Source organism: Podarcis tiliguerta (genome assembly GCF_965153285.1).
Source record: "Podarcis tiliguerta genome assembly, chromosome: 1".
In the NCBI taxonomy this organism is placed as follows: domain Eukaryota; kingdom Metazoa; phylum Chordata; class Lepidosauria; order Squamata; family Lacertidae; genus Podarcis; species Podarcis tiliguerta.
Genome location: NC_139534.1, coordinates 128,077,655 through 128,221,833, shown reverse-complemented (window position 1 = coordinate 128,221,833; position 144,179 = coordinate 128,077,655). Strand labels below are relative to the sequence as shown.

General features: G+C 44.0%; 1 protein-coding gene and 1 long non-coding RNA gene across 3 annotated transcripts; one reads left to right on the top strand and one right to left on the bottom strand.

Annotated features, from left to right (window-relative positions):
* The first annotated feature begins 50,100 nt into the window (after window positions 1–50,100).
* On the top strand, window positions 50,101–64,958 carry LOC310678089. Its single transcript, XR_014511609.1, has 2 exons — window positions 50,101–50,202; window positions 63,515–64,958. It is a non-coding gene; the product is annotated as an uncharacterized lncRNA (long non-coding RNA).
* Window positions 64,266–140,551, bottom strand: PELI2 (pellino E3 ubiquitin protein ligase family member 2). 2 transcript variants are annotated; one of them, XM_083438581.1, is made up of 6 exons: window positions 139,992–140,551; window positions 111,335–111,464; window positions 78,906–79,007; window positions 73,884–74,081; window positions 72,166–72,354; window positions 64,266–70,302 (listed from the first exon to the last, which is right to left on the bottom strand). In XM_083438581.1, the coding sequence occupies exons 1-6, from the start codon at window positions 140,066–140,068 to the stop codon at window positions 69,736–69,738; spliced, it is 1,263 nt and encodes a 420-aa protein (XP_083294707.1). In that variant the 5' UTR covers window positions 140,069–140,551; the 3' UTR covers window positions 64,266–69,735. The 2 variants fall into 2 exon arrangements, with proteins under 2 accessions (XP_083294707.1, XP_083294706.1); XM_083438580.1 differs by lacking the exons at window positions 111,335–111,464; window positions 139,992–140,551 and adding an exon at window positions 109,635–109,724.
* Window positions 140,552–144,179: the final 3,628 nt, after the last annotated feature.

The window sequence follows — 144,179 nt, the reverse complement described above, 5'->3', positions numbered from 1 at the left end:
CTGTGAGACAGGTTAGCCGGAGAGGCAAGGACAGGCCCAGAGTCACCCAGTTGAGCTTCATGGGGGATTCAAACCCCCGGTCTCCCCGGTCCTAGTCCAACACTCTAACCACTACACCACAGAGGCTCATGCAACACTGTAGGACATACTGAGCTAGGTAGAACAACAGTTTGCAGAAGGTAAATTCCGTAATCTGTGCCCTGGCCAAGGGGACAGTCCATGGGACGTCCAGTCGCCTCGGCCGCTTCCGGCGCTTGTGACGCAGGTTGGCTGCCTACTGAAAGCAAAAGAAAGGTATATATTTCTGCGATATATAATCTGGAATATTGATACCAGAAAGACTTGTGGTTAAAAATAGGGTCTGTTTTCCAGATGCTGCCGTATTCCCAGATTGCCGGCGTGCGGCGAAGACTGAGCGCACTTAGGCCTTGATTCAGCAAAGCCCCAGAACGTGTGCTTAACTTCCAGCGCGGTAATCCTAATGGAATGCCTCCCTCGAGAGTCTGATTAAGAGCTTTGCGGGCTATATTTGGTAGGTGGAGCAGCAGGGACCTCCTGCTGCACGGCAGCGACCTCTGCTGGTCAGACCAGGGCACGACTATCTCCTGCACTGTTTTTCTGAGATGTGAGTTTGTCGCCTTTGCCATCCCTTTAATAAATCCTATATTCATCACTGCTAACTTGGAAGAGGGAGTTTTCCCGAGATGCTCCAGCAAAACACCCTTTTTTGTTTTGCTGAGGGCTGTATTTGGGGTTAATGGGGTCCAGGTGCGAGGAGAGACAGAGGCTCTAGAACAGAAATGGGCAGCCTTTCGGCTCTCCAGGGGTTGTCAGATGCCAATCACTTCTGCCTCGAGGCCAGCAATGAAACATTAAAATGCAGACAGTTCCACTGTCAAGCAGCTCTCACCATCAGAAAGTTCTTCCTGAAGTTTTGCTGGAATCTCCTTTCTTGTAACTTGAAGCCATGGGTTCGAGTCCTACCCTCCAGAACAGGAGAAAACAAGCTTGCTCCATCTTCCACGGGACAGCCCTTGAGATATTTGAAGATGGCTACAGTATAAGGCAGTTTCCTAGGTTCCCACGTTCCTAATAATAATAATAATAATAATACCTTTATTGTCATTGGACAACCTGTGCACAATGAAATTAAACGAGCCCCCCCCCTCCCCAAACACTCAATCTCTTATCAAACAACACACCACTTCGCAAGTCAATTTCGCTATGTTATTTTTCATTCAACAGCCTAACAGCCCACGGATAGAAGCTATTTTTTAGCCTGTTGGTACGGCTGATTATACCGAGGGTAGAAGATTGAAGAGGTGGTGGCCAGGGTGTGAGTCATCCCTGAGAATTTTTCTCTCTCTCCTAAGGCAACGATGCCTTGTGATGTCATCTAGCGGACTCAAGGGACAGCCCATGATATAATCTGCTGTATTCACCACCCTCGGTAGAGACTTTCTGTCCGTGGCTGTCAGGCCAGCATACCACACTGTGATACAATATGAAAGGACACTTTCTATTGTGGACCGGTAAAAGGAGTTCATGAGTTGTTGTTTAAGAAGAAGAGGAGGAGGAGGAGGAGGAGGAGGAGGAGGAGTTTGGATTTGATATCCCGCTTTATCACTACCCTAAGGAGTCTCAAAGCGGCTAACATTCTCCCTTTCCTTCCTCCCCCACAACAAACAGTCTGTGAGGTGAGTAAGGCTGAGAGACTTCAGAGAAGTGTGACTAGCCCAAGGTCACCCAGCAGCTGCAGGTGGAGGAGCGGAGACGCGAACCCGGTTCCCCAGATTACGAGTCTACCGCTCTTAACCACTGCACCACATTATTCTTTTGCAAGACCCTGAGGAAATGGAGTCTCTGTTGTTCCTAATGCACATTCCAGAACTCAAGGGGGAAAGCCAAGTTGAGTGGGGGATATCTCACGCTCCTCTATTTAACCTGGACTTTCTGAATCCTCTGGGGGTTCACGGAACAGCCTGCCCCACCTAGGAGGATATGTTGGGAAGGGCTGTAGCTTTGTGGAAGAGCATGCACTCAGCAAGCAGAAGGTCCCAGTTTCAATATATTCAATTAGGACTGCGCTCTGATTTCATGCAAATACAGGATTGTGATGAGGCACTACAGATCCTCCAGTGGGGGCTGTGTGACGACAGCCTTACATTTCTATGTATATAGGAAGATTAATACACAGCTTCTGTGTGCAACTGAGTGCCGGGGCCTTCTTGGTGGCTGTTCCCAGACATTGGAACACCATCCCTGGAGAAGCCAGACTCGCTCTCTGCTTGCTGTCCTTCTGCCAGCTGGTGAATACCTTCTTGTTCCAACAGGCTTTTGGGAACTGACTGCTTTTAATGAAAGGGCTGGTGCAGTGCTGTTTTCACTGTAATTACGTTTTGTATGTTTTAAATAGATTTTATATACTTAAATAGTTCAATTGATTTGTAATGATTGTTTTTTTCCTATGTTTTTAGTGGTTCTTATTTTTGTTTATAAGCTGCCTTGAGTCCCATCAGGGGAAAAGGCAGCGAATAATAATAATAATAATAATAATAATAATAATAATAATACAGTGGTACCTCAGGTTAAGAACTTAATTCGTTCTGGAGGTCCGTTCTTAACCTGAAACTATTCTTAATCTGAGGTACCACTTTAGATAATGGGGTCTCCCGCCGCCGCGGGATTTCTGTTCTCATCCTGAAGCAAAGTGCTTAACCTGAGGTAATATTTCTGGGTTAGTGGAGTCTGTAACCTGAAGCGTATGTAACCCGAGGTACCACTGTAATAAGACCCTGCATAAGGCATAAAAATAATAATAGTTTAAAACATTACAAGAAAACATTAAATCATCTATAAGCTAAAAACAGATTAAAACGCATGACAACATTCTGCAACATCAGGATAGGTTCGTCTACACAAAAATGCCTTAATCAGGCACCAAAAAAATGTACAGTAAAAGTCAACAGGCAGGGAGTTTCAAAGTGCGGGAGCTGCCACACTTCAAGACTGGTTTCTTAAAAACGTGGAATGAGTGTTACGTGGCACCCTTTTATAACGATACTAGCATCCTCGCTATTTTCTCTATCTAGCTGCAGGCACACATCAATATCAATATTTGTTGCGAATGTTGATGGTTGAATCTTCGATAATTCCTTAGAGGTCCCAGAGAATAAAAACAGGGACATCAATTCATAAATAGAAGCCTCTTTTTCTTGCTGGTATTTTTGCACCAAGCCTCGGACCAACCTCTTCTTTCTGTCCTGCTTTTCTTTATAATTCCACCCCTGTGCTTCTATTGTTATTTACTCTTTACAGATAGCGTAAGATCTTAATAAACCATGGAGCACGTCAAAGTGGCCCTACTCTGCCCCCCAGGCTGTGACATTGTCTCCCCCCCCTTCTCATTCGTCCTTTGCGAGATATCATACTTCTTTTAAATAAAATAAATAAATAAGAAAGCATGTGTGCAACAATCAATTCAAGCTATACAAGTTTGGCTATTCAAATTACTTTTTCCAAAAGTACTTTAAAATGCATTAAGTTATTAATTGCCTGCTGGTACTTTAATCAAATGGGGAAATTGACATAGCCAGAGGCATGTGTCTTTTCTGTGGAAAGGAAATTTATTTAAGAAGGAACAGCAGCTCTTACTGCTTAATTTAAACTGAGAAAACTGTGGAAAATCAACTGCTATGGAAAATTAATAAAACATTTCCAGCTGCAAACAGTGACTAATTGTACAAGACGAAGACTGTCTGGAATTAATAACTTGCAATCTTCTGTGTGAAGAACCCCCTACCAGTTCAATTTACTGGGAGATTAAATTACTTCTAAGTTTGCCATATTAAAACAGAACATGAATCAAATGTTACTGAAAGAACATCTATTATTTACTGTCTGTGATATGGATATAATTATTTCCAAACAACCACAATGTAACGTGACCGGTAATATTTAAATGACTCTCCGGCAAACGTCGCTCTCGACTCTGTGGGATCCTGGAAAATGACAGCTCTGAAGAGGCTGCCTCAGATTGGGCTCTCCTCTTCTGGCCCAGAGGATCATTTGCAAGTTTCAGGAATTTAGCAAGAGACAACTAGTCTCACTTCTCCATTTTTGCAGCAAGGGAGGAGATACAGAAACACACCCCAAAGCAGAGACTCCAGGCAGTAACATTTCTAAGAATGGTTTTTTAAAAACAGTATCTAAGAAGCACCTCGCTGGGTCAACCAAGACTTACGTTTCCTGGAACATGGTTTTTATTTTATTTTTTAAATAATTTTTATTCATTTTTAAGCATACTAATAATCGTACATACCACAAAATTTCACATCTTATACAGTCCTTTTGGATTTCCATCAGCACCTCTAATGATCCCCCATTTTTATCTGCATTTCTTAAATTCATATTGCCTTTAATTATCTTAACTAATGTCTTCCTTTTTATCCAATTATGCAATCGTTCAAATTATTCACCTCACAAAACTTCTTGCAAACCTGCAAATGTAATCTGATCATCACAATTACTTTTCAAATCGTCCGTAAATTTACACCAGTCTTCTGTGAATCTCTGGTCCCGCCGGTTTCGAATTCTTCCTGTTAGTTTATCTAATTCTGCATAGTCCATCTATTTCATCCTCCGATCTTCTTTCGTCGGTAATTCTTCTTGCTTCCATTTTTGTGCCAACAATACTCTTGCTGCCGTCATTGCATATAAAAACAGCTTACCATCTTTTCTATTTATATCATCTCCTACAATGCCCAGTAAAAATGCTTCTGGTTTCTTAATAAATGTATATTTCCTGCCTGGGACATGGTTTTTAAATGTGTCCATCAGAAGGAAAGCTTGCAAGGTTGGGGTATTTTTATTTCCGTGAAGAGGGGAGAAAGAGGTGGCAGGATAGAAGTGTGTAAAATTATAAAATCGTAGCATTTTAGAATTGGAAGGAACCACAGGGGTCATCTAGTCCAACCCCCTGCAATGCAGGAATCTCAACTAAAGCATCCCTGACAGATATTCATCCAACCTCTGCTTGAATCATAGAATCATAGAGTTGGAAGAGACCACAAGGGCCATCGAGTCCAACCCCCTGCCAAGCAGGAAACACCATCAGAGCACTCCTGACATATGGTTGTCAAGCCTCTGCTTAAAGACCTCCAAAGAAGGAGACTCCACCACACTCCTTGGCAGCAAATTCCACTGTCGAACACCTCTTACTGTCAGGAAGTTCTTCCTAATGTTTAGGTGGAATCTTCTTTCTTGTAGTTTGGATCCATTGCTCTGTGTCCGCTTCTCTGGAGCAGCAGAAAACAACCTTTCTCCCTCCTCTATGTGACATCCTTTTATATATTTGAACATGGCTATCATATCACCCCTTAACCTCCTCTTCTCCAGGCTAAACATGCCCAGCTCCCTTGGCCGTTCCTCATAAGGCATCATTTCCAGGCCTTTGACCATTTTGGTTGCCCTCCTCTGGACACGTTTCAGTTTGTCAGTGTCCTTCTTGAACTGTGGTGCCCAGAACTGGACACAGAACTCCAGGTGAGGTCTGACCAGAGCAGAATACAGTGGCACTATTACTTCCCTTGATCTAGATGCTATACTCCTATTGATGCAGCCCAGAATTGCACTGGCTTTTTTAGCTGCCGCGTCACACTGTTGGCTCATGTCAAGTTTGTGGTCAACCAAGACTCCTAGATCCAACCTCCAAGGAGAACCTCCAAGGAGTCCTCCGCCTCTCGAGGGAGACCGTTCCACTGATGTGTTTAAGGGTGATGAAAAGGCAGGATTTGACGACACAAAAAAAATATCGAAATTTCAAATTGAAATATTAGAAAGCAGGTCCAAAATACTATTGAAAATGTACAATTTCTTGTTAGAATGGAACGCAAAAGATGAACTGATAAAAGAGGCAATGATAAAATGGGCAACAGATTTTCGGCATAATATCGAGTACGATGCATGGGTGAAACTATGGAACGAGAATTTAAAATTCACATCACTTTAAAAGTGAATGTAATGAAAATGATATACCGCTGGTACCTAACACCTGTCAAACTATCAAAAATGTATAGGATGAGTAGCAAAATGTGTTGGAAATGTAAAGAGAAGGATGGAGAATTTTTTTCACGTGCGGTGGACATGGGAAAAAATGGGGGGGAAATGGGAATTGATCTACAACGAACTAAAAAAGATGCTTAAATATACTGTCCCAAAAAAGGTTTTTTTGCTAGGTTTGATGGGGGAGGATATTAAGAAGGACGACCAAAGATTGTTCATGTGTGCCACGACTGCTGCTAGAATCTTGATAGCCAAAAAAATGGAAAGTACAGGAATTACCAGCTGTAGAGGAGTGGCAGACAAAGATGGTTGACTATGCGGAATTAGCAAAACTGACCCACAGGATCAGCAACCAAGAGGAAACAAAGTTCCAAAGAGAATGGAGTAAATTTATGGACTGTATAAGTGTGTACTGTAGAAATCTGAAGACATTAGCAGGGTTGAAATAAATCTTATGACGTGGACTAGATATTATCAAGGAACTGTGGACTAGAGATTGAAGTAAGAAAACCTGCTGGAAGGACGTCAGTGCTCAGTAGAGCAGGAAGAAAAATAGTTGTAAAAGGATATGAAATATCAGTGTACTTTGTTGTTTATATGAAATGAAAACCTAATATCAAAAAAGAGAGAGAGACCGTTCCACTGCCGAACAGCTCTTACTGTCAGAAAGTTCTTCCTGAAGTTTTGCTGGAATCTCCTTTCTTGTAAGTTGAAGCCATGGGTTCGAGTCCTACCCTCCAGAGCAGGAGAAAACCAGCTTGCTCCATGTTCCATGTGACAGCCCTTTGAGATATTTGAAGATGGCTATCACATCTCCTCTTTTTCCAGGCTAAACATACCCAGCTCCTTCAAACGCTCCTCATCAGGCTTGGTTTCTAGACCCTTGATTGTCTTGGTCGCCCTCCTCTGCACATGTTCCAGCTTGTCAACATACTTCTTAAATTGTGGTGCCCATGCATGGCATGAGGGAAGTGGCTAGAGAAAAGCTTTTCTCCCTCTGTCGTAACACTGCGAGTCAGGGCAGCTGAATGTTGGAAGATTCAGGGTGGACAAGAGAAAATACTCCATGCAAAGTTAAACTGTGGAACTCCTTCCTGAAGTGGGCAGTAATGGCTTAATTGGACGAATTCATGGAGGAGCAAGAATCCTGCTTGATCAACAGGGCAAGATTCCTCCTAACCCATATTTCTGTTTCAAACATCACACGTCTGTGTGCTGCCATAAAGTTAACCCCCAGAGCATGAAGGCAAAGGCCTTCCTTGCTGTTAGCAAGTGATATTCACAGAAACACTGCTCATCGTGGGGGCTCCATTGACCAGCACAAGTAATAGCCATTTGCTTCAAGCAAAAGGGGGGAAACAGAAGGGAGAAGGCTCAAATGCTAGAGCTGCCAGCTTCAAGAATAATGGCTGCCTGCTCACTTCTTGTGGGGACATTAGCAAGCTCTAGCAAGCACTTTGCGGGCAGGGTGGGGAGGTGGGGAGCCCACACAGAGTTGGAGCATAATCTGGTATTTTCTGGCTTTTCAGATGGCAACACTAGATTCCTTGTTATCTGGTTCAGGGCAGTAATAATAATAATTTTATTATTTGTAGCCTGCCTATCTGACTCGGTTGCCCCAGCCACTCTGGGCAGCTTCCAACTAATATAAAAGCACAATAAAACATGAAACATTAAAAAACTCCCCAATACAGGGCTGTCTTCAGATGTCTTCTGAAAGTCAGATAGATGTTTATTTCCTTAACATCTGATGGGAGAGCGTTCCATAGGGAGGGTGCCACCACCGAGAAGGCCCTCTGCCTGGTTCCCTGTAACCTCACTTCTCACGAGGAGGGAACTGCCAGAAGGCCGTCGGAGCTGAACGATGGGGGTGGAGATGCTCCTTCAGTAAAACACTAGTCACCTGTTGGCAATCCTGCCAAACCTCTTTGGAACAAGGGTGATAAAGCTCAGATTTTATTGTGCTGCCAAGCTTCCTAGAGACCTAGAGAATAATGAGCATTTTGCATAGGGAGTTGCCTTATACCACATCAGACCATTGGTCCATCTATCTCAGTATTGTCTGCACTGACTGGCAGAAGCTCTCCAGAGTTTCGGGCAAGGGACATTTCCAGCCCTTCCTGGAGATGCCAGAATTTGAACCTGGGACGTTCTTCATTCAAAGCACATGCTCCATCACTGTGCTATGGCTTTTACCACTACCACTTGCTATTACCACTTGCAAGGGAAGCGGATGGCGCTGTGGTCTAAATCCCTGAGCCTCTTGGGCTTGCCGATCGGAAGGTCAGCGGTTCGAATCCCCGCAATGGGGTGAGCTCCCATTGCTCAGTCCCAGCTCCTGCCAACCTAGCAGTTCGAAAGCAGGCCAGTACAAGTAGATAAATAGGTACTGCTGCAGTGGGAAGGTAAATGGTGTTTCCGTGCGCTCTGGCACTCGTCGTGGTGTCCTGTGCACCAAAAGCAGTTTAGTCATGCTGGCCACATGACCTGGAAAGCTGTCTGTGGACAAACACCAGATCCCTTGGCCTGAAGCGAGATGAGCGCTGCAACCCCAGAGTCGCCTTTGACTGGACTTAACCGTCCAGGGGTCCTTTACCTTTACCACTTGTATGGCTACTGCAATTTCCTTGCCAAGATAAATGAGGGTGTGGAATATGGGACAAGCCAGATGCATCCCCACCCTCACCCACGAGGTGGGGGGCCATGATGGGTGAGGGTGGGGGGTGTATCATCAGTCAATGTGAAGCGGCAGAAACACACAAGTGAGGCAAATAAAATGTCTGAGGCTGTTTAATTGATCAAATAATAGGCGGGGCTTGAATAGCTTTGAATTAACAAATTAGGGAGGTTATTAAAGATAAAAAGGCCATCAAAATGGAGAAAATATTTAGAAGTCAAGTAAGCTAAGTAGGGTCTGTTCTTTCCTCACTGTATGGTACGAGTGGCTGGGGCAACCCAGCCAGATGGATGGGGTAGTATTAGTATTGGTGTCTCCCATCCAAGTACTAACCAGGCCTGACCCTGCTTAGCTTCCGATATCAGACGAGATCGGGCATGTTCAGGGTAGTATGGCCGTAGACAGTATTAGTATTAGTGTCAGTGGTACCTTGGTTTAAGAACAGTCCTGTTTACGAACGATTTGGTTTACGAACTCCACAAAACTGGAAGTAGTGTCCTGGTTTGTGAACTTTACCTAAGAATGGAATCCGAATGGTGGAAGAACACCAGCGGCGGGAGGCCTCATTAGGGAAAGCGCGCCTCGGTTTAAGAACGGATTCGGTTTAAGAACGGACTTCAGGAATGGCTTAATTTCGTAAACTGAGGTACCACTGTAGTATGAGTATTATATCCTCCTTACCCAAAAAAAGACAATAAAATTATGTTGCACATAACATCAGAAGCTAGAACCCAATGCATACAAAACCATGGAAATTGCATTCCAGTGCTGATGAGTTTCCTTGAGGAAAAAGAACATTCACAAACCAGTGGGGAACTGAATTAAAAATTAAAAATAAGAAACCGAGGGGAATTGAAATGGACAGATTTGGCCCTGGCTGGAGCAGAGTCTTCTGTCAGGCAAGGAGCGAAGAAATGAGCTCCTTCTATCTGTATTTTCTTTGGCTGATGGTTTGGCCTCTCCGTTGCCTCAATGTTCTTCCTGGGAGGCCAGGGGTGCAGCCTCCATGTGGCTCCCGGTCCCTTCGCATCACAGGACTGGTGGCTTCAAAGTGCTGCAAGGCTGGGGAGCGTAGGGCATTGTCAGCAATCCGACAACATCAGCCACAGAGAAGCTGACGCACAGCAACAAAATTCAGAGCTGACAAGCTCCGCTTTTCCTTGTTGCCGTCAAGTTTGTGGCTAACGCCAATTCCAGGGAGGTGGGCCTGGGAGGACTGCTGAACACATTTCCCGTTAAAACAAAACGAAAAAGCTAACGAGGACAAACCGTGTCATCCCGGAGCCTGAGCCTTTAAACCTAAAGTTCTTTCCCCTGGGAGATCTTTGGAGCTCAAAAGCCCAAACAAGCATCCTGCTTCTTCATCCAACTTGAGCAAATTGAAAGCCACCAAGAGGCTTGCCCCCGGGCTGGGCTGGCAATCTACTTCTCTTTGTTTCTGCGAGAACAAAATCCGCCTTTTGAAGTCCACCCCCCCCTCCACTTGTTACAAGGGGAATTTCTTCTGTTTAATCCACTCCAGCCTTTAATACCCGACCTGGATCAATCTCCTTGCTTAGATCATGATGGGGCTCACGCCAGCATGGTGGTAGCCTAAAGGTAAGCCCCGCCTCGCTCCCCCCTCGCCCCCCCTGGTATTAATGGTCCCAGAGTCTCCAGAATTATCAGCATCTCAACTCAAGAGGTCACCCTTCACTTTGAACCCATCACCTGCCCTTTTCCTGAAGAGAGAGGGCACCAAAAACTTGTCCAAATATCAAACAGGTTTAATCCGATTTCAGGAGTCTTAACCTTAAACGGAACTTTCTGTGTTCAGTGAAAATACCAAGAAAATGTTCCGCATCTTTTACACGTAGTCTGAGACACTTCCTTTCTTTGTAAGCATTAAAAAAAAAAAAAAAAAAACCAACCAACACGTCAAACTACAAGCGAAATTCATGGATGCTGCTCTTTATTCAGTGGCAAAATCTCCCATGTCAACACGGCACACATCAGTATATATGCAATCGTATCCAGTTTATTTAGCAACACTAACCTTATCCGAAATCTTGGTTGTGTTGTGTGCTTGCACAACTACCAAGAAAAACACTTCCAGTGTGGTGTAGTTGTTAAGAGAGTCTGGCTAGAACCTAAGAGACCAGGGTTCAAATTCCTGCTCAGCCATGAAGCTCACTGAAGAAGGAGAAGGAGAAGGAGAAGGAGAAGGAGGAGGAGGAGGAGGAGGAGGAGGAGGAGGAGAAGAAGAAGAAGAAGAAGAAGAAGAAGAAGAGTTTAGATTTGATATCCCACTTTTTCACTACCCTAAGGAGCCTAAAAGCAGCTAACAATCTCCTTTCCCTTCCTCCCCCACAACAAACACTTTGTGAGGTGAGTGAGGCTGAAAGACTTCAGAGAAGTGTGACTGGCCCAAGGTCACCCAGCAGCTGCATGTGGAGGAGCGGGGAAGCGAACCCGGTTCACCAGATTACGAGTCTACCGCTTTTAACCACACTGGCTCTCTGGGTGACTCACTGGGTGACTTTGGGGCAACTGCTGCCTCTCAGCCTAGCCTACCTCACAGGGTTGTTGTGCGGATTAATAGAGGAGGGCACTGAACCATTAAGGAAAAAGGTGGGGTAGAAATGCAATAAATGAACAAATCATCATGTCCTCTGCATCTGAGTCCCAGTGCCACCCTGAGCAGGAATAGTATTTGGGAGAATCACAGGTCAGCCCACTCAACACTGCCTTCCACCCCAGCAGTGGAGAAACTCAAGTACTGGGGCAGAATGTGTCCCCAGGCCACACCCCTTCTCTGGAGACGACACCCCTCAAGTGTATTTGTCCAACTGAAATGTAAACTCTGTTAAAGCCTCTCACTTGCCTGGATGGAGAGAGGGGAGTGTGAGAGTAGAACTAGCCAATTGTACAAACAAAAGTTTATACTTGTTGACCTGTCTTTTTGCCTCTGGTCCTGCCCGTCACTGATGTGAGGCTCTCTGAAGGTAGCGCAGAAGGCAAAAAGCATCCCTTCTGCTGAAAAAGGTTCCCATGCAGATCAGGACCCTGGACAGCTCCCCATGAGCCCTTTTGGTGTTGTCCCAGCAAAAGGCCAAAATTGTCTGAAGAATAGTGGGGTCTTCCCTTCTGTCCCTCTTGAGAGAGTCATTCAAGGCTCCATAGCGGAACTTTGAAGTGTCAGGCATAGCTCTAATGGCTTTAGCCCAAACGTAGCAGAGTTTTCCTGCACAGCGAAGAAGCTAGTTGAGGTGGAAATGACTAGTCAGCTAGACTCAGAATAACTATTTACAGGATTTATTAAAAGGGAAAAGAAACCAGCAGAGTTTCTGCATACAAAACAAAGCAAAATAATTCCTTTCTTTCTCTCTCTCTCTCTTAACCATACACAGCACTCCTACTCCTAACACACCTAACCCCAAACTGTGCTAGCATTCCTAGATAACAGAGTTGAGTGCTGGTCGTTAACCAATCAGAGTAAGTAGTTTCTAGGTCAAGCAGATCTTGGCTTTCTGCCAAGAGTAAATTGACACTGCCTTGAGTTAATTGTGTGAAGCCAGAATCTGTAAGTTTTCATGAGAATCAATTAACAGAAACTGAACAGATCCTACAGATTCCGTGAAGGCAGAGCAGGAGAAGCTACACCAGAGTAATCTGAGGATGATGAGGGAGGCCAAGATGGTATAGAACAGGCTGTGACAACCTCTTCCACAGCTCCGCATAAAGCTGTCCAGGGTGTTGATCTGCCATGCCTTGACCTGGCCTGATTCTGCTGGAATAGGCTCTGCTTATAACTTCTGCTTTGCCTGTAAGCCCCAAACATTGGAGCCAACTCCTAGAGGCCGAAGGGACCCCGCCCCCTCTAAAATATTTGAGGGGGCTGAGACCCCCCAAAAAGTTAATGGGCATTATTATTCAAATAGTGTGTGTGTCTCATAGCATGTGATCAATTATGGGGGGCAACATTTTATTCATGTTGGAACCCCTGAACCCAGACCCAAACGCAACCCAACAATATTCAACGCAAAAAAAACCTTTTATGACTTGTTAGTTGCCAACAAAGGTCCGTATAGTTAAAGCTATGGTTTTCCCAATAGTGATGCATGGAAGTGAGAGCTGGACCGTAAAGAAGGCTTATTGCTGAAGAATTGGTGCGTTTGAATTATGGTGCTGGAGGAGACTCTTGAGAGTCCCATGGACTGCAAGAAGATCAAACGTATCCATTCTGAAGGAAATCAGCCCTGAGTGCTCACTGGAAGGACAGATCCTGAAGCTGAGGCTCCAATATTTTGGCCACCTCATGAGAAGAGAAGACTCCCTGGAAAAGACCCTGATGTTGAGAAAGATGGAGGGCACAAGGAGAAGGGGACGACAGAGGACAAGATGGTTGGACAGTGTTCTCGAAGCTACCAGCATGAGTTTGACCAAACTATGGGAGGCAGTGGAAGACAGGAGTGCCTGGCGTGCTCTGGTCCAGGGGGTCACGAAGAGTCGGACACGACTAAACGACTAAACAACAACAAAGTCCACTTAAAGCAGAGTTGAGCTCTATCACCAGATCCCTAGGGATCTTCTGCTACCACTCTCAGGACTCTTCTTCACTTCTTCTTGTCCATTCTTTGTAGGCACAGATGAGAGTGGTTTTATGTTTGCCCCACTGTTTCCCCTGGGAAAACTCATTCTTTAGTGCTGAATCGGAGCAAACGTCTATCTGTGGAAAACCTGGTTGACGTTTGTGCCAATTCAGTGGTAAAGATTGGCTTTTCTGGGGGTGGGGAAGCAGTGGGACAATCAGAAATCTGCATAAGCCCTTGGTGTTTGCCCCTGCAGCCTCTTATCCCTCACCAGGCCCACTTCAATGTAACAGGATGACATCCTCTTATATGGAGAAGCTACAACAGGATGTTGTGTGGGATGCACCTAACCAGCGCCATCGGCCGAAGCCCTGCACAAGGACTTCTATGTAAAAATGGGGCTTTCCCCCCTCTCCTTCCCCTACGTGCCCCCCCATGACCCCCCATTTGTTCTGGTAGCATGGGGGCGGAATCAGAACGGTGTGTGAGGGGTGGAGAGAAGGGGGAATGATTCAACTCGGCAAACAGGAATGCTTGTGCAGACGTCTTGTTTGTTGCAGTTCGGTGGTCTGGTGCGATGGCTAGAGTGTTGGTCTTAGGACCTGGGAGACCAGGGTTCGAATCCCCGCTTGGCCACGGAGCTCACTGGGTGACCTTGGAACGGTTGCTGCCCCACAGTGCTATTGTGAGGAGGGGGAGAAACCTGGATATGCCCCCTTGAACTCCTTGGAAGAAAATGTGGGATAGAAGTGCCATTAAATAAATAAATGACCCCACAGATTGGTCCAGTTCTGCCCCTGTTGTTGTTGTTGTTGTTTAGTCGTTCAGTCGTGTCCGACTCTTCGTGACCCCATAGACCAGAGCACGCCAGGCACTCCTGTCTTCCACTGCCATCCGCAGTTTGGTCAGGTTCATGTTTGTAGCTTCGAGAACACTGTCTAACCATCTCGTCCTCTGTCGTCCCCTTCTCCTTGTGCCCTCCATCTTTCCCAGCACCAGGGTCTTTTCCACGGAGTCTTCTCTTCTCATGAGGTGGCCAAAGTCTTGGAGCCTCAGCTTCACGATCTGTCCTTCCAGTGAGCACTCAGGGCTGATTTCCCTAAGAATGGATGCGTTTGATCTTCTTGCAGTCCATGGGACTCTCCAGAGTCTCCTCCAGCACCAGAATTCAAAAGCGTCAATTCTTCGACGATCAGCCTTCTTTGTGGTCCAGCTCTCACTTCCATACATCACTACTGGGAAAACCATAGCTTTTACTATACGGACCTTTGTTGGCAAGGTGATGTCTCTACTTTTTAAAATGCTGTCTAGGTTTGTCATTGCTTTAATTCTGCCCCTATTGGCTTGCATCCCTCAGAAAGTTCCCTATGTGTCCCTCGGGTGAAGAAAGTTCCCCATCCCCTGCCCTAGATGTTTCTGTAGATGTGGGGAGTGCAGGGAGGTTAATAAATAGAGAGGTTAACAACAAGAAGGTCCTTCTTCGGCCCATTGGCTTTTGCCCTTTTCCCTCCAATTCACAATCCTGGCAGAGCTGTTGCCGAAAGAAGACTTTTCTGCCCCCGGCTGTTCTGCCAAGCCTCTCCATTTGGCCCGCAGGAGGCATTGGTAAGTAAATGAAGAAGCGCCTTCCGACGGCGTGAAATTAGTAACCCTCCATTAGCTCCAGAAATAAGTCTGCGATTCATGAGGGTCATTGCACCGCCATTTATCAAAATGAGCTTTTCCTCGAATTAGCTTCCCTGCGCCTCCTTGACAATTGGAACTCTCCTAAATATCGAAATAAATCCAGTAGCCACTCAGAACTCAGCATTCCTAATGCATCCTCCGGAACCCGCTGGCTGGTTTGAAACGCTCTTCCCCCCGCCCGCCGCAACACCCCCGCCCTCCTTATTCTTAACTAAATACCTATTATATTAATGTTTAAAATCCATTTAAGTTCATCAGGGGTGGCTTTGCCAAAGGACCATGACTTTACTTGGTGTAATTAGATGATGCATTGCCCCCTAGTGGTGGCCTCACGCTTGCAGGCGAAGCTGTGACTTAAATTGGATGATCCTTTGGTGGGGGAAGGCTGATTGCAAAACAGAAGGGGAATTACGGCTGCTGGTGGGGAGCTGCGAGATAGAGAAGCGGAGATGTATGTATACCTGCAAGTTCAATGTAAACATGCCCGGGATAAGCAGCAGCTGTTTCTTGTAGAAGGAGAATCAGATTAAGGCCAGCCAGAAGAATAGCATCATTCAACAGGGATGATGGTGGCTCCTGACTTGGCAGGAAAGCGAGGAGCACTTCAAAGTGTAGATCAGTGGTAGAGCATCTCCAGGTGGGGAGAACCCCGGCCTGAAACCCTGGAAAGAGGCACTGCCAATCAGGGAATAATAATAATAATAATAATAATAATATTTATTATTTATACCCCGCCCATCTGGCAGGGAGGGACGCGGGTGGCGCTGTGGGTTAAAGCCTCAGTGCCTAGGGCTTGCCGATCGAAAGGTCGGCGGTTTGAATCCCCGCGGCGGGGTGCGCTCCCGTTGTTCGGTCCCAGCGCCTGCCAACCTAGCAGTTCGAAAGCACTCTCGGGTGCAAGTAGATAAATAGGGACCGCTTACTAGCGGGAAGGTAAACGGTGTTTCCGTGTGCGGCTCTGGCTTGCCAGAGCAGCGATGTCACGCTGGCCACGTGACCCGGAAGTGTCTTCGGACAGCGCTGGCCCCCGGCCTCTTGAGTGAGATGGGCGCACAACCCTAGAGTCTGTCAAGACTGGCCCGTACGGGCAGGGGTACCTTTACCTTTACATCTGGCAGGGGTTTCCCTAGCCACTCTGGGTGGCTCCAAATATTAAAAAGAGAACCAAACATTGAAAGCTTCCCTAAACAGGGCTGCCTTCAGATGTCTTCTAAAAGTCAGATAGTTGTTTATTTCCTTAGCATCTGATAGGAGGGTGTTCCACAGGGTGGGCGACACTACCGAGAAGGCCCATTGCCTCCCTGTTTGGTTTCCTGGAGATCCCCAAAGCACAGCACAAACCTAGACGTGTCTTTGTCTCCCCAGCTTCCAGCATCAGTCAAACTCACACTTCCAACTCTCCCTGTTGTCTTCTTGTTCTTCGTCCAAGGATGTCGTGGTGTTTCCTTTTGACCAAAGGAAGCTTCCTCCGATAGATTCTAGGCTCCCATATGCAGGATCACAGGCCTGGAAGGGACTAGTGCAGTGGTTCTCAACCTGTGGGTACCCAGATGTTGTTGGACTACAACTCCCATCACCCCTGAGCCCTGGCCTTGCTAGCTAGGGATGATGGGAGTTGTAGTCCAACAACATCTGGGGACCCACAGGTTGAGAAAGGCTGGACTAGTGGGTGTCGTTCGGACTGATGAGCCAAACCAGTAATAACACTGGCAATGGGTTCTGTGAATGTTCCGTCAGCACAAGGATTTCTGCTTGTGCAACAGAATATTCTGCTTTCCTCCCATAAATTGGTTCAAAGGGTTCCTCTAATCCTCTGGAGCAGAGTTGCGGGGGGGAGGGAAAGTCCCTTGGCCCAAGTGGAAATTATTGCACTGATAGGATGTGGCAGTTGAATATTACCCAATATTCAACTAGACGGTCACAGAATCGTGGAATTGTAGAGTTTCAAGGAACCACGAGAATCATCTAGACCAAACTCCTGCAATGCAGGAATCTTTTGCCTAGGGTCTCATCCAGATTGGCCCCACACACCAGAAACAAAACAATACAGAGAAATGAAATAAAACAGGCACCTTTTATTATATGTGGCGGAAATGTAAGGTAATAAAAGAATTTTTGGAAATGATATATAAGGAGTTGAAAAAAATGCTTAAAATAACCTTTTCTTTAAAAACCTGTAGCCTTCCTTTTAGGAATTCTAGTTGCCAAAATCCTAAGGGAGCAGAAAAGTCTATTTATGTGTGCAATCACGGCTGCACATATGTTATTGGCCCAGAGATGGAAAGAAGATAAAGTCCTTATCAGAGAAGAATTGCAGATCAAGTTGGTGGATTATGCCGAAATGGCCAAAATGACCGGAAGAATCAAAAATCAGGAAGACAAAAATTTTAATAAGGGATGCGGGAAATTTATAACTTATCTTAAAAACCATTGTAAACATTTCAAATCATTAGTAGGACTGGAATATCACTTATAGTCTAATGGTGAATTTTGGCCACAGTGGAGAGGTAAAATATTTGGATTATCATAAAAGATGCAAGAGGAAATGATTAATAACAGGACCCACGAAGGGGAGGAAGGAAGTCCAAGAGATTATTAGGAATCTTGTTTTTATGTTGTGAGTTGGATAATGTGACTATAAAATCCTAATTTGAAAAATCAAATCATTATTATTATTATTATTTTAAAAGAGAGAGGGAGATAAAATAAAATAAACAGCAACAACAAATAGTATGTCAGGGCAGTTTTGATTCCTTGACGCACACACCAACATCATCTCAAAGGTTTGTTTGGACTGAATGGGCGAATGATGAGCAGGCAGGCAGCCAGTAGGACCTGTTTGTAGAAATCTATGGTGCAAATCACATTTCCCCTCACCTCAAAAAGCATACTATAGAGTTGGAAAATGTTTGAGAAAGAACAGAGAACGGGGACAGAGGAGTTTTTCTCTTTCTGTCATAACACTAGAACTTGTAGAAATCCAATGAAGCCGAAGGTTAGAAAATTCTGGATGGATACAATAAAGTATATCTTACATTTTACGCTGTAAAATGAACATTGTAAAATGTATAATTTTCTATTAGCATGGGAAACAAAAGACGAGCTCGTTAAAGCTTCAGTGACACACTGGGCAATAGATATAGGACATAATATAGAGTTAAACCTTTGGGAGAAATTTTGGAAGAATGGTTTGAAATTTACTTTATGGTATTCACTGAAAGAGAATTATATGAAAATGATTCATAGATGGTATTTAACACCAAGTAGGTTGGCTAAGAGGTATAACTCAGAATCTGTTATGTGTTGGAAATGTAAAGAATGGAAGGTACTTTTTTCATATGTGGTGGACATGGAAAAAGGTAAAAGAATACGGTGGTACCTTGGGTTACATACGCTTCAGGTTACAGACTCCACTAACCCAGAAATAGTACCTCGGGTTAAGAACTTTGCTTCAGGATGAGAACAGAAATCGCGTGGTGGCGGCACAGCAGCAGCGGGAAGCCCCATTAGCTAAAGTGGTGCTTCAGGTTAAGAACAGTTTCAGGTTAAGAACGGATCTCCGGAAGGACTAAAACTGAGGATTTGCAGAAGAGCTGAGGGAACTCCAAAAAATGTATTTGTGAAAAATTGTGTTATGTGTTTTTATATTTTTGTATTGTAAAATGAATAAAAAATAATTTTTTTAAAAAAAAGAACGGACCTCTGGAACTAATTAAGTACGTAACCAGAGGTACCACTGTATTGGGAAATGGTTTATAATGAGCTGAAAAAAATGTTTAAAATAACTTCCCCCCCCAAAAAAAAACCAAAGTCCTTTTTGTTAGGAATAATCCGGACAGAAATTCCCAGATATCAGAGAAATTTATTTATGTATGCCACAACAGCAGCTCAAGTTTTGTTAACCCAAAACTGGAAAGTGAAAGAGGTCTCAGGTGAAGGGGACTGGCAACTTAAGGTGTTAGAATAGGCAGAACTTGCAGGTTTAACATATAAAATAAGAGAGCAAGAAGATCGTATATTTAAAGAAAAGTGGAAAATATTTAGTGACTATATGGAAAATAACTGTACCAGCTGAAAACGCTGGCCACATTAAGATAAAACCAACAGTGTAATTATTGTTTGAGGGATGTAAAAATAGAGAACTGACAAAAATGGTTTTAGTAAAACATGAAGGAAGAGAAGGTAAATAAAATGAACCAAGGAAGGAGAGGGAGAGAAGTTGCTGGATATTTAATGGTAAGTAAAACGTTTGTTTTGTCTGTAAAATTGAAAATTCAATAAAAATTCTTTTTTAAAAAAGCAGGTCTTCATGCAGTGGATAGTTATATTGTGGAACTTGCTCTCACAGGAGACAGTGATGGCCATCAACTTTAATGTATTGTTATGCACCTATTTCCACAAGCAGAGCTTGCTTACCAGAGTCTGTGTTCCCTTTGGGGACAATGAGGCAAAACAGCGACTGTGGTGTCTTTATGATATTTGGTTTTCTTGTATCTACAACCTGCACCTAGATAGAGGGATTGCAGGGAAGATCCGAAACCAGGAAGATCAAGTATTTTCTAAAGACTGGAACAAATTTGCAATTTATTTAAAAGACCACTGTAAACAGTTAAAATCTTTGGCATGGATGTAAAGACAGTTGTGATGTGAAATTTGTTATGGCAATTATGGTTATATAACAGATAGATAAGGGTAAAATGCAGTAAATTTAATCTTAGATGGAACCCATGGAGGGAGGGAGGGAGGTCTAAAGGTTCGAAATAACTCTGTATTTTAATATTTGAAATGGTTTTTTTATTACGTATAATTTTTTTAGGAAATGCAGAGCATTTACGTCTTATGAGGGTCTGGCTTCCCCATTAAGGGCAGCGTTGGATTCACAGGACAGCAAAGAGCCGTCTTTGTGTCTCTTTGTTCCAGCCTATCACAGAATTGTAGAGTTGGAAGGGACCCGAGGGTCATCTAGTCCAACCCCCTGCAATGCAGGAATCTCAGCTGAAGCATCCATGGCAGATGGCCATCCAACCTCTGCTTAAAAACCTCCAAGGATGGAGAGTCCATAACCTCCCGAGGGAGACCGTTCCACTGTCAAACAGCTCTTAGTGTCAGAAAGTTCCCCCCTATCTTCTTGTAACTTGAAGCCATTTGTTCGAGGTTTTTTCCCTCCAGAGCAGGAGAAAACAAGCTTGCTCCATCTTCCATCTGGACGTTATTGTTTGTTTATAGATAGTTGCCTTGGGGATATTATCTTGTGTCGATTGCAGTAGTCATTGCATCGCCACCCTGTTCTTTGCTTTATTGCCATCTTCCATGTGACAGCCCTTGAGATATCTGAAGATGGCTCTCATATCTCCTCTCAGTCCCTTCTTTTCCAAGCTAAATATGCCCAACTCCTTCAACCATTCCTCATCAGGCTTCGTTTCCAGATCCTTGATCATCTTGGTTGCCCTCCTCTGCACATGTTCCAACACCCTTCCTAAATTGTGCTGCCCAGAATTGGACACAATATTCCAGGTGTGGTCTGTCATTGCCAGCTCACTTGGTGTTCTGCCTCCCACCTTCTTCTTGCTGCTAACTGCTTCCAAGGGCCTCTCCCCAGCCTATGTCATTCACAGTTGAAGCCCTAAGCCTGTCCTTTCCCTCTGCCTACTAACACTCAGCAAAGAAGGGGACCCGCTCCCCCTTGCCTGGCAGCCTTGCCCTCTGATGGTTTCCCTGATGGGCCTGTAATAAACGAAAATCTGCCCTTATTCCCTTATGGGGGACACACGAGCCCTTATAGAGTCCTTTGTAGGTTCTCCATCGGTCGGAGAAAAGAACAGAGGCCAACCGGAGAATATTGAGAAGCAAAGCAGCTCGTAAGCCTGATCTTTATTGAACTGTTGCAACAGGGTGCCCCCTTCACACGCAGGAGAAGGAGGAGGACCCAGAACCAAGGTGTGTCCACCCTTATATAGACATTTTAAATTGCCCGCCTTGGAGTCCAAGACCACCCCCGGAAACATCACAGAAGGGGTGTACCTCAAGACCACCACCCCAGATACAGCATACCTACATCACAGAAAGGGAGGTCTACAGCAGAAATCTGAGTGCGTTGTTTACCTCCCTGTCATTGTTTACCTCCTGTCTGGCAAGTTACCTGTTAATGCTTACTTGATTGGATACCCTGGGGAGCCTGGGCAGTCTTTTGTAATGATCATAGAATAGAATCATAGAGTCATAGAATCATAGAGTTGGAAGAGACCACAAGGGCCATCGAGCCCAACCCCCTGCCAAGCAGGAAACACCATCAGAGCACTCCTGACATATGGTTGTCAAGCCTCTGCTTAAAGACCTCCAAAGAAGGAGACTCCACCACACTCCTTGGCAGCAAATTCCACTGTCGAACAGCTCTTACTGTCAGGAAGTTCTTCCTAATGTTTAGGTGGAATCTTCTTTCTTGTAGTTTGGATCCATTGCTCCATGTCCGCTTCTCTGGAGCAGCAGAAAACAACCTTTCTCCCTCCTCTATGTGACATTCTTTTATATATTTGAACATGGCTATCATATCACCCCTTAACCTCCTCTTCTCCAGGCTAAACATGCCCAGCTCCCTTAGCCGTTCCTCATAAGGCATCGTTTCCAGGCCTTTGACCATTTTGGTTGCCCTCCTCTGGACACGTTAAATACTTAGTTCCTGAGCCAGGTCACAGGCTCACCCTATTCATACACAGACATACCCTTAAGACAGGATTTGTGAGGGAAAAGACAATGGGGAGGCTTTTCCATTTTCCTTTGTCTTTGCAGAGAAAAGATTTGGTCAGTTTGGGAGCCAAAATGGCTTCATGGCTGTTTTCCTGTTCTGCTTCAGATTTGTGGTTTATATATTTCTATACGTGCTTGCTTAGTACATTTATGAACATTTCTTATATATACAAGACCTTAATTTTTTTATTTCAGGCCATTGCTTTCCTTTGTCCCCTACTAATGGCCCATCCAGTGAGCTCTGCAGAGCAGGCTTGTCTTGTCAGCATAACTAAATCCAGGGGGTTTCCATGTTTGGCAAAGTTTAATCAAACCTTGATCAATCCTAACTTTTACTAAATCATAACACTTTTGTGACTAACACGGCTATCAATGGCTACTAGACAGAATGGCTCTGTTCTGCCTCCATAGTTAGAGGCAGTAATACTGGTTGCTGGAAACCACAGGAAGAGAGAGGCGTCTTGGGTTTGAATCCTGATTGCAGTTTTCCCACAGGGATTTGGTCAGCCACTGTGAGAACAGGATGCTGGACAAGATGGGCCACTGGCCTGATTCAGCAAGGGGTGGGTCAACATTGTGTGGCAGGCTCGGTTCTCACAAGGCTGCTTTTACAGCCTCACACTTGTCTGCACATAATTCAGGAATTGTTGACCAGGGAGAGGCATTGTTTGGAGAGGCATCAATCACTTTTTGCCATAGGTGGCCTGCCACTGACTTAGGCTCCATTTGGGACTCCTGAATAGAGCTAAAGAAACAGGCATTCATATTACATGTGAAAAGGATCTAGGAGTCTTGGTTGACCACAAACTTGACATGAGCCAACAGTGTGACGCGGCAGCTAAAAAAGCCAATGCAATTCTGGGCTGCATCAATAGGAGCATAGCATCTAGATCAAGGGAAGTAATAGTGCCACTGTATTCTGCTCTGGTCAGACCTCACCTGGAGTACTGTGTCCAGTTCTGGGCACCACAGTTCAAGAAGGACACTGACAAACTGGAACGTGTCCAGAAGAGGGCAACCAAAATGGTCAAAGGCCTGGAAACGATGCCTTATGAGGAACGGCTAAGGGAGCTGGGCATGTTTAGCCTGGAGAAAAGGAGGTTAAGGGGTGATATGATAGCCATGTTCAAATATATTAAAGGATGTCACATAGAGGAGGGAGAAAGGTTGTTTTCTGCTGCTCCAGAGAAGCGGACACGGAGCAATGGATCCAAACTACAAGAAAGAAGATTCCACCTAAACATTAGGAAGAACTTCCTGGCAGTAAGAGCTGTTCGACAGTGGAATTTGCTGCCAAGGAGTGTGGTGGAGTCTCCTTCTTTGGAGGTCTTTAAGCAGAGGCTTGACAACCATATGTCAGGAGTGCTCTGATGGTGTTTCCTGCTTGGCAGGGGGTTGGACTCGATGGCCCTTGTGGTCTCTTCCAACTCTATGATTCTATGATTCTATTATCCAAACGTTTGAGTCTCTCTGCAAATATTCACATGGAATAAAGGAGCCCAGCTAGGACAGGATCTCTCCACTAAGAGATTCCCCGCCCATCTTTATTTAACCTTGTTTTGTGACCGGGATTCATTCCGGAGCCCCAGCCGCGAGCCAAAAAGGACGCAGGGCAAAGCACCGCAACTGCGCATGGAGTGGTTTGCGCTTCTCCGCATGCATGAGCAGCAAACCCAAAAGGAACCCGTTCCAGTACTTCTGGGTTTGCCGTGGACGTGGGACAGATGCTAGACGAGGCGGAGATTCGTGGAGGTATTTCTGTTTCCCTGAACGATCTTCCTGAAACTGTAGTGTTGTGCGATTCTGAAACCTTTGTGCGCCACCTTCTGCCCAACTTCTCTCAGTATCCATACATTTCCCTTTCTTTGCCTTTTGGCCAGAAGATGGCAGCAATACTTTATTTTTCCCTTTATGGCCAATTCATTCCTGACTTAGTTTGTCTGTTCCAGTTTAAGCTGCCGCTGGGCAATTGCTTGTTCAAATGCTCTCACTTCATGCACGTGGAGAATCAACATACTTGGGAGAAGAGCCATGCCAGATATTTCATCCCTGACATACTAGCTTTCCTTGTGCATGGAGTGTGTGTGGGGGGGGGTTATATAAAAGGTAAAGGTACCCCTGCCCATACGGGCCAGTCGTGTCCGACTCTAGGGTTGTGCGCCCATCTCACTTAAGAGGCCGGGGACCAGCGCTGTCCGGAGACACTTCCGGGTCACGTGGCCAGCGTGACGAAGCGGCATCTGGCGAGCCACCACTAGCACAGCGCATGGAAACGCCGTTTACCTTCCCGCTATAAAGCGGTACCTATTTATCTACTTGCACTTAGTGGTGCTTTCGAACTGCTAGGTGGGCAGGAGCTGGGACCGAACGACAGGAGCTCACCCCGCCGCGGGGATTCGAACTGCCGACCATGCGACCGGCAAGTCCTAGGCGCTGAGGTTTTACCCACAGCGTCACCCGCGTCCCGGGGGGGTTATATATATATGTGTGTGTATGTATATATATATATATATATATATTTGCTTTCGTAGATTTTCACGGGTACAGGAATGCAGGTTTTGGTGTCCTCGGGTGTCTTCCCGTGTAAAAGTTGGGGTGTCTAGGCGACGTTTCGACGAGGTCTCACTCGTCATCTTCAGGCTGGTGCTTTCGGCTTCTTGTTACTGGAACAGAGCAGGATCTCAGTGTTTGGGTTCCTATAAATACTGTTGAGGAGGTGTGGTGTATAGCCTCCAATGTTCTGGGCAGAGAGGAGGTTCCCAGGCTAGTGTGCCTTTTCTTCTTTTGTTCCTTAATTACTTGAGGGATATCTTGAGTGATTTCTTGAGTGATTTCCTGAATCCCACTTAGGTGGGTCATTAGGTGTGGATTAGTTGCTAAAGCCTTCGTGTCTTGAACTCTTGAACTTTGTGAAGAGTTTTTCTGAGAGGATGGCTGTACTGCACTTGGTTGTGCTCTGGCTTGGCTTCGTGTATAGGGGCGAGTTGTGGTTTTGTGGCCTGTGCCAGCCAGATCTGTGTAGGGATTGCAGGGGGGTGCAGCATCCGGAGGTGCCACCCTGGTTTGGCTACTGGATGGTGTCTGTAATTTATCTGTGGAGAGGGTCTGGGTTTGGGTCTGGTGTGGTTGATTGGTGATGGCGTTCTGTGTGCCTCTGGATCTGGTGTCAGATTTTGTGGGGAGGGCTAATTTCCAGATGTCTGGCAAGCGGGATGTGTCGTCACGCTTGTTCATGTTGTGAGGGTGTTTCTCTATCTCGATGGCTTCCATGATTATTCTCTTGTGGTGATGTTCCATGTTAAAGAGCAATTTGGAATCTGCAAAATTAATTTCGTGTCCTGTTTCTTTCATGTGTTGGAAAAGAGAGGAAGTTTTTTCTTCTTTTTTGACGGCATTCTTGTGTTCTGCGATCCGTGCATTTATTCGTCTGTTTGTTTGTCCAATGTACGTGGCTGGGCAGACTTTGCAGGGTATTTCATAGACCCCTTGGTTTTCCAACTGAATTTTATCCTTGGGGTTTCTGAGGATATTGGCTATTTTTTGGTTGGTGCAAAAGGCTGTTTTGATATTGTGTTTATGGAGGATTTTGCTAATTTTATCTGTAGTGCCCTTGATATAAGGAAGGAAGGCTATGCCATTGTTTTCTTCTGTGTCTTGGTTTTTGGGGGGTGTTTCTTTTTGGATTAGCTTCGTAACCCTGTTTTGCTGGTATCCATTGGCAATTAACACATTTGAGAGATTCTGTAACTCAGTTGTCAAGTGGTCTTCGTCAGCCAGGCGTTTGGTTCTGGAGATGAGAGTCTTGGCTACGGAGTTTATTTGTGCAGGGTGGTGGTGTGATTGTGCATGTAAGTAGCGGTTGGTGTGTGTTTTTTTCCGGTAGATAGTGTGTCCTAGGGAGCCATCAGGTTTTTTGTAGATTAGGACGTCAAGGAAGGGAAGTTGGTTGTTGGCTTCTATTTCCATAGTGAATTGTATTTTGGGGTGTAGGCTGTTGAGATGTGTGAGGAAGCTATCCAGTTTTTCCTTCCCGTGTGGCCAAATTACACCTAATGACCCACCTAAGTGGGATTCAGGAAATCACTCAAGAAATCACTCAAGATATCCCTCAAGTAATTAAGGAACAAAAGAAGAAAAGGCACACTAGCCTGGGAACCTCCTCTCTGCCCAGAACATTGGAGGCTATACACCACACCTCCTCAACAGTATTTATAGGAACCCAAACACTGAGATCCTGCTCTGTTCCAGTAACAAGAAGCCGAAAGCACCAGCCTGAAGATGACGAGTGAGACCTCGTCGAAACGTCGCCTAGACACCCCAACTTTTACACGGGAAGACACCCGAGGACACCAAAACCTGCATATATATATATATATATATATATATATATATAGGGACATTTGAAACATTCAGAATGTGTGAAGTGTAAAGTGCGTTGTAGTGGTTGAAAGTGGCAGACTCGGACCTGGGGTTCAAATCCCCATTCAGCCATGAAACTCTCTGGGTGACCTTACAGGGTTGTTGTGGAATTAAATGAAGAGGGGAAGAACCATCTACTTCACCTTGAGATCCTTGGCGAGACGTTGGGATAAGGTAAAGGTAAAGGTACACCTGACCATTAGGTCCAGTCGCCGATGACTCTGGGATTGTGGCGCTCATCTCGCTTTATTGGCCGAGGGAGCCGGCGTACAGCTTCCGGGTCATGTGGCCAGCATGAATAAGCCGCTTCTGGCGAACCAGAGCAGCACACAGAAACGCCGTTTACCTTCCCACCGGAGCAGTGCCTATTTATCTACTTGCACTTTGACGTGCTTTCGAACTGCTAGGTTGGCAGGAGCAGGGACCGAGCAACGGGAGCTCACACCGTCGCGGGGATTCGAACCGCCAACCTTCTGATCGGCAAGTCCTAGGCTCTGTGGTTTAACCCACAGCGCCACCCGCGTCCCTGAAGTTAGGATATAAATGCAATAAATAAGTAAGTAAGTTCAAGAAGGTTTCCAGCCTTTACTACTTTTAGCACACCTGAATTAGTAATATTCACTAGTACTAAATGAGGCTAAGGCATATTTTGCAGGAGGCATTACAGCACATCCTGGGAAATTTAGGTTTTGCACGGTTAAAGTGTATTAAAGAGCTCCATAGCCCTAGTACAACAATTCCACTTTTTTAAAAGGAACGGAAATGCATTGAAAAATGTGGGATGAACGAACGACTAACAGGAAGATGCAGAAACACCCTGCAAACGAAATGGAGCAAATGCTCAGGAAAGGCCGGATGTAATCCAATTTCCTCTTAAGCTTTGTGCAACCAAATCTAGATGAACGATCAATGAATAGGCAATCTGGAGGCGCTCCCACCCCTTCCCAAAGGATCATTGTGGGCGACACTTTGCGCTAAGTGCATGAAATCCAGCAAGAGAGCACTAGACGTTTTCCAGCAAGTGCTGCCGGCGTGCTCTAAGTTAGTCTTTATCTGCTTATTGTCCTGCCAATCTTTATTGCCCCCCTAGGTGCCAATCTGTATTGCTGTCCCTAGGTGCTTTTCACCTGCTATGAAAGTCGCTTTTGCCTGGCTGACAGCAGAACAGTGATGCCTGGCATGGGGGGTGGGAGTCAACGGAGATCTCTCTCGCCTCCTCCTGCAGTGCTTGAGCTTTGAGTCACCCAGTGGAGTTCTTTGGCAGTACAGTCATACCTCGGGTTACAGCCAATTCAGGTTGCATTTTTTCGGTTTGCGGACCGCCGAAATCCGGGAGTACTGGAACGGGTTACTTCCGGGTTTCAGCGGTCGTGCATGCACAGAAGTGCTAAATTGCGCATGCGCAGATGTGCCGAATCACAACCCGTGCATGCGCAGACGTGGGTTGCGAACGCTGCGGGTTGCGAACATGCATCCCGCACGGATCACATCCGCAACCCAAGCATCCACTGTAGATGCAGGGCAGACAAACTGAGCATCCTCCTTGCAGGGCACATCATTGGTTCCTGGGACTCACTGTCACAAGGTGGGGTAGTGGCCACTGGCCAGGATCTCTTGAAAGGGGATGAGACACGGTCACATTCCACTGATGGGTATGAGCCACAAGGACATAAGAAGAGCCCAAAGGCTCATCTAGCCCAGCTTCCTGTTCTCACAGTGGCCAACTGCAAGCAAGTTCCGAGGGCAATAGCCCTCTCTACTCCTGCGGTTCCCAACAACTGGTATTCAGCCACTGAAAGCCTTCTCCTCTTCCATGAATTTGCCCAATTCTCTTCTAAAGCCATCCAGGTTGGTGGCCATCACTGCCTCTTATGGGAGGGAACTATGAGCCAATCTTCCAACGTTTGGCTCCATAGGATTGTTAAAAATAATTATTTACTTGATACTGAAATGGTGAATGCCTAAATGTGTATTGGTAACTCTGGGGGAATTCCACTGCAGTGTTCTAAGGGACTCTGAGCTTTAACGGAGTTGATAATTAACTATTGCTGTTTTCTGCTAGCTAATGTGGGCGTGTTTAACCTTAGATCACATGAAAGGTATTGAATTGCAAAATTGCCATCTTGGAAGGTTGGTGGCCGGAGTGTCCTTTGTTCTCTGTGAGAGTGAGGATGCGGATGAAGCTTTCTAAGAGCACACAGCCTCAGGCAGGATGCAGGCTATGGGGAGAGACAGACCTCTGCTTCTAGGTCTGTTTGGAGTATTTTGTAAGTCACTGAGCATGTGTCTTGGACCGGCATGTGTCTTACGGAACTGGCTGGGTGTAACATTTGATGATTTTGTTTTGAAGAAAGTTCTGCAAGCAGAGTTTTAATTGAACAATGTTTCATTTGCAAAAAGGAGTCAGTTTTCATGCATCCAGTTGCTTCAAACTGCGCAATATTAATATCCCTAAGTTCTAGAGTCAGGAGATAGGGAGAAAAAACACTCTCTGTCCTCTTTCTCCGCAAAATAAAAACATTCCTTCCAGTAGCACCTTAAAGGTAAAGGGGCCCCTGACCATTAGGTCAAGTCATGACTGACTTTGGGGTTGTGGCGCTCATCTCGCTTTATTGGCCGAGGGAGCCGGCGTACAGCTTCTGGGTCATGTGGCCAGCATGACTAAGCCACTTCTGGCGAATCAGAGCAGCGCACGGAAACGCCGTTTACCTTCCCGCAGTACCTATTTATCTATTTAGGTTGGCAGGAGCAGGGACCGAGCAACAGGAGCTCACCCCGTCGCACGGATTCAAACCGCCAACCTTCTGATCGGCAAGTCCTAGGCTCTGCGGTTTAACCCACAGCGCCACCCGCGTCCCAACGGTTAGATGCGGGGAAATGCAAAAATTTAAAGTAAAAGTCACTTAGGAAAAACAGGAGCTTTCCACGGCGTGGGTGGATTGGACAAAAACGCCCTGCAGACTTCAGGCATGGGGAGGAAGGTGGGGGGGGGAGGAGAAAAAAAATGTTTGCAGGGGTAAAGATAGACATGGGATCTGCGACAGGAGGTGGGGGTGGGCTATGGAAGAGCAGGAAATTTGGTCTGGGTGGGAGATTCTCCTTCCTTCCATTGTCTCTTCCTCCTCCCTGGCAGGCCTCTCATGCGTCACGCTTGCCCTCTAAAAAATAACCTTCCATCCGAGGTCATTTCCTTCCTCCGTTGCAATCAGCAGATACCAAAGCGGTGACACCAAGGCACTGCGGGGGGAGCCCCAGGTGCGTAAAGTTGCCTGGGGAGCGAGGCACCCGCAGCGATCAAAACAGACAGCCCCCAGGCCCACCCAGGCCTTAGGTGGTCTCGAGAAAATCCCTGCTTGTTTAAGTGATCTGGCTACCGGGAGCCTGTCAGGGTATGTTTTTTTCACCAGTGTTTGCTGAGAGAAAGGCTGTTTTGATGGGATTTCCAGATTAGCTAGGAACAGGTGTTGGCAGGAACTAGCCTCCTGAGGGAAGCCTTTGAGGAAGTTTTCAGGACCTGTCTTCTTGACCTATTTTTGAGGCACGGCATTTCTTTCTCAAGGATGGTCGGATCCCACAGAAGACAGGCTTGCGGTTCCCTGAGCCTCGCAGCTCAAAAATTACCGTCTTCCCTCAGCCGATCTCTGCCCCACCCCCCAAAAAAAGCCGAATTGAAAATAGGTTGTGTTTTACTGCTGCCGATTACTGCCGTTGGTAACTTTAGAATTCTATTTTAGAGGATTTGTCACAGTGCTGCACACCATCATGAGAAAAGGCAGGATATGAATTCCATAAATAAAAATGAAATAATAAATAAATAAAAATGCGCAATTGGTTGGCTTTTCACTGGCTTTTCCATTTCAAGTGAATGCAGAAATCAAAACGAAACAAAAACACATCCAGATCCTTTAATGTTCAAAATCTACAGGCTCCTTGGCATCTCTTAATTTATTTATCTTCCATATCAATCTTTGTGGCCACATAAGGTGCTGTAGCTCTGCTACAATTTTGACTTCACTCCCAAAAGGCACATCCCTGCATTGTCTCACACAACAGATGGATGCCATCAACAAATCTGTCAAATGTTAAATGCCATTGCGTGTCACACCGATCTGCCCTGCCAAATACTATATACCATTGCGTGCCCATTATCAAATGCACTCAAATACCATCGCGTGTCATCTCATCAGGTACTGATATAATAAATGTAAAATCATTTATGAAATCACTCTGAGCTGCAGGTCTCACTCTGTGCATCTAATTGTTATATGAATTCCATGCCACGGCCACTGATTTAGATGGCTTTGAAAGAGGATTAGTCAAATTTGTAAAGGATATGGCAAATAGCCTGGATGGCTAGGTAGAAATTCCTGATTCAGAGGCAGCTGAAGCTCTGAAGAGCAGTTGTGGCACCAACATGGGAGAGACTGTTGTGTCATATCCCGCTTGCAGGCTTTCTTAAAGCACCTGACTGGATTATTTGACGTTGCACTGGGAACATGGATGTTGGATTTGATAGGCCTTTGGGTCTGATCCAGCAGGGCTCTTCTTAACATGCCGTTGCACGTCAAGCTCTCAAACATGCTGAAATATCAAATGTTTAAATCAAATATCCCAGTGCATAAGAATTGCATCCGTTCCAAGATGGCGGCACGTTCATACGCTGCTGCTCTGAGCTCCCAATATTTCATCTACTCATGCACAAAACTGGCAATACAACCCAGGTGGTTAAGAAAGCCCAAGAGAGACTCCATCTGCTCAGAGTATTGCGGAAGAACGATGTCAATCAACATTTGATGATCTCCTTCTACCAGTCAACAATAGAAAGTGTCCTTTCATGCTACATCACGGTGTGGTACGCTGGTTTGACATCTTCTGATAGGAAGTGCCTACAGAGGGTGGTGAATGTAGCACAAGATATTATGGGCTGTCCCGTGAATCCGCTAGATGAAATAGCGGAAGAAGGTTGCCTCAGGAGAGTGAGGAAAATTCTCAGGGATGATTATTCACACCCTGGCCAGCACTTTCTTGATCTCCTGCCCTCACGCAGAAGATATAGAAGCAGGATTTGTCGCGCCAACAGGGTAAAGAACAGCTTCTATCCCTGGGCTGTTAGGCTGCTGAAGGAAAAGATAACAACAGGGCAACTGACTTTTGGGTTTGGTGGGTGTGCGTCAGTAAACGAGGGGAATTAAGACTAAGAGAGCTGAGTGGGGGGTGCTCGTGTAATCTCACCGTATACAAGTTGTACAAGTGACAATAAAGTATTTCAATTTCAATTCAGTTTCAATGTAGATAGCCTAGTAACTGCTGACCGTACAGCAATTATTTGATTTGTTTTTCTTTTGAAACCCTAAGAACATTGTTCTAAAATGTTCTGTTTTCTGACACTTTAATCTACAAAGCATTACCACTTGCTCTGATGCAATGTCGTCTAATGTCAAAGAGTGAGACGGCACGAAATCACACCGTTCAAAGTTGGAGTTAACTCTTGATTAGCAAAAACACGTGGCAGAGTGTCAGGCCTAATGGGCACAGCAGCTCACCTCCCGTAGGTCTTGTTCTGTGAATCAGTTGCCAAGACTGAAAGTCCCTGGCTCTCCACAGCCGTATATGTCTCCTCCTCTCCCTGCCCCCCCCCAGCAATCAGAGACTGTACCTGCATGAAGCCAACCTCTTCTTCTCCCTCTTCATGCCTCTTCTGGTCCTGGAAGACAAGGGGGAGGGAAAGCTTATCACAGCAGGAGGGGGACGCATCCATGACTCTTCACCAGCCTGACTCAGTTCTGCCTCTTGGCCCCCCTCCTCCTACTTGCCTGCTTCAGCTTCTGATTCTTGACCGCTCTCTGCCACAGACTCTCCCAGCTCACTAAGCCCTGTTACCCCTTCTGCTTCCAACACCTCCTCTTCCCAGTCCTCTCCCTCTTCTTCCGCTGACAACTCATTATTGTCCCACTACCACTCACTGGCCACTGCTCCCATCACCTCCTGGCAAATAGAAGGGGAAGAAATGGAGGCAGTGAGAGATTTTACTTTCTTGGGCTCCATGATCACTGCAGACGGGAACAGCAGTCACGAAATTAAAAGACGACTGCTCCTTGGGAGAAAGGCGATGGCAAACCTAGACAGCATCTTAAAAAGCAGAGACATCACCTTGCCAACTGAGGACCGTATATTTAAAGCTATGGTTTTCCAAGTAGTAGTAGTAGAAGAAGAAGAGTTTGGATTTGATATCCCGCCTTTCACTCCCTTTAAGGAGTCTCAAAGCAGCTAACATTCTCCTTTCCCTTCCTCCCCCACAACAAACACTCTGTGAGGTGAGTGGGGCTGAGAGACTTCAAATAAGTGTGACTAGCCCAAGGTCACCCAGCAGCTGCATGTGGAGGAGCGGAGACACGAACCCGGTTCCCCAGATTACGAGACTACCGCTCTTAACCACTACACCACACTGATGTATGGAAGTGAGAGCTGGACCATAAAGAAGGCTGATCGCCGAAGAATCGATGCTTTTGAATTCTGGTGCTGGAGGAGACTCTGGAGAGTCCCATGGACTGCAAGAAGATCAAACCTCTCCATTCTGAAGGAAATCAGCCCTGAGTGCTCACTGGAAGGACAGATCGTGAAGCTGAGGCTCCAGTACTTTGGCCACCTCTTGAGAAGAGAAGACTCCCTGGAAAAGACCCTGGAAAGGACCCCTGCACAAGGAGAAGGGGACAACAGAGGACAAGATGGTTGGACAGTGTTCTCGAGGCTACCAGCATGGGTTTGACCAGGCTGCGGGAGGCAGTGGAAGACAGGAGTGCCTGGCGTGCTCTGGTCCATGGGGTCACGAAGAGTCGGACACGACTAAATGACTAAACAGCAACAACAACCACTCACTGGGCTCTGCACCTTCTTTCCTTGGTGGTTTCCCAACTGGTTCCTCCCACCATTCCTCTGTGTCCAACCAGTCCATGACATCTCACCTGCCTGCAAACATCACTAGAAACCCCAGGAGCAGAAGCAGCGCTGTACAAGGCCTTCTGCTTGCACAATGGGGCTTCCCCTCTTGTCCTCCACCCCAAATTACCTTTAGGGGCATGTCAGGAGAACCCCTGAGACAGCGTTCAGGGAGAGGAGAAAGGGCATCATTCTGTCTGGCAAGCCGAAACCCTTGTACTAACAAAACATTCTTCATAGCATGACGATGAATTCCACCCGTTGTCTGGATATTCTCCAACTAGGGAAAGAGGAGAACCAACTCAATTCACATTTGCAGGTGAAGCGAGCAGATCCATACTTTCTGAAATAATTCGTTAGCAGAATCACAGATAGCTTCCAAAATTCATACTTCTCTGAATTTTGCATTGTAGTTCTCCTCCCTGAATTATAAAATGCCCACGATTTTTGGAGTGGGGGGGGGGAGTGTCTACAAAAATGTACAGAATGGTGAAAATAAAATGCAAAAAAATAACAACAATGCATTACATGGAAGGAAGCTGCTTGCCCAAATGTGAATGTTAAGCAAAATCGCTTGCAAAATTTTGTAGAGTAGGAGAAAGGTAAATGCTAAACTGCTTGTGGATTTCCATGTGGGCTTTTCTAAAACAATAAAAATAATATTGCAAAATGACACACGAATGTGGAGAACCGAACTTAAAGCTGGAAATGGAGAGAAACCAAAATGGACCAATTTGCCCGCCCCCCCCTTCACCTCCTCCCTACGCCCAGAAACGGCTTCCTGCCATGTTTTCGCAACAGCCTTCGGTGTTTCTCTCCTGCCGCTCCAGCAATCCTTGCTGTGGCACACAGTTCAGGAAATTACTGCCTGGCAAGTGCCAGGGGACTTGATAGCAATTTGACCGTCGATGACTGTGGCCATTCTGCAAATCTATCGTGACACCAAGGCTTCCTTTTTCTCTTTGCTGCTCTCCTTTTTATTTCTTTACCCTGCCGCCCCCCACCTTGCTGGAGTTTCCAGGCTTGCTTCCAAGGCCAGATTAAAGAGAAACACACGAGAGAGAGAGAGAGAGAGAGAGAGAGAGAGAGAGAGAGAGAGAGCGCACTCAGAAATTAAGCAGCTGGCTCTACTTCAAATCGAATTGATCAATATTGTGATTTTGCAATCAGATGGCACGCTTCTTGCTCAAGAGGGGGACTGGGGGGGAACCCTCAGCGAAATCAAAACAGCTCCTGGCAGACGGCAGCAAAATTGCTGGCATATTTCAGGCATAATGATCTTCGGTGCAAACCACCTCCTCTTTTCCCTGAAGTGCCGTCGCTGGCAGGAAGGAGGGGAGGGAAATTATGGCACAGGCCTCTGGTTTTTCCTCTCGCGGGGCTCCGCCAGCATTAAATGAGCAGCCCTTGCTGCCGTTTGGCTGCCTGCAGGCGAGGCAGGTAGATCTGAACGGAGGAAACTCTGCCTTGCCAGCTTCCTCCATCTCCGGGATTAATAACAAGGCGTTTATTGGAACAGAGAAAAACCAACAGGCGAGAAACAAGCTGCAGAACTGCCGGCACAGACCTGGATATTGTTATGAGGTTTCTGTAGGCAGTCGAAAGCAGGGTTAATTTAACATGTCAAGAGTGGCAGTGGGGGTGAGCATCAGCTGTAAACACCTCCCCCCCCCCCAGTTTCCATTTCAATCAACCTCCATGAGTAGGAGGGCAATTTTTTGGAGGGGCAGCTCCCCACACATTATAAAACATGGAAAACCAGGAGACTGTGGCCCCCAAGACCCCCCCAAATGACATTAAAAGATTGGCTGCCCTTGCAGATCCCCCGCTGTGATCCCATGATGCCTAAAGCTTTTTGCTGGTATCCCAAAATCCCCACATTTCCTTCTTTAGGGTGTGCTTGTTCTCCAGGTCTACCCCACGCTTTTTCCATGTGTCTCTTGCCGCGGTCGGATGCTAATCATTCACAGGCTCCCCGGTGTAAGAGGTGGGAGAGCATGGTCCCAATCCCCAGCCCCACCCTCAAAATTATGTCCCCTGATGACCTCAGCCTCCACACAAGGGAAGAAGAAGTCTGGAGCAGGGAGCTTGCTCGATGGCAATTCACACCCTGAACAAACAGGGTCCAGCATTTCTGTGTGTGTGTGCGTGTGTGTTCGCAGGCTCACCAAGACAGGCCTTTGCCTCCAACATGTGGGCAGGAGGATTCATGAGGGATGGCCCCATCCTCTTCCACCACAGTTCAAGAAGGACACTGACAAACTGGAACGTGTCCAGAGGAGGGCAACCAAAATGGTCAAAGGCCTGGAAACGATGCCTTATGAGGAACAGCTAAGGGAGCTGGGCATGTATAGCCTGGAGAAGAGGAGGTTAAGGGGTGATATGATAGCCATGTTCAAATATATAAAAGGATGTCACATGGAGGAGGGAGAAAGGTTGTTTTCTGCTGCTCCAGAGAAGCGGACACGGAGCAATGGATCCAAACTACAAGAAAGAAGATTCCACCTAAACATTAGGAAGAACTTCCTGACAGTAAGAGCTGTTTGACAGTGGAATTTGCTGCCAAGGAGTGTGGTGGAGTCTCCTTCTTTGGAGGTCTTTAAGCAGAGGCTTGACAACCATATGTCAGGAGTGCTCTGATGGTGTTTCCTGCTTGGCAGGGGGTTGGACTCGATGGCCCTTGTGGTCTCTTCCAACTCTATGATTCTATGATACAGTTCTGTGATTCAAGACCTTTGCAAAACCAACCAGCCAAAAGCCAAAACAGCATAAGGAAGCTCTGCCCAGAATACATTTCCCATTGAAAGACCTCAGGAAAGATGAATCAACAACCCCTCTTCCAACTCTATGATTCTATTCTTCCTCCTCTCCCTGTGATGCATGGTTAAGCAATGCCTCAGCAGAACTGATTCTTCTTCCTCTTACACACACACACACACAGAGAGAGAGAGAGAGAGAGAGAGAGAGAGAGAGAGAGTGAGTGTCGGAAGAAGGAGTCAAAAACAGGAACAGCTGGCGGGGGCAAAGAGGGAGATCCCCGGCCGTATCCTGCCTTTATAGTGCAGGCCACGCCCTCGAGCCAGCCAATTGGCCGTGTGACAGCCTGGGATTCGGACTCGGAGGCTGAACCTGAGGAATCCCAGCCTGCACAGGAGTCCCCGCCTCCAGAACCAGCTGAGCCGGGGCTGCGGCTTGAGCCTGAAGGGTCCTCACCTGTGCTGGATCCTCAGGTGCAGGCACCAGCTGAGTCTGCTCTGGCTCCTGAGGTGATGGAGGACCCATTGCCTGCAGGTGCTCCACTCTCAGCCCTGTCAGGGGAAGCTGAGGTTGCCTCTGGGTCCGGTAACCCTCCAGCCTCTCCTGAGCTGCAGAGGCTCAGGGCAGAGAGGCGGAGGGAAGTAAGTTCCCGCAGGAGGAGTGTTCGCCTCCAGGCCAGGAGAGGCAAGTCACCTGAGGATCGGGGCCGCCCTATGCCTCGGGGAAGATAAAAGCCAGCCAGCCCAGTCCCAGGTTGCGGGAGCAACATTGTTGGTAGCCTGTTCCTGCCTGCACCCTGTCCTGCTCTTCTGCCAGAGTTCCTGACCTCACCCGACTCCCTGTCTTGGACCCAGCTTCAGCTTTGACAGACAGCCTCCATACCGCAGCATCAACCTCGGACTGGACTCGGACCTCACCGCACGGTTAACTCTCGGGACCAGCAAAGGCTGGCTAGGGGGTGACGCGGCCCGGAATCCCCCCAATCGCGTGGGGCTGGCCTCCACCCACCACACATGTGGAGGGGCCGTGAAGCCTGCAACCCCACCCCCTCCTGAAGGCAGAAGTGGCTTTCTTGCTCTTTCATTCACTCACTCACACACACACACACACACAGAGAGAGAGAGAGAGAGAGAGAGAGAGAGAGAGAGAAACAGCTTACGTCTGCCTGCTCCCCCTTAGCTAGGTAAACCACAGAGGGCATTCTCTGAACTCGGATATGGCACTGAAGCACAGAGATGCCTTTCTCATCAGGAAACCATCATGTAACCTAACCTTCTCCAACAAGGTGCTCCCCTCTCAATGTTTCAGACTACAACTCCCATCATCTCTAAGTCAGCACAGCTGTGCTGACTGGAGCCAGTGGGGGACCTACATTTTTGGAACGCTGGAAGCTTGAACTGTTATGGAGGCCCCCGGGGTGCCAACTATAAGGGGCTCTGGGTGCCCAAGCACCCGCAACAATTTTGTTGTGGGTGCTCAACACCCACACCACACGGCCCCCAACGCAACTTCTGGTGCCTCGCAAGGCATTGGACAGCATCTCCGGGGCCTCAGAAGGTCTCGCAAGGTCACGGAACCTGACTTCTGGTGGCACCGGGGGGGGGCACATGATGTCATGACGTCACAACATGACATCACTACATCATGTGCACTGGGCACCCATAACCTGGGGCCCAAGTTGTCTCCTCTGTGAGCCCCTTTGCAACCAGCAACGAGGTCTGGGTAGCCTTTTATACAGGGTAAAATTTTATTCTGTGAACCTCCCTGAGATTTTATGATGAAGGATGGTATATAAATCTAATAGATAACAACAACAACAACAACAACCACCACCACCACCACCACCACCACTGTTATCTTCTTCAATGGGGTTGTTCCATGACAGATCACCACAATTAAAGAAAAATTTAACTACTACATCTCAGTTTTTCCTTAAAATTGGCGCACAGTACTGGATTATCTCACATGTCAAAGTCATTGGTGTGAATAAAAATGTCCTATTCCTTATAGTTTTCAAGTTATGGTAGGGATGGAAATTAGGGAAATTATATACAAACATGATGCCTCATAGAATAGTGAAACAAAACAAAACTAAGCAAAACAAAACAAAACACTACAGTCAACACAACATTTTATTTTAGACACCTATGAGACTAAATACTATATGTAGCACATTTTACAAAATACTATTTTTTCTGGTTTTTCTAGCAACATACATACAGTTTCATCATATGAGAACTTCCTTGCAGTGTCATTTTCTAGAGACAATACGCTTGAAGAATTTAAGCACTCTTCAGTCATGGTAGACTGAAATTTGTTCTTTATAAAGGATAGCTTTGAAAAATCAATTTCTGCTTCATAGCTCATGATAGGCAATCTCAAGTACAGCTTAAGTGCAGTAGTAATATTGGGGAACACTTCAATTAGGTTTTGGTCACAAATAAGCTGCAGAACTTCTGTGCATTTTAGATGGCGTGTTTTCTTCTGGGATTTCCCAAAGGCCAAATATTCTTTGAACTGGTAACACTCATTTACCGGTACTAATTTGAGTTCAATGTTGTATTTGTGATACGATACTATCAGTTTAATACTGTCCTCATTAATTTCAGGATTGTTCACCAGTTCTAGGAGAAATTGGAACCTTTTCATAACCTGCTCATATGGGTCAAACCTCTTGCTCAGCTGGATTATCAAGCAGTCATTGAGCTGATATAAATTTGTCAGCTCCTATCAAAGAAGCAATACCACTTGTTCCGTCTGAAAAATTATTCGTAACAATGTGTTTGGAAGCATCAGAATAACTTAGGGTGGTATCTTCACACTAACCTTTAGCTTCTGATTCACAGTGTGCAGTCCTATTGGCTGAATTTTCTCCGAGTTCTTCAACAAATGAAAGTACCGTATTTTTCGCTCTATAGGACGCACCCGACCGTAAGACACACCTTGCTTTAGAGGGGGGGAACAAGAAAAAAATAATATCTCCCCCTCTCTGCTCAGCACCCCTTCAGCGAAGCGGCAGGAGAAACGGAGCCCCTTCAATTTCTCCTCCCGCTTGGCTGAAGGGGCGCTGCACAGCTCTCTCTCTCTGCTGAAGCCACGAGAGTCTTACTCTCCCGGCTTCAGCAAAAGGAACCCGAAGCCTTCGGAGCGCAGCGCGAGTTCCCACTGTGCTCCAAAGGCTTCAGGCGGCTATCCCTGAAGCTTGGAGAGCGAGAGGGGTCAGTGCTCACCGATGCTTCTCACTCTCCAGGCTTCAGCGAAAGCAACGTGTAGCCTCCGGAGCGCGGAGGGAGCGCTCCCTCTGCGCTTTGGAGGCTTCGCGTTGCTATTGCTGAAGCCAAGGAGCCTGCATTCGCTCCATAGGACGCACACACATTTCCCCTTAATTTTTGGAGGGGAAAAAGTGCATCCTATAGAGCGAAAAATACGGTAGATAGCAGGAGACAACCTTTAAATACCAGGCGTTTGGAGTTTCCTACTTGGTTTTTTCCCCCAAATGCTCTAGCACTTCTTCCCATACGACTAAAAATAAATAATTAGCATATTCCATCTTTCCCAGCTTGTGGTATAAACTCCTTGCATCTCGTTTACATTCAGGCTTCTCTTCTGAGTCTTCAAAAATATGAGAGTTGTGTAACTAAAATTGGATCTACTAGAGCCAAAAGTTTAAAACTTCTGGGATTAAGGGCCCTGAATTTTAAGTTAGTTTCACAGTAGATCTGCCCCTAACTGGGGCTTATGACAATTATATTCCAAAACATCTAGGGGCTGCCAGGTTGACGAAAGTTGTCCTAACCTAACCTGTTGATGAAAACATAATCAGCTGATTTTCCTGGAATATTAACCTGCCATCTGCTTAACAAAGGAAATGGGCTGCTAGCATCCCTGATGATGTGTCAGTAGCTTAAATTGCAGAGCACCCGGTCAAAGCCGGCAAGTGTGGGGCATGTTCTCTGAAATGGCTAAACACAAGACTTTCAAAGTCTGGAGTTGCTTCTCCCTCACTCACAGCAGGACGGGGAGGCTGTGATTAGCAGAAGAGAAGCTTCAGTCTAGAGGCGGGCACCTAACCTTTTATCCTGCTAAGCACCTACTATCTGGACAGATGCAGGAAGAAACTGGTGCATGAGGAAAGGGTTAAGCAACCGAAGGATCTCAGATGCAGCTTGTATCCTTCCTTTTCACAGGAGGCAGCAGGCTTTGAAGAGGTAAGACAGGGCCAGAATGTCCTGTTCCCAATTAAGTTTGCTACTCATTCACAGTGTTAGTGGGGTTGTTGACTCATCTTTCCTGAGGTCTTTCAATGGGGAATGTATTCTGGGCAGAGATTCCTTATACTGTTTTGGCTTTTGGCTGGTTGGTTTTGCAAAGGTCTTGAATCACAGAACTGTAGAGTTGGAAGGGAACCTGAGAGTCATCTAGTCCAACCTCCTGAAATGCAGGAATCACAGCTACAGAATCTCTAACAGGTGGTCACCCAACCTCTGCTAAAAACCTCCAGTGAAGGAAAGTTCACCACCTCCCAAAGCAGTCAGTTCCACTGCTGAACAGTTTGTTGTTGCTGTTTAGTCGTGTCCGACTCTTCGTGACCCCCTGGACCAGAGCACGCCAGGCACTCCTGTCTTCCACTGCCTCCCGCAGTTTGGTCAAACTCATGCTGGTAGCTTTGAGAACAGTGTCCAACCATCTCGTCCTCTGTCGTCCCCTTCTCCTTGTGCCCTCCATCTTTCCCAACATCAGGGTCTTTTCCAGGGAGTCTTCTCTTCTCATGAGGTGGCCAAAGTCTTGGAGCCTCAGCTTCAGGATCTGTCCTTCCAGTGAGCACTCAGGGCTGATTTCCTTCAGAATGGAAAGGTTTGATCTTCTTGCAGTCCATGGGACTCTCCAGAGTCTCCTACAGCACCATAATTCAAAAGCATCAATTCTTCAGCGATCAGCCTTCTTTATGGTCCAGCTCTCACTTCCATACATCATTACTGGGAAAACCCAGTAGTTTCTACTGTCCTAAAGTTTCTCCTAATGTTTAGCCAGAATCTCATTCCTTGTAATTTGAATGCATTGGTTCAGCTCCTACCCTCTGGAGCAGCAGGAAACAAGCTTGCTCTATCTTCCATGGGACAGCCCTTCAGATATTTGATATCTCCAAAATTTCATCTTGCGTCCAGATTTTTGCCTGGTGCTTTGCGCCTTGAACATCTGCCTGATTTCAGCATGCAGAGAGATCAGAAACCGAAGGTTTTCATGGCATGGAGATAAGCATTACTGCCTCCTCACATCTGCACATCAAAGTGCTTTCAAAGACACCGTTGCGTGACCTGCCATTACAGTTAGCAACTATCACTGAAACATTAACCTGACTTGCTTTCATTTTACATTGTAAACTACTTTAACCAAAACCTAACAAATTAATTAACAAAAAACTGCAGCCTGACTGTAAAGTTGTCGTTAAAGTATTTGAATTATTAACGAAAGAGATGACCCCAATTAACCAGCCAGCAGATGTTTAATTATTATTTTTATGACTAATTCTAAAGCGCACAGACACAGTCTCCTTCTTAGGCAATGCTTCCTCGCCAGTAAGGGAGGCAAAGGAGGACAGTTCTTAAGATGACAGCTGTCATTTTAAAACAAAGTAAGTGTGCTTTTGTTCTTGAGAACATTTGGTTTTCTCCTTGATTTATTGTTTTATTATTTTTATTTATTTATACTCCGCCTTTCCCCCCGATGGGACGCAAAGCGACGTAGCGCTAAAAATAAGAACCGTTAAAAACAGAGGAGAAATACAATAATTAAAAAACAACTGAACATTGGTAGAATCAAAACTATGCATCTATATATAAAATCTATTAAAACCATTACAAATAATTAACAATAAAAATAGCAGAGTACCAGCCCTTTCATTGAAAGCAGTCGGTTCCCAAAAAACCTATTGGAACAAGAAAGTCTTCACCTGCTTGCATAAGTACTCAGAGTTCGTTAATTAATCTGGTCAATAACAGACACGATAGATATTCATCGAAGGATGATCTATGCTACATATCAGTCCTAAATTGAAGGCCCATATTGTTAGATCTGCACTTTTGAAGCTCCACCCCATAGAGCTGTTTTAACTGGTCTCTCTTAATTTTTCTGATTAGTTTTTACTCACTCATTACTTATGCTTAATCAAGTATTCTATGTATATGTTTCAATCTACGTTTGGCTTTTGCTCCCATTTATTTAATAATTATCCGCTTAGATTCATCCTGTTAGGCTATTTATTTAGATGTTTTGCTTATGCTGGTCTGTGACCGCAATAAAGTAAATTCATTCAGTAAGAGACAAGACATGCACTTTGCAGGAGGCCTGGCCTGAAACTGGTCTGGACACACAAACAGCTCAAGGTTGCCAAGAAGAGTGAACACATTTCCCTCCAAAAAAATAAATAAATAAACCCACACAGTTCCTAAGGAAAATATACAGTGGGCTTTGCCTCGCATGAGCTCTTTCCAAATGAATTATCAGAGGGGAAGGGATGTTTATCAAGAGCCCGGTTCTGCAGCGCTGACGTGAAGCTAATGCAGCTGGAAGTACAAGTTATCGTGGAGCATCTACACTCTGGAAACAAACTACTGGAAGGCACCCAAAGTTCACCCAGACCACACAGTGAGCCTCGTTTCACAGAAGCGAAGAAATTCCTCCATGGATGTAGCTGCCGCATGCATGCACGGCTCTTGCACATCGATCGCTGAGCGAGATTGTGTACATGCACATGTGTGTAATTCAGTGGCAGCCAATGCTGATGCCCCCCAGAGTAGGGGTGAATGGATATGCCACTTTCATCGTCTCACCTTCCCCATCTTAATTTCAGTTCTCCATGTTGCCACAACAATTTGTATTTGCAGCCTTGGAAATTCACCAGCATTTCAGCGCAATTTTCTCCTCATACAGTCATACCTCATGTTACGTTTGCTTCAGGTTGAGCGTTTTCAGGTTGCGTCCCGTGGCGACCCGGAAGTACCAGAACGGGTTACTTCTGGGGTTCGCCGCTCGTGCATGCGCAGACGTGCAAAATGATGTCATGCGCATGCGCAGAAGTGGCAAATTGCCACCCGCACGTGCGCAGATGCGAGTTGGAGAGCCAGTGTGGTGTAGTGGTTAAGAGCGGTAGTCTCATAATCTGGGGAACCGGGTTCGCTTCCCCGCTCCTCCACATGCAGCTGTTGGGTGACCTTGGGCCAGTCACACTTCTCTGAAGTCTCTCAGCCCCACTCACCTCACAGAGTGTGTGTTGTGGGGGAGGAAGGGAAAGGAGAATGTTAGGCGCTTTGAGACTCCTTAGGGTAGTGATAAAGTGGGATATCAAATCCAAACTCTTCTTCTCTTCTTCTTCTTCTTGTGTTCTTTTCAGGTTGCAAACGGGCCTCCGGAATGGATCCCGTTCACAACCAGAGGTACCACTGTATACTATTCTTGTATGCCATTTTGACTGGGAGTGATGGGCACCAGATTGGGCAAGGCTGCCCTTATCCAGTCATGGTTCTCCTCACCTCTGATGGCAGTGAGACCTGGAGAAGGGCCTCCAAGGTAGATTTGAAGCAGTTGCCCATCACTTGCCCCCAGTGATGTCGTCATGTCATACAGCCAAATCTGACTGGTTATTTGGAGCTGTGAGTACTAAAATTCACTACACAATCTCTGATCAGGATCACCCACTTGTCTAACCAAAAAAAAGGGGGGGGGACACATCAGGCAGAAAGAATATTTAGCCACCACAGCAAAAAGAAAAAAAGAAAATGGAGCCAAATTGGACTGGGGGAAAGGCAGGCATTCACCCCACCTTCCAGTTTTCTCTGCCATGAATATTGCTAGAATTTCTCCTCTTCCCCACCCAAAAAACAACAACCCCACAACCAAATCTGAGAATATTCAGTATAGTCTGGATAACTGAAATTCAGAAACTGGATTTCTGGTCGAAGAAGGCAAGGTGCATGGTCTAGTTATCTCCTGCTTGGACTACTGCAACACCCTCTATGTGGGGTTACCTTTGAAGGATACCCGGAAACTGCAATTAATCCAGAATGCGGCAGCTAGACTGGTGACTGGGAGTGGCCGCCGGGACCACATAACACCGGTTCTGAGAGATCTGCATTGGCTCCCAGTACGTTTCCAAGCAAAATTCAAAGTGTTGGTGCTGACCTTTAAAGCCCTAAACGGCCTCAGTCCTGTGTACCTGAAGGAGCGTCTCCACCCCCATCGTTCAGCCTGGACATGGAGGTCCAGCTCCGAGGGCCTTCTGGCAGTTCCCTCACTGCGAGAAGCAAAGCTACAGGGAACCAGACAGAGGGCCTTCTTGGTAGTGGCGCCCGCCCTGTGGAACACCCTCCCATCAGATGTGAAGGAAATAAGCAGCTATCCTATCTTTAAAAGACAACTGAAGGCAGCCCTGTTCAGGGAAGTTTTTAATATTTAATGCTGTACTGTTTTTAACACTTGATTGGGAGCCGTCCAGAGTGGCTGGGGAAACACAGCCAGATGGGCGGGGTATAAATAAAAAAATTATAATTATTATTATAAAGGTGATTTTTATCCTAGGATACTAAAATCTAGGACTCTTGATTGCAGTGTAAGGAACGGGGAACTGAGAGCGACTCATGCACTCCAGAACAAAAACGGCCCATGAACTGTAGAGTCCTCCTGTGAGATGATACTTTCAGAATGAAAATGAAGGTTTGACAAAATGGAGGTTCCTCCTCTTCACATTCCTCTAGGAGACACATGGCAGGAAGACCTTATAAAAGCAGGGCACCCCCCCCCCCAATGAGGAGGACACCGCAGTTAATAAATCAACAACACCCTCTTAGCTTAATTTATAGTTCATGCAAGTAGTTCCCTCCGGTGTCTTTTTGTGTGTGCGCTGTGTTTTTTCTTTTCTCTGACACACAAACAGAGCAAAAATTTAGTTGTGGATTCCATTCTTTCTGCTTGCAATAAGGTTACATCGCATTGAGGATTTCCCTGTGCTGCGTTTACTGTTCCAATTAATCTCTGTTGCTTGTTTTGGGGGAGTTTTTACTTCCGCCTTATGAGGAATAGAAATGGGGGTTTGAAGAGGGGGGGGAGCTTCCCGCGACCCATGGTTCCTCGAGGGGACGCATGTGACAGGAAGGCACTATAAAAGCAGCCCCCCTCCAATAACTAAGACATCATTAATAAATCAATGGCAGGGGAGATGGATCACTGAGTCGTTTGGGTCACACATGAAAGACAAACCCATCAAGCACTCGCTCAGCGCATTAACACATAAGGCCCCTGGATCAGTCGGGCTAATGGACAGCATAATGAAGCCCCGAGACCGATTAAAGCATAAATCAATTTCTAAAATGGATTTGGTCCCCCCCCCCACCTTGAAATGTCAGGAGCCAGACACACACGGTTCCTTTGCAAGCCTCTCCGGCAGCTGCTCCACGTCAGAGCCGCTGATCTCTTCCTGCCATAAGCGGGAGGGTTTGTGTGTCGTAAAACACACACATGCAGGGAATCGATCGTTGCACCTGAACCAGCTACAGGCGCCAAACACTCCCTAATCAATACAAGCAATTCATGCTCGACTGAAAGATGTGCACCAGCCAGCGGCTCAGCGGCCAGGAAGAGCTCAAAATGTGCCGTGTTCAATATCGGCAAGGATCGTTCCAGTTGTGCCTTGTTACACAGCAGCAGGGTTGAGTACTCCATGCGGGCAAAGAGGAAAACTTGGCTCAGAATCCCAATTGCTATTTCCTAAAAGCCACTTCCGCCCTGCAGAGGAGGCGTCACGCCCCCTCCCCACGCGATTGGGGGAATCCCCAGCCGTGTCACTCCCTGGCCAGCCAATCGGCTGGCTCTGAGGGCGTGGCCTGCCCTATTTAAGGCAGGCGCGGCAGAGGATCTCCTTCTTTTGTCGCCTACCAGCTGTTCTGCCTCCCCCCCTCCCTCCCATAAGGTTTTCGTTCCTTGACCTTGCTATGGACCTTGGTTGGTTGGCGTTGAGGGGCCTGGTAGGAATTTTCCCACTTGGCAAATTGGCACCAGCCACTTGGTTTTCGCCTACCTCGTAGCAAATCGTCACAACTTTCTTGGTATTAGCGGTTAGGCATTGGTATTGTTCTGTAGATGGAAGAGGGGAGGTAGCGCCATCACCTGCCCCACATATTGAAGGGTAGTCCAGTAAAGGATTCCGGGGGGCGTGGCCCTGTCCGAAGCCTATGGAGGTGAGGGCCTAAGGCACGCCCCCTATCAGTGACCCCGGGGGAGTGCCTAGTTGATGTGCATCAGCAGGGCTCCCCCTGCTGGCGTTAACCCTTCCCGGCCTCTCAGACAGACAGACAGACTGAAACCAGATATAGTCAGTTAGGACCAATGCCTAAGCCAGGGGTCTGCAACCTTTAAGACAAAAAGAGCCACTTGGACCCGTTTCCAAAGAAAAAAAAACTGGGAGCCGCAAAACTCGTCATTATAAAAATAACTTTTTTGTCACTTTTTTATTATTTCTTTGTTTGACCCCTCAGAATTACTCCTCCTCCTCATAGGAATAAATGTTAAATTAACAAGTTACCTTTGTGTGTGTGTGTTCTTCACTCCCCTTCAAAACAGTGACCAGCGTACATGCCCCCTTTCAATGCAGTGACCAGCGTACATGCCCCTTACAATGTAGCAGGCGGGCGGGAAGGTGACGTCGGGACGGTGCGTGACTAACGCATGCACTGCCCCCATGCGATGTCACAGCCAGTACAGCGCCCGCCACAGTGGGGAGTGTCGGGGCGCACAATGCACCTCCTCCCCTCGCTAGTATCCGCCCCGGAGCCGCGGCAAAGGTGTAAAAGAGCCACATGGGGCTCCGGAGCCACGGGTTGCAGACCCCTGGCCTAAGCCAATACCGCTCATCACCTGTAACCAATAAAGTTGTGGCCTTATTTAGCCCATTAACCTAAATAATTGTGTCATGTGTCTTTATTTCTACTGGGGGAGCCGCGGGAACTTGCCACACAATGTTTCTCAGCGGCCATAGGCCTCCCTCTCTCCGTAGCGCACGAGAAACAAAACTCTCAGGAGCCGAATGCACTTTCTTGGCATACCACGGGGGCAGATTTCACAACCAGTGTGATGAACGTGGCAAACTCATGCTTCCAGATCAGGGCCAGATGCGGACAGCTGCACCCCCTCGCTTAAAATTCCCCACAATGCACTGGAGTAAGTTGGCGGGGAAATTAAAAGGGTGGCTCACGCCACCTCAAGGCCCAAGACCCCGCTGAGACCATGGGACCCTGATAGTTACTATTGCTGTTGATGAACTGATCACCTTCTGTGATGGATAGATGGACTCTGGGCCAGCCTCCTGGTGACCCAGCAACCAATCGGAGATGGTTCGAACACCAGCCAATCAGGAGGAGCTGGCAATTCAAAAATTCAGAACTGGCAGTTAAACTGCCAGTCGGGGATCAGGGAGGGTTTGGGAAAGCACCTACATAGGAATCTGGATAGAGAGGGACCTGTTTTGTTATTTTATTTATTTATATTTATTAAATTTCTATAGCATCTGCACCAAACCCTGAAGTGACTAAAAACGTCATAAAAAGGGGCAGAATGGGGATGGGGCTGGATGGGGTGTTTGCAGGCTTTTTCAATGGTGTTTCAAATATGTGATTTCATGGATGGTGTGGTGCCACAGAGCGTAACCCCCATGTAAATACATAACACAATAAGAAACGAAACAATCACACACAGAGAAATTTTTAAGAGCCAAAGCTTGTTTAATTAGTCAAAGGCCTGGGAGAAGAGGAGCATTTTCACCTGGCACCTAAAGATATGCAAGGAAGGCACCAGGCAAGCCTCTCTGGGGAGAACATTCCACAAATGGAGAGCCACCACAGAAAAGTCCCTGTTCTCATGTTGCTGTCCTCTGGACCTCCCGTGGAGGGGGGCACACAAGGAAGGGCCTTGTGAGAAATTAGGGGTTAGCTAGGCAGGGCAACCTGGTTTAATTCCCTGAGGGGAAAGAAAAAATCCCAGAAGAAGCTGCGAGAGTGTTGCTGATATAGTAATACTAATAACCGTTCTATTAGTATCCACAGACTAGGTTTCAAATTAGAGTACTCAATAAGGTTTTAAAGCTCTGTGTAGAGAGCATTTGCCTGAAACTAAGCATTGTGCCTCACTTGAATAACTATCGAGCTTAAAAACCTCACTGAGTGTAAAGAAATAAAAAGTCTAGTTTTGTTCCAGATGTGCCTCCTCATTAAAACGAACCTCTGCTTGGGGGGAATAAGCAGCCAAAAAGCATCCTTCACACAAGTAAAACACTTGGCTGTGGTATAATAAAGAAAAACACTACCACAGAAAACTGAAACAGACCTCTCTAGTGTTGCTAACAGGGAGAGCTGTATTTTTTTTAAAAAAACCCAGAAAAACGGTCAAGTTACCCAGTTCTCATTCTGAGGGAGTGATGGAGTTTGTCACGCCTTCCAAACCTCAAGGCAATGTACAAAATATAATAAAAACAGCTTTAAAAAACAGGTTAAACAAACAGAGCACAACTTAAAAAAAGAAATAAATTACCAAGTAGACACCCATGGTAAAAACTCGTTCACCCACCATTTGGAAAGGCTTGCCAGAACAAAAATATCTGGAAATTAAAGATAGTGGGTGCCAGTTTGGAAAGGGGCGATAACAAATGGATCCAGCAAATAAATATGATGGCGGCATTCTGTTCAGCAGCTTTTGAAAGGTTCAAAACAATTTGGGCATGGTGCTTACAAGCATGCTGTTTAGCAGGGTCAGGGCAGAGAGAAAAACGAGAGAGATCCTGTTCCCTTTGGATTTCCTAGCCTGAATCCTGCAGTATCCTACAACCTTCCAGGTGCCACACTCCATTTTAGGGGAAGCTGCCAATGTTTTCTAATACTGGAAATGGGGTCTGCTGCCTGCCACCCTCCCTTCCCTTGAAGACAGGCTGCTGCAGACATGCCTGTTTGGGCTGAGATTACCTGTTTGTGAGTTATATTAATCGCTGGAGCAAAAACTAATTATTTGGTTCGCTTGCGATGTCTTTCCCGTAGAGGCTAAGGCTTAGACAATTACTTCATGGAATCCAAGGGCCTTGAACTACAGGGGAGCGAGGGAGGGAGGAAAATGGAAGTTGCTCTCTTGCAACATTGCTTCATGTTATTTTATACGTATATTTTTGCACACGCACCTATGAGCCACAATAGTATTTTCACTGTGCAGTGCTGGGGTGAACTATAGGCGACGGACTGCCATTTCCCCACAAATCCCCTACTAAACTCTGAGAGATAAATTCATCGACTCGTGTGACCAAATTCAAAGTGCTGGCTATGACCTTTAAGGCACTACTCGGCTTAGGAGCAGGGCTGCTGAAAGGCCCCCACTGCTCACATAAGCCACTTTATTAGGATCACATATGGGGCTCCCCTTGTCAGTTCCAAACCCCTGCTCAGTTGAGACTAAGGATGTGCAAATCTGTCAATTTTGGTTTCTCTCCATTTCTCATTTTCCCAGTCGTAAATTCACGTTTGCACATTTCTGCAGCAATTTACAATTTTATTTTATTTTTTCAAAAGCAAAACCTCATGAAAATCAGGCAGCCTTTGAGAGCAAATGTCTCCTAATTACACACATCTTGGTACACAGTTTTGATTGATATGCACATCTTTCCAAAACAATTTGCTATAATGTAATGCATGTTGCATGTCTTTTTCATGACCGAGCGGACTTTTGTGCAAACTTATGTGCCTTTATTGGTTGGAGAGAGGCATTGCAAAATTCAGAGAAAAATCACAAATTGAAATGTGGAGAACTGAACAGAAACGGAGAGAAACCAAAATTGGGACAGACTCATCCTAGTTGAGTGGTATCGAAATTTTAACAATTCAATGAACTATGCCAAGGATTGAACCCATAGCTTCTGCATGCTCTATAACTGAACTACTAGGAGACAAGTGATGCGTAATCATGTCTCCCAGTAGCTCTATTTCATAGATACAGTGGTACCTCTGGTTATGTACTTAATTCGTTCTGGAGGTCTGTTCTTAACCTGAAGCACCACTTTAGCTAATGAGGCCTCCTGCTGCTGCTGCGCCGCCGCTGCACGATTTCTGTTCTTATCCTGAAGCATAGTTCTTAACCTGAAGCACTATTTCTCGGTTAGTGCAGTGTGTAACCTGAAGCGTATGTAACCCGAGGTACCACTGTACTTTTCTTTTTTTTAAGAAATCACAATTGGCTTGAAAAATTCTCACAGATTAACAACGTGGACCTAGGCAGGCAGGTATAAATTGCAGTGACCTCACCACGTCTCAGTAAGCACATTGGCAGGTAAAGCAAACCAATCGTTCTGGTGGTCACTGTTTAAGGTCATTTTAATTCAGGGATAGCAGGCCCTGCTTGGCTTGGGGAGAACAATTGATGGGTAGGGACGTAATTCCCCAAGCCAGCCTGTCAGAGCCTTTGTCAAGAGCTGGCCTTTCTTGCCCTCCCCTCCAAATCAGCACTCATCTCTGAACGGCAAGGCTTAAAACCAATCACTTTCCAACAACAGGAGATGCAGCTAATCAAACAGGGCAGGCGATGAAAGGAAGACGAAGGATGCTGACATAAATAAAAGTTTGAGGATAGAATCATAGAAGCATGGAACTGTAGAGCTGGAACCGACCCCAAGGGCTATAGTTCAACTCCCTGCAATGCTGGAATCTCAACTAAAGCATCCATGACAGATGGCCACCCAACCTCTGCTTAAAAACCTCCAAGGAAGGAGAGTCCACAACCTCCTGCGAGAGGCGGATCCACTGTCAAACAGCTGTTACTGTCAGAAAGTTCTTCCTGATGTTTAGTCAGAATCTCCTTTCTTATAGTTTGAAGTAACTGGTTCAAGTCCTACCCTCCAGAGCAGGAGAAAACAAGCTTGCTCCAAGTTCCATGTGACGGTCCTTGAGATATTTGAAGATGGCTCTCATATCTCCTCTCAGCCTCCACTTTTCCAGGCTAAACATACCCAGCTCCTTCAACCATTCCTCATAAGTCTTGGTTTCCAGACCACTGACCATCTTGGTTGCCCTCCTCTGTACATGGTTCCAGCTTGTCAGCATCTTCTTCCTTGGCTATTTCCAAAGATTAGCAATAGGTAGACATGAAACCACCTTATCCTGGAGGTTAGACCATTTGTCTACCCAGACCAGTGCATATTTGTGTGTGTGTGTGTGTGTGTGTGTGTGTGTGTAACTACTTTTTAAAAAGAAAGAAAAAGAAAGAAAAGATAAAAGCCCAGGATTTACAGGATATTGGGGTTTGGTTTTTTTTATTTCCTAAGTGACCCCAATTAATTAACAACCCGGCAACAATTCCACTGCCATATGTAGCAGCACTTTGATGATAAGATCTACAACAGCTCAGGCTAGAAAGTCAATCGCTTATCAAATGTTCTAATCAACGTGAACATGCCGAGATCACTGGCAAGGTCACGTCTACAGCGATTTTCATCTGTCCTCAGCTACTCCCTCAGTCGATACTCTGAACATGTTAATTAACACACACACACACCCCATTGTAACATATCCTACCTTTGGACCAACAGCCTGGATGGCTCAGTTGGTTAGAATTTGGTGCTGATAATACCAAGGTTGCAGGTTTTATCCCCGTATGGGACAGCTGAGTATTCCTGCATCACATGGGGTTGGAGTAGATTATCCTCAAGCTTCCTTTGATGATTCTACGATGTTTCAAAACTTTCCTTCGAAACACAAACTTGATTGATGTTCTTTGTCCGTCACAGAAATGACCCAAGGTTTTTGTAAGCACATTCCTTGAATTAAATTGGCTGGAATCACTGCCACAAAGTCACAGTTCTTTCCATAGGACTAAGGGCAGGGAAATATATTTGTGGTCTGCTCTTCCTCCAAAAGTACACAGGGCCATCTCGTTTTAGAGTCACAAATCAACCTGGCATAGCCAGTATGAAGTGGGAGTCCATGCTGGAGGTGGCAACGGTCACTGGGTTAGATTGATAGCCTTGTCCCGTGGACAGATGCCCATGGGAAGCCCACAAACAGGACCAGAGAGCCATAGACCTCTCCCCACTTGCAGTTCCTAGCAAATGGCATTCAGGGGCATACAACCTCCAATAGCCATCATGACTAGTAGCCACTGATACCTGCCAGGAACTGGCTGCCCACTGAGAAGTCAATAGGAGTATAGCATCTAGATCAAGGGAAGTAATAGTGCCACTGTATTCTGCTCTGGTCAGACCTCACCTGGAGTACTGTGTCCAGTTCTGGGCACCACAGTTCAAGAAGGACACAAACTGGAACGTGTCCAGAGGAGGGCAACCAAAATGGTCAAAGGCCTGGAAACGATGCCTTATGAGGAACGGCTAAGGGAGCTGGGCATGTTTAGCCTGGAGAAGAGGAGGTTAAGGGGTGATATGATAGCCATGTTCAAATATATAAAAGGATGTCACATAGAGGAGGGAGAAAGGTTGTTTTCTGCTGCTCCAGAGAAGCAGACACGGAGCAATGGATCCAAACTACAAGAAAGAAGATTCCACCTAAACATTAGGAAGAACTTCCTGACAGTAAGAGCTGTTCGACAGTGGAATTTGCTGCCAAGGAGTGTGGTGGAGTCTCCTTCTTTGGAGGTCTTTAAGCAGAGGCTTGACAACCATATGTCAGGAGTGCTCTGATGGTGGTTTCCTGCTTGGCAGGGGGTTGGACTCGATGGCCCTTGTGGTCTCTTCCAACTCTATGATTCTATGATTCTATGAAGTGGTGGCTTGATTCTGTGGAGTGGGACCAGAAGCATTTTTGTTAGGTATTGTAGGAAATGACCTGCCAAGGAAAATAAAGAACTTATTCATGTATGCGACAACGGCGGCAGCAAGAGTCTTAATAGCACAAGGATGGAAGAATGAGGAAATCCCGACAAAAGAACAGTGGCAAGAGAAATTGATGGATTATGCAGAACTGGCGAAATTGACGTACAAACTGCGAGACAAGGACAAGGGTGACTTTAAAGAAGAATGGGAACCTTTTACAAATTACTTATAAAATCAACAAAATGAAGTGGACTCCTTGGCAGGTTTTGAATAAACATACACAAATTTATTGTTAATATAATAGACAGATAATTTAAGGATCTTTACAATTTTACAATATGCAGAAAATAACATGTGTTGAAAAATCAGAGAGAGGAGGTGAGGGAAGTCTTGAGGAGAGGGAGGGAGGGTCTTTCTTGGGGAGGGGGAGGGGGGAAATGGGGGGATGAAGGTGATGTGTTTTGATAATTTGTTATGTTGAAATTCTTAATAAAAATTATTTTTTAAAAAAAAAAAGATTCTGTGGAGTGGGCACCGGGAGAAGAGGGGTTGGAGACTTGACTTGGAAGAAGGAATCAGTGAACTGGGAAAACAGCTGAGAGAAGAGGACAGGATCACACTTCAAAACGACCTTGACAGATTAGAGAACTGGGCCAAAACAAACAAGATGAATTTTAACAGGGAGAAATGTAAAGTATTGCACTTGGGCAAAAAAAAAATGAGAGGCACAAATACAAGATGGGTGACACCTGGCTTGAGAGCAGTACATGTGAAAAGGATCTAGGAGTCTTGGTTGACCACAAACTTGACATGAGCCAACAGTGTGATGCGGCAGCTAAAAAAGCCAATGCAATTCTGGGCTGCATCAATAGGAGTATAGCATCTAGATCAAGGGAAGTAATAGTGCCACTGTATTCTGCTCTGGTCAGACCTCACCTGGAGTACTGTGTCCAGTTCTGGGCACCACAGTTCAAGAAGGACACTGACAAACTGGAACGTGTCCAGAGGAGGACAACCAAAATGGTCAAAGGCCTGGAAACGATGCCTTATGAGGAACGGCTAAGGGAGCTGGGCATGTTTAGCCTGGAGAAGAGGAGGTTATGGGGTGATATGATAGCCATGTTCAAATATATAAAAGGACGTCACATAGAGGAGGGAGAAAGGTTGTTTTCTGCTGCTCCAGAGAAGCGGACACGGAGCAATGGATCCAAACTACAAGAAAGAAGATTACACCTAAACATTAGGAAGAACTTCCTGACAGTAAGAGCTGTTCGACAGTGGAATTTGCTGCCAAGGAGTGTGGTGGAGTCTCCTTCTTTGGAGGTCTTTAAGCAGAGGCTTGACAACCATATGTCAGGAGTGATGGTGTTTCCTGCTTGGCAGGGGGTTGGACTCGATGGCCCTTGCGGTCTCTTCCAACTCTATGATTCTATGATTCTAAGAGATTCAGAGGCAGGAAGAGCTGCAGGACTGGAGAGGGAAGAATAGGTGCAGGAGGAGGGAGGGAGAGGTCAGGCTGGGGTAGAGTCAAGGGCTTCCACAGCTCCTCGTCCTGCCCCCATTGTCTCCCGGGACCAGGAGAGGACTGAAGAGAGAGGAGCAGAAGCAGGGTGCACGGGGGCATAGTCTTTGCCTGCTTGTGCGCAGCTTGGGTGGGGGAGATACATAAGCCAAGTTTGGAGGAGGGGCCTCACTGTTGCAGCAATTGCTTCGTTGGGTGTACACCTAGGAGTAGCTGAGAGATGTGGATCTGATGGACATGCCTTTTGCTAACTTGCAAGTATACATTTGACAATAGTCAGTTCCTCATTCTGAACAGCAATAATAAAGAGAGTAAAACCATTCCAAGTGGAACCTAACTGTATAATTTCAGCAAAAGCGGTGGATCCCACAAAACAAAACACCTTAGCTGTCAAAGCCAAGGACAAAGAGGTGAATCTTCAGTGAAAGCTGTACACCGAAGTTGCTAGAGCTCACACATGTGATGGTGACACAAGTAGGTGAGATCAGGAATGGAGAAACTGTGGCCCTCCAGATCTTGTTGGAGACCAACTCCCATCAGCCTCAGCAAGCATGGCCAATGGTCAGGGATGATAGGGAATTGTGGGGTGGGAGCCACGGTTTCTCCCCACCCCCCTGGATTAGATAATCTTATGCTTCTAAGCATAAGACATCACCTTGCCAACAAAGGTCCATATAGTAAAAGCTATGGTTTTCCCAGTAGTGATGTATGGAAGTGAGAGCTGGACCATAAAGAAGGCTGATCGCCGAAGAATGGATGCTTTTGAATTATGGTGCTGGAGGAGACTCTTGAGAGTCCCATGGACTGCAAGAAGATCAAACCTATCCATTCTGAAGGAAATCAGCCCTGAGTGCTCACTGGAAGGACAGATTCTGAAGCTGAGGCTCCAATACTTTGGCCACCTCATGAGAAGAGAAAACTCCCTGGAAAAGACCCTGATGTTGGGAAAGATGGAGAGCACAAGGAGAAGGGGACAACAGAGGACAAGATGGTTGGACAGTGTTCTCGAAGCTACCAGCATGAGTTTGACCAAACTGCAGGAGGCAGTGGAAGACAGGAGTGCCTGGCGTGTTCTGGTCCATGGGGTCATGAAGAGTTGGACACGACTAAACGACTAAACAACAACATGCTTCTAAGGCCGTACTCTGTCATGCCACATATTCTACATCTTTCAGGTGAGGGAAAGTACAAACAGTTCTCACATCTGCCGCACTTGAAAAGAACAATGTGTGCAACTTGGCCTCCGGCTGGATTAGCCCAAAGTAAACAACCTTTGTGATGTGGTCCAGAGACCACTTAAGGCTCATAAACTGCCTCTGCCTCACTGACGTCTGCAGAAGCGAACACACTGAAGCCCCGCTGTACCACCTTCATTGGCTTGCAGATCACTGCCTAGAAGCTCCCAAATCACACAAATCTATCCCAAATGCCTCCGAGTCCATTTTGCATTCCTCTTGCCTTGGTTTTACTGCAGAAAATATTTATATCGGGCATAAAAAATAGTGAAGCGGTAGCGATAAGGGGGCGGGTGGGGGGGAGCAGCTATTAAACATAGAAGCACAGCATCCTTCAGTTTCCTGCATGAGTAATTTTTATGTTTTCATAAGCGGGTTTCTCCTCCAAGGGAGGAGGAGGAGGAAAAAGAGGATGACAGAAACATGAGGTTTGCACCAGGCTACAGAAGAACTTCCTGGTAGACAGCGCTGGGTGCAAAAATAAGGGCTTGGTCCAAGCTACTGACAATTTTTCACAAGGCTTGTTTGTTTTGTATAATTATCCAAAGTCCCTGGAAGGAATAATGGAATCATAGAGTTATCTTAAAAAGTAGAGACATCACCTTGCCAAACAAAGGGTCCGTATAGTAAAAATCTATAGTTTTCCCAGTAGTGATGCATGGAAGTGAGAGCTGGACCATAAAGAAGGCTGATCACCGAAGAATTGATGCTTTTGAATTATGGTGCTGGAGGAGACTCTTGAGAGTCCCATGGACTGCAAGAAGATCCAACCTCTCCATTCTGAAGGAAAATCAGCCCTGAGTGCTCACTGGAAGGACAGATCCTGAAGCTGAGGCTCCAAGACATTGGCCACCTCATGAGAAGAGAAGACTCCCCTGGGGAAAGACCCTGATGTTGGGAAAAGATGGAGGTCACAAGGAGAAGGGGACGACAGAGGATGAGATTGCTGGGACAGTGTTTCTCGAAGGTACCAGCATGAGTTTTGACCAAAACTGTGGGAGGCAGTGGAAGACAGAAGTGCCCTGGCGTGCTCTGGGTCCATGGGAGTCCACGAAGAGTTGGACACGACTAAACAACTAAACAACAACAACAACAACAACAACAGAGTTGTAGAGTTGGGAGTTGTAGAGTTGGAAGGGACCCTGAGGGGCTTCTAGTCCAACCTCCTTCATTGCAAGCACCTCAAGGAAGAGAAATGCTTTTGTTTGGTGACTAAAGATATCAAGGTGCCAGGTGAGCTTCCATGGGGAGGGCACGCCACAAACGGGGAGCCACTGCAGAAAAGGCCTGTTCTTGTGCCGGACCTTCTGGGCCGCTCGTGGAGGAGGTACATGAAGGGGAGCCTCTGGTGATGATTGCAGGGTCTGTATAGGTTCGTATTGCAGAACTACAATTCCCATCACCTGCAGTAAGCATGGCCAATAGCCAAGAATGATGGGAGGTGTGTTTCAACAACCTCTGGACGACCAAAGCTTCCACACACCTGTTCTACTTGGATACAGCCCAATACAAATATCCTTAAGACTATCTTGCAGATATTTCATCACTTACCTTATTTGCAACGCTTTCCCAAGTAGGAGCTTAGTCTGCCTTTGTCCTCTTCCACTCAGCTGGGGTTCGTGTCTCTTTTTGCTTCCAGTGCATTTGGAAACCCATGTGCCACTTCTAACATGGGACACCATTTGCAGCACTCCCTGTGTGGAGTGTGCATGTGTTGAAGTGCAAGAAATATGAAAGTTATTTATATATTTTAAGAAGACCCATGACATCAATGCATGTTGTTGTTGTTGTTGATGATGATGATGATGTTCATGTGGCTCTATCCACTGTTGTCCCTCCCCATCCCAAGGCAGCCAGATATATTTTCTGGGTGCATATCACATATGCACAGACACTGTGCAAGGCGAAGGACTCTTGCTGCCCATTTGGAGATTCCTGTGCTTTTGATTTATTGTGCCAATTGCTTAGGAGACGTTGTCTCCTCTCTGGCCAGAGTGAATACTGACAGCTTAATTTATCACACATGCTGTTTGGTAGTCCAGTGCTTTATATAAGCTGCTAAGCAAAGATCTGACCAGTTTAACAAACTGATTACTTTCGCCTCATCCAGCACATTGATAACTAATTTTTCTTTGGTAAGAACTGGAGACACAAAGTCAAGAATACTTCTAATGGAAGAGCTGCCCTAGGTTTTGTCTAAATGGAATTGGCCCTATAAGAGGATGCTGAAAACAGAATTGATCTATTATTGCTATTGGTGACTGCCATACATTGCAACAAAAGGGCAGCAATGGGATCAGTCGAAACTAAGTGTAGCTTCTCTATTAGAGCTTAATTAGAATAGTAGATTTGGACTTTATCCAGGGAGATTTAGCTCAATGCATGGCTGGGTATTCAGTGCATTGAAAAAAGAACTAGCCAGAATGGCCAAATGTCAGAAATGAAAGTTCAAGTCCAACAACACCTGGAAGGCAACAGGTGAGCCAACCTTGTTTTAAAATAAATAAGTAGCTGCTGTTGAAGTATTGCAAGAAGATTGGATCTGGGAGAAGGTTAAAGGGGCCACAGTAGACCTCACTGAATTCGTCATCATGTCCTGTTCCTCCAGGAACATATCCCCATGCTGTCAATATGTTTGAATGATGAGCCCTTTGTGGATCTGACGGGCAAGCTACCATGCTATATTATTATTGATATTATTTATATTACTTGCATTAAAAACAACTAAGAACCAACAAAAACCCTAAAAACACAGCTATACAATTAAAAGGGAGGACTAACAAATCCCACCCCATTAAAAGAGGCCAAAATGTCACCCTTTGAACAAAAGGCCAAAAGGCTGGGGAAAGAGAAAATCTTTGACTGGTGCTTAAACATAAAGAGGGCGGTGGGCACATCTCACCCTTGAGATCACTAGCCAATCCCACCACGGGAAGTTGCAGAATTTCTAAATCAACAGGTAGCATGCATGCAAAAATTAAGAGTTCTATCACGCATTTCTGGATAGAATCTACTAGTTTTCTTGGACTAGTGATTCTCCCCCCCCCCACCAATACCCCACCTTTTTGAAAATATTATGCCACTTGGGTACCAAAATGTCTCAGGCAACCCTGATGGAAGATGCAGCCCAAGGGCCCTGGGCATCCCACCCCAGTCAAAAGATTTGCATAAGTTTTTGAATTTTTTTGAGGCAGGGGTTGGATGGCTGCACCTGCTCTGTGTAGGGTTTGGGGGGTAGATTGATGGAGAAAGGACAGCTCTTCACATGCCTATGAAAGCTTCAAGCAAAAGAACGTGTGAGATGATCTGCGTGTGCTTGTAGTGTGCAAAAAGGAGGACAGCAAGCATTTTCTCAAGATGAACAAGCTGGTCTTGTTTTAGTAGCTCCACTTTTCACATTTACTCAGTTTTTTTTAAAGCACTCCAATGACTTTTTTGGGGGCTTCCAATAAAGACCTAATGCTATTTCTGCAGCGGGGTCCCTGTCTCCAGGGTATGAGAGCCACCCAATAAGCATGGAAGGGCAACTTTTTAGCCACTGTGCATCCCAAAGCTAAGCATTTAGAAACACTGAAAACAGAATGTGCTTCAGTTCCAAGAGACCGGTGTGCAAGTTCTGTTATATGCCATGGAACTTAGAGGAAAACACTCCTGAAGTGACTCCGAAAGAATATATTGCAGCACTCCAAATCACTTGCCCACGTACGTGCACAGAAAAAGAGTACATCTAGCAAAAAGGCAACGAACAGAGATCAGCATCCATCATTGCAGCGCATCCCTCATTACTATCTAATTATAGTATTAGCGTATAAGATTAGCAGGGCTGTGGCTATCATTAAGGGACCCTGCACTCCTGAATTTGCACATTATCAGGATTATCAAAAAGGATAGGGCTGACCACAGCTCAGAAGCTCCTTACCACCCAAAATCACGCCAAGTACGCTGACTTAGTCATTTCTCAAATGCCAGTGCTGTGGAGGTGGTGTTCCTTGAACGCCAGGCTCTGAAAGCTCAGTTATTTTAGGATAAAGCTTTGTTGTCTCATCATCGGGATGAGGCAGCCAGCCACCCGTAGCTTCCCAGACAAGTCGTACGCTGCCTAAAGCCTGAGAGATGCTGCAAGCCATATGGTCCTTGGGAAAGCTCATGGCTGTTGGAACCGGGTTAACTCCTTCCATGCAGAGACCTTGCCCTTCACGGTCCAGTTGATAACCTGGCAATCTTTGCGTGGCCAGCTGGTGCAAGGCTGTGTGGCAGGTGTCTGCACCACAGGTGATAATTGAGAGCCAATCTATATGCATATGTACAAGAGGCCTGACATGTAATATGGCAAAACACATTCCCTGAAAATCAAAGCAGCAGAAGCTCTAGGGTCTACAAGCAGCTATTTGTGCATGCCCATTAACATGTAGATAATGAACATAATCTTCAAGAGGCCTCTTTTTAGCCTATATTTAATGACAAGGGTCCACCAAACCTCATGAATCACTCACCCCTGTCCGATCATGTACTGAGAAAACCCGCCTTCCACCTGGCCTTTATATCCAGAAAGCAAAGCAAGTGAGCATTATTTTAAGGCTTCCATATACTGTAAATTCCATCCTGCTCTAAGATATTGAAAACAGATAATGCAACAACAGCACAACACATGCACCTTAAGATTCTAGTCTGTTTTATCTCCATCCCTTTCTGTATAATAAGGCTGGAGTTAGCCTATGAGAGCCAGTGTGGTGTAGTGGTTAAGAGCGGTAGTCTCGTAATCTGGGGAACCGGGTTCGCTTCCCCGCTCCTCCACATGCAGCTGCTGGGTGACCTTGGGCCAGTCACACTTCTTTGAAGTCTCTCAGCCCCACTCACCTCACATAGTGTTTGTTGTGGGGGAGGAAGGGAAAGGAGAATGTTAGCCACTTTGAGACTCCTTCAGGTAGTGATAAAGCGGGCTATCAAATCCAAACTATTCTTCTTCTTCTTTTTTGTTTTTGGTTTCCCCAAGCTCAGGTAGGTAGCTGTGTTGGTTTGACGCAGTCAAAATAAATAAAAAAACTGTCCAGTAGTACCTTAAAGACCAACTAAGTTTGTTCTGAAGACAGGAGTGCCTGGCATGCTCTGGTCCATGGGGTCACGAAGAGTCGGACACGACTAAACAACAACAACCAGCAAGTTTGTTCTGGGTATAAGCTTTCGTGTGCCAGCACACTTCTTCAGATACACTGTGTATGCACACAAAAGCTTATAGCCAGAACAAACTTAGTTGGTCTCCGAGGTGCTACTGCACAATTATTTATTTATTTTATTTATTCCCCAAGCTCAGTTGGTTAGAGCATGGTGCTGATTAACACCAAGGTTGCAGGTTCGATCCCTGTATGGGACAGCTGCATAGTCCTGCATAGCAGGGGACTGGCCTAGATGATCCTTAGGGTCCCTTCCGACACTACAATTCTGTGATATAAAATCACACAATACCTACCTGGATATTGAACCTGACGCCTTCTGCATGCAAAGCAGGTGCTCTGGCCCATCACTCTCCCTTCCTTAAAATGCACCAATTCCCCATGGGGCTGAGCATTAAAGGGCTAAGCCGGGGATAGACTCCTACATGTGGAGGGCCACAGGTTTCCTAACCTCCATTAGCCCTGCCCCATGAGCCATATTGGCTGGGGCTGATGGAAGCTGGGAGTCCAAGAACATCAAAAGAGCATGCGTCAGGTTCTCCATAGACCAGACGTTCATCATTTCAGTACACCTGTACCTTCCCTTTGCTCACCTGGCCCACTGACATCCGCTACTCCACTCCACACCCTTTTAAACTGCACCCTCACCCCAGCTTCCCCATGCAGAAGGGTGCTTTGTTTTTGCTGCCGCTTTGCTTGCTGTTCTCGCAGGGCTGCAGAAATTAAAGCAGCGAAGCGAGCCAGTATAATAATTTCTCCCCGTGTTCCCGTTTGATCTCTTTGGGGTATTATTGAGCATTTTACATAATAATCCTATTAATAGAAGTGATAGGCAGCTTAACGCAGTGTGAGGTCACCCGCACTAGAAGAGTGAGACTGGTATTAGTTAATCACCAGAAGAGAGAAAATGAGGACTTTGATCAGAGAAAGAGATTTGCCACACTCTAAAAGCTCCTACCTGATCAAGCCAGGAATATTTCATAGGAGGGGAGCCAAGAGAAACAGAATATAGGCTATTGTGAGAGATTCAGAGCAAGTTGCCGTTGTAACAGTGATGGCAGCCAAGGCAGATTGATTCTGTGTGTGAAGTTGACAGAGCAGTCGAGAGTTGGAAGGAACTTCAAAGGTCCTTTTCATAAGCATTGGATATGAGGCAGACTTGAGTATCTTCAGAATCTTTGTATTTTCCACCCCTATATTTTTTTAAACCCACAAAGTTTCTAGTCCTTAGGGTTTTTTTTATACCAACTTGGTGGGGAGGGGGGAGGGAATAGACTGCAAGTCTTGAAAACCAAGAAGCTCGGAAACTGAATACCTTCCAGAGTTAGCTCAGTTGGTTAGACCATGGAGCTGATTAACTCCAAGGTTGCAGGTTTGATCCCTGCATTGGCCAGCTGCATATTCCTGCATTGTAGGGGGTTGGGCTAGATGATCCTCAGGGTCCCTTCCAAATCTATGATTCTATAAGCCAGAAGAGGGTGTAGCTGCAGTAGCCATAAAGCTGTGTGTTTCATTCACATCTCATAATTGGGCTTCTTGGAACAGAATGTCAACATTCAAGTTTTGCTAAAATTGGCAAATACCACTGATATGGTATCTAAGAACCTGTCAGAGGCCTCGTGCCTTATTTTCCAAAGCCCAGTGTCTCACTTACATGGCTTTGGAAAGGCAGCTTGAAGGCTGGGGGTGGGGAGTCAAGTTTTGGTCTTGCTTCTCCTTTGCAACTAGGTAGTGTGCGGCTCACAGATTCTGTGTCATAGAATCATAGAATCATAGAGTTGGAAGAGACCACAAGGGCCATCGAGTCCAACCCCCTGCCAAGCAGGAAACACCATCAGAGCACTCCTGACATATGGTTGCCAAGCCTCTGCTTAAAGACCTCCAAAGAAGGAGACTCCACCACACTCCTTGGCAGCAAATTCCACTGTCGAACAGCTCTTACTGTCAGGAGGTTCTTCCTAATGTTTAGGTGGAATCTTCTTTCTTGTAGTTTGGATCCATTGCTCCGTGTCCGCTTCTCTGGAGCAGCAGAAAACAACCTTTCTCCCTCCTCTATGTGACATCCTTTTGTATATTTGAACATGGCTATCATATCACCCCTTAACCTCCTCTTCTCCAGGCTAAACATGCCCAGCTCCCTTAGCCGTTCCTCATAAGGCATCGTTTCCAGGCCTTTGACCATTTTGGTTGCCAAAGGCCTGAAAACGATGTACTCTTACAGCTCACTTGGTATGAAAAGTTGGGACGCCCTGTCCTAGACGATCTGCCCGCCCTGCATCCCTTTCTACTTGTATGTGTTAAGTTCTTGAAATAAAAAGAAAAGCTCTGAGCTGAGAATTGGTGGAAGCTGTGTCCAAGCTGCTGTGCTAAGTTTTCAGGAAGAATTGTCAGAAAAGTGGATTTCCTTAAGCCCTGGATTCCTCCCTCCCCACCTCTCCTGCTGAATCTTTCTCCTTCCACATTTTCCATTCCTCATCATCCAGCCATCCCCTTTCAATCTCCTTACATGAAGACAGGGAACAGCTAGCAACAAAGCTGCACCAATATATATTGCCAGTGGCCTGGTTCACACATTATGCTAAGCCATGGTTTGACCATGAGTTGCCCCGCAGACGATAAAAACAAACCATGGCTTGTTTCTGTATTGTTTAGCTTGTTTTCTAACTGCTCTTACCTACTGCCTTTGTAGCTTGGTAAGCATTATGGGTGCAGTGGCCAAAAAACACACCCTTAAGGAAGGATGCTGTGTTCACACGTTAACACCAGCCATACTTAAAGCAAACAAAGTTTTGTAAAACAAGATACCATGGTTTCAGATAACGTTAAACAGATCAATAGCTAAGTGGCTGGGCAGGGTTTAATAAAGTATGGCTTAGTGTTGTTTTTTAACTAGGCCAACAGAGGCAGCCCAAGGATGGCATATATTCTGGGAACTCATCTGACGTAAGGCTTCCTCTTTTGCACAAGAAGAAAGTTAACAATGCAGTGTGTCACGACACCTAATTCCCATGAGACTGGATTTGTCCAAATTATGCCACACAGACTTCAGTTTTACATTAAACTTTCCGGACGACTCTATTCCTCATTTGACCAAGATTTGACTGCTAGTATTTCTGGGTGTTTGTAAATGTGTGCACTTGTAGGGGTAATTGCTACCCAACTGACACCCAGCTAGCAAAGACCTGATCAGCCCCTCCCACCTGGTTACCGCAGCAGGACTTAGCACTTAGCCACAGGGAGTTGAACTGCAGCCAAGTGGTTCCCAAATGGAAGAGGCAGTTAGAGACAGACCGCATTAGCCTTCTTGCTCCTTGGATTGGCCCAACGCTCAATTTTCACCATATTAACTATAGTCTAGAGTAGCTTTCATTTTTGTTTTCCTTTGAAATCTTATGCCAAAATACCTAAATTTGTGTCATTCAAATATTGTTCCCAGCATTTTAAATGAATTAGGGTCCACTAAAGAGGTCCGTCCATCCATGATCTAGTAAGAGGGCGTTCTCACTTGCTCTTTCACTCTCACACAAATATTTATTCAACTGGTCACACAATGCGGCGCTGCCTCTAAGCATTATTCACAAAGCAAACACTGAATTCCTCTGACAGCTCTGAAGAGTGAAAAAGAATCAAAAGGAGTCCGGTGGTAATACTCGAATACCTTTTATTCCCCCCCTCCTGTAAAATGGCTTGTACTTCCAAAACGTACAACAGTTAAATTGTGTTAATATCCATTCACATTGATGTATATAAAAGGCCAGCTTTCACAAACATAACTCAGAACGTTCAACAGCTGGTAACACTTTTGAAGTAAACATTGCCATTAGCCCCATTCCCAGTGGGCTCATGGGAATGAGATGCAGTTCTGAAATTTGGGCTTGGGTTTTTGTTTTGTTTTTAAGAAATGTGTTTAGAGCATAGCAAAAATATACTTTTACTTGTTGGATCATGCTACAATTTTATCCAGGTGCCGAGTTCACAAGGAGAATGTCAAAAAGTCATGTGTGCCTTGAAATGCGTTTGCAGAGGGCTTGCTGCTGAAATCTCTCTCAGATACATGGCAAACTACCATAGGAGTCTCAGGAAAATCCATAGCTCATTGGCAAAGGCATGGCTTTGCAGGCAAACAGTCTCAGATTCCGTCCCTGGCACCTTCGTTGAAAGAACCTTGAAGATCAGGCTGGGCAGGGGGCATCAGAGGGGAGAGCCACTGCTTGTTCAACAGTGCTCAGCAGGTATCTGGAAACTTACGTCAGAGGCTGTGTGCTATGGTCTGAAACAAGACTGAAATGGTATTGCCATTGTTGGGCAAGAGATGTGACAAAATAAAATAAAATAAATGCTTTTCACGACTTCTGGGTGACCATCTCAGCCCTCAGTCACCTCCTGTTTATGGCTCTGAGCAGATCAAGTACTTTGATCCCTTTTCTTTCTCTGAAATAGGCTTTTCTGACAAAGTTAAACACCACCACCATTCTGGTCAAGAAACAGCACAGGTTGGCTAGGTGAAAATCCCAAATTACTCAGATTCCACAACTACCCACTGCCCTGCTTTGCTCTTCCTTCCAGATTGCCCTTCAAACAATTATCACGTGCATTTTCTGTGCCAGCAAGATCAACAGCTATCAAAAACTAGAAAGTGCTCTAAACAACACAAAGTCTTGGGGCAAATTACCTGTTAATTTATCGCGGCATAAGTTTTCATGGGCTCATCAAGCCTGACAAAGTGTGTTTGAGTCTCTGAAAGCTGATGCCACAATAAATTTGATATTCTTTAAGGTGCCACAAGACTCCTTCCTTGCTTTGCTGCAAAGCAACCACCTCTCTCTAAACAATGAATGCTCTTTTGTTCCCCCAAGCAAGCTTCTCAGTGAAGCCAAGGAGAAATTTGCATAAGCAACTTGGGATCGATAGGAATTTTTGGGGTTTTTTTGCTTATTTTAAAGGGAAATGGTTTGCTGATCTCTGCAGGAGAAAGTTACACCTCAAGAACAATTTAGGACTGTTCACTAAATTTTTAAGGGACCAAAGTTGCTGCTGGGCTCAAATTATTTTCCAGAGTCGTTTGGATCATGGGGTTGATATGACTGGTTAAGGCATGCCCATTTAAAATCAAATTTGGGGCAAAAAGGAGAGCAGGGGCTGGAAGAGTAAGTTATTATGGATTTTCTAAATTAGGCTATTCTCTAAAAACAGGTGCACCAAAAAGGGTTATCTGGAACTGGAGAGCCAACCTCCATGGAACGTGTAGCCATCATAAATCAATCTTAGGCAATATGATAGTTCAAAATGAACTTCCTCTCTACAGACGTTAACTGCTCCTGTACTTTCTACCTAGAAATAGTGAGAAAGACATACAAGCATCAGCAGGAAAAGACCTTTAGAGTTGGAGTTTAGCCAAAGCTTGTTTGGAAGCAGCTAAACAAGAACAGTTCAGTGGGGAAAAAACCAGATTTCATATTGTTATGATGCTTTTGGAGACAGATGCACACAACATAGGTAAAACTATCGTTTACTAAACCAGTCAATGTCTTACAACATGAAGGTATGAAAGCTTTCAATGGCAAAAAATTGTGAAGTCTACCTATGCCCTACACGCCAGCAGTATCACTCACTTGTGTTAGCCACAATGAGACGTTGTTCAACAAAATCTGGATTGTTTCAGAGAGAACTTAACTCCTCTGACTTCAGTATTTCTCGTGCTAATCAGCATTGGAGCATGGGTCCGGATTCAATGTGCTCTCAAACACTGACAATCATGGCAACACAACAGAGATCTTATACACTAGTTTTGCCATTCATGGTAAAGTCTGGGATAATCTAAACTTCAACTAGGAAGTATAGGAACTATGAGAAGAGCGAAAAGCAATGCAATTTGGACAACTCTTTGGATATACAGAACACCAGAAAACTTTATGGAAATGAGCATGCCAGAGAAGTCAGTGCTTCAGAGCTACTGAACACAGCCTGAGCATTATGGAAACCTGGGAAATCTTCCAACTGTTCCAACATCATTCTCTTTCTCACAAAAATGCAATGAAAACAGGGGTGAATCCAACACTTTTGACATTAATGTTACAGTAAATCAGTTCCTCTTGATTCTCAAAGCAGCCCACCAGCAATCTACACACTAGGTGGACCTGTCACTGTGCGAACCTAGGTCACAAAAAAGGATTCAGAATCACAGGTTGGACTGTCCAATGGATCCTTCTTGAAAGAGTCTGGAGTAGCTTCAATGTAATCCACAACTGAAGTGGGAACAATCTCTAGGTATACATTCACACATGGAAGGAAACCCAATTGTGGGAATATTCTACACCTGAGCAGGGCCTGAGTCATCGCTACTGTGTTTTTCTGCCCTTGAAGTTGGCAAGCAAGGCAGATTTCAAAACTCTGATTTTATGATATTTTGCCAGTCGGCAAAAGGCCTCTTGATAACAGAGCCTGGAGAGCAGCAGACAGAATAAAGGAGGGGTCTGAGGCACCTATGATAAAAGATCAGGGTTGGGTTGCAAACCTTACAAACTGTGACACAAAAACAGGGTTATCGTCAGAATTTGAGCTACACATTTGTCTTGAGGAATATCAAAGGTGAGGAGCACTCATTTTAAAAAGGCACTAGGACAAAGTGTTTATAAAACAATTGGCCCTATTTCCCAACCTACTGAGTGGGGCAGGCAAGCTACGGAGTATGGCATTTGACAGAAAATGCAGCAGAGTGAGTGAAACCTTTCCAAACAAAAGAAATTGGTGCATCAACTTAAAATGCTGAACTTTTTTTATACAGCAAAATTGTATTAAACAGCAGCAGATAAAAACAACATGCCCCATCACCCAGTGGGCAATGAACATCTGAAAAGGTTTAAAAGGTTAACTATAAAACAATATTACATCCAAAATATGAACAGGCCAGTTCAAGTATATACACAATATATTAAAATCATATAAATTATATATTTATACAAAGGGCACACACATAGCAAGGGGTTGCTGTGAATTTAACAAAATGGAGATCCAAACTGCCAGAATCACTTCAGATGTGCAATTAATTTTTCCCTGTGGGTTCTTTTTTCATGTCAACATTGAAGAACAAATACCTCTGATACCACAAGTACGGTGGTGGGGGGGGGATGGAGAAGCATAAAAATACCCCAAGCAGATGAAAATGCGAATATGGTAAGGGCATTATAGTACATGAAATCCCAGTCAGTTCACAATGAGCACTGAATTGCCTCTTTTCCCACAACTCCACCCACCCACTTCAAACCAGGAATTTCAAACCACATAGGGGATGAATTAATTCTGGGTATTTAATAGTAACATTTGGTGTTTCTCTGAATCTCAAAATAGAGAAAAGGAGGGTGGGGAGGACAGATGGCAAACTGAAAAGTTAATAAACTGTGTTAAACTATTGCAGGATGTTTGCACATTGGACAGCATCGTAGAAGGAAGCTCAGCAAAACAGCTTATTTTTAATTACTGATTTCAAAATAGCTACCAAATATTTAACCATCTGTAGGAGGATTCTTGGTGACTCGCATGCTTAAGACTCAAAGAGTGTCCCAAACCAGCCATCACATCACGGCCAGCGTGTCTTACGTTTTGCAAGAGAGCAGACCAAAACCTTCTTGCTGACGTAGCAAAGCAGCCACTTAAATAACTAGATTTATAACAAGTCAGTTTGCTCACAGGGCCAAGACATGCAAGGGGAAACGATATCAAGTGGCAATAAAGCCCAAAAGGCAGAATTAGAAACGGACAGAAAACTGTGAACATGGCGAATGTAACTGCATATATGTAAAAAGTAACACAAATTGCATCAGATGCAAAGCTGAAAAGGGCTGATATCATATTGTGCCTTACCATCCCTGGGTTTTCATGAAAGCTGTTTTCATGTTATCGCAAAATCCTGTGTTCCCACATTGGTGAAGGAGCCAGTTTTCATTGGCTTCAACCCCTGGTGCTGCAGCAAGACCAGAAAATGATGGAGCCATGTAGACAAGACCAGCCTTGGTGGGAAGGGCATGCACAACACGGCACAGCCATAGAACAAAGTCATTCAAACACACAGTAAGGGCATAGGATGAAGCCATAGAAAAGTGGCTCTTGCAACACTATGACAATGTATGAAGGGGCTCAAGGTTGGTCACAATTTAGCTTAATGTTGGTGCGAAATCTATAAAACACAGGGCAGGATGGTAGTACAGTGGCTGTCAGAGAGTTGTGCTGCCTCAGGAAAGTCAGAAGCAAACTAATCTTTTTGCACATAAAAAAAGTGACCTAACACATCTGTTGGACCAGATAACCCGTATCTTAAATCTTCCCACATTATGTTTCACGTAAATACAGGAAGAACATGCAAGGGTAACTTCTGTGTCAAAAAGACATTAATATGCGAAGTGACAGCGATCTCCAAATTTCAAGTAATTTTGAGTATTTTTTCTTTCTTTTTGGACAGCTGCATTACACCACACTGCAGAATTCCATAATATTTTTGTGCTATTGTTTATGAAGCCAACCTTTCGTGTTCACGGCCTGTTTAATGCATGTATCTAGTGAACATTCACCCAGGTTTGCTCACACATTCAGTACATCCTCTTTGAGAATGAACTATTCAAGTTAATTATATTGCAAATTAAAGAGAGAGAGAAAGAGAGAGAGAGAAAAGGACAGACAAATTACATTCTGTATGCTCCTTTTAGCTTGAAAAAATATGTGTCTTAAAGGCTTGTCAAAGTTTAGAAGAAAAGCATTTCTGTTAAAAAATCCAAGATTAAAAAATCATTAAGACATTGGTATCTTTTTTTTTTCTTCTTCTGATCAAGGGTACTAAGAAAAAAATATTACAAATATACTACAATTTTACCAAGAAGATGTCATCATGAACATCTTCTGTTGAGCATGCAATGCCACTGATATCTGTTTGGTTCCAGGTATCAGTGTATCACCACACTCCACATTACTCCCAGCTGGTTCCCCCCCCCCCGCCCCTGAAAAGCCCTCATTAATAACAATCCTATAAAAAGGTAAAATCTAGAGTTAGTGGCAAATTCTTTATCTTCACAGTAAATTGTTAACCATGTGAGCTTTTCCGTGGTCATCTGTAAAATGGTGTCGTCAGTCAATTGGACCCTGAAAAATAAGTTTGACACAGTTCTGATCTCCGGACAGCTGGGTAGCGCAGAAAGGGCAGGCAGCATGGAACGCATGAGTACCGTGTGGCAGTGGGATCTGGGACCAGTATTTGGCAGACTTCTCCGAGCACACATGCCCACAAGGGGTGAAAGCATATGTTGGCGGACCAGCATCAACATAAAAGCCTGCCTCGCACCCGAGCCAGAGAGGCACATAGGGACCAACGGTTCTGCACATAGGACACTCACGCTCGTTGGCTTCTGTGTCGCTACGGTGCCCCCAGTTGTGATAGCCATGGACGTGGCCACAGCTGAGGTAAGCCCAGGGCTGTTTCTCTTCCACCACTTCCTTGCGGTTGATGCTGGGAAAGGCCAGCGTGTTCAGCCCCACGGGGCACTGGGGTCTCGCTGCATTGATCTCTTGCCGTAGAGCCTCTATGTGTTTCTGAGTCGGTGTATGAAATAAGCCATCTGCTGTTCTCCACAGGAGTGTGGCTCCACACAGATCAATGAGAGAACCATCTTGCAAGACGTTGGTTTCATTTTCCACCTAAAAGGGCAGACGGAGATGGAGAACGGTTTGACAGCTAATTCATTCTGAAGCGAAGTGACCCCCACCCCCACGCAATGCACACACACACCCCTTTTCTGTCAGCCTCTTGTACATCCAATGTAGCGTTCAGCTTCCTTCTGTTCTCCTACATGGATTTGATGTAGAAATGTTGATGCAACAGCCCCTCCTCTACAGCAAGCTGCTACAGATTAAACAAAAAAAAGCAAATCCAAATTCCTTTCTGTCCTGGTATCTCCATTTCCTCCTCAACTGTTGTTGTCTTGCTTACTGCTAAATTAGGCAAAAGTAATGGAACTTACAATGCACATGTCACTCAATGTGTCATGTAAACTGATGTAACTGCATAAACAAGAGTAATATCTTTTGACAGATCCTGCAGGATAGCCATGATATTATGTTGTTGTGGCAAGGGTCTTGTGGCCTCTTATAAGTCTAAACACATTTACTGTAACAAAGCCCACTTTGTCAGAGGCATGACATGGCAAGTTGGCAAGAGTACAGTGGTACCTCGGGTTAAGAATTTAATTCGTTCTGGAGGTCCGTTTTTAACCTGAAACTGTTCTTAACCTGAGGTACCACTTTAGCTAATGGGGCCTCCTGCTGCCGCCGTGCCACTGCCATGCGATTTCTGTTCTCATCCTGAAGCAAAGTTCTTAACCCGAGGTACTATTTCTGGGTTAGCGGAGTCTGTAACCTGAAGCGTCTGTAACCTGAAGCATCTGTAACCTGAGATATCACTATATATGCATGCACAGTGAATCTGGCCACAATTGTACACACTGTGGCCAAAAAGTGCAAGAGATCACCAACAGCCATGTCTTCACACATTCAGCTTATTAGGAGACAAGGCCAGAATTACTTCAAGACTGTCACGCGCTTTGTGTTCAAAACTAAAACTCTTCTGAAACTTTTGTTCTTTTGGCACACAATTCATCAGCAACAAGTTTGGATTTAAATGAAGCAGAAAGGTCATACTGCAGACTCTCACAGTCATGGTCAGAACCATCCATCACAGAAACTGCAGGCTGAGAAGAATGCAAAGCAGCATTTTCTGCCTAGCATTCAGGAGACATTCCATTTTTGGAGCAAGATGGATTTTTACACTCCCTTATAAGGCCACAGGATAGGACAAAACATTAAGCCACCATTCAAGTTAACCTGCAACATACCACAAGGCAACCACTGTGAGCCCAGTAAGGCACAATTCCCAGTGGTATGGAAAGACTTGGCTACCATCATGTACACTTTCGTAACATCAAGGTGAGATTACTGCAACATGCTCTATTGGGGCTGCCACTGAGGCTACAAGTAGCACAAAACATCAAGAGTCCTAGCTGGAAGCTGGTGTGAGGGCACCCAACAGAATTATTACCCCAACTTCAGTGGCTTATTAGGTACTTCTACACTTAATGAAAATGGCAGCACTGAGCTTTAGGCCTAGGATCAGTATATTTTTACTGTAGTTTTACAGTTTGTTAGAAGCTGGCCAGAGTGGCTGGGGCAACCCAGACGGGCAGCATAATAATTATTCAATTATTATTATATCTTAAGGGCTGTTATCTCAATAATTAACTGTGCTACCACACTTTCAAGGACTGCCAGCTAGGTCTGTCTGGCCCCTTTTCTCCTGGTGCTAAGACACTTTTATTTAGGAGATCTTTAGGACTAGAGGATTAGTGCTTTGTTTGCTGTATTGTTTCTGTTGCTTTATTCCTTATGCTATCTAGGTTGCATTTTTAATTATGGTTTCTTTTCATATGGAAGCCAATTTGAGTAATATGGAGAAATATGGCTAGAAAGTTTTGAAATAAAACCGCTATCATGAACTTCCCAACTTACTAGTTTGCCTCTTTGCTGAGCAGATCTTGTTTCACGCAGAGTATACACATCACCACAAACTGAAATTTCCCGCCAGACTCCCGGTTTTGATTCTTCAGTGAATCCTCCTTTTGGATGCATGACTAGAACGCCATTGGTTGTTAATCCATCCATGTGCCCATCGGGATTCTTCCATTTTGCTGCTTTTTCCTATACAGAAGGCCACAGGAAGAAATAAAAGATAAATTACTCAGCCTTTCCACATTCAAAACTTGTAACGGTATTCAAGGTTGCAACCACAAGTAAGCTTCCCAAAGAAAAATAGCTATAATAAAGGAAGGGTTGCTTCGAATTCTAAACTCAACATTTAGCACAGAACAGCAAAGTAAACATCTGCACACAATTACAACTATTACTAATAGTTTGGCTAAAAAAACAGCTTGCCTCTATATCAGAAGGGACAGAAAGAAAATCGCATTAGTGTTTAAAGTCCTAAACAGCCTAGCCCCAACTATCTGAAAAAACTGCCTCCTTCCCTACTCTCAATCAGCCTTCCATGTTCCAAGCCATGGATCTCTTCACCAGTGTACACATCATTTACATATATTGCTACTCTTCCTCCCTTCTTGTTTGATCTATTCCATCTGAGCAGGTTGTACCCTTCAATTTCTACATTCCATTCATGAGTCTCACCACAGCAGCCTACATGTGCCATCCTGTATTAAGAGCTCAAGTTCTTCTTGCTTGTTTCTCATACTCTGTGCATTTGTGTAGAGACAACTGAAACCATGAAACACACTGCTGCCGCCTCTATAACACTCAATAAGGAGTCACCTGCCACCACCACCACACGTCTCTTCCTTCTCTGGGAAGTAGCAAGAATCGTTCTGTATGCTGTACCTTCTGCTGCCACCTTGATGTATTCTAAGGTCTGCAACCACTGTTCTTGCTTCTCTGGCCAAGAATCAGTGTCCGGGGTGAGGGCATAGAATCAATTTTGTAGCTCCAGACACAGCATGCTCCTGATAGTCCTACTTTTTGTGTCATGTTCCTCCAGAGGATTGTCTCCTGAATTGGGCAATCTTCCTCCTCCCTAGGGGTACTCCGCCTACATCTCTGTTCCAGGACAGTCCACTCTAGTCTAGCAAGAATGTCCTCATGTTACCCGGTGGCTTGGAGTGTGGACAGGTGGGCCTCAAGTTGCTGGACCTCTTCTTTCAGCATGGTAACCAAGCTTACAGATAGCAGTTCCAGCACCTCTCAAGCATATGGAAGGATGGGCCTTTCTGCAATTCCACTAGCATTCCATCACCTCCTCTATCGTCAATTTTGCCCAACTGGGCACTTGATTCCACATTGCAATGAGGAAGCAAAGGGTGAGATTAATCAATCCTACTTCCAGATTTACTATGGTAACATTAGCTCATGATGCAGCACATAGTCTTGCATGGAGAAGATCCCTAATTGATATTCTGGGATATCCAGTTAAAAAGATCAAGTAGCAAGTGATAGGAAAGATTTTGGACTGAGACACTGCAGAGCTGCTGCCACTCAGAGTAGACTATGCTGGGCTAGATGGAAAATAATCTGACAGATTCCTATGTACTATGTGTTAATATTAAGAAAAAATAATCTGCAGATGAATGCCAGCAAACAGCCATCATGTTGTGATAAGAGGGCTGGTTTATGCAACAAGTTATCATGACAGAGAGGCTTGCAGAGAAACTAGGTGTACTTACCCCAAGGAATATGTTTTTAGAAGAGTCAAATCCTGCTGCAAAGATTCTGGCAGTGTATGGTGTGTTCCTATCACAGACAATGCGGCAAGCAAACCTGGAGATGGTGCTTTGGGTGATCTGAGTTTCATCACCATTTTGACTGCCAGAAATTGTATCTGTTACAACAAAATCTATGGGGCTCTCTGTCGATCTGCCAACCTGAAGACATTGAAAACATATTTTAGAGAAATACCTTAGATGATACTGTTACATTATACATTATGTCTAGAAAGGTTGTTCGCTAAAACACAATAAACTGACTGACCGACTCTTTGGAGAACTATGCATTGTGAGAGCATGTGAAACCTTAAATAAGCAAAATCTATGGGTAACTTGTACATTCAGGTAGATTCAAGTATTATCCACAAATCAACAATTAACGTAAGTAGGCATCTTGCTCTCATTCTAAAACTGTTTTAGTTACATGGGGTACCTTCAAAATTTGAATGGCTTGTAATAAAACCAAGCCCCTCAGAAGATCCCCCCACTCCCCACAAAAATGTATAAAAGCTTTTGTCTGTTTTTAGACTTAAAAGATCCACTCTACAAACCAATGTTAAGTGATCCTGAATTACTTTTAAGACACCCTAGTATACAAATTATAACACAATGGGTTCAATTAATGAATTCCATTAGCAGAAGGCCTTCTCAGTGGGACTTTCCCCCTCCTCTCCTCGCATGGCTCCCCCCAAAATAGTTTCTGGTCTTTTAGGGGGAGAACGCCCAGAACAGCATGGTTCATTGGGGGGGGGGTCGCTCTATCTGACAAGCCGAAATTGCTTGCCATGGTAGAACAATATCTTAGCATAAGAATGAATTTCTCCTAACATCTTTTAAAAGGTAAAGGTAAAGGACCCCTGACAGTTAGTCCAGTCGCGAATGACCCTGGCGCTCATCTTGCTTTACTGGCCGAGGGAGCCGACGTTTGTCCACAGACAGTATTTCCAGTTCGTGTGGCCAGCATGACTAAGCTGCTTCTGGCGAAACCAGAGCAGTGCACGGAAATGCCGTTTACCTTCCCGCCAGAGCGGTACCTATTTATCTACTTGCACTTTGATGTGCTTTTGAACTGCTAGGTTAGCAGGAGCAGGGACTAAGCAACGGGAGCTCACCCCGTCATGGGGATTCGAACCACCGACCTTTTGATTGGCAAGTCCTAGGCTCTGTGGTTTAGACCACAGCGCCTTTCACTAAATGCTAAGGAGGAAATCATTTCACACAGAGAGGGAGCTATATTGTAGCATGCATACGTGCTCATGGCTCCACCTTTCTATGAAATATTTTAGGAGCACAGAAATGTAAGAAGCTGCCTTATACTGAGTCAGAACATTGCTCAGTCTTGCTCAGTACTGTCTACACTAACTGGAAGTGGCTCTCCAGGGTTTCAGGCTGGAGTCCCTTCCAGCCCTGGAGTTACTAGGAATTGAATTTGGGACCTTCTGCACACAGAGTTTGGATCTGATATCCCGCTTTATCACTATCTGAAGGAGTCTCAAAGCGGCTAACATTCTCCTTTCCCTTCCTCCCCCACAACAAACACTCTGTGAGGTGAGTGGGGCTGAGAGACTTCAGAGAAGTGTGACTGGCCCAAGGTCACCCAGCAGCTGCATGTGGAGGAGCGGAGACGCGAACCTGGTTCCCCAGATTACGAGACTACCGCTCTTAACCACTACACCACACTGGCACACACAGGGCAGATGCTCTACCACTGAGCTTAAGCCCTCCCCAAATTTTCTGCTTCATTGGTATTACTTGACTCCTTTTGGCATCAAGATGTCAACGGCTGCACTTGAATGTTTCACTTATTAAAAGAAGAGGTATTAGTGGTCTGTTATGGCATAAAAGCTATTACAGATTGCTCAGCTGCAGAAACACTGTGATGGGTGAAAATGAACGTGGCAAGCCCTGAATTTCTGTTACTGCTTTAACTGCAGTAAAAGTAATATATATTTGTCTTGCTCTTGAAGAGACTAATGTTGCTTTTTGGAGCTATGCCATAAACCAGAATTATGAACTTCCTAGACAACAGCAAGCAAATCAACAGATTTTAAGTTGGGTCTCTGTGCATCTAAGATTTGGAAAGAAACATGCAGCAAATTAAGTATCAGATTAAATATCTGAATCGCATGGATTCTTTCTTCCAAAAAAGAGAATTCTATTTAAAGCTGTCTTCTAATATTTGACATTGACTACCAAGCTACAGGGTTGTGCTGTTTTGCTGTGTCATTTGAGTTTAGGAAACATTCTAACTGCAAAATTCTGCCGGATTTATTATTTGCTAGAAATATTTGCTGTGGAAGACAGGGTAGAGAAGATAAGCCTTCTTACTTTATTCTACTAAAATGCTAATCAAGCACCTCTGTAGAAAAGATGAAAATATAGTACAGGTGACTTTCAATTTACGCTGGGATTATGGTCCAGGAATAGCGCATAAAGCCAAAATCGTGTATTGTCAAAACACATCGGGTTCAATGGTGGGTGGGATTGCCAAAGTTTTTTATTCCCGGGTGCCTGTCCCTTTCCACCCTCTTTTTCTTTTTAAAAAATGCTTGCAGGATTCGGGGGGGGGGGGGGGAACCTGGCTGGCGGCTGTGAGAACAGGGTAGGACTATATGGGCCACTGGCAGATCCAGCAAGTTCTTCTTATGTTCTTAGTTCAACAGTTCAGGAATTACCAGCCCCTCTATGTCTAAAGCCCAACTGTCATAGTCCAACATTTGTAAGATAAATCGCCTAGAAAGCTTCACACATTGTCTGCTATTCAAACTAGCATAACATAACCACTTCACTCCTTGAAGATCTTCAATAACTTTGGCTCAAGCGATCAAAGCAAGACCACAGGGTGCTGGAGTAAAGGGAGCCAATGTGGAACATTGTACACTGTGAGTCTTTTAAAAGAGGCGCCGTGGAACATGTGCACTCTGTATCCACGGGGCTTCTTTTAAAGGACTCACCCTGTATTTCTCCCTGCCCCAAAACAAATCGCACCCAGCTGAAAATTCTAGTTTATGAACCGATGAACTGTCAACTAAATAAATATTTTAGAAATATTTATCCCAAACATGAGCCTTGCATTTTCAGTACAAATTGGCATTCTCAGAAAGCCCAGATATGTATAAAGGTAAAGGTAAAGGACTCCTGACAGTTAAGTCCAGTCGCGAACGACTCTGGGGTTGTGGCGCTCATCTCGCTTTACTGGCCGAGGGAGCTGACGTTTGTCTGCATACAGTTTTTCCGGGTCATGTGGCCAGCATGACTAAGCTGCTTCTGGCGAAACTAGAGCAGTGCATGGAAACGGCATTTACCTTCCCGCCAGAGCGGTACCTATTTATCTACTTGCACTTTGGCGTGTTTTCGAACTGCTAGGTTGGCAGGAGCTGGGACTGAGCAACGGGGGCTCACCCCATTGCGGCGATTCGAACCGCCAACCTTCTCATCGGCAAGCCCAAGGCTCAGTGGTTTACACCACAGCACCACCCACGTACCCTTAGATATGTATAGTATTGCATATTACTAATAAATAAATTAATAAAATTTGTATACTGCCCTTTATCCATAGATCTCCGGATGGTTCACAGCACAGAAATACAGTATTTTGTGCGGCATAAGATAGTACTGTACACATCATGACTGTGAATGGACCAAGCAGCACCTAATCCCCTAATGCTAGTGAATCTAAAGAGAAAATGAACCCGCATGGTGGAAGAATAGGACAACACTGGGAGCTCCATGTAATATGCTGAGTTTTCCAAAAGACAGGCAGGTTTTTAAATTAACAAACAATATTCTAGTACGCACTGTGCTTTGAAAGCACAAGAGACCTCTCATTGTTGTGAAGCACATAGGGATGTGACAGAAAGTATTTTAACTGAATCTAGGTACATACAGGAACAAAGAAAAACTGATGAACCCACCCACTGTCTAAACACTCCAGAACTGCCCCTGCCATGAATGAAAATCTGAAACAATGCCTTTAAGTAATGGCTTTGTTGGTGCTCCTGGAAGAAAACCAACAACCTATTTTTGAGCCTCTGTAACTCAGTATATTTACTGCTGAATGAATATGTCATTGGAAAGACCTAGAGAGCATCACTAAATGAAAGTATAAATAATGCAGCCACCACCAGTTCCCACTGGGAGTGCTTTCAAAAGAGCAGGAGTGGGACACAGTCCAGGCTCAAGATTATTATTGAAAGGTCTGTAGAATGCCTTTACACTTTTGCCAACAACAAAAGCCAGTAGTGAATTCTGAAAGCATGACACGCTGAGCAAAAAAAGAGCTGTGACAGTTCAGAGTGAGATAGTGGGAAAGCTTTTCAGTGTCAGAAAAACAAGCATGCAAGTGGTTAGTGTGCAGTCACATATGACACACAAAGCACATACAGTGGTGCCCCGCAAGACGAATGCCTCGCAAGACGGAAAACCTGCAAGACGAAAGGGTTTTCCGTCTGCAGAGGCGCTTCGCAAGACGAATTTCCCTATGGGCTTGCTTTGCAAGACGAAAAATGACGAAAAAAATTGAATTTTTTTTTTGCTCCAAAACCCCTTATTCTGAATCGCTAAGCTGCTAAAAGCATTTTAGCAGCAAAACCGCTAATCCCCCCCCTTAAAAAGCCGTTTTTAGCCCTTAAAATGTCAATAGCGCTAATAGCGCTACTCCGTCAATGGGCTTGCTTCGCAAGACGAAAAAACGCAAGACGAAAAGACTCCCGGAATGGATTCTTTTCGTCTTGCGAGGCACCACTGTACTTTGCTGCATGCACTTGTACCAAAGCTTCCTAATGTGCACTTATAAAACCAATGTGCAACCTGCCCATGTAGGAACCAGCAGGTAAGACCCTTCCTTCAGCGAGAGCAACATCTGAGAATAAAGCCTGAACTCTAGGACACCATTTCTGTAAGCCATTTCAGGACATCTTCACACAGGAAATAAGCTATAAAAGCCCACAAACAGCTGTTTTTAGGTCATGCAAATGCACTTACCTGAAACATATCTGTATCTTTGTCGTGTGTATATTCCACTACCACCGTCTGGCTTCTTGACAACGTGTAGGATATACTGTGCTGCCCTTTACAACTGATGGCCTGTGGAATAAGACAGTTCCTGCTTTATTTAAGTAACGCCTGAGTCAGGGAAAAGCACATCACTTCAACATTTGTAAATGCTGTTACAGCCATTACCGAGTTTCTCCCTATCCTGGCTAATTCGATTTGTTTATGCGGTTTGCAGCAAGCGTGGCTCAGCCGCAACTCTGGATCACAACAAAGAGCATAGCTAAGGGACTTCCCATGCAAGGTGTGACCCCGCCCCCCCCCATGAGCAAAGCTCTTGCTTATGGACAGAAAATTACAAAGATCTGTCCTTTAAAAAGCAAAGCAAGCTAGAATCAAAACAAATGAATCTTGAATGCAACCATGCAAGTTTCACTTTTCATACTTTCTCTCTTTTGGGCACACAATTTTTTCAAATGACCCACTTCCATAATCCAAACAGAAAAACAGCCTGTGAAGCTTTTCTTTACCATGTCTACCAAATCTAACCCAGATGCCTTGAAGGAGCAGTGACTTTCAAAGGCAGGTACTGTATCTTTTCCAGGCCTATTCTGCTTCTAGAGGGTCTTTAACTAGAGATATCAGGGACCAAACCGAAAAGCATCCATGTACTCAGCGACAGGTGAAAACAGATTTGTAAAATTGGCTAAATATTGGTCAGATATTTTAAAAGCATTTTTAGAACAAAATGGTATTTTCATCAACTTGCTTGATAGCTGTAAAAGGTAAAGGTAAAGGTACCCCTGCCCGTACGGGCCAGTCGTGTCCGACTCTAGGGTTGTGCGCCCATCTCACTTAAGAGGCCGGGGGCCAGCGCTGTCCGGAGACACTTCCGGGTCACGTGGCCAGCGTGACAAAGCTGCATCTGGCGAGCCAGCGCAGCACACGGAAACGCCGTTTACCCTCCCGCCAGTAAGCGGTCCCTATTTATCTACTTGCACCCAGGGGTGCTTTCGAACTGCTAGGTTGGCAAGCGCTGGGACCGAGCAACGGGAGTGCACCCCGCCGCGGGGATTCGAACCACCGACCTTTTGATTGGCAAGTCCTAGGCACTGAGGCTTTTACCCACAGCGCCACCCATGGCTTTTACCCACCAGCTTGATAGCTGAGCTAATCACAAATGAAATTAACTTTTTAAAAAAATTATAAACAAATAACTTGGGATAGCAGTCAGCTATGTTTTATTCAAAGTAAACTTATTGAAATCAATGTTCGTTAAGTTCAATTGGTCTACTATGAGTAAAACTTAACTGACTACCACCCATAGCTTTTAACTATGTTCTGGGAGGAATTTAATGTGATTGTTCAGCCAGGGCATGTTACGATATTGAAGCAATGATGCTGCAAGCTGATTGCTGGGAAAAGTCACATGCTGTTGGGAGTGTCTGTGGGAAACAGACAGCACCGGAATTAGCTCAGAGTGTAATATGAGCTGCACAGGAAGTGCTTGGGGAGTCGTCTGCTGGAGGTTGATGAGAGCAGACATGATTTTTTGTAACACTGCAGAGACAGAAATAAAAGCCATGTAAATACGTTTCTGTCTTATCTCTTTCCCCTGCCGGGGGGGCAGGAAAGAGTGGTGTGTTCTTCTCACGCTGAGAAGGATCGCCTATCGCGACCTCTGCCTGGTCCTTGCCGGGAGAGCAGACCGGGAGGTCAACAGGAGACCGAGCCGGGTGCCTGGGAGAGTTGCCAGTTTCTCCTGATAATGGCTCGGAATCCAACAGGGCAGGCATTATGGCTTACCAGACAGAACTATTTCCCCTTTCTCCTCCCATATGCTGTTGCAGGGATTTTTCCAACGCCCCCCCCCCCACAGTGTGTGTGGGGGGGGGGGGAGAAGCCCCATTGCACAAGAGAAAATCTTCTCATAGGACTTCCACTGATGGAACCCATTAGTCGAATCCCACCCTTTTCTCCTTTGGCATTTATACAGAAATTCCAGGATCATAAAATTAAAGCAACAGTGCCTATGAAAAGCAGAAATGATTTTTGAAAGCAATTTTACTAAGGCAGCTTCTCTGAAACACAGTTAAATAAAAAGCAGTCAGCTGGCATTCACTGACCAGTCTCTGACACTGAGCTAAGGACCCTCCCATAATAAAGGGGAATGATGAACCCACAGTGGTGACAGATATGCTTCAAAAGCTGGAACTTTCCATAAAAGAGGATAGAGTCTGGCGGCCAGTTCACTAGAGATAAATGACCCTAAATTCTGTTCTGTCTCTGTCTGTTTAGATATTTGATTAGAAGTGGAAGAAAGTCGAAAGAATATCAGCCAACACCCAGGGCTTCTCAGCTATTGGATGATAAGGGCCATTTCACTGGTTTTTATTTGTTTGGGTGCACACCAAAGATGCATTAAGCATACACCTAACAATGTAAAGTACAACTGCAAAAAACCCCAAATAGTTAAGAGAAACACACGCTTCATACAAGCACAAGAAGAAGAAGAAGAGTTTGGATTTGATATCCCGCTTTATCACTACCCTAAGGAGTCTCAAAGCGGCTAACATTCTCCTTTCCCTTCCTCCCCCACAACAAACACTCTGTGAGGTGAGTGAGGCTGAGAGACTTCAGAGAAGTGTGACTGGCCCAAGGCCACCCAGCAGCTGCATGTGGAGGAGCGGGGAAGCGAACCCGGTTCACCAGATTACGAGTCTATCGCTTTTAACCATTACACCACACTGGCACAACACACTGACACAACAGTCATAAAACCACGACTGTCTTCTTGCTGAGCACGTACATTGTGACAAACCAATTCTGTTGCTGAGTAATATTCTAAATGGCCCCAAGTGGCTATGCAAACAATGAAAGGATTGTTTAGGACTGGAGTTCACACAAGAAACTGTGAAATATTCAAAGACATAGGAGCCAACTCCTAGGCTCGGAGGTCTCTTCAGCCCCCACCGCCATATTTGAGGCGGACAGGGGGCCCCCAAAGTTAATGGGACACTGCCATTCAAATGGTATGTGTTTGCTGTATCTTCTAATGGGTTTTGAAGGGCGGGGCTTACCTGCCCCCCCATATTTTATTCAAGTTGGCATCCTTGCTCAATGAAAAGTCTTAACATAACATTCTGAGATGCTCCAAGATATTACCAGAAGCTCCTCTTTCAGGGGTTTCAGAATGTTACTGAATTTGTGTGTGGTACTGAGTAAAAAATGCATCAGAAGTAGAGAACAGTGAGTGCATCTGAACCTGCCTTAGCTTTAAGTTCAATTTTATTTTTATTTTTTAAGGGGTTCTCTCCTCCCTAAGACTGTGCCCTTTTGATTTCTGCTGCAGTAATAAATTGGAACAATAAAGGGTTACCATCTGTACAGGTCAGAAACAGACTTCACTTTGATGAAGGCTTTACAGATGACTTGGCTTGATAAAGGGTGCAAGGGACTGGGAGACTAGTTAAAAGACCTTTGTGTCTACAGAAGCGACTAGCCCACATGGAAGGGCAAACTGCAACGAGACACCTGCTTATAATTAGAAAAGGGGTCAATGCAGCTTTACCAGGCATAGTAGCCTGATTTACATAGTCAAGGACTCAGGTGGCTTGTTAGGAGTGAACGGCCAAAGTGCCGTAATCATTACAAACTCTGGATCCTAGGCTGAACATGCTTAAGAATAAGGGCAGCATAGCAGAAAACGAGCAGCCCAGTGCTATACACCACTGGAAAACAAAATAAGACGCTAAGTGAGAGTCTGGCACAAAATGCTGCTTCGGTGAAACAAATCCATCTTTATTTTTCTAATGCCCCCATCCCATTTAAACTGAGAATTTGGAATCATTAATATGAATGACAATTGTTCAAGCAAATTTGACTCCTTTTCCTCTAGGGAACTAATTGGGGCAGGATATTCCTAATAAGTTATTTTTAGCTCTGCTGCCTAGGGTACCGGAGTGGATTTCTGTCCTCATTAGCTTGTGAAAGGCCATGGCAGACTTCCACACAAATCCAACTGATGCAGGAGATGACATTTAAGACCTGGTGAAAACTTCTCATTTATTCTAAATATCCTATAGCATATTGCTAATGTTCAAACTCCACTTCTTAAATGAATATTTGGTTCTTGTTAAAATAACCACTCGCAGATTTACTTTTGCTATTTTCCTAAACCCTTTATATGTCCGTTGGTTCTCTAGACCAACTGTATAGATTTATTGTTAACTATTACTAACAGATGTTGTTCAGCTGGCCATTTTGCTTAACAGATAAGAAGGCTGTGGTATTTGGAATCATTCAAACTGAATTATGGGCAGACCTGTATAACAACTTCAACTAAAAATGGTTGATTTTTGTAACAAAATACAGAACTAATGTAATTAAGAGTATATGGTACCCCATCATGCAGAAAGAAAACTGCTCAATGTTCAACCAAAAAAAGCCAAATAAGTTCACCAAGAATTTTGATACATTATGCATTTATGGCTACAAGATTCCTACTAATCAAAAATCAAGGTCTATGCCCTGTTTTTCTTAGGCCTCATTCTCACTGAGGAGCCACTTCGACCAATAGGGGGGGAACATGCCTGTGTTAGAAACTGGGAATAGAAATGGCTCCTGGAACCTAGGTTACAGAAGCAAAAACAGAATAGCTAGTTACCATTCCCCACCCCCACCCCCGTTCAGCAGCACTTTCTATTTATTCTTTCAAAATGCATGAACTAATTCACTATTCACATCAGTGACACATGGTTAATATTATAGTTTCAATAGCAATTCTTAATTGGACACCACAGACATAAATGGGGCTCAGCCCCTGCAATGGCAGCCAAAACCCCAAGTCATGAGAATAATGAATATTTTCAAATACCAGCATATGTGTGTGTGTAGAATGCGTTATGTAAAGTATTGTGCTGGATTTAAACTTAGTTTAAACAGTACTACTTGTATACCAAAAGCAGCCCTTTCACCCTAGCCTTAGTCACACGCACGCAGCTTTAGTCACTGAGGTCCCCAATCCATGCACGGTCTCCAGTGCCACTGCAGAAGCCTTCCCACTGTTATTGGAGAAGTCTCAGCATCAGCTAGAGATTGCCAGCCCCCCCCCACTGCCGCTGCTCCTTTAATCTGGTGGTGGCAGGTGAGGTGCATAGTTGACAACTTACGGATTTGAAAATAAGGGACCAGCAGCCTCGAAAATAAGGGATCAGCAGCCAAAATAAGGGATTTTAGTCACCCAGCAGCCAAACGAAGCCTCAAGTGGTGGTTCCCATAGCGCAGCAACCCGGCAAAGGGGATGCAGCAAGGAAAACCACCGTCACCTCTCCGCTGGGAAGTGCTGAGCAAAGGCGAGTCCCCAGGCAACGTGGCCGATTTGATCGGCACAAGGCATGCAAGCTCCACCCCCCAGTCGTTCTTAGACTCCTTGTTGGGTGAGCAACACAGCCAAGCAACACAGTTGGAGTCTCCCTCCTCCCTGGCCGGCAGGGAGGGAGGGAGAGGAGCTGCTTCCTTTGAAACCCGGGAAATTTAAGGGACGTCATCAATAAGGGACAGCAGCGGGACACGGCGCTGGGATAAGAGACTGTCCCGCCAAATAAGGGACGCTTGACAGCTTTGGTGGGGTGCCCATGAGGTGCCACTCCATTGGGGTTCCACCACCTAAGTGTGCAGTGTGCCTTATGGTTGGGCTGGCCCTGGCATTATCAAGTCTAGTCCCCTTGCTAAACAGTAGTCATTGGAAATGGGAGGGCGGTGAAATGGACAGACGAGGGATGTCACCATCTGTCTTTGGACTGTCACCACTTTATATGTAGAGAAGACTGCTACTTTGTTAAACACACACCAGATGAAAATTAATTGGCCAGAATTACTGCTTCTATGTTGTAAGACAACAGTAAATCTGGGAAGTGAAATTGATCTGTATTGCCAATAAAGCCATTAAGTGTAATTTTCTGGTAACCTTTAGCAAAAGAGAACATTGCCATGGAAACCTCATGAGCTTTGAGTGCCGAGAAGGAAGCCCATCTGAAGCAGAATATTAGAAACCATTTTTAAAAGAATTCCCACATGTTTTTAACCACACACCTGGCCATCTTCAGTGTTTTTTCTTGCAAGATAAGGTCTTTTAAAAAATAACTCAGCTAAGCATGTGCATTTTGGAAGCGCTTAAAACACTTTGAATCCCACTGAGAATTTAATGCTGCAGAACATAAAGGTGAAAAATATTTTTTAAAGTAGGACTAAGTCAAAACTACTCATTATTTTAAAAAACATTTTGGCAGTGCCTTCACCCCCACCCCACAAAATCTCCCTCCCTTGAGAGTTTTTCTGTACTTCTGGTGAAAATGCCCATATACATTTAAATTGCTCTCACCTGCTCACAACAGCACAGCCAAATTTATTTACTAGTTATGTGGTGTGTATGAATTTGTGGTTGGAAATGGGAGAGAGCACATCCATTACAATGATATGCATATTAATTCTAAATTGCATTTTTATTTTCAATTGAGAAAAAAGAGTCTGAGGGCACACTTTAGGGTGTGCTCAATTTCTACATATAGGAAGTTTGATTTTTATGTACAATTCTCCACCCAGTCTGAACTGTACTTGTCCCCAACCTCCAACATTGCTGAAGTACACCATGCAGTTGTTCTGAACAGGTAAAGTGGCTTGCCCCTTTGGAATGGCTGCACAGAAAACTTCAAAGGAAATAATTTATAAAATTTATACTTTACTTGCACATAAATGCCTGACTTAAATCCAGAGAAGACCGATCAATTATTCCAATAACAATTGATCCCCAACCAATTCATTGCACCATCAGGCTGAGAGAGGTAGTGAAAAAGCAATTGTAGTCACCACAATTACTTTTACAATTAAAAGGGAAGCTTTTAATGTTGATATATCACAGTTTTTTTAATATTCTTTTGGAAGCCGCCCAGAGTGGCTGGGGAAACCCAGCCAGATGGGCGGGGTATAAATAATAAATTATTATTATTATTATTATTATTATTACCACAAGGTACATAGCAAATGTTGTCTGTTGAGTTCTCTCACCACAACACATGGTTTCGTGCAAAGCTAAGAGAGTCAATTTTGGATAGGTGTCAAAACCAGTTGAACCAGCATAGTGCAACTATCAATATTCGCTTCCTTTAACTCACTGAAAGAGACTCTCATAGCTGGTAACAATCAAGACCAAACGTGTCAGATTAGATTTCACATTACTGAGCCCAAATAGCTATAATGCCAAATCCTTCATTAGAACTATGAATATACATACATTCCACTGTAAATTGGGATCAGAGCAGGAAAAATAAAGTGATGGTTTGTAAGTTCTGTAATACTGCTTCCAAGAAGTTCAGAGTTTGAGTGGGTAAACAGCAGGCACTCTCTCATTGGTATAGCACGCTAATGAGATAAGACCCATCAAATAACTCCATTATTTTCGGACACTACAAACTGAATCTGACGCAAATCTATTTTGTATTGACAGCCAAAGATACTCTCGATAGGCACTTTAAGAGAGACCTTTAAACAGCTTCCCAATCTCTCTCGTGAGAAATGAGCAGAGACAAGAATTTAACCCTTGCCAAAATGCTATCGATTATGCACACAACTGGCATCCCTTAATGCTTTGCAATAGCAAAGCACAAACGGGGGGGGGGGGGGGGACAGCTGGTTGAAGGCTGCTTTTCCATGAAAAGAAGAAGAAAAACAATGGGGAAAGATATCTTCCTTTTGATTGCCAAGCACTGCAATTTAGCACAAAACAGCCACAAACTATATTACTATCAGGGGCTTGAAACAGCAGCCGCAGGGACCTATCACAGGTATTAAGATCCAGCTCCTACCCCTGCTTCCAGGAAACATCCCTCTGTATCTCAACAGGGTCATTCATTCACAGAGGCAGCTTGAGTGTTCTCATACTGTATATGACAGCCCTCCCCAATCTGGTGCCCTTCGGATGTCTGGAGTACATCATCCCATCAGGAAGGCTGCTATACAACCCACTGAACATCTTGAGCTCAGTGTTTCCTTTCTCAAATATTTATGACTATCTGTCAGCCAACCAGAACATTTACTTTCTGTCCCATGGAAAATAGCGCCATAGGGAACATCCACACCACACATTTAACACACAGTTTCCATCAAAGAATCCTGAAAAATTTAGTTTACCCCTCACAGAGCTACAGTTTCCAGCACCCTAAACAACCTACAATTCTCAGGATTCTTTGGGGGAAGCCAAGCGATTTAAATGTATGGTGAGGATGTGACCTATATCCCCAGTAGCACCTAGTTCTTTCTTCTGGAGAGCCTTGTGCACTTATATCTTCAACTCTTGTTCAAGAGATTCAAATGTAATTATAGAGGGTCAACCAGAAGTCCATTAATTTTGCAGATGTTCTCAACTCTCTCTTCAGATGACATGTGAGCACAAGTTTTGAATTACCACCTTAGGTTGTGTAATCATGCTTTAATGGTGAAAGTAATTTCTATGTGGTTTTGTCTAGGAAGTATCTAAAATACAAATAGGAAAACATTTAAATCAGCAGTCTTCAAGCTTTTCAGACTCGGGATTCCCCCCCCCCATCATTACCCACTCTGTCCTTCTCCCCCATCCTACTTGTCCTCGTATTAAGCAATATAAACAAAAAGGAGAGTGGCATTGGATGTCAATTCTCTGCCACAGTTCTACCAGCTGAAGACCAATTAAGTGGTCTTGATATAAAATTAGTCCACCCTGCTTCCTATAGCTTTACGTATCTGCTCTCAGGTACAAACATCCAAAATGCAACAGAAACTCTAGCACTCAGCTAGGCTGTCTGCTAATACATTAGTACAGTGGTACCTCAGGTTAAGTACTTAATTCGTTCCGGAGGCCTGTTCTTAACCTGAAACTGTTCTTAACCTGAAGCACCACTTTAGCTAATGGGGCCTCCTGCTACCGCTGGAACATGATTTCTGTTCTCATCCTGAAGCAAAGTTCTTAACCTGAAGCACTATTTCTGGGTTAGCGAAGTCTGTAACCTGAAGCGTATGTAACCTGAAGCGTATGTAACCCGAGGTACCACTGTAAAGAGCTCAGAAGGGGAAGCCTTTCCTTAAATTCACTCTGCAGCAGGTCTTGGGTAGCCTCGTCATCTTTTTTTAAGGAAAACGAAAACAACAACCAAAACCCTTAAAATTATGTCATTTTATAACATAAAGGTAGCACTACTAACATCTCTCTATAGTCCTTGCTTTGGGTAACCCAACACAGTCCTAACATTTTTGGGGCTATGCATAATAATGTAAGCCTTACTCTTTGCCCTTGGTACAATCTACCATTATCTGTTGCTAAATGATTTTGGCTATGCCTGCGCAATACAACCAAAACTTATTTAATATAATTGTACTAAATAATTTTATAATCGGAACAATTTAGCCATAATGATGTGGAGTTAAAATCTTTATGGAGTACAGATAAAAGGTCTTCCAAGTTGAAGTAAAAAGCCGTAGTATGAGAAGACATGCTGGTGTGGGACAAACAAATGCCTTTGAAAAAGTCTCTAAATGTCACTGATGCTGAAAGAAAGCCCTCGGTTCTGCTGCTCAAAAATAGACCGAAAACTCATTTGTGCTTATGTCAAAGTGACTTGCCCATAAATCATCATGCTCGGAATAGGTTTTCAAAGCCACTTAATGTTCTTGAAGTTAAGTCTTACGTTGTGCTATCCCCAGGCTTTGTTAACTCTGCAATATCGGCTGATATAATATACCTATTTTGAAATGTCTGGTTACATTGAACAACAAGTAAAGTAATGCATAATGAACATTAAATATACTGCCTAGCCATAAATTCAGCACTGAAGTGCCTGTTCATGAGGTTTCAAACACATTTGGTTGGCCACTTTTAGGAAACAGAATGTCGAGCAAGGTAGACCTTGAACAGATGCAGCAAGGAAATTCTTGAGTTCTGAGCGAAAATGTCACTCTGCTGGCACAACTGGATGTAGTCTTCCTCTCATCTACCCTGCGTGCACCCCAAATCTCCAGAGAGCGTACCCCCAATCCTCTGGAGTAGATTTTGAAGGTGCACAAGGGAACGAAAGAAATGAATGTTAGAAGAATACTGGAATGAAGTTATATGGTTTTAGCAGAAATGTTATTAAGAATTATGCAAAAACTGATTGTTAATGGGCTAAAGTGGAAAATTTAAAGTTAGACTGTGTTAAGATAAATTATAGAACAAAAAATTGAGAAAGAGGGAAAGGATTGGCTGAATTAGCTAATTTGAACTAGAATACAAAAAAGGGAGGTGTGAGGAAGTCGAGGAAACAAGTAAATGAAAGATAAAGATATGGAAATTGGACGTGTTTTTAAATGTTTTTGTTTTTTCTTGTTGTTTTGAGGTATGGTTTTGTTGTTGTTTTTTTGGTTTTTTTTCTATTATTTAAAAAAAAAGGAAACGAAAGAGAGGAGAAGCCTTGTTGGACAAGTAGATGTCTGTCACTTGAGTGAAACAGCAGAACAGGACACAACTCCTACTACTACTATACTAAGGGGTCAATTTGTCTTTCATGGATAATAGCCATTTTATATACCTACAGTCAATTAATTTCCCCAATCTTTTTTAAAAACCAAGTGAGTTGGCAGCCACTCAGAAACTTTTCGTTCGCTCTATGTCTTTTGAGAGGAAATATTTCCTCCAGCATACTGTCACTGCTTCTCTCAAACATAGGATAACCATCTTATTCTGCTGAAAACAGTTAAAGCCCAACATCAATAAAGCAAGACAAATTCCAATTGTTAACAACGGGGACATTCATCAGGCGTAGCTAGTGTGCACCATCTATAAAATCTGAGGCACAGTACATCTGAACTCTTGAGAACAAGGGTAGCTTCTGACAAATTTGAAAGAAAATACATTCAACCTATATGTAACTTTTCTTACAACATATAGTCGTCCCCCATAATTTGGACTTCCTTGATATGGCAGTCTGAGGTGGTAAAGTATTTACAGAAGTAAACACTGTTATTATGAACGTGACAAAAATTGTAGAGGTGTCAAAGACATAGGTAAGAAACCTATGCAGTTGGCAACCAAAACAAGCAGGATTAATTAACAGTGCTTCAGAGCTGTTTCAACACTTCAGGCAAGTACATGGACTAAAAGAGCTGGTATTACTAGGCAAGTAATTTGCCCAGTATATACCAATGAATGAGTATTAGAATGAATCAGTATAAGAGCTGTCTGGCCGTTTTGTGGGGATTTTGTAGGATTATGCATTAAATGTGATATCTAAATTCTGGTTGAGAATTTAATCTCAACCACAGTAAGCAAATTCTCAAGAAAAATTGCTATGGCTGAAGCTCCCAGAACTTTGCAGCAGCTGTTTACACTATTACCCATGTCACTGAGTTAATTATGCTCTCATTACAATATAGCATAGCAAGATGTCTCTTGAATATCATTCAATGTAGCATCTACACAGGTACTTAGCCTTGCTCATGAGTAAGCCATAAATATTTTTATTTACCTTTGTGTAACCACAAAAAAAAATCACAAAGCCATGCTCAAAAAGAAAAATGGAATTTCTCATCTCAAAGTTATAGAGGTATCTGGAAACAGCCCATTTATAAAGGGAGTGCAAGGCAAACCCAGTTTAATTGAAGCATCTCAGATATCCTTTAACACTAATAATTTCCAAGTTTTAATTCTCACTAGGTAGCTTAATACACATGTTCTTCTACACACATAACTCCAGATTGCCTTTAGTTCATAATAACAGATAATGGATGCCCTGTGCTTCTAAAATAACTGTTCATTTAGCACAAGTTGTACTTAATCTTGTTTCAATGAAGTTATTTGTACAACACCAAAACTGTATCCTGTGGGTTGTTTATCTGAACTGATGGTGGCCAGAAGAGATATATTGGGAGTTGTGGCAGGAAGCTCAATGAAAATGCCAATCCAGTGCGCAGCAGCTGTGATAAAAGGCAAACTCCATGTTAGGGATCACACTTGGAATACTGTGTACTGTTTGGGTCATCACAGCTTGAGGAGGATATTTCTGAGTCCACAAAGGGCAACAAAACAAAGGGCTGAAGCATTTCTCATATTAAGAACATTTGGAGCTTTTTCATTTATGAAAAAGGTGAGTGGAGGTGGGGGACAGGATAGAGGTGTATTCAACTATGCATAGTGAGGGGGATGTGGATAGAGAAATTTTCCTCTCTCTTACATAATAGTAGAACCAGGGGTCATCCAATGAAACCGAATGTTGGAAGACTCATGACAGACAAAAGAAGGTAATCTTCACACACGACTTGAATGGCTTTTACAGGAAATCGGACAAATTAATGACACAGAAGGCTATCAACAGCTGCTAACTTTGATGACTATATACTTCATCTGGTATCAGAGACAGCATGCCTCCAAATACCAGCTGCTAGGAATCACTAGTGGGAGAGCATTCCTGTACTCAGGTCCTTTTTACGAATTTTCCATACACATCTGGTTAGCCACCGCAAGAACAGAATGCAGGAATAGGTGTGCCTTCGGTTTGATCCAGCAAGGCATTTCTTATTCTCATAGTTCTCTACCGCCATTTGCTAAACTTATCTGATGAGTGTATTCTAGGGACGTCCAACTCCCAATGGACTGTGATCTACTCCCGGGGGGGGGGGGGGGGACTGGTAGTGATCTACCCATGGGGGGTGGAGTTCAGAGTTGTTAAGCTTTTTTTAGGGGGGCAAGTCAAAGTTGTTGAACTATTTTAAAAAAATGTGTATGCAGAATAAATAAATAAAGACGCTCATCTGGGAATCGACCTGCCAATCGCAGTCAACTGGTTGGACACCCCTGGTGTATTCCAATAACTGTTTGTAAGCTGGTTCTTTATGGATGAAGTCTCCCTTTTTTAAAATAGAAAAGAAGGACATATGTAAATCATCAACAAGAAGAAAACGAAATGTAAACATGATTATTTGCCACTTCACAAGCAGGTTGCCAACCCACACATACTGTGCTTTCCAAGATTTCTGAAGGTTAGGAGAGGAGGCGGCAGCACTGGCATGACTTTGCATAACAAAGCCCTTCAGGAAAAAGAGACAAATTAAAGCATTAAGAGCTTCTTCATTTATTTTCTACCAGTATATAGCCAATTGGGTGTTTGCCTGAAATAAGCTTTACACAGCACACACTGATTCCTGTCAGTTTACTGAGATGAGCAGAGAAAAGAAGGTGCAAAAAGGTCTATGTCCAACACGGGAGATCGTGCCTCCACCCTCTCCTGACCTAGAAAAGGTGTACCGGTGTCAGCAGACATGCAAACTGATCTGAGGATGGAAAGAGGCACAAATACTGCACATCTAGAGAAGAGGAGAAGCTGGTCAAAATCATTGCTCCACAGCCAGAGAGATTCCTCCACTTGCTCACTCAGCTAATTTTCAAACAGTCCCATCAATTCACTAAAGTATTGTGGCTCCTCAGTCTCTGAGGAACACCAAATGTTCCAGAAGTAGTTCAAGGATGACCAAGAAACAGAAGTGCCACACAACCTTCCCCTGACCTCTTCCTCTCCACCTCCACCAGATTATTCTCCTTTTTACTGTCCGGATATCCCCCTGCCCCTCAATTTCTTCCCCTTCTAACCACCCCATGCATCCTTTTTCTAAAGGGGCAGTTTTCTCTGTTTGGATCCTGTCTCTCTGCAGGAAACCATTCTGCCCTCTCCTCCCTCCTTTGACCCTATGTTCAAATGCAACAGCCCCTTCTTTTCTTGTCTCCCCAAATTTTGTAGGATAATTCCCCTTTTCTTTCAAATCTAAACCTCCTCCACCCCGTCCCTTTTATGATGGCAGCCTAAAAACTTGGCCAGCTTTGTGAGTGGAGAGATTCTTGATAAGAAGCTGCTTTGAGCCCCAAAGATGTTGTGTATCTCTAGCGCATAGACTAGAAATAGAAAACAGCAACAACCCGAGATCAAAAAGCAATTCAGTAAAAGATAGTTACAGCCTAGGCTGAAGACATTTTATAGTACAGTAAGACTGCAAATGTAAATAATGGTTTGGATTCTTCCCTTCGTTCACCGCCTGCCCCCCCACCCCACCCCAAAGAGTGGATTTATTTTATTTGTAGCAATGTGTATCAGTAAAGGGAGCTCTCTGCCATTTATCATACAGATGACTTATCTGGCTGGAAGCTAGAATTAGAAGAAAAATATGACAGAAAAAATTATAGTTTTGAGCAATGGCAGCTATAAAGCACAGCATGCATCCTACACTCTTCTCAAGTGAAGCAACGTCAAAATCTAAATAATCTCAGCAAACTGGGAGGTCGGATGCTTCAATATAGTCATCTGAAGTAAATTTTTATATAGACCTTCAGCCTACTAGTTCTTTCAAAAATATTCTACTTACACATGTTGATACCCTATACTGAGTCAAGCTAGCCTATCATTGTCCTGTTAGCTCAGTACTGCTGACAATGACTAGCAGCTATGTCTCCAGAGTCTCAGGTAGTAGATAACTGTTGATGCCAGATTGAACCTGGGAATGTGTGAAAAAATACCATGAGCCAGTGTTAAGAAACTCTGATATATACAGTTAGCTAATTGACAAATGGCACCTTAAACCTGGGTTGCAGTTGCCACAACGGTATGTCTAGGTGCCAGTTCCACCTCACTGGGGCTTATCAACATCATCATCGTCTGCATTTCTATACATTGGTACCTCGGGTTAAGACCTTAATTTGTTCTGGAGGTCTGTTCTTAACCTGAAGCACCATTTTAGCTAATGGGGCCTCCTGCTGCCGCTGCGCGGCAGAAGCTTGATTTCTGTTCTCATCCTGAAGCAAACTTCTTAACCCGAGGTAATATTTCTGGGTTAGTGGAGTCTGTAACCTGAAGCGTCTGTAACCCGAGGTACCACTGTACTGCTTTGGATTTTAAAGCAGTTGACAGCACATTAAAACATCAAATAAAACAATCCAGACGAAAACAAATTCAAGCTTCCAGGAAAAGATTTCCAATCCTTCTCGAAGTGACATTTTGCTTTCCCTTTATTTATTCACCTGCTAGGAAGCCAGTGGGTTAGACTCAGAGTGTTAGGCTAGGAACTGGGAGATCGGGGTTCAACTCCCCCCTCGGTCAACTGGGTGACCTTGGGGTCAGTAGCAGTCTCCTAACCTACCTCACAGGGTCGTTGGAGGGATTAACTGAGAGGCAGGGGTGAACCGTGTGCTCCTTGAAGAAAAAGGTGAGAGATAAATGCAATAAATAAGCTCTTCTGCTTACTTGCTTATGAAAGCTGCAGGGGCCAGCCAGATGGAGACATCAGTTGCCTGGCATCCAGAGATCTCCACATGGTCACAAATGGACCTGCGCCTGGTGCCCGGCTAATTTCTAACACTGCCCTGAGCTGGCAAATTAATAACAGCAGGGCGAGGGGAACCAAATCCAGAAGACATTCACCCAGGAGTTCTTAAAGAATTAAAAAAGAAGAAGAAATGCTGGTCTTCTAATAAAATAAGCTCTATATCCAAGAACTGGCCAGTGGCTAAATTAACACTGAGTTTGAAAAGGGATCAAGGAAACTGGTGGAAACATTATTAAAGATAGAATAAGTCTTGCCAGAGCAGAACCAGAATGGATTCTGCAAGGGTTAGTCCAGTCTCACTAACCTATCTGCCCAAGGCCAAAGTTCTTATGATGCCATCTCAGTTTCATATATGAAGAGGCCAACTCAAGAGTGCCACAAATCTGGCACCAAGGAATTCCAAACTATGATCCAGTTGCACCAACACTAGTTCTGAGGGGTGCTTTGGTTCTTCTGTAACAGGCTTCCTCAACCTCGGCCCTCCAGATGTTTTGAAACTACAATTCCCATCATCCGATTGATTCCCAAACTTCTGAGGTGCCGCTGTATTCTGTTGTTGTTGTTTAGTCATGTCCAACTCTTCGTGACCCCATGGACCAGAGCACGCCAGGCACTCCTGTCTTCCACTGCCTCCCGGGCATAATGAGTTGGTCAAACTCATGCTAGTAGCTTCGAGAACACTATCCAACCATCTTGTCCTCTGTCATCCCCTTCTCCTTGTGCCCTCCAGCTTTCCCAACATCAGGGTCTTTTCCAGGGAGTCTTCTCTTCTCATGAGGTGGCCAAAGTCTTGGAGCCAAAGCTTCAGGATCTGTCCTTCCAGAGAGCACTCAGGGCTGATTTCCTTCAGAATGGATAAGTTTGATCTTCTTGCAGTCCATGGGACTCTCAAGAGTCTCTTCCAGCACCATAATTCAAAAGCATCAATTCTTCAGCGATCAGCCTTCTTTATGGTCCAGCTCTCACTTTCGTACATCGCTACTGGGAAAACCATAGCTTTTACTATACAGACCTTTGTTGGCACCGCTGTATTCTAGGAGACCTCAAACAATTAAAATGTCTAGTTCTGTTCAATTAACCAGAAAGTGGTTTTTATTGCAATGTGGCAAGCTGTTGCCTGGGCCTTCCTGGGTTCTAGCTCCTATCATATTCTGCTCAGAACTTTCCACTGTTGACTCCCAATCAACCCAATCCTCCATGAGGAACCATTGGTGTTACATGTTACATGCCTTTTTACTCAAGCTATTTTCTCATGTTTAGTTGTGATCTTTCAGAGGAAGAGACAGCCTTCTGGTTTCTATTTTAAGCAAAGAGGAACAAGAAGCAAAAGGAAATAATAAATAAAATTATTAAGCGCCCAAGTATTATTCCCTCTCTACATCCAGAAATCTGCATGACCACAGGAAGGGTGCAGAGCATGGAATGTGAAATCCATTGGAGAGCAGCCATTTGCCTTTCACAATGCCAACAAGTTGAAATCAAAGCCCATTTCAAATGTTCATTATTATATTTCTTTATAAATCACTTCCCATGAAGCATCTCAAAGAGATTTCACAATATAGCATAAAACAAGTTTGCCTATAATAATTAATGTAGGGGGCAGCATTACAGAAGGTTCCATCACCCCACATACATGTGTTCACAGTAAGGTCAAAGAATACCCCATGCATACAAGTATAATTACACAGAATACTTTCTGCGCAGTTGGAAACCCTCTTTGAGAACAATCGTAAGTGTGTGGGTTTTACAAAAATATATATATAAAAAATACGTAGAGATTAGAAGCAGAACTTGCCACTTAGATACAGCACACCTACACAGTGCAATAACTGCATACACTATGGATATCGGGAAAGGATAAACACACATGCATTTTAGCTCACATGACTGCAGAGGAAACTTCCATGATGAGCAGTTTTTGCTCATACCTGGAGATGACCCACCAAATGATAATCCTTTCCCCAAGATTTCTTGCCTGTGTTCAAATTTTGTACAGAAAAGCTTTTGGAATTTAACCCACTTTTCTTCACTTGACACAAACTATAGGTTCTGGTCCAGAGAAAGATAAAGAGAGTTTCAAGCACAGACTGTTTTAGACATAATTTTATTACATTGTTTATTTATATTATTATTACTATTATTATTATTAGGCCAACATGTTAAAGTTGCAGAAGTCCGGCCTTCAAACACTGCAGCATTTTTCTCAGCAAAGAGAAATTGGGACCTTTCTCTATAACTCCTAGTCCCGAGGAGTGGGGTGGGAATCTCCGTTCTGATCATAAAGGGGGAGTAAAGAAGAAGTCTCCCTTTCTTATATACTGGCTTATTAGAAAGAATCCTGCTCCTCAAGGCCTGTAATTCTTTGAGGACAAAATGAGTGGCTACCTACTATGTACTAAGGAAACATCTAGTTTGGCTCTTAACCTCTCCAAGTTCAAGAGCTGATTAATGCACATGTAAGAGGCCAAAGATTATGACATTTTACCAACAGCTTCGCTTTCAATCAGGAAAGTTCAGGAAGATGAAGAAACTGAGAATATAGATGACCTCCAAACACACTTTGATCAAGTGAAGCACAGTGAAGAAGGGGGGGGGGTGTCAGAAAAGCCTTAAGTGCCATTTCCAGCTGTTTTATTTAAGACGAGAGGAAGGCCAATAGTGCCTCACTATAGAATGCCTAAATGGAAATACATAATAAAAAACTGCACATATAAAAACTTCAAGGCACTGTGCATGCTAAGAGAAGGGAAACAATTACATGAGAATGGTGTTGAATGTAATTTTCATCGAGACATCTCAGTAAAGAGTTCCACCACTGACTTCCAACTGGATGATGAATGCACCCTTTGTAGGATAAAGCAAGGACTGAGAATCCAAAAATGTGGTTGGAATTTCAAGTACAGTGGGACCTTGGTTCTTGAACTTAATCCGTTCCCAGAGTTCTTTCAACTCCCAGAACTGTTCAAAAACCAAGGCATGGCTTCCGATTGGCTGCAGGAGTCTCCTGCACTCAATCGGAAACCGCATGGGACGTTAGGCTTCTGAAAAATGTTCGCAAACCGGAATACTTACTTCCGAGTTTGTGGCGTTCAGTTGTTTGAGAACCGAGGTACCGCTGTATACTTTCTAGCACCACCTCTGCAGGCAACCCAAGAGCGTGGATCAAAAGCCACCTGAGAACTGAAACACACCAGCACTGGCACATATCTGGCAGAATAGCAATGCGGGGAAAACCACTGAGAACACCTTTACCTGATATTTTATTGGTTTAAATATTAAGAAGCATGCTTCATGTACTGTTGGAATAAATGTGCAGCTGTTGCTTAATTATTGCAAGAAAAAAGGGCATTCTCCCTGAAGGATGATGTTCCTATGGCAGCAGTATCACATTTGGCCAGCATTTAAACACAACAATGTTTTGTCACTGGGAAAAAATGCAATCTTCACCAGCAAATAATGGGAAATACAGAGCAAAGTGTATTTTAAGGACTTTGGAAGCTAAACATTGCCCTCCTCACACTGCCTCTCAAGAGGGACACTTGAAAAAAATCTGTTTTTCTTCTCTCCCACGCCACTTCAATTTATCTACTCATTTTTAGTTTCTTTCATAAACAGGAAGGAAATATAACCAGAAATATTGGTACTGAAAGGTCCCGATTTCAGTTTAACTTAATTAAGCAATGCCAAAGATTATTTGTTTTGATTTTGGCTCATTTAATAGTTTTCCTACAGGAGCACTCTGTAAATGAAAAGGGGATGGGGGAGTCCTGGTTCCAACCCTGATCAAACAGACTAGCTTACTAGTGTCAGGTGTGAGCCAGCAATAAATCACACAAATTAAGTGAAATTAACTCTGTCTTAGAAGAAACAGGCTCTGCTCAGGAGTGCCAGGCCTAATGAGAACAGCAACTCTTCTTTGGTAGATCTTGCTCCTATGAGGCAGTTGTGGAGACAGGAGGTCCCAGCCTTCCCACAGCAGCCTAAGTCTCCTCCTCTCCTGGAACTTTCCCAAGCCATCTGAGACTATGCCAGCCTTTGCTCCTATCACTTCATACCTCTCCTGGTCTTGGGAGACTAGGGGGAGGGGAGCTTAGAAGGCAAGACACCTCTGCTTCTTCACCAGTCTGACTCATCTCTGCCTCTTGGCCTCCCTCCTGCTTTAGCTTCTGCGTCCAATTCTGGACTTCTCTCTGCCAGATTCTCCTTGCCCATTAAACCTTATTACCTCTTCGGCTTCTGACACCTCCTCTTCCCAAGTCTTCTCCCTCTGATCGCTCATCATTGTCCCACCACCAATCCCCAGGCTCTAAGCCTTCTTCCCTTGGGAGTTCACCAGCTGGTGCCTCCCATCATTCCTTTGTGTCCTGTCCATGGCAACTCATAATTTCTACTGCCACACATGCTGCTCCTTCCACATCACTCTTTGGGAAGATCTTCCTAGAGTTTGATGTTGCTAATTGCAATCAATACCTACAAAATGTACAACCTGCGTGCTTTTACTCAGGGAGGCCACAGCGCCTACAAATTTGTTCTTCAGGATTTGGAAAAGAGTGAAGACTGAAAGAGCTCCTGCACACTTACGTAAGAGCCAAATTGATGGCTGTTTCTTTCTGCCCCCACTCAACCTTGTGCACATAACCTCTCCTTTCTACTCTTAATGACTTGAGTGATAACAGCTTATGGAAGGGGCCATGGGTCAGTAGTAGAGCACCTGCTCTGTGTGAAGTCCCACCTCTGCCTAAGAATATGGAAAGGTGCTGCCAGTCAGAGTAGGCAATGCAAGAAAAGGCTAGAAGGACAAACAGCCTGACCTGGTATTAGGAATGCAAATCTAGTTTCAGTCCATGTTACTTTTGCATGTGTTCCTCAATATTCCCATTTTCATACTAACTGTGTGGTTTTTTAAAATCCACATGAACATTTGCATTGTATTTGAATACTTATCTTAAAGTGATTTTTTCTCAAAACATACATGTCTAAACATATTCTCTCTCCATTTATTCATTTTAAGTGTATTTGATACTTTTTTAAAGTCAAGAATTCCTTTGAAATATTCAGGAAGTGAAAAAGCCAGTAAATAACTAAGTTCCAATGTGTACTTTAGTCCAGGCGCAGATCAGGTCGGTTTGTCTCAGAATTCACAAAACTTAACTGTTCAAGCACCCCTAACTGCTATAAAGCCATTTCCTATGAGAGTTCTTGATGTTAGCTTTTACACGTTGACATACCACACTCCACAGAATCATGGAATATCCAGTGACCTGGGTGGGAAGCAGATTTTGTTTTCACCACAGGGACATCACTAAATGAAACACAAGTGAATCACAACTATTGCGATTCATGTTGATGGAAGAAAAGAGGAGTGGGCAACTATGGAAACCTGTTGGGGTGGGGACTAAACAGCTTCCTGCCCCTATCAACCCAGTCAATCAGATTTAGGCCGCCCCATGTTGCCTTCAGTTTCTTGGTCATGCTAGAGTACATTAAGATATTGGAGACCAGCAGAAATAACTTACTTAGCCCTCTAAATACAGATGAAAGGAAACTATTGTGATGCCCCAAGCGGCTCACATAAGCAAGAAACCGACGGCAGCTTGTCATCTCAACCCAAGAAAAACACTGCTGACAGTGATTGATGACATGATAGAAGAGTGAAAAGTCAGAGAGATCTATCTTGCACCTTACTGCCTTGGTGTCTCTCTTTGCCTCAGCCACATCTGTTTTCTGAAATGTATATTCAACACAAAATTGTGAGTTCATTTCTAATGGCTAGGGCTTGTTTCTCCTTTTTAAAAGTTCAAGGCCTCCTGCTGGTCTAGCTGCTATTAAGTAAAGCCTATTTTCTTCTGATTTCGTGGTCTGACACGGCAGACACCCCCCACCCCCATTTACATGTATTTCAATAACTGCAGGTATTCCTGGATGACACTGATTATCTAAATCCACTACAATCTGGGTTCAGACCCAGCTTCAGAACTTAATCAGCCTTGGTCGCCCTGATGGATTACCTTTATCGTGAGAGGGGCAGAGGGAGTGCAACCCTGTTACTTCCACTCAATCTCTCAGTGGCTTTTGATACCATGGCCCATGCTCTCTCTCCTCCTGGACTCAGTAGGATGGGTATCAGAGGTACAGTATTATGGTGGTTCTGTTCATATCTTCAGGGCTGTATCCAGATAGGAGGACTGAGTGAGTGCTCCTCGCCCCCTCTGGTGTTCTGCAAAGAACTATCCTCCTCTCAGTGCTACTTAACATCTATATGAAGACACTGGGAGAAGTCATTAGGAGTTTTGGAGCAAGATGTCACCAGTACACTGATGACACACATCTCCACTTCTCCATAACAACTGAATCAGGAGAAGCTGTGAAAGCTCTGGATCGGTGTATGAATGCAGTAATGGACCAGATGAGGGCCAATAAACTGTGCTTAAATCCTGGGAAGATGAAGCCTCTTTGAGTGGCTAGCTCCCGTGTTTAGAAGACAGGCAAGTTGCCTGTTCTGAATGGGGTTGCACTTCCTCTGAAGGAGCAAGCACCACCTTAGTCTGGTTCACCAGCTATGGCTGTTCCTGGACAGGGATAGCTTGACCACTGTAGCCTATGCCTTGGTAACCTTTAGGCTGGATCACTGCAATGTTCTCCATATGGGGCTGCCCTTGCATCTGGTTCTGAAGCTCCAGCTGGTGCAGAATGCAAAAACTGGTGGAAGCATATAGCCCCACCATATCTACACTTAAATATAATCATAAGATGGTGATCAGCATCTTATGATTCTGCATACCAGAGATACTCTGATCACAATCTTCCTAAGAGGGTACATATCCAAGACATTGCTCTCCAGATGCTTCTCATGAGTACGGAAAGCAGAACAAATGCAATAATTCAAAATATAAATCCGACAGGTTCTTTCTATCTAGATTTTGTTTATATTCCATGCTTCCTCCAAACTTAAAAACGTAGCACATACAGTGTTCTGAGGCAGTCTCCCATCCAGACGTTGACTAGACTCAGACCTGTTTAGCTTCATATCAAGACGGCCACATTACGTGCTTTTAGAATGAGTCCTACCCATCTGGAAGGAAGACCCCATTTTCAGTTAGGTCAATTTCAATATCTGAGTCAACACATCACATTTCATGCTTTGTAAGTTCAACTATCCACAAGACATTATCAAAACAGCCCTTGCTGTTTACATTCCTAAACATTCACCACAGTTGATGGGTGACATGATCGAAAAGATAATACAGGAGTGCACATGAGCCTTTATCTTTCACTCACCGCTGCGCACTAACCTAAGCACTGGGTTACACTACACTGACTGCTGACAAGCAACTACCAACACCCGGTAACAATATATGTTTACTCCAAATCCAGGCATGTGTTTTTGCGTGCATATGCACACACACACATTTTAGAACCTACAAAGAAAAGTGCAGACTTATTTGCTTCGGTGCATCTACCACATGCATGGAGCACCACTCCCAACAGTCCCTAATGCCTGTGCATTGAACAGAATGACAAAAAGGATAGAAAATTGATAATTAATTAATACAGAGCACTGTGTATAGAATCATAGAATAGAATCATAGAATCATAGAGTTGGAAGAGACCACAAGGGTCATCGAGTCCAACCCCCTGCCAAGCAGGAAACACCATCAGAGCACTCCTGACATATGGTTGTCAAGCCTCTGCTTAAAGACCTCCAAAGAAGGAGACTCCACCACACTCCTTGGCAGCAAATTCCACTGTCGAACAGCTCTTACTGTCAGGAAGTTCTTCCTAATGTTTAGGTGGAATCTTCTTTCTTGTAGTTTGGATCCATTGCTCCGTGTCCGCTTCTCTGGAGCAGCAGAAAACAACCTTTCTCCCTCCTCTATGTGACATCCTTTTATATATTTGAACATGGCTATCATATCACCCCTTAACCTCCTCTTCTCCAGGCTAAACATGCCCAGCTCCCTTAGCCGATCCTCATAAGGCATCGTTTCCAGGCCTTTGACCATTTTGGTTGCCCTCCTCTGTACACGTTCTAGTTTGTCAGTGTCCTTCTTGAACTGTGGTGCCCAGAACTGGACACAGTACTCCAGGTGAGGTCTGACCAGAGCAGAATACAGTGGCACTATAACTTCCCTTGATCTAGATGCTATACTCCTATTGATGCAGCCCAGAATTGCATTGGCTTTTTTAGCTGCCGCGTCACACTGTTGGCTCATGTTAAGTTTGTGGTCAACCAAGACTCCTAGATCCTTTTCACATGTACTGCTCTCAAGCCAGGTGTCACCCATCTTGTATTTGTGCCTCTCATTTTTTTTGCCCAAGTGCAATACTTTACATTTCTCCCTGTTAAAATTCATCTTGTTTGTTTTGGCCCAGTTCTCTAATCTGTCAAGGTCGTTTTGAAGTGTGATCCTGTCTTCTGGGGTGTTAGCCACCCCTCCCAGTTTGGTGTCATCTGCAAATTTGATCAGGATGCCCTTGAGTCCATCATCCAAGTCGTTGATAAAGATGTTGAATAAGACCGGGCCCAAGACAGAACCCTGTGGCACCCCACTAGTCACTCTTCTCCAGGATGAAGAGGAACCATTGATGAGCACCCTTTGGGTCCGGTCAGTCAGCCAGTTACAAATCCACTGAGTGGTAGCATAGTCAAGACCGCATTTTACCAGCTTCTTTACAAGAATATCATGGGGCACCTTGTCAAATGCCTTGCTGAAATCAAGGTAGACTACATCCACTGCGTTCCCTTCATCTACCAGGCTTGTAATTCTGTCAAAAAATGAGATCAGGTTAGTCTGACATGACTTATTTTTCAGAAATCCATGCTGACTATTGGTGATCACAGCATTCCTTTCTAGGTGCTCACAGATTGTTTGCTTAATGATCTGCTCCAGAATTTTCCCTGGTATTGATGTTAGACTGACTGGGCGGTAATTATTTGGGTCCTCTCTTTTCCCCTTTTTGAAAATAGGGACAACATTTGCCCTCCTCCAGTCTGCCGGGACTTCGCCTGTTCTCCAGGAATTCTCAAAGATGACTGCCAGTGGTTCTGAGATCACATCTGCCAGTTCTTTTAATACTCTTGGATGCAGTTCATCTGGCCCTGGAGACTTGAATACATCTAAACTAGCCAAGTATTCTTGTACTATCTCCTTAGTTATTCTGGGCTGTGTTTCCTCTGCTGAATCATTTCCTCCAAATTCTTCAGGTCGGGCATTGTTTTCTTTATCGGAGAAGACTGAGGCAAAGAAGGCATTGAGGAGTTCAGCCCTTTCTGTGTCCCCTGTTTGCATTTCACCATCTTCTCCTCTGAGTGACCCCACTGTTTCTTTGTTCTTCCTTTTGCTACGAACATACCCATAAAAGCCTTTTTTGTTGCTTTTAACCTCTCTAGCAAGCCTGAGTTCATTCTGTGCTTTAGCTTTTCTGACTTTGTGTCTACACGTGCTGGCTATTTGTTTGAATTCCTCTTTGGTGGTTTCCCCCCTTTTCCATTTTTTGTACACATCCTTTTTTAATCTTAACTCAGTTAAAAGTTCTTTAGATAGCCACCCTGGCTTCTTTAGGCACCTTCCATGTTTCCGTCTCATTGGTATTGCCTGAAGTTGTGCTTTTACTATCTCCCTCTTAACAAACTCCCAGCCATCATGAACTCCCTTTCCTTTTAGTATTACTGTCCATGGGATCTCACCCAGCACTTCCCTAAGTTTTATGAAGTCGGCTTTCTTAAAGTCAAGAAATTGAGTCCTAGTATGCTTGGCTGCTCCTTTCCGTTGTATAGTAAACTTCAGAAGAGCATGATCACTTGCGCCTAATGATCCTTCCACTTCTACCCCATTAACCAGGTCATCGACATTGGTTAGGACCAGATCTAAAATGGCTGTTCCTCTTGTTGCTTCTCCCACTTTCTGGACAATGAAGTTGTCTGCAAGGCCAGTGAGGAATCTGTTTGACCTTATGCTCTTGGCTGAGTTTGACCTCCAACAAATATCTGGGTAATTGAAGTCTCCCATTACTACTATCTCCCTTCCTTTTGCATGCTTGGCCATCTGTTCCAGGAAGGCATCATCTATGTCCTCCGTTTGGCTTGGGGATCTATAGTAAACTCCCACAATGAGGTCACTATTATTCTTCTCTCCCTTAATTTTGACCCAAATGCTCTCACTTTGGCTTTGAGGTTCTAAATCTTGGATCTCTTCACAGGTATACACATCCCTGACATATAACGCCACTCCTCCTCCTTTCTTGTCTGGTCTGTTTCTCTGAAATAGATTGTATCCCTCCATTTTTACATTCCAATCGTGGGACTTATCCCACCAGGTTTCAGTGATGCCTATTATGTCATATTTAGTTTGCTGTACCAAGAGCTCAAGCTCATCTTGTTTATTTCCCATGCTTTGTGCATTAGTGTACAGACATTGAAGTCCATTAGTCATTCCCCCGTGTCTCTTATTTAAGGATTTTTTCCTCCCACCACTAGGTCTGCTTGCTGTTTGCTCCATTTGGTCTATGACATTTGGATGATCATCTTCATCAATTAATAGACTCCTACCTTCAAGAGCACTGTCTCCCTCCCCCACATTAGTCAGTTTAAAGCCCTCCTGATGAGGTTTCTTAGTTTTTTGGCAAAAACATTCCTCCCAACCGTTGTGAGGTGCAGCCCATCGCTTGCCAGAAGTCCATCCTCAAGAAACTGCAGTCCGTGATCTAAGAATCCAAACCGTTCCTGTTTACACCATTTGCGAAGCCAGCTGTTCACTTCCACTATTTTCCCCTCTCTCCCTGGGCCACGTCGTTCAACTGGGAGGACAGATGAGATGACGATTTGTGCATTTAATTGCTTCAATTTCCTGCCCAGAGCCTCGTAGTCTCTTTTGATCTTCTGGAGGCTATTGCTTGCAGTGTCATTGGTTCCCACATGAACCAAGAGGAAGGGGTATTTGTCAGTGGGTTTTATGATTCCTTGCAGTCGTTCAGTTACATCTTGGATCTTAGCCCCGGGGAGACAGCACACTTCCCGAGACATCTTGTCAGGCCCACAGATCACTGCTTCTGTTCCCCTCAGTAGGGAATCCCCTATCACCACTACACGCCTTCTCTTAGGTTTGGTCAGGGTTCTTCCGTGAGCGGTCCGTTCCAAGGTCGCCTGCACATTCCCTGAGGACTGACTTTGCTGCTCATCTTCATATACGTGATCGACTGTAATGAGGGAGAGATCCTCAAATGGAGTCTGCTCTTCGTCTTCCATGCTAGGGGAGAGGACCTCAAAGCGATTGTGTATTTCTAGACAATCAGAGCGAACCCTGGGCCTCCTACTTCTTTGAGTCACGTTTCTCCACATATCGGGCTCCTGTGTTGGTGAACTAGCCTCCTTCTCAGGGGAGTCCCCTGTCTCCTCCTTGGTGGAGACGGTGTGCTCTGTTGCTTCCAAGAAGAGCTCCAGCTCTCTAATTCTTTGGAGCGTAGCTACACGTTCCTCCAGTTGCTGGACTTTGTCTTTTAGGAGGGCAATCAACATGCAATTGCTGCACGTAAAGCTGCCTGCAACCTTTGGCAAGATGGCAAACATTGCGCAGGAACCGCAGGCGACTGCAGCTGTTCCCTCCCCCTCCATCTTGAGAATGTGTCGTTGGGCTTGCGACTAGCTCCCCTAAATCTAAAAGATGGTTCACACACACAAGAAACCCCTTTTGGCTCCTTCTTCAGCCGCTGCCCTGCAAACACTGATAAGCTCCTCCCACAGCTAATCACCTGCCTCAACAGAAACCCTGCCCCCTCTGACCTTTGACCAGGGAAAGCAGCTAATCAGCCACAAGAATCACACACACAAGAAACCCCTTTTGGCTCCTTCTTCAGCCGCTGCCCTATGTAGTGTTACAATATAGGTTCTGCTTTCTGAAGTTCAACTGGAAGAGAGTTCCACCAAACTGGGTCCACAATACTGAATGCATGGCTACTTGTAGTTACAAGCTGTGCATCTGAGTCATGGGGGAGCACTAACAGTGACTCCTCCAGAGACCTCTATACTGGAGCAGAGATATAAGTTATCAGGTGGTCCCTGAGGTATCCTGGACTCAAGTTGCTAGGGCCTTATAAATTAATACAAGTACCATGAACCTTGACCAGTTGCATATGAGCAGTTGGTGCAAGATTTTGAGTGCCTGGGTTATGTGATGGTCATAGTCTGTCTTCATCAACAGTTCAGCTGCAGCAATTTGCACCAGCTGGAGCCTCTGGATCAGGCCCAAGGGTAGCACCACACAGAGCACATTGCAATAATCAGGTCTTGAGGTTTTGGGTGATTAAGGACAGAATAAACAGAAAAATGCAATTTTTGTTTTGGCAAACAACTCAGAAATACATGCCGGACATTAAGAAAGAAGCATTGCACAGAGGCCAGAATGCATTAATATTCCGTAAAGTGAGAATTGCATTTAGTCTCTTGCGGATGCTAAAGGTCAATGCTGAAAGAGCTAGAGCAGAACCAAAAATTTTAGAAGTTATTTCTAAGAACAAAGCAAGTTTCTTGTTCTTTTGTATTTGAGTTTGGAAATCATATGACTATAGAACATGCAAAAATAATTCCTGGCCCTCTTGATTTAGTTTCAGGCTCCATAAGCTCCAAGAAAAGCTATCTTAAAAAAGGCTTTCAATTTATTTTATTTTTATTTTTTTTAAGTTCAAATCTGCTTTTGCACTTTGGAAACAGCAATAGCTGTAACCCATTTCATCACTGTTCTCTGGGCAGACATCCAGAAACCATACCTTACACAGCGATTTAAAAAGCACAAAAGCTCTTTCATAAGGGTTCAAAGAAAGTGCAAGAGAATTATGTTGAACCTGGCATCAATTTCCACTGAAATGCAAAATAATAAAGGATTTTAATTACCATATCTCACTTAACTTTTATTGTCTTTGTACTCACAAAAGCCAGTATTCTGCATATTAAATTCAAGGTGCATGATATGTAATCAGGATGAAGCTGTTTTTAGGTAACAAGGTGCCTCTGGCACTCTCAACAGGCTTTTGGCAAAGTGATTAGCTATTGTGAAATCCAGAAGTTAGAAAATTTGGTATTGGATGCAATTTCCCCTTTCTGTTACCCTCATGAAAACTGAGAGTGCAAACAAGCAAGGCTTGTGCACAGAAATGTTAATTTTCCTCTGATCTTAATTCCTCATTTTGACAATACACATGTACAAAAGAGTAAAATTTGTTGTATCTGATTCCCAAGAGAATAACCCTACAACATGGAACTGTGGATATGAAAAAAAATCACCCCAAGTAGTTATACATGAAGAATGCTGTGCACTCTACCTACACGCATGTACCAGAGAACTCAAGTAAGAAATAGTAATGCAGCAGCAGCATCTATCCAAATCACCTGATAACATCAGAAACATTTACCGTATTGGTCTGAATATAAGCCGCACCCAAATATATGCCACACCTTTAAAATTCAAGAGGGGGGAAAAAGACAATACCCAAATATAAGCCGCTCCCTTAAAATAGTGCAGGCACTCACACCCGTTCCGTTTTACCGTATGACTGTTTCAGCAGCGATATCTTAAAGCCAATTTGTGTAAGGTCAAGAATTTAAGCCACACTTTAGCTTTTCACGGAATTTGGGGGGTATACAGTATATCAGGCACAGAACTTCTATACAACTCCCATTTCCTCAGAAATTACTGGATCCTCAAATGTGCTCTTCAGGGGTCAAGTTGTAATCAGTGCCTGTTCACTATTAAGACTCTACCCCCTCTACCCCCCTCCAAAAAAATACACCCACTCACTCTGAACAGTACTCGCACTTGAAACTGGAACTCCACAATAAGCTTATTGCCATTTGCTTCATATGTAAACATCCCAAAGGATTTCTAGTTCTCGTAACCAGTTCTTTAGTTTTTTGTGGTATTTGTGGTACTTTTCATTCTTTCTTCTTGGTTCCTCCACTCCCTTTCCGGGTCTGTTCAGACAATATTCCATCCCTTGAACTCCTAAGCACACTGCAAGATGGTCTTGGACTTACATAATAATAATTATTTATTATTTATACCCTGCCCATCTAGCTGGGTTTCCCCAGCCGCTCTGGTCAGCTTCCAACAAAACACTAAAATACAATAACCTCTTAAATATTAAAAGCTTCCCTAAACAGGGCTGCCTTCAGATGTCTTCTAAAAGTTTGATAGTTATTTTTCTCTTTGACATAATAATATTTTTTTTTTATTATGCATCAATCTAGCAAATTCTGTTAACAGAATGTCAGGGAGAACCCAGAGTCCAATAATGATGAGATTTCCTGGTGTAATTGTTCCTTTATAAGCATGGGGAAGCTAGGAAGTGAAAGGTGTAGAGTCGTCCAGGGGTGTGGGGAGAAGAGAACCAACTGGATTTCAAACAGGCACTACATTTTGCGCTCTCATTCATGCACAGTGGATTTTCTCCTTCCTTGCTGTCCTTCTGCCAGCAGGAGAAGACTTTCTTGTTCCAACAGGGTTTGGGAAAGAGACTGCTTTTCATGAAAGGGCTGGTTCCATGCTGTTTTTATTGTAATTATTTGTATGAGATATAGATAGATAGATATAGATACTGTATTTTTTGCTCTATAAGACTCACTTTTTCCCTCCTAAAAAGTAAGGGGAAATGTGTGTGCGTCTTATGGAGCGAATGCAGGCTGCGCAGCTATCCCAGAACCCAGAATAGCAAGAGGGATCGCTGCTTTCGCTGCACAGTGATCCCTCTTGTTGTTCTGGCTTCTGAGATTCAGAATCTTGTTTTCATACTCCAAAAACTAGGTGCATCTTATGGTCTGCTGCGTCTTATAGAGCGAAAAATACGGTAGATAGATAATTCTATTAATGTTTAACTGTTTTTAAATGATTCTCTTCCTGCATGTTTTTAGCTGTAAGTTGCTCTGAGTCAGGGAAAACAGCAGAGTAATAATAATAATAATAATAATAATAATAATAATAATAATAATATCCTTTTATCTGTGAGAGTAGGTTTTCTGGTGCATTTGCCTTATATCAGAACTGCTAAAAAATATATCATTTTCCATAACATCACAAAGCTTTATTCTTTATAAAGAACATTCCATCAATTCTGGAAATCTATATATTCTTCTATCTGAATTCACAAATGTACATACAGTTTACATATCACAGATTTCAGATCATCAGTGTTCTCTTTCTTTCCAGGATGCAGATATCGGCATTTCCATCGCAAACAAGGTTCCTCTATAGAGTGAATAACATACAGAACCACTGTGTGTGTGTTCCATAAATAGTTTGCTATTATTTGGCTCTTTGGAGGTCTTGTTTTATTGAAAAGCAAACTAAAATAACATCTTACATTAGGAATGGCCAAGTTCAGCAAGTACGCATGGGGAGGGAGGAGGTATGCTTTAGATGCAAGCTGCTCGGCCATATTGTGAATTTCCACACACCAGTCAGCTATAATGCAGTCTGTGCTAGGGGAAACCCAGAACCTCTCCATTCTTTCCTCAACTGGGACATCATTACCGAAGTATGGGCAACGTCCATGGAGAAAGATTCTGCTCATGGCATCATCCATGCCTTACAAAATTACCAGATAAGGTTTCTGAAGATGAAGGCAAACACTGCAAAGTTCCTTTTTGTTAAGCAAGTAGGTATTAAGAAAAGCAGGATATGAATGCAAGAATAAACCAACAACAGTTAGTCATCTGTTAAACCCCTACAGCAGAGGAACTGAGGATTCCCCTATTTCAGCTCAGCCTTTCAACAGAAGAGCAGTGTCTTTCAGTGACTGCAGAATACCATGCCAGATCATGTTTAGACAGCTATTTTTTTCTTGAGCCTTTCAGTTTTAATCTAAACTCCTCCCAATGGCATTACACAGACAGACAGCAAGACAGACCTCTAAACTCCTCTGCAGATTCTAAGAAGGAGCCCACCTTTCCTGTCTGCTCTTAGTCAGATGAAAAATAAAAACTAACTGCAAGCATGTTTAGATCCAGCATTTGAATTTTATTGAGAAAAACATTCGAAATTTATGAAGTACAGCTGGCTGTTGCATGGACTCATAACATTCCAATAGCTATTATTAAATTTCCATCACGGTATAACAGTGAATAGCTTAATTTGAGCACTCAGTTTCACATCCACATTGTTCCTTCATTTAGACTATCTTTATGTGTCCTTAAATCTGTGGTGATCCTCTCTTAATGCAATATAGTTGCCTAGCAGATGGATTGAGAGTATTTCAGATTTGGGGATACTATAATCAAATTCTGTGTGTCTGGGCAACAAGGTATGTTGGATTTTTCCAGTCCACTATCCACTGTCATTCAGACACAACCAAATGCAATCAGCTTTCCAAGTCCCTATCCACATGGTTTTTGCCTTGGGTATCAGAGACTTGGGAAGGATTTTAAAGAGAAAACATAAAACTCAACTACACTGATGAACTGGTCTTGCAGAAAAATATATCAGAAAGAAAAAAAGCTAAGTAGTGTAGTTGACAGTTTACAGTAGTGATATATTAGCTAAGTAGAGCATGACAGGGAAGAGAAATATAAACTGTATAACTAAGTAAATTCTTGTCAAACAAAAAAATTAACCATGAATTGGGTTTTCAGTAAGAGGAGTGGGGTCTGGCTTTGGTTAACGATTTGCTATGAGAGAATGCAGAACACTATTCTTGATGGAACCGAAAACATCTTCTCAATGAACAAATGTATTCCAACTGCAAAAGAAGATACTGTACATATCTAGAAAGGCAAGCAAATGGCAAGGCAGAAAAACACAGGCGAGGGGGATTCACGTAACCAGCCCCATCAGTGGAAGCCCTGTACAAGGACTTCTGCTTATTCAACAGGGCTCCCTTCTCCATAAAAAAGAGAGAGAGAAATCCAAGAAAAGCATGTAGTGGGAGGAGAAGGGAATCACTCCATTGGGCAAACTGCAGTGCTCTCAAATGATTGGAAGACTGCAAGATTGAATTCCACCCCTAATCACCAATACTCTGCAAGATCAGCATCCTTTTGCAATCTCAGAGGCTTAAGTGCTTACCTTAGATGCTTGAGGTGTTGAAATCACATGAACTGTGCTGGGTTTGACGCCGTTTGCTTTGGGTCTCTTATAGAGAGCAAACCTGCTTTTCCTACGCCCCCTATCACCATTAGGGAGGGAACCATTGTACCTAGGAAGACAAATGCAAAAGTTATTTGAGAGACTGTTTTATGTGTAGTGGAAAAGGAAGTTGAAAGTCATAAAGACGGCAGTGAGAGATGTATGGTCTAAGTCAGGCTTCCTCAACCTTGGCCCTCCAGATGTTTTGAGACTACAAGTCCCATCATCCCTCACCACTGGTCCTGTTAGCTGGACTGTGGACCACCAGTTGTATGCATGCAAACTTCATTCAGATGACTAGTGGTATGTTTGTGGGTTTGTGGCTAGGGTATGGGAGATGGCATATCCAGAGTATTAACTATTTATATAGATTTTAAATTGTATTTTTGTTGCTTCTTTTGCTGTATTACAATCTGAATTCTATAAATTTGAAATGGTAATACATGAGAAATAAAACCAGTAATAAAAATGCAATTAAAAATTATACAGGATCCAGCAAAGTGCATTACATTTGCTACAGCAGGCAGAAAAATCATTATATGGTCCACCAAAAGCCTCAGCAATGTTCAATGGCCCATGAAGAACAAGCCTGGGAACCACTGGTCTGCTTCTATGGAAATGGAAGTACTCCTTCCATTTTCAAGCCATTTGTTAAGCTGGCTGGCATTCATGATCGTACAGACTACTGTTCACTAAGCTTGTTGCTATTCTAAGTACAAGATTTTGCTTAATTCAAGTACTGTGTCTAGTTAAAACAGAGCAGAAGTTGCAGGAGACAGCTAATGCTTGCCAACAAAAGGCTTCAAAATTGCCCAGCCAGCCATACCAATATGAAAGCTCATGACATGCTGATTTAGCCATACCTGTTCAGCTAATCGAAAGCTCATCATGGAATAATGTTTCCAAAATCTCCCACAGGCACTCATCTGTCTGACACCAGCTCAGATATAGCCCAAGAATAACCCAATTTCAAGAGAAATATGACTTTGCTGCTTTGTGCTGAGAACTCCACGCTATAAATTACTTAGAACCAACACTTTGCAGTGGAGTTTTTAAAACCACACATTCCCTTAGTTCTTGAATAACGTTCAGTTTTTATTATGGATTTTAAGCACAGGAGCTTATTTCAATAAGCACAAAACCTTCTTCTTCTTCTTTTTCTTCTTCTTCTTCTTCTTCTTCTACTTATACTTATTATTATGATTTGAATTTATATACCGCCCTATACCCGGAGGTCTCAGGGCAGTTCACAGAACAAAATCAAAATATAAAACCACAAAATATATAATCAAAATAAAGACAACAACCCAATAACCCCAATAAGATCATTTCCATTAGTGGCAGCTGCATTCAAGTTCCCTAAAATAACAAAGTGTAACCTTAGCTAGGTAATGATAGAATCCTAGCATTCAGTCCCCAAAGGAGTAATTACCAGTGGAAATTCTACATTCATATTTATACACACACCATGTCCCAGCAGCAAAGCACAAATCAAGCCACACATTGGAATAAATGGAGCTGCTGAAGCTGGCACATATTACCCACATGTAAACCATCCTGCCCATCAACAGTCTGCTAGTTTAGCCCTGTCTATTATTATATTCGCACAATTTCATCACTCTTTACTATAGGAAGAGTGTAGACAATTATGGCGCTTTCACTCCCCTTCAGTCATCCTACAACCCAGTTCTTACAAAAAAAAAAAAACCTGTCAAAACACAATGATGCTAAGTGTAAACACTATTTATGAATTAGCCCTTGCTGTGTCATATTAAAATAAAAAGTAGCCCTAAATTTATCCTCAACTCATAGCCTTGCACACAAATGAACTGTGTGTACACACAGTAAGATGTTCAATGCTTCTCCTTTTTGTCTTTCACTCTGCAGCAGTTATTCAGGGAATGTAGATAAAAAGCTCCACTGCATCAGGCAGAAAAATTATTAAGAGAAACAAGATGATGCATTTTGCACTTAAAGGGCCTTCACAGTATTTCCATAAAAGAAGCAAGTTAAACTGAATGGAGTGCTGAAGAACACAACCTAAGAACGTAAGAAGAGCCTGTTAGATCAGGCCAATGACACATCTACAAGCAGACTTGTAGATCTGCTGACTTGTGATTCCCAGCAACTGGTATTAAAGAGGAATGCTGCCTCTGACCATGAGGGCAAAGGGACCCCTGACCATTAGGTCCAGTCGTGGCCGACTCTGGGGTTGCAGTGCTCATCTCGCTTTATTGGCCGAGGGAGCCGGCGTACAGCTTCTGGGTCATGTGGCCAGCATGACTAAGCCGCTTCTGGTGAACCAGAGCAGCGCACGGAAACGCCGTTTACCTTCCCGCCGGAGCGGTACCTATTTATCTACTTGCACTTTGCCGTGCTTTTGAACTGCTAGGTTGGCAGGAGCTGGGACCAAGCAACGGAAGCTCATCCCGTTGTGGGGATTCGAACCGCTGACCTTCTGATCAGCAAGTCCTAGGCTCTGTGGTTTAACCCACAGTGCCACCTGCATCCCTTGACCATGAGGTTAGAACACTGCTATTATGGCTAGTAGTTACTGACAGACTTCTGCTCTGTGATTTTGTCTAAACCTCTTTTAAAGTCACCCGGGTTGGTAGTCATTACGGCCTCCTTTGGAAGGGAGTTCTATAGTCCATAGTTCATGTGCTGCATGAAGAAGTACCATATTTTTCCGTGTATAAGACTAGGTTTTTCCCCCTAAAAAAGAATGTCAAAAATTGGGGGCATTTTATACTCTGGGCCGCCTCCCCCCATTTTCTTAAATCCGAGTCCCCCGAAATAGGGGGTGTCTTACACATGGGGGAGTCTTATACATGGAAAAATACAGTACTTCATTTTATCTATCTTGAATCCTCCAACATTCAAACAACTGATTCACAGCCATCATTCACTGCTGCAAATTCCCACTTTATCCATTTCTTTGTGTGTGTGTGTGTGTGTGTGTGTGTGTGTGTATCCTGCTTTATCGTAAAAGTCAAAGTGGCTAACAAAGCATTTGTTTTTAATCATCAGATAGACCAAGAGACACACAGTGGAAGAATGTAAAACAAATAGTTCTTCAAAGAGGAACTCTTTCCCCACCAAAGGCGTAGTAACTGTAGCCAACTGGACGATGACCAAAGGGTGACTAATACTAAAACATGGACAAGTACATAGAAATGTAAGTGGAAATATACAAAAAAAGAATGAAAATGTTGTCCCCTGAGGTAATTATCAGACAGCAGTTTCCTACAAGGATTCTGCAGTGACAGTCAAAACAAAATTGGATGGTGGGCCGATAGGGGCACATAGCCCAGGCTGAGAATGTTCCCAAATAAGGAACTACGTAGGCACAGAATCAATATGTATGACCACACCAAAACCCTGAAGTAGAACAGAGAATAACCCATGCCACAGAGCAGCAAAACAGACTTGACACTAATACCTTCTTAAATAGCCATGGTTCTGACTGTGACATTCAGTCTTAAGGCCAGACTGTTTTTACAGTGTGGATGTGCTCCTTCCCAAGAGATTCTTCCCACACCGCTCTGGTAATATGTAGATGGGGTCAACTGAATCATCGCTTCCCATTCAAATATTGATAGACTGGGAGAAGACAATATTCAGGGTAGAAGAGAACTATAGGACCGGTCCTAGTCATGTATTTCCAAGATATACAAGCCGCCACAGCAGCATGAGAAAAAAGGCAACGAGATATGGGCTCAAACTATGAAAGTTTTCCACTTGCTTTCCACATACAGTGGTACCTCGGGTTAAGTACTTAATCCGTTCCAGAAGTCTGTTCTTAACCTGAAACTGTTCTTAACCTGAAGCACCACTTTAGCCAATGGGGCCTCCTGCTGCCGCTGCGCCATCGGAGCACGATTTCTGTTCTTATCCCGAAGCAAAGTTCTTAACCTGAAGCACTATTTCTGGGTTAGCAGCGTCTGTAACCTGAAGCGTATGTAACCTGAAGCATATGTAACCCGAGGCACCACTGTACTTTGATGTTGGCCTAGCTCTGATTCCCTAAAAGAATAGAGGACTCAGAATTATACTTAGGCAAAGCAAGTTTCATCTCCTTGGCCCCAACTCCCTTGCCTCAGAAGACCCGCTGTTTGGCAATTGCCAGGAAGGAAGGACTGCTTCCATTATCAGCTGAGCGATATCCTGCAACTTAAGACAATCTGGTGGGAGCTGCTGCCGGGTATGACCAGGAAAGGACAACGAAGGCAGGAAATGCTGCATGAACAATCTTAATCCTATAGGGAAACCTTGTAATTCCTGTTACTACACTACAAAATTGAGGAACCTGTGGCCCTTCAGATGTTGCTGGACTTTAATTCCATTAGCCCTGACCATTAGGCTGGATACAATGCCGTTTGGTCCAACAACATCCAGAGGGTCACAGTTTTCCCATCTCCGCTGTGCTAGATTTGAGCATGATTTTACTTTGAGAACATTTCGTAAGCTGCTGTGAGAGTGCCTCTCGAGGCTGCAAAGCAGATTAGTATTCTAAATAAAATATCACTTAACTGAGCTATCAAAAACCACTTTGCAAGTAATGCCATTGCTGACGACATTTCACATTCAAAACCAGAAAGGTATGAAACAACAACTCCAGACATCAAGTAGTTAGATAATGCCTTGAGTTGTGAAAAATCATATGAAATCATTTGAATAATTTTTGATTAAAGTAGTTATAGACGGGAAGTCTACAAAAAAAAAAAAAACCAACAACAGCAGCCCCTGCAAAATATGCAGGCAGGTTTCAGCTTGCAAAAAAAAAAAAAAAAGTCAATCTGATATTTCAACTTAACCCCAAACCGAAGCTTCTGAACATTCCACTTACTTATTAGGACAACATTCTGTAAACTCTGAATTCAGCCCAACACTGTAGGTAAATACAGATGTAAGTGAAATACACAAAAGATCCCATAACTAACATCTTAAGCCTACCTTTTTGCTATACATGTTCTACAGAAAAGTTAGCACAACCAATCTTTTATATAGAGTAGTAATTCTTAATCTGAGCACTTTTTTTTGCAGTAACTGTAGCAATGAAACCACCCCATTTTGAATTCTTCTTGCTCCCTAAAGCCCAAGTATTCTCAATTCTACTTAGAGTCTTTATTGACATTGATGTCTTCTTTTTATCAGTACAAGCTACAGATTTTTTTATAAAAAAAAGTTGCCTGGAAGGCCTGCAGCTGCTAGCAAGCTTTAACATTTGGTCCTTTGTGGAATGGTTTTAAAAAATAGCAGTACAACAAAACACCCTACTGCTGGCTTTCATATGTCATTAATGTTGGAATGACATCTATCTAGCTTATAATTTAAAGAACTACTAAAAGCGTTTAAGCGTTCAATTATGCAAGGCTTTTAAAATTCATAACCATTTGAGGCTATGCCCAGCTATTTATAGCAAGGGATACTCTGTTCACCATTTCAAAAGATCAAACTCTAGTTTGTTATGCAGCAAGTCAGTAATGGAAGGCCATAACATTGTTGTATTGTGTCCATCATTGGTCCCTATATATAAAGATCTATGGCAGCCCAACAAGTTTGGGTGAAACTGTTGTTCTGAGTGAGGTTTAAGCATATGAATAATGTGTCCACACATTCTTAGAAGAGGAACATTAGTATCTTCTGACCCTTTTCTAAACCACCTCCCGATGTGCTCACATCACTCTGTAGAAACTTAGGCATGTTCTATTTGCACTGCAGATAGACTTAAATGCATCTGATCAATTACTTTATTGCTATGTGTTCTGTTAAAAGTTGGATTTAAAAAATCCCACTCTTTAAATTTGCCCGTACTACTATGGAAACTCCTGAGAGGTTTTTAATCACCCCCTGTAGTAATGGAAAATGCCAGTTTATTTATCATAGCTTTTTAAAAATATTATTCTGTCTACAGATTCCAATCAGTGAAATAATGATTGGAGAAAGGAGGTTTTTCACCTTTATGTGATGTTCTTTAAAGGGTCATCTGTGCAGTCCCAAAGATAGGGATACTGCTCCTCTGCTGACTGTCATTTGCAACCTACCTAGCACTCAAGCTGAGGAGCTAGCACTCAGGCTTCTTCCCTCAAGAGGAAACTTTTCCTCCTCAAGAGGTGGGAAAACCATCTTTCTGCTGCATTCCTCCATGACCACCACAGGTATACCCCTTGTAAACATGGGAGGTGCTAGCAACAGAGATGGAGAGTAGGTTTGTGAGTACAACAAAGACTCCTCAGAGGACATCTGTTAAAGACAAGCAAAGTGCATTTTCTTCATCAACATCTTTTTGAGAGGCAACATAATACAGGTTGGCAACCCTGCAGCGGAAGCCTTAAACAGGAAAACATACTGCTGAGTTTGGCTCTATCACTGACTATATCTGTTGCTTTCATGTCCAAAGTGTAGCATTTTACAAGGGGTGGCAGGATGGATCAGGTAGCTTAGTTGCATAGTTGTGGAATAAATATGCCATTGCAAGTAAGGGACAAGAGAGGAAGCCATGCCTCTAAATAACCTTTGACAATACAGTGGTACCTCTGGTTGTGAACGGGATCCGTTCCGGAGACCCATTCGCAACATGAAAAGCCCGCAACCTGAAGCGCCGTATCTGCGCAGGTGCACGGTGTGATTTGGTGCTTGTGCGCATGCGCGAAGTGAGATTTAGCACTACTGTGCATGCGCGAGCAGCAAAACCCGGAAGTAAACCTTTTCGGTACTTCCAGGTCGCCGCAGGACGCAACCTGAAAAAACGTAACATGAAGCAAACGTAACATGAGGTATGACTGTACATGAGAGATTCTCCTAATACCAGAGGTAATATTTCTGGGTTAGCGGAGTCTGTAACCTCAAGTGTATGTAACCTGAAGTGTATGTAACCCGAGGTACCACTGTACCAGACTTTTAAAAGACATCTGAAGGCAGCCCTGTTTAGGGGAAGCTTTTAATGTTTAACAGACTATTGTATTTTAATATTTTGTTGGAAACCGCCCAGAGTGGCTGGGGAAACCCAGGCAGATGGGCGGGGTATAAATAATAAATTATGATTATGATTATAATTATACTACAACAGCATCGAGAGCTCATTACCAACTTCTGGCTGGTGCACAAACTATAACCATTACTGGGCAGCGACAGACTTCTCATGGTCATTCATATATTGGTATCCTCATGATCAGACAACTGTAATGATCTGTATGTGGAGGTACCCTTGCACCTGATTTAGGAGCTGCAGCAAGTAGAAAATGCAGCTGCTAGACACCCCCAGTTTTACACATTTTACACCGGTGTTGAAAGATTGGCACTGGCTGCATATAAGCTAACAAGTTCAAGGTTTTGTGACTGACAGGATACTCAGGAGCACAAGAAGCTAACTTATACTAAGTTAGACCACTGGGTATACCTAGCTGAGTATTGTCTACACTGACCAGCAGCAGCTCTCCGGGGTTTCAGGCAGAGGCTGTCTCCCAGTCCTACCTAGAGATGCTGGGGAATGAACCAGGGGCCTTCTGCAGGCAAGGCAGATGCTCTGCCAATGAGCTGTGTCTAAGAAATAAATTCGTTTCAGAAATTAACACAGCAGGGCTCTAAAAGCATTTCCATAGTCTGAAGAGGGACTATGAATGCACACATCTCTAAGATAAGGCAGATAATTACTGTAGGAAAACACCCTTCTCCGTCACTCTATGCACTGTAGAGAAAAAGAGCAGGGAAGAGGGGATTTAAAACCATTTAACTGAACTACTTTGGCAAGGCTCTGCTCCCACCACAGGAAGCTGTAATCTGAAGAGCTGGTGCTTCCCATCGTGGTTAATTATAAAAGGAAAAGAGACTGTGCAAAAGGCAACTGATAACTGTGGTAAACAATGGAGGCTATTTGTGGAATAAAAAGTAAAAGTCTTGACCGCTCCACATCAACAAGGAACGCCAGAGTCTCAGCAACATCCTTCATAAGCATTCACATTTTAAAAACAAAATGATCTGGAACACAGGCTTTGGAGACAAGGCAGCGCACCACTGGCCCATGCAGCTGCAGGATGTCGGCATACACACAAGTGTGGGAAACAGATCTCCAATAAAACTCAAGCTCCCTTCACCCCCTTCACACGTGGGTGCTGCTCGCCCGGTGGCCTGAATTGTGCCATTGTATTTTTCAGCATTGATAGTGGAAGTACATGCAGAAGACCTAAGTACAAGAAGCTGTCCTAAGTATCTCCACAGAACTCTGAACTTCACTCACTTCTGCATAGTGACAGCACTGCGCTGTCACTATTTCATCACTTAACCCAGAAAGTGCACCCGGGTCCAGACAGGGCAACTGGAATGTGCATCAGATTCTTCCCATGAAAATCAAGCAGCCACCAGAAAGGACCATGCTCACAAATGGTAACCTTCTATGTTTAATTCAAACCCTGGTGTTATGGACTGGGTGGGGGAAATGGGAGGGTTTGAGTATCATAAGCAAACAAATTCTCAGCAGCTTTCAATACCATTGACCATGATATTATTCAGCCTGCTCTAGTTGGGGTCACACGCCCTATGACAGAGAGGGTCTGTAATTTAGGGTTCCTCCTGGATCAATAATAATAATAATAATAATAATTTATTATTTATACCCTGCCCATCTGGCTGGGTTTCCCCAGCCACTCTGGGCAGCTTCCAACAAAAGATGAAAATACATGAATCCACTGCTTTTACCTGAGGCACAGACAGCCTGGGGGACACAAAGTACAGTCCATCAGTTTAGGCTGATGACCCAACTACAACACTATCTGGGTAAGGATTTCTGACAGCAGTAATCTGTGTTATGGTAACGTAATGATTGGATTACTGCAGGGTGCTTTACGTGAGGCTGCCTTTGAAGACTGTCCAGAAACTGCAGCTAGTACAGAATGCAACTACCCAACTGCCAAGTCTCTAGGCAAGCCAAATATAACACTGACCCTGCCACAGCTGCACTGGATGCATGCCTATTTTCAGGTCCAGTCCAAAGTGATGGTTTTGACCTATAAAACCTTGTAAAGCTCAGTATTCCAAAATGCATCTTCTGATATGAACCTACCAAGGCCCTTTAGTCTTCAGCCGAGGGAAGTGTAGAAGATGGCAAAAGAGAGAGGGGGCCTTTTCAGTTGTAGCTCCCCTCTTGCGCACCATAATTAACATCCTCCAGGTATCAGGTAAAATACAGTGGTATCTCGTGTTATGTACTTAATCCGTTCTGAAACTGCTCGTAAAATGAGGCGTGCTTTCTCTAATGGCGCCTGCCGTGCCGCCGGAGTGCAACTTCCGCTAGCATCCCGGGGCAAAGGTCACAACAAGGGGCATCTATATGGTATTGTATTGTTCTTTTTTGTTGTTTTACATTCCTCTAATTGTACAAGTTCCCTGGAAAAGTCCCTGATGTTGGGAACGATGGAGGGCACAAGGAGAAGGGGACGGCAGAGGACGAGATGGTTGGATAGTGTTCTCGAAGCTACCAGCATGAGTTTGACCCAACTGCGGGAGGCAGTGGAAGACAGGAGTGCCTGGCGTGCTCTGGTCCATGGGGTCCCGAAGAGTCGGACACGACTAAACGACTAAACAACAACAACAATTGTGCAAGTGACTTGGAGAGTCTGTACGCAGTAAGCGACTTCTAAATTGAATAAATAAACTACTTTGTAAACTGCTTTGAGGGTTGTTGTTGTTGTTTACAATCAAGCAGTGAATAGCTTCTGTGAAATAAATAAATAAATGCCAACAACGGCAAACAACAACTTAGTAAATAGAAGGCAGCTCCATTCAGAGGAATTATTGAACCAACAAGCAAGCTTCTGTCCATTGGAATCATTACACAATGGTGGCCCCTTTTATGAGGATGATCACCATTCCTACTAAACCATGACTGCCCATGATGGTGTTTATCTAGTTTATGCTGTTTTTAATAATACTTTTAATAATAATAACAATAACAAAAAGATAGGAGAGGGGTTGGAACTTGAACCCACCTTTCCTAGTTGCGGAGGTACAATTCAAGCTGTGGTTTTAACTTGAAGGCCTAAGAAACTTGAAGCCTGAAGAGTCAGTCATCTATTCCTTCATCATTATCTCTGCTTAGGGAAATCCAAAACCACAAGGGCGGGCGAGCAAGTTGGTAAACATCAGAGTCCAGGCATGTGAATGTTACAGGTATAAACCATGGAAAAAGACGCCCAGCTTCTAGTGTCTTGTCACACGCAGGTCTCAGACACAGATCTTTTACTGCCTCATATTACATTTTCCCTTAGCTTCAAATACAGGGTATCATTCACTAGACTATACTGAGTCTTCAGAAGGTAAGATGAGAAACAGTCCTGATTATAATCTCTCACTTTATGAGTGCAACATACAAATGGTGCATACCAAAAAAAGGAGCACTCAAGGCTCACCGCCCCAACTCTAAACCATTCCCCCCCAAAGCTTAGTGGAACCTGAATCTTAGCCTGATTACCTTCTGGGCAATACAGTATCTTGGGGTATGCATTTAACTGCCAGGAATGTTTACATCATGATTTGCATTTGCACTTCCTCCTCCACCACCAATATTTACTATGTTTACATCTTAGAGGGATTGGGAAACAATGAAAAGATCTTCATAATAAGCGCCTGTGGAAATAAAAAGGCTGCATGAAGTGTCTTTAAACTCAGTGCCTGCTCCCAAGGAAGCCATTGGTTTCCCTATCTGACTGCTCTGCTGTAGCCACGAACTTATCTGAGCACCCAGGAGGCTACATTTTAGGCAACTCGTTGAAAACAAAAACCTTGAAGCCTGACAGTATGATATGGTTGGAAACACCAGCCCACCTTGCTCAGTTTTATCTGATGCCATTCTCAAGCTAACTGTTTCCATTAATTACAATATTATATCTCAGTCGGGAAGTAAAGGTAGCATGCACAGCTGAACCCTTATTAGCAGGAACTGTAGATTAGGGAAGGATAGGTTTCCCACCCTATTAATTAATTCTAATTAATGCAGTATTAATTGTAAGAGCAATTAAGTAAATGAAGTATTTGTGCAACTGTAAATAGAAGCAGCAACTTCATTTTGCATACCAGATGGAATATACACAACAGATAATCACCAATCACTGATGCTATATAACCTCAAAACATCCTCCATTCATATCAGAGTGGGCTTGAAAGTCCTTGGAGACTTAACTGCCACTCTGCTGCCTATAGATTTGCTGAGGTGAAGAAACATGTTAGCCATGTAAAAGTGTGTCCAACACTAAAACTTAAGTTCTGGGTTGCTGTAGGGCAGCGTTTGAAACAGGCACCAGTCACATTTTACGACTGGCAACCGGCCTTTTGGAAGGAAGTGGAGATGTCCGGGTGCCAGGTTTGATACCTGATTTGTCCACCTGGCTCCAAAGGTGCCTTTTCATGTTGAGCAAACATTCTGTTTTGGCGCCCAAAACCCAGGTTCCAGGTACCCTGTGCCCGAATAGCTTTCCTATCCCAGTTGTCTCACACTGCTATAGGGAAGATCTAATGCATAATTCATTATTTTTGCCCTTCTATAAGCTTTTATACAAAGGAAGAAGGAATGCCACACTCAAGTGATGCATTACTTACCTTCTCCTTTGGATATGTATATATATTCATTGCTGCTACTGCTTCACAACTCTTCTCGTGCTGCAGAGAGGGCTGTCTACTTTGTCTCCCACCGTGAACAAAGCATTTTTATCCAGTCAAATTTGGGGAGGGGGGGGGGCTTTATTCATTTAAATCAGCATTCTGAAATCTCAAGGACGGGATGAGGAAATGTGAGAGGGAATAGATGGTTTCCTAACTGCTTATTGTGATGGACAATCTGCACTGTGCAGTCTCTTCAGCCCCAAACAGGAAGAACAGTTTCCCACTCCAGCTACATCTGACAAAAAACTGTAGGTCAGTCCAAAATGCAGGAAGAGTGCTTCCACAGCAAGCTCACCATTGAAAGAATATCTGGGTGTATCCAGAAAGACATGTAATACATAATGAAACACAACTTTTAAAAAGTAGAAGCAAGTTTTTAAAATTAGAAGACTAAGTGTAAGTTAATTTATATATTCAGAGGACAATCTTACTGAGTATAAAGTAATTTACTTTAATGAGCAAAAGCTATGACTTGTTGTAAATAAAATACAGTCACACTTGGGGAGTATTCAGGATGGGAAAACTGAATATTCCAGTAACACACCAGAGCTAAAGTAGCTTCAGAAAAGTTGGAGATTCTTTACTATGGTAAACAATATTTCAAGTTCAACTGGGCGCTATTAACGTGAGCTACCCGTGTTGGTTCTTTGCATTAGAAATGAAAATCATACAATGTGTCCAATGGAAAGATAAATCATCTAGGTTTTTCATCTAGCATAGAGAAGAGAGGACAAACACGTCTGCGAAGCTCTCCACTCCAAGTCACATAAAACAGGCAGTAGAGAGGAACCCAAGATGGCTCAGAACACCTTGCTCATTTCCCCAGGAAATGCACAACTCACCCACCCAACACAACTCTCTTAAAGCCACCTGACCCATAATTTTTGCTGTGGGAGGGAGCTCGGTTTATGCATGCAGAAGGTCCTAGGTTCAAACCTCAGTTAACAAATAATATAATCCAATAGAAGGTAGTTTCCTATGGCATTGACCACAATATTATCAAGCTCTGTGTGGCACACCTAGAATTTTGCCACTGTCATCTCCTAGCCATCTGCAGTTGCTCCATATCTATTACATGATCAACCATCTCTACCTTTCCCAACTCTAGACCGACGCACTGATTTCCTCAGCCAATCTCCACAAAGGCACTTCATGTATTTACCCCAATGAGCTCCACCCCATCTGTTTCAGTAGCTCAGAAAGGCGCATGAAAGAGCAGGTAGCAAGCATTCTGAGCACCAGGAAGCTTCAATAGCCATAGCCAGAAGCAAGGTGCTAAAGACAGTCAACCTGAAATCAGCCTGCAATCCATGTTCTGCCCACCCACATTTTGAATGAGTTGTTCCTCAATGTAAGCAGTTTTCCTCCCACAAGCCTTTCTGGGGCTTTGAAAAACAAGCACGATTACATATTCATTGTGTTTAATGAACAAGCCTCGAGGCCCTTTTTCTTCCGTATTCAAGAACAAGGTTCCTTCAACTGCCTTACCGCCACCACCCTCTTAGAAGTACTGTAAAACTGGTGCACTTTCTGGTGCTACAAGCACCACATCATCTGTGTAATCCCAAAAGACCTCCACAAATTTGATCACCGAGAGCAATAGCCTCCGGTCAGGATGCCGAGCAAATTCCTTGCCCTCAATTCCCCATGAAATGAAGAGAATATGGGCAGGGGAATCTCGTGCCACACTGAGCATGCAGAAAATGCAGAAGATTATGTCAGCTCAAAACTTCAGCACATTGTGAAAGGTGGGCAAGGGATCTCCCCAGCTTTGGAAAGGCAGAAGCGGCAAAACAGACAATAGATTGCCAAGAATATCCAAGAGAGTTTATGGTTGCAGCTTCCTATGCTTTTAAAAGACAAAAATTCAGCAAGTGAAACTTTTCCCATATTGTATCTCCAGAAATCTTCAGCTGTTGTATTTCTCCTTTTCAAAAAGAATAGAAGTCTGTCTGGAAAAGAAGCTTCTCATCCCTATTTAGGGTGCTTTCAAGTTGCTTTCAAAAATACGGCTCTCATTCCTGAGGGTATCCGAAAAGATGACTGTGCACCACAGAAGCATTAATGGACTAGGACACAGCCATTCTTTGCTCCAAGGAATATTGCATCACACACTCTTACAGATTAGAAAGCAGTGATAACTTTTCTTATGAGGGCTTGCAAAAAAAATCCCCTTTGAACTTTGAGAAGAAAAAAATCCACAGCTACTGAGTTCAAAAAATTTCCATCACATGACATGCTTCTTAGACTTAACAGTAATCTCTTAGACCAACCATGCCCAAAGGTTTACTAAGTCCACAAACACAATTTTGCCTTTGTTTTGGGCTTTGCTGCTAGTTTCAAACTCTGCCCTTGGAAATAAACCCTCTCTCACCCTCTGTATGGCATGAGACAAAAAAAAGATGCAGCACATGTTCCATGTTTCTGTGTAAGCACAAAATGGTGACTACAGAACTGGTAGAAATGTAATGTATTTAATATCTCAGCTTTCTTTTTTAAGAAGTATTTTAGCCCTTATAGTTACAAATATATGTTTAAAACTTGTGTGGGCAAAATGATTATGACTGCAAAAAACAACAACACACCTATGAAAACACCACTACAGTGGTACCTCAGGTTACATACGCTTCAGGTTACAGACTCCACTAACCCAGAAATAGCACCTCGGGTTAAGAACTTTGCTTCAGGATGAGAACAGAAATTGTGCTCTGGCGGTGTGGCGGCAGCAGGAGGCCCCATTAGCTAAAGTAGTGCTTCAGGTTAAGAACAGTTTCAGGTTAAGAACGGCACTCCAGAACGAATTAAGTACTTAACCCGAGGTACCACTGTATTAAAGAGACACACAAAAATAAGAGACCCTGAAAATAAATATAATGCAAAGCAAAACTAGGCCCCTAAAACCTCCATCTATATGTTACACGAAAGATCCAGAATTTGATCTACCAACTTTTTTTTAGTGAAATGCAGTAATGGGGTTGCCAATTTGATTAGACATAGTGCTGTGTGAAAGGTGTTCAATACTTCCCCATTTCCTAACATGGTTTTCAGAGTCAAAGGTCGCACACCTCAGCTACTGTTCTGCCCCAAGGAACAAGGACAAGCATCCGCACACAGCCACTCTCTGTGAAGAAGGACACCTGACACCACACAGATCCCTATGTTTGAGACCTCATTTCATTACAGTTTTTAAACTGGTGAGAAACAGCAGGAGTCCCCTCAAAGCAAGGAGAGACTCCTGCTGTTTCTTAATGTCCACCAAACACAACAAGTGCCTAGTAAGCTAAGCCAACATTTTTGGACATCTTTTAAAAGATAACAGTATTTACCCCCACAAGACAAATGACAGCATGAGGATGATTTTGATTGGGGTCAAAAAATGAGCAGAAAAGGGTGGAAACACCCTCTTCCAGCACCTTAGTTCTTACCAAACATGGCTTTTTATTTTAAAAACAAGCATCAGGTAATCAGCATGGTTGTTTTGTGCATTATTCTTTATTTCTTATTTATAGTTTTTATCTTACTGGAAAAGGAATCTGTCTCAAATACTCTGAAAGGGTTCAGGACAGCCCAGTCAGATGGGTGGCATTAATAATAAGTGTGTTGTTGTTGCTGCTGCTGTTGTTATCTGGCCCTCATTCAGCCCACCACTGGCCCAGGGCTTGCATGGCTTCTCTCAGTTCAGATATGCCAGAGAAATAGAGCTCAGTATCATCAGCACTCTAGGGACACATCTCCCTGAATCTCATAATGGCCACTCCTACCAATTTCATGTAGATTGGTGCCACTATAAAACCATGGCTAGGCTATGTTCAGGTGAAGAATAAATGGAAGCAGGGTGTAGCAAAAAAAGGCCACCCACCGAAGCATTAATACACACAACAAACACCCTAAACAAACAAACAAACAAACAAACAAACAGAACATGTTAATGGGCTTTCACACTAGCAGCTTCTGAAGATGAAAAAAACCCATTGTGCTTGTCAAATTTTCCTCAGTAGGGGAAAAGCTGGGTTGGCTGTTAAATAAAGTATGGGCTGGCATTTAGATGATTATGAGATCCTGTGGACAGTGCAAAAACTTCCACGCACCAGAAGCACACAATTCCACAATAAACTCATGTCTGGAAGTTTCCTGAGCAAGCAGGTCTTTCCCTGCCTTCCTGCTAAAGCAGAAAGCTGGACAAGGCTGCCACCTCAGCCTTGCGCCAGAAGGCAAAGACAACCATGGGAGCCACTGCTGGAGGGCTAGAGAAGGCGAAAGTCATGCCAAATGATCGAAACACCTGCTGTATTTCCAGCAGCTGCACGCTGGGACTTGGCACCACTGTATCAATCTGTACACCTGCCTTTAAAAGTTCTTTCCCACTAAAAAGGGCCCATAATCCTTAAGGCAGAGGAAAGACAGAGGAAATGTAGAGGCATGCAGACAGACAGACACAGTCCTAGGTTTTACTCTCAGAAGCAAAAAAGAAAAAAGATGACACCAAAACAGAAAAAATGGGGGGGGGACTTCTAAGGTACACTGAATATTATTTATTTAGCCCATATGCATGGCTTTAATCCCCTTCCCCTACTGAATCTAGAGTTCACACCCTGAGGATCTAAGCCAGAGGTGGTGGAATCTGACCTGCCCCACCCAACAAGGGTCATTTTGACAGGACGCCCACCTGTCAATCATGTAGTGCCACAATCTATTAGGTGATGTCAGAATACTTTTTTTTTTTTTTCAGATGCAGGCACAACTCAAACCACACTTTTGCATAACCTCCTTGAATTTGAGCTGGTGATAAAAAGGAATATTTGTGCTTACAGCAAGCCCCACTGTGGGAAGGGATCAGCTTCCCTATGGAGTTCCTGAGCAGGACTCCTGTAGCACAGCAAATCCCTCCAGAGCTTACTGCAAGTCTCATTGGCACTGACAGCAATCCTCACTTGCCAAGGAACAATCAGGAGCACATTTTGAGAGTCCCAATTGTTATCTTGCAATCATCCCCAAACCCGGCATTACATGTGACAGGCATGGAGCAGGCAGCGAGGTTTGGAGACAACAATTCCTCTTCAGTTCTTTGTGAACTAGGAGGACATAAGGCCCCCCATGAGTCCTCATTTTTCTCTTGACACGAGAAGAGAGCTAAAGATATTGGGCATTATTATATATCAGTAGACATGAAATGTCCTGAAGTGATCCTGGAAAACCTACTAAGTTATATTAGCAACATACCAACTCAGTAATTTTTAGGTCTGCTGAAAAACTTTCCTCTTACAGTACATTTTGGAAGCCTCAAATCCTTTCAGAACTTGAAACTCAGGTTATGCTCTTTTTGGCTTGAGGCAGAGCAGGGAGAAAGTGTGACATTCTACTCCAGTTATTGCATTAGTAATTCAATACAGACAACAGGCCAGAAACCTAATGTGGTTACGGCTCATGAGTTCCCAAACCTAGGGGAAAATAGGTAGCAGAGACTAGAAGACCCACTCTATCTTGTCTCACTCTATCCACCTTGCACATCTTTCCCATCCCTCTCACATCTACACACCCCGCCATAGGAAACCACATACGCAGTGGCAGAAAGGAAGATAAGGGGGGTTGGGGGTGGAATAAAGGCCTGCCTACCTGCAAGGAAGGAATGTCAACTTTTTTCTAAATTAAGTTTGATGAAAGCTAACAAAACTTTTTTTCCTCTTAAGCGGCTCACTACGGCAAGGTAAGTGAAGAAAAACCAACCACATGGTTTTAAAAACAGCTGAGAAACTTTCCACTATGTATATGAATTGCAAAATTTATACTCATAGTTTGCTGTTATCAGAAGTCACTAGTTGACTAGCATTATCAGAAAGGTTTGCAGTGCATATTTTACTATCATATTTAATTTTACTTAAGCAGCAGCTAAGTTTGACTTTTCTTGGTAGGTGACTACAATTTGTTTATTTAACAAAATTTCTATACAGCTTAACTGTAATGAAAACCTCTAAGCAGTTTACATAGAACATAAAACGTGCATTAGAAATGTCAGGAAAACCAATGTTAAAAGCATAGTGCTAAAAGTATAACCTAAAATTACAGATTAAAACACACATCAGTTCCACACATCTGGAGTACAATGAGGTGTATACTAAATCCACAAATCAGGTAGAACAACTACTCTTATGCAATGCTGCCCAAGGCAGCTACTACAGTAGTAATGTCTAACTCAGTTGCTGCATAAACCAAGAGAGCAGTAGAAATGTATTATGCAGTTCTATCAAAGATAAGGCAGAGAAATCATTCAGGTCTTTTGAGCGTCTCAACAAGTTACGAAAGAGCACACCAATGAGTTGCCTTGAAGGTACAGTGGTGCCCCGCAAGACGAAATGAATTCGTTCTGCGAGTTTTTTCGTTCTACGAGTTTTTTCGTCTTGCGAAGCACCAATGTGTATTGACGGTTTCCCATAGGAATGCATTGGCGGTTTAAAAAAAAAAAGGCGCAAGACATTTCGTCTTGCGAAGCAAGCCCATAGGGAAATCCGTCTTGCGAAGCAACTCAGAAAACAGAAAACTCTTTCGTCTTGCGAGTTTTTTGTCTTCCGAGGCATTCGTCTTGCGGGGCACCACTGTATATACATGTCAGTGTCGTGTAGTATATAATACAGTTGTACCTTGGTTCTTGAACAGAATGCGTTCCGGGAGTCTGCTGGATGTTCAGCTTCTGAAAATCGTTCAAAAACCGGAACACTCACTTCCGGGTTTCAATCGTTCAGGAGCCAATTTGTTTGGGAGCCAAGGCATTTGAGATCCAAGGTACAACTGTATCCCCATTTGTACTGAAGAATAATGGAAAACTCACTTTGAAGTTTGAAGCCAATAACAAACCCTGACTACAGCTTGTCATTACTTTGATGCAACCCAGAGTATGGAACACATACAATGCTAAGAACAAACCATGGCTTAGTACAACAGCAGGAGGACTGAGAGAGGAGTAAAGTGGCTGTGACTTTCTTACTGTTCACTTTCTCATTCATGCTAAATCATGGTTTAGCTTAGCATTGTGTGCCAACCAGGCCATTGCTACACGTAATAAAATTAAACTTAAAGAGGAGAAGTCCACAAATATCTAACTGTAATAGATCTGCAAGGAACTTTTCAGATGGGCTGGGCCAATTGCAAATTTCAGTGAAGCCTCTGGGGCTCCTCCTATCCAAAATACAGCCTCAGGGCTACAACTTGTAGAAGACTGTTCAAGCCAAGTGTGTGTGAAAACAATGCTGTCATTTTCTGCCCAGAGGCAATGTTCAGTTTAAATCCATTCTCAGATCTCTTCAAAAATTCTAAATCGCAGTTCAAGAGGAGTGAACTGCTAGAATAATGTTTAAATTTAAAAGGCTCTGTTTCATTTAATATTTATTTTCCCTAGTGCAGCCACATCAGGGTAAAAGTCTGGCAATTTAAGTTCAGATAAGCTACAGCAAAGGAAGCAAAGGCAAATAAGACACGTGCGGCACAATCCTATGTTCTTCTGTGGTGCAATGGGTCAGTGTGTCTGGCTCTTAACCAGAAGATTGGTGGTTGAAGCCCACCCAGGGATGGCTGTGGGCAGGGGGTTGGACTAGATGATCCTCAGGTCCCTTCTAGCTCTACAATTCTATGGTTCTATGTATGTTTACTCTGAAATAAATTCCGTTTTTGAAATAAAATTAATTTTCCAGGTAAGTTTACAAAGGTATAGTCTGCATTTAGCCAGGAGCGAGTCCATAGTGAGTTCAATGTAATCCTCTACATGTCCACTGAGAAGAAAATCTGGGATCATGCCCAGAATGATTCTTATTGATTACCATTAAAAAAAAAAATCAAAGCTGTGGTATTGCATTATGGACCCCACTTTTCCCTTCTAGGACACAGGACTGGTAAAAAAGGGCAAGTCATTGATAGATTCATTTATGGGCCCAAGAAAGAAAATAAGAACCAGACCATGCTTGAAAAAAACCCTAAACCATTTTTGTCTGTGCAGGGTCAGTTCTCACTTTTTTAAAAAAAGATAAATTCTTACAAGGCACATTATGATCTAAAAGCAATTTATTGTGTCATGCCAGAAGTATAATACACACATACTATTATTACATCTGTCTCTGAGCAAAAAGAAACCTTGAGAGCAAAAAGTCCTGCCATACACATAGATTCTTTTCTTGGAATCAGCTGGAGGTCTTCCAATTCCCATCTATCCTCAGACTGACTGATGTAAATGTACCCTATTTCTTAAACTAAATAACTTGAGAAGCAAATCCTGAGAAGGAAGAAGAGGAGCTCTTTCAGAACATCCAAGTAGACTGAATATTTTGTCACTGCAGATGGGGGGGGGGGGACAGGAAGTGCGGTTAGTCAGCATATCTGAAGTATCTGCATTCTTTACTAAGACCTTAAGTGTAAATGTCTTTGAAGCGACAACCAAATAGTACTTTCCTGCAGCGTACCAGCTTTCTGGTTTTGGCATACAAACTATAGGGGGTATTTTTAGGAGGGGGAGGGCACGGGTGGTAGATGAAACCAAAGAGGAGACTGATTCGATGGCCTCTGTTCTCTTTCCAGATCAATTAATCAGACTCGCAGAAGCAAATAATAATAATAATAGTTTTTTATTTATACCCCGCCCTCGCCAGCCAAGGCTGGGCTCAGAGCGGCTTACAAGCAATAATAAAAACAAGATGAATGATTACAACTTAAAAACAAAAATAAAATACAACATTAAAATAATGGAACATTAAAATATTAAAATGTAGCCTCATTGCAGGAGGAGAAGGAAAAGAAAAAAGAAAGAGAGGGAGGGAGGGAATCAAATTGGCTCAAATTTGGAATCAATGAGGAAGTAGAATGTCTCAGTGTTGGGGGGGGGGTGAAAAGAGAGAACAGTTAGCTATTGCTATTAGGAAGGACATTGCCAGCATATACGCTCACCAAAAAATAGCACTCCCACTGACCCGGGAATAAAACCATCATACAGTCAAGTCAGCCAGTCAAGGTTTCATCACATGGCTGCCTTGTGTGAATACATGCAAATAAATTTATTATTTAATAGGTAACAACACTGCACAAATAAAATAAGAACACCTGTGTTTTTAATGAGTTTCATCAAAGATGCAAGTAGTACAATAAATTGCTAGGGAGAAAACAATGGACCAAACAAAGAAATAAACCAAAAACGAAACACAGACAACTCAGTTGGATAATACAGGTGTTTGACCTGCAGGAAAACAGAGCTTTGCCTCTGTTAGTGACCTATCCAGTCAGTAAAAATGCACCGTGTAACAGTTCAATAAAACACTAATTTCTATCAACACCTACTGCTCCCAAGCATCTTCATGAACGTACTTACACAAACCCAACCCATCAATACAGACTTATTCATTTATATTCACTCACTATATAGATTTTATTTTCCTTCGGAAAACTTCGTATAGAAAAGAAAAGGAACCATAAATAGCAAAAGTAGATCACGATCCACTAGAAATAAGAACTCCAAAATCCACAGCTGGGGAAAGCTTTTATGGGTCTACCTTCATATGTTATAGCTTCTAAGCTCCAGGCTGAGAAGAATAATTAAGAATATTTCCTACCCCTGATGACCTATTTATTTATTTGCATCTTTGTTATATTTGTATCCTGCCTATCAACCAAAAGGTGTTCAAGGGAGTTAAAACATCAGCAAGAACAAGAACACAAGTTAAAGAACAATTTCAACACAGCAGTCCAGAAGTGAGGAAAGGGAAAACAAAAGGTGAGGTGTTAGCAGCAACATAGAATTACCGTATTTTTCGCCCCATAGGGCGCACCGGCCCATAGGGCGCACCTAGTTTTTTGGGGGGGAAATAAAGATAAAAAATATATTCCCCCCCCCAGGCGTGGGGCTGGGGCGGGGGAAGCCCGAGCTTCCCCCGACCCCAGCCCCCAGAACAGGCAGCTCTCCGCAAGCCGTGGGAGAGCTGCGTGACTTCGCGCAGCTCTCCCACGGCTTGCGGATAGTTGCCTGGAGAGCGAGAGGGTTCGGTGCGCACCAACCCCCCTCGCTCTCCAGGCTTCAGCGAAAGCCTGCATTCGCCCCATAGGACGCACACACATTTCACCTTCATTTTTGGAGGGGGGAAAGTGCGTCCTATAGGGCGAAAAATACGGTATCTTTCGGCATCCTGACTGGTGCTGGTGTTAGGGATTGTGTATGGCAAGCATGACTGGCAGACTGTGCAGTAATGTGCAGTGGCACTGGGCTCTAGTGGGCATGTTGCAGTTCCTGCATTATGATGTTTAACTTTGTAATTTTAGGCCAAGGAGTGGGCAAGATGGTGCTGGCTGTGCACAGGATACTGAATAGCTGGTACAGTGGTACCTCTGGTTACGCACGCTTCTGTTTACGCACGCTTTGGGTTATGAGCTCCACTGACCCGGAAGTAGTTGCTCCCGGTTGAGAACTTTGCCCCGGGATGCGAGAGGAAGTCGCACGCCGGAGGCACACTTTCACTAATGGCACCTCAGGATAAGAACCGTTTCAACTTAAGAACGGCTCTCCGGAACAAATTAAGTTCATAACCAGAGGTACCACTGTACTAATGTAACCAGGGGCACAACGATTCCCATTTTAGCTGGACTGTAGCTCTAGAAGGCAGATTCTAAATCCCTTGAAATACATGTGCTCTGCATCGAAGTATTACGCCTGAGGAACAAAGTCAATCCTAAGGAGAAGCTTCTCAAGTGCCCTTTTAATATACTGTATCTTCCATAAAAATTGATTCTTTGAAGAGGACAGGATGCAGAGTGCTATGGCAGTTTGAAAGTTGTTTGTCACCTAAATATTTCAGTATCCTCAAAGTATGAGAACTCTTTCAGAGCAATAGGCCACCATCAGTACCTTTAGCTCTCCCCCTTCCTTTTTCTAAAAGCAAAGCACCTAAAGGTATACAGTCTATTTTAAACATTTATTCATACTACAGAGGCAAACTATTAGTTGCTGCTTACTTATTTTACTGCATTTATATGCTGCATTTCTGCTGAGGAACCCAAGGTGGTTTACAATTTAAAATGTTAAACAAACAAATGGTACAAAAATTTTGAGGCTGACTTCAGGAGCTTAAGTCCAGGTCTGAGCTTCTTTTCTGCCTTCCCTTACGGCAGAGAAACCTGGGCTTCCATGCTTTTGTTACTTATGCATCCTACTGACTTTAAACCAGTGATTACTGTATGAGGACAGAGATTGCTTTGAATCAGCAACATCATGCCAGAAGTAAAAGTAAGCATGCACACTCAAACAGCATGCTCAAAATCACCACCCATTTTGATTCTTGCACCCTGTACTTATAAAAATGCTTTCCCATCCTTCTCAAGGATAAGCAAGGGGCAATAGATCCACATTTAAAGGCAAACCTACCTAATTCACACATTCTGAAACCATACAGAAACTGAAACAGTCATCCTTTGAAATTTCCACTCCTTCTCCAAATCTTGCAATGCAGTTCTCCAATCAAATAATGCATACAAAAATATAGTGAGGTTAAGTGTGCATAAAAATGCATATAATTATTTTAATAATAAATTTTTAAAATGGCATTGTATTGGGAGTGCAATTGCTTTGCAAACATGTGAATATTATGACAAATTTGCATGAAAAAGCTGGTGAAATTTCATGACTTTTTTTTTAAGCAAACTGATGTGAAAGTGTGTATAACTGAACTTAAGATTGGGAAAATGAGAAACTGAGAGAAACCAAACTGGACAGATTCAGCCATCCTTAATACTAAAATAAAGTTCAACTGACACTATGTGCTTTGTCAGAAGCATTTTAAAAGTCTTAGTACCTTGCAAAAGACTTTTGAGTAACCTTAACAGTTATGGAACAAAAGAAGTCCTCCTGCGGTTAAGAAACAGGAAACACAGAGCAGGAAAAAAATCAACAGTTCAGTGCTATCCCTAGGGACTGATATTGGTGCCTGTGCCTATTCAGCCAAAGTTATATATGTTTTAGAAACGTGCATGAACACACATACATGGATACAGACTTGCTGACTGGCTAAGTCTCTTGCACTTCCTAGGCTTTATATCTGAGGCAGGCTGCTCTGCTTCCCAATTAGTGGACCAATGTATTATATATATTAGGAATAGGCAACTCTGCTGGATATTCTTACAAATCACAAAGATGGTCCTTCTCAACTAGTTGTTTTACTGGTCTGGCTTAATTTACAGGAGCATGCATTTTCTTCATCACAGTATCAGCCACATAAAAGTATACTTTCCCACACATTTACTACCACATTACTTATATTTACAAAGAATTCAAGCTAGGCTACTGGGGAAAGGTCATTAAAATGCATTTACAGCAGCAATAACATGCTATTTTTGGCAAGTGTGCACAATTCTTCCAGCACAATTAATTTTTCCCAAGTTTACATTTGTACAGAGAACTATCCCTATACAGACATGTCTGAATGTGAAGCAGTCACTGAAGGGTAGAGATAACTCAATCAGACAGAAGGTCCGAAATTATTTCCTTTAGTATTACTAATGACTCACTTCAGTCTTATATTTTTAAAGTTACTTCCAGCACAACCCTCTTTGCTATTTAAGGGAAATTAGGGTAGCTAGTTTTATTTGTTTCTTTGCTTGTTTGTTTATTATTAAACAGATCACTTTACTATATCTACAGTTCAGCAATTGTCACAACAAGATGCACTGTTATGATTACATTAACACCTCTAAACCACAAACCATTCAAGTTATTTCTAATCCTCCAAGGATGTGATTATCTCATTCAAAACCTTGTTACCTGGAGTTCTTCATTTTAAGGCACTGGTAATAGCATAAGATTACACAAAGATTACTTATTCTGTATTTTTTTTAAAGAATGCTGAACAGATGTTCAAGCTGTTCTGTGATTATTTCCTACTAATGATCCAATTCTGGGGAAAAAATAGCAAAATGCTATTTGTAGCACTGTACTGAATGATTAAGCATCTTGAAAAAAGAAGAGAGGAAGATGTTTTGAGTAAAACAACAACTTAAAATCTCTTCTTTTTCCAAAATAGACTACTATAAATTGGTTCAGGCTCAAGCAGAAAACCTCACCCTCAGTCCGCTCAACAGATTTTTATTGTCCAGATATTCTAGCCCTAATGGCACCTTGTGTTTCAAAACGTGGTTTGCTACAATCCAGCCAGGAGAGGATTAGATGTATCACTGGCATAGCTGAAGAACTGCTTCAGTACAAAGCATAAATCTTCTTTAATATCAGTGTTATTAATATTGGTGGCTGGTACTTTTATAAAATAATTAAAATTGTGTATCAGTTGCGTAGATATAGTTTAAAATCTCAAATGCTTCACAACACACAGCTGGGGGAGGTGGGCTTTTGGGGGGGCACACAACACAAACCCCTAAATCCAACACTGCAGACTACTGAGAAAGGGGACACACATTGTTTTTATTATTTCACAATGCAGTAAAATACAGCTACAGGATACATTTGTTCATAGAAAGCAATCAGTAAGAATATCCCTTAACAAATGTTTTGAAACTAAACCAAAGTTCAACTTGCAACCAAAGTGTCCTGCACCTCTGTACTTTCAATTACTATTAAAAACCACAACAGCTAATTCCTTTCCATTCCAGCTGTGACCAAGCAAGCAGCTGCAGCACAAAATGAATCTGTCCTACCTAATTAAATTAAGAATTTGACATTAAATGGGAGTTCCAGAAATGACACAACCTGAACAGCACAGCTGAGGTTCCCCCTCTGCTTTCAGCATGCCACCACTCCAAGTAAACCACTCTCTGCTGTTAGCAACTTAACATGGATTTTTCCACCTGAAACTGCTGAGATAAACAGCTTTGCCACAACTCAAGCCTTTCAAGTATTTGAAGTCGTGTTACATTTTCACAGCGATTGCTAAAATAATCCATTCCTTAGTAACCAGATTTTGACAGATTCCTTGTGCTGCCAAACACAGAATAGTGTTAAGAAACTCACACCACAGGCTACAAAGGTTTACCAAGAACAGAAGGCTAAAGTAAGAGCAGTTTTCTGCTGCTGGCTTTGTTTCAAGCCCACTGATCCTGTATCCTTTCGGATATGTCCAAAAACAGCTAATGCTTACTGGAGTGTACTCCAGAGCCTTATTTCATAGGCGGGGTGGGTTTTCCATGCAGAGGACTATGCCTCACAGAGTGTTTCATGCTTTGTTTATTCGATCAAACAAGTTCACTTGCCCACTGTACTTCATATGCACGCTCAGCTATCGAGATTAAACACACTTGCAGGGCTTGCTGGGGCTCAGTGAACATGGGCTTAGATGCCTTACGTTCAGCATCAGTTTCTGTGGCACTCAGCAGCGAGGCTCCAAGCTAGAACAGCAGGGCTGAAGCATAACACCAAGCGGATTACACAAATAACCCCCTCCCCATGAACTGGCAGTGGAGGAGGAGTGTTGTCCATCTCTTATATATTCCCCCCCACACACACACATCTGCCATCCACTATGCATCAGCAACACCACATAGCATCTGGGGAAACAAAACAATGTCTATCACAGTAAATAATACACTGCCAGGAGTCAGGAAGTGGATGGCACGAAGCCTTTAATTACAAAGAGCATCATAAAGGCAGGGAGTAGCCATCTGCAGACTAGGATCTGTGCAGAGATGGATAATCTCCTTTTGCACATTCCTCTGTATGTGACGAACTTAGAAAAAGAGAGCCTGTCACCATCTCTGCTGCTGTCATATTGCATACTTGGGAACGTTGCAAGTTTTCTTTGAGATCCGTCCAAGCTGGAAGCAGCTCCGGTATCTTACGAGACTGATAGCTTTCTCCCTTGCCCTGAAACAGTGGCATGCCTGAGAGGGCTAAGCACACAGCCCTCAGCTCTACTGCTCCCATGTAACAAGCCAAGCTATTATGCCTGGCAATCCTGCAGGCTCAGCCAAGATAGGAGAGGGAACTCAGTCCTAGATACATATTAGGCCAGAGGCAAACACAAGCTCCAAGGGAACTGACTAAGCTGTGGGTCAAGGATTAACCAAAGCACATGTCCTCCTGACAAGCTGTGACTAACAGCCTGCAGAAAGCAAGCCCCATCCCTCCCCGACAATTGTAGGGCCACACAACCAGTCCCTAACCCAAACACACACACGCAAAAGCACAAAAGCCATGCTTATTGGCCAAAGTTTAAGAAGTCTATTGAATCCCCTCCTCACTTCATCCTGGGGGTGTTTTCCTCCTGAACAGTGCACCCTCCCACATCCTTGCATCCAGGAGAAAATGAGGAGCAGGCAGCTGGAGGATCAGCCCCCATGTTAATGAATGGGGGCTCCTCTTCTAAAGCCAAACATGAACGAATCAACTTTAGGATCTGTCTCTATCTGTTAACTTCAAGCACAAAGCATACAGGGCCCCAGGCGTGCTAGCACCTGCCTACCCCTCCCTCTGCACCCTTTCCACCCCTCCCACATGCAAACTACTCCTACCCCTCAAGCAAACTCACTAATCCTCCTGCCTCCCCCCTCTGCTTACTTCTCACACAGACTAGACCCCCTTTAGCTTCTTTCCCTTTGCAGGGGGTCTTCTTCCAGCCACCAAACTCCTCTTTACCTCCTCCCTGCCAGCTGACACACAAAACTCCTCTCCCTGCAAGGAACACACACACACACACACAGACACTGGCAGATGTCTTTCCATCCCACCAACAGCCCCCAGAGGCTTTCCTGCTTCCAAAAAATTAAGGGGGGTGGGGGTGGTAGGGAGAAAGATGTAATTTTCCAAGGGAAAGCAACCTCACCCCAAGAGCTAAACAGAATCTTTTCCAACCATCCTTTCCCAAGATCCATTCGTATCTCAAAGCAAACAAACAGTCGTAGTAACAGATATATTACTACTATTTTATGCTATAGATGGGTGGGAAAGAACACAGGAGATTAACACATATCCTCCCTTGCACGCCCAACGCTCCCCATCACTTCAGGGGTCTCTCTCATGGGGCACGTCTGGGTCCCACTCCAGAGTCACTTCCCAAGGGAAACCCTTCTTCTCTTCCCTCCCCCCTACACGCTCCTCATCTCCCTTAATTGGGGAGAAAGGGATCCCCAATAAGACCTCACCCGCCCAATATATTACTTACTTCTCCACACAAACACACACGGGTCCTGGCTCCCCTCCTGGGCACTTTCTCTGAACAATCCCCCCCCCCAAAAAACATTGAGGGGGTGCCAGCAGCCCTCGCCCAACAGACCCCCCCCCAGTTTTCTCCAAGACAAACAAGACCCCCCCACTTTATCTCTCCACTTTATCAACACCCCCACACCCAGGCCAACACCAAGGGCTTCCCTCCCCCCCCCCAAGGGGAGGCACCAAGGGACACCCCACTTCCAGCACCACGTCCCCCCCCCCCCGTTTCTCAACACACCCTTCAAAAAAGAGGGGAGAGACCCCAATCTCTGAACAAAACCCCACCGACACAACAGAACAACACACTTTCACCCATTGTGAATTCACAAGAGGGGGATCTCTCAACAAGGCCGATCAATCACAACAGGCACCCCCATAGTAAATGAGTCGCCCACCCCTCAAAAAGGACAGCCGCCCCCCTCTCGAATTTACCCCCCCCCCTTTCTATCATACGCTCGCACACACACATACACAATGGGGGTCTCCCCACAAACAAGCCTCTCTCTTAAAAAAAAAAACCCACACACGACCACCAGGCAGGATTCCTCAGGAAACACGCGCGCACACGTGAACGCGCGTCCACACGACACACACACACAATAGAGGAGGGGGCCACAAACAAACAAACAAGGGTCCGCACACGCATACACACACACACCATCGCAACGGCACCACCGGCGGGATTCCTCGCGAAACACGCGCACACACGTGAACGCGCGTCCACACGAGACACACACACAGACACAGAGGTGCGCGCGCGCGTCGACTCACCCGAGCACCACGAGCTCCCCATATTTGACGGGCTCCTTGTTGGGCGCGCAGTGCTCCTCCTGGCTGGGAGAAAACATGGGGCCGCCGCCGCCGCCTCAGCCGCCGCTATAATCCCATGCGGGGCAACAACAACAACGACAACAACAACAACAAAATCTGACGGGGGGCGGGTAAAACGAAGAATAATAATTTATTCTTATTTATCTATATAAAAAAAGAAGTCCGTCGGGCGTCTCTTTCTTCCCCTCCGCTTCTCGGCCCTCTCTCTTTCTTTCTCTCTCTCTTTCTTCCCTCAGTCAGTCGCTCGGTCGGTCGAAATCGTCCCCCGTTTCCCCCCCACTCTTCGCGCGCCCGCCCGCCGCGGACTCCTCGCTCTTCCCTCCTCGGCGAGCGCCCAGCGACAACAGCCCCCAACTGCCGGAGGGGGAGGTCGGGAGAGACCAAGTCAGCAAGCGCCGCCTCCGAGGAGGGGGAGGGGGAGGAGGCGTGGAATGGCCCCACCCCCTCGGCTCTCCTTCGACACCCCCCTCCCTTCCCGTCCCAAAAGCCGCGATGGTATCGTCCGCTCTGTTATGTAAACAGAGGAGTAAAGGGGAAGGGAGGAGGAGGCGCTTAAAGGGCCCGCCGCCTCTTAAAGTCTAGGGATCAAAAGGCAATGCCGCCTTTCATAAACCAGAGGGATAGGAGTGGGAGTGGGCGAGGAGGAAGAGCGCCCCCTATGGACGACGTTCGAAACTGCGTGAAATTATTATTATTATCATCATCATCATCATCTATATTATCTATTATTAACTATCCTCCACCTGGCTCAAGGCGGCTTGTAGACAAGAACAGGAACAGCTAAAAACACAGGTGTGGAAATAGCCATCAAAACATAATTAGTAATTTATAGAATTAAAACTAGATATAGATATATATCTATATATATATGTGGGTGGCACTGTGGGTTAAACCACAGAGCCTAGGACTTGCCAATCAGAAGGTCGGCGGTTCGAATCCCCACGACAGGGTGAGCTCCCGTTGCTCGGTCCCTGCTCCTGCCAACCTAGCAGTTCGAAAGCACGTCAAAGTGCAAGTAGATAAATAGGTACCGCTCTGGCGGGAAGGTAAACGGCATTTCCGTGCGCTGCTCTGGTTCGCCAGAAGCGGCTTAGTCATGCTGGCCACATGACCCAGAAGCTGTACGCTGGCTCCTTCGGCCAGTAAAGCGAGATGAGCGCCGCAACCCCAGAGTCGGCCACGACTGGACCTCATGGTCAGGGGTCCCTCTACCTTTTTATAGATATATATGTCACCTGATTATGTGTATATAGTATCATCATCATCATTGTTATCTTATTTTTATTATTCATAAAACTCGTATGCCACCTTTCATCCATAGACGTCAAGGCAGTTCACAGCAGAAAAATTCAAGGTAAAAACTCAAAATACACAACAAAAGCAAAGCAAAGCAATAAATGGTATATAACCATAGAATCAAAAACTGTAGAGTTGGAAAGGACGTGGTCCAACCCCCGCAATGCAGGAATTTCAACAGGATCATATACACACACATAAAAAATCTATGCAAATCCATACAAATTATTACAATTAAAAACAGCACAGCGCCAGGCCTTTCATTAAAACTGTAGAGCTAATGCCAGCAAGGAAGGCAGAGCTCTAGGGCTACTGAGTGCACACTGCCGCGTAAGATGAAATATTGACTTGCCCTACTGAATTCCCCACCCCCCACCCCAAAACCAGGCTTTTAAATTTGTGCCACAATAGCTTTCCTTCCAAGTTTTAGGCTGTGTACGCATTCTCCCATTGACTCTGGTTTGTGGTGGTTTGGAAAGCAGCGTCCACATTTAATTTTATTTATTTATTAAATTTATATACCAGCCTTTATCCGAGGAGCACATGGCATTAGCCATAGCCAATTTCCAGCTCTGTGATTCTGTGTTTTTCCCCCAAACCAGTTTAGATCCAAACTGAGAAAAGGAACAACCTAGCTGTGTTTTTTAAGTTGGTAATGTGTACACAGAAGAAAAGTTTTGTGCACCTGTTTAGAATAGCAGTAGTGTTTGGCTATCAGCATAAACCCCACCACCACCACCAGAGACTGCTTTCTGACCTACAGCAGATACAGGATTTAATCAAACCTTCTTCCACCGCCACTACTCTTCTTCTCAGGATGTCAGCCACCAAGCCTGCTTTTCAGTAGAGTATACAGAAAAATCAAGGGAAAGAAATACCCAGCTGCGTGTAACCTGGAGTCTGCCCTAAGAAGGGCATCAAAGGCAGAGAAGAAGTGCCGGTTTAAATCCAGTGTGGCTTGTTTTCGGGATCAAGAAGTTCGGTGTGCAGCTGAGGTAAGTGACTTTTCTTCTCTGGGCTTTAATTTATCAGCAATTGGAAACGACAGTTTTAAATTCTCTGGTCTCAACCGCTTCCATTCTGTTTCATCTTCTGAGACGAAAATAAATTGTCTTAACTGCTGGATTCTTTGTTCTTCAGGGAGTTTTATTTTTTTTTAGAAAAACACACACACTTTTTAAATGAACAATTTAAAGCGAAAATGTTTAAAGTCCATGTTCCCTCTTTGGAGTCATTTATATGCTGTTTTATCTTTCCAGCCTTAACAAGTATCCTGAGCTTTACAGCTCTTTCTCTTTAGGGAGCTGAGCAGGGTTATTATATCATTCTTTTCTCTCTTTTTTTATGTAAAGGAGCATTTTTCTCCATCCTTCTCTCTCATTTTTTGGTTTAGACTTGTGGATAAAAGCAGTTGATCAAATTATTAATGTCTGTTGGGCTACGTGACAGACAAGTAGATATCCCGAGCCAAGTTTATTTTCCTGCCTTGAGCGTCTGGGAACGGAACATTTGGCTTGTATGACTTATTTATGGGATACCTGATCCCTGGTTAGCTTTCAAATCAGGGTGGAACCCAAGAGTCATCTAGCCCAACCACCTGCAATGCAGGAATTGCAACTAAAGCATCCATGACAGTGGAATTTGCTGCCAAGGAGTGTGGTGGAGTCTCCTTCTTTGGAGGTCTTTAAGCAGAGGCTTGACAACCATGCTTGTTGTCTTTGTCCATGGGGTTTTCTTGGCAGGGATACTGGAGTGGCTTGCCGGTTCCTGCTCCAGGTGGATCACGTTTTGGTCAAAACTCTCCGCTATGACCTGTCCATCTTGAGTGACCCTGCACGGCATAGCTCCCTGAGTTATTCAAGCCCCTTCGCCATGGCAATCCAGTGATCCATGAAGGAGAAGGGGAAGAAATTGAGGCAGTGAGAGATTTTACCTTTTTGGGCTCCATGATCACTGCAGATGATGACAGCAGTCACGAAATTAAAAGTCGCCTGCTTCTTGGGAGAAAAGCAATGACAAACCGAGACAGCATCTTAAAAAGCAGAGACATCAGCTTGCTGACAAAGGTCCGTATAGTTAAAGCCATGGTTTTCCCAGTAGTGATGTATGGAAGTGAGAGCTGGACCATAAAGAAGGCTGATCGCAGAAGAATTGATGCTTTTGAATTATGGTGCTGGAGGAGACTCCGGAGAGTCCCATGGACTGCAAGAAGATCAAACCTATCCATTCTTAAGAAAATCAGCCCTGAGTGCTCACTGGAAGGACAGATCCTGAAGCTGAGACTCCCAATACTTTGGCCACCTCATGAGAAGAGAAGACTCCCTGGAAAAGACCCTGATATTGGGAAAGATGGAGGGCACAAGGAGAAGGGGATGACAGAGGACAAGATGGTTGGACAGTGTTCTCAAAGCTACCAGCAGTGGAAGACAGGAGTGCCTGGCGTGCTCTGGTCCAGGGGGTCATGAAGAGTCGGACACGACTAAACGACTAAACAACAACAAACAACAACATTACTTATGCTGCTTGCTTGGACATGAAAAGGGAGAAGACATGTTTTTCCTTTTGTCCTGATGTATGCTGAATAAACTGCTTGTAAATATGCTGACACAACCTCTCCTGCCACTAAAATTAATGGACACGAGTAACTCGGATTCAATAATTTCGGTGAGTCTACACCAAGTAGGACTTAAGTTGGCTGCAATCCAAAACACATAATCAAAGCATCTGAATCAACCCTGAGTTCATGGTTACTATTCTGAATATTAGTGAATCTGTCCCTTTCGGGTTTTTTCCATTTCTAATTTTTCCACTTGAGTTTGGTCTTCCACATTT

What these genes read in the sequence shown, in the direction of transcription:
- PELI2 (XM_083438581.1), bottom strand. Translation starts at nt 140,068, where the DNA reads ATGTTTTCTCCCAGCCAGGAGGAGCACTGCGCGCCCAACAAGGAGCCC. An exon ending in CTAAAAACATATTCCTTGGG is followed by an intron (nt 72,355 to 73,883) that starts GTAAGTACACCT and finishes CCTTCTGTATAG; the next exon opens with GAAAAAGCAGCAAAATGGAA. An exon ending in CTCAGCAAAGAGGCAAACTA is followed by an intron (nt 70,303 to 72,165) that starts GTAAGTTGGGAA and finishes CTGCCCTTTTAG; the next exon opens with GTGGAAAATGAAACCAACGT.